This window comes from Trachurus japonicus, chromosome 15 (assembly GCF_045865225.1).
Source record: "Trachurus japonicus isolate A0001 chromosome 15, Traja_1.0".
In the NCBI taxonomy this organism is placed as follows: domain Eukaryota; kingdom Metazoa; phylum Chordata; class Actinopteri; order Carangiformes; family Carangidae; genus Trachurus; species Trachurus japonicus.
Window position 1 is genome coordinate 9,351,299 of NC_140921.1, and position 107,166 is coordinate 9,458,464.

The 107,166-nt window shown below is 42.1% G+C and overlaps 1 long non-coding RNA gene across 1 annotated transcript; it reads left to right on the forward strand.

Moving 5' to 3' along the window:
- The first annotated feature begins 5,716 nt into the window (after nucleotides 1-5,716).
- LOC146973190 (uncharacterized) lies at nucleotides 5,717-82,409 on the forward strand. The gene is made up of 3 exons (XR_015037720.1): nucleotides 5,717-5,831; nucleotides 14,447-14,587; nucleotides 82,218-82,409. It is a non-coding gene; the product is annotated as an uncharacterized LOC146973190 (long non-coding RNA).
- The last annotated feature ends 24,757 nt before the right edge of the window (nucleotides 82,410-107,166 follow it).

Here is a 107,166-nt window from a genome sequence, read left to right on the forward strand (position 1 = left end):
CTAGGCAGGATTTTTCTCTTAACTATGCTACACCTTTACCTCAATTAACACTTCTGGAGTAATTGTGGTGGTTAAATAAATGTAACTTCGTAGCCAGAGCAATTGATATAATGGCTCTGAACGTAGCATCTCTTTTGGCCTAAAACCAATCTTTGCTAAAACCAACCTATGAGAGCCGCCGCCCCCGCCCCCTCCCTGGTGTCCCAGCTCTCCTGTCTGCTGCACCGCGATACAAACGCGCCCATAACATGTAATCTCTTGTTTTATGACAGATTAAATTACACAAATATACCCGCTGTAACATCGCATATGATATATAACATTATTTCCCGCTCTATTGATTGATTTCTGGGCGGTTTCCTTGTGAACAAATGCACCGACCTAGAGGAGGGTTAGCAAAACAGCGGAAAAGAGACCAGACTTGCATAGTTCAACTTAAAGTTTGAGACTAAACGTTAAATATTGTTCTACAAGTGGCGAAGCTCCTTTCAGGAAGAGTTCAGTAGGGGAGAGTGGGGTAATGTGAGACACCGGGTAATGTGAGACACCCCCTATATCTAGAAAACGGAACACATTTATGGTCATCTGACCATTATGTTTTCAAGCCCCTTCCATTTCCCCATGGTCATGAAGGAGAGGACCTCAGGATGCTGTGGAAAACATGTTTTTTTCACAAAAATATGATTTTTGCATGTAAAAGTAAATTTTCTTGCTGTCAACTTAATCAACTCTTGTGCCAAAGCAAATTGATTCAGGTAGAAAAACTTCTATGATACATGATGATGAACTACCAACACATAAAACCATGTGATGATGCTGGCTGAAAATTAGCCTGAATTTCTAAGAGAGGTCGTTTTTTCTAAAATGGGGGTGTTGGGGTAAAGTGAGACAAATGCTGCGGGGTAAAGTGAGACCATGGATGTATTATAATAAATCCAAGAGTGAGACACAGTGAGCACACCACACACAAAGATTTACACTAGAATCTCGTCCCCCAAACCAGAAATCTCGCGTGATCAAACATGATCTGTAGCCACACTGCTTTGTTATGCTATGTGCTCTCAGTCAGCTCGCTTATTTATTGGTTACATTCAATTTTAGTCACATTCCACTTTGTTGGCTCCCCCCACACACAAGAGGACTTTTGATCAAAATGGTCACAATTGTCGGGGCCTACAATCTGACCCCCAGACTATCTAACTGGTTCTATCTGTCATTTGATTGTTAATTAAAACATTTTGTGTTGTATTTGATTTTGTTCTTGAGTTACTTTGTGTTGAGAAAACAAAAGTGGTTAATTGACCAATCCCCATGATTCTGCTACTAGTCCGACATTAGTTTTGGGAAGTGTGGTTGTCAAGCTAGCTGTCAGGACTCTAACTGTGACAACATGTGTTGTTATGGTAGTTTCAGAGTGGAAAAAGTAAGTGGATCAGTTTACCCCATTGATTTTTCTAGTTTGTCTCAGTTTACCCCTGAGCTGGGGTAAAGTGAGACACAAGACCACTTTTTTTAAAACTATCATATTTTCACTGTCCTTCGTCCTAAATACATTCTGATAATTTCCATTGCTAGGAAACATCCTGAATTAATGGGAAATGTGTAAATGTTACTGATAAATCATTTTAGCTCGCTTAGAGGGGAGCAAATGTAAAAAGTGTCTCACTTTACCCCACTCTCCCCTACGAAGAAATGTGCGCATAACGAGCGAGAGAGAAAATAAAGTGAGACAACCGTGGTGACTGGAGCGGTTAGCTGGCTAGGACTTAGCAACTTAGCTGTCAATGTTTGGTACATACCTGCACTTTTAGTTGGTAAAAACCGCCGAGTCCTCCAGACACAAGTCCCCGGATCTCCCCCGTGATTCCCAGCTACAGTCCAGGCCACAAACCAGGATTGTACATCATCACCGGAGCTTGTTGTTATTGTCGACAGCAGGTAAGTTCATAGAAAAGTTAGCTACCATGCTACCATGAATGTGTTGCTATGGCTACTTGGTTTAATGCTAATGTTGCTATGTTACTTTATTCCGTTTTTGTAGTAATGTGTTATCTGAGCTGCTTGTCTAGCCAACTGCTGTGTTGATATGAAATTAAATAACTTTTAAATATATTATATAACCTAAATTGTTACATTTGGAGCAGCAGACTGATAACTGTAAACACTCAAGAGCTACAACCGAACAATAATCGATTATTAGGCTAAATTCACTGTCAATTATTTTGAAAATCTAATAATCGGTTTGAGTAGTTTTTTTGTTTTGTTTTTTAAGAAAAAAAGTCAAAATTATCTGGTTTCAGCTTCTTAGATGCGCATATCTCTGGTTTCTGAACTGAATATCTCCTTGGTTTGTGGACAAAACAAGAGATTTTTTGAGGACATCAACTTGTGGTTTGGGAAACACTGACATTTTTCTGACCAGACAACTAATCGATTAATCGTTTAAATAATCAACAGATTAATCGATAATGAAAATAATCGTTAGTTGCAGCCCTAAAACACTAGACTTGTTAACTAAAAACCTCGTTTTTTAAAACTGTTAAGGTGAATAATCGTGAGCTAGCTAGCTAACTCTGCTAATGCTGCTAGAGTCCATGCATGGGCAAATTAATTATCTATATAAATAGCCTATCTTAATCTGGCCTGACAAATATTGGTAGGCCTACAAAATTGTCCAAATTATAGGAAAGACTGCAAACTTTGATGCACTGGCAAAAAAAAAAGGTGACCTACAACACTGCTCCCACTGAAATTGAATGTTTGGAGCTTTCTTTTACTTTTACAGTAGGATTACATGTAATTTATATTAGTTCTCACAAACACTCTCCATCCATCTGACACTGGCCCAGCTTGTCTGTCAAAATTTAAAACTCATTGTGGCCCCTGTCTGAGCCAAAAAGTTTGCCCACCCCTGTACTAGACCAACCTGAGCCATTAACATTCACTTGTCTGTGCTTCCAGCTTTGAAATGTCAGTATTGGTTGATTTTCTCAGTTTTGTGTCACTGGAAATTGAATGGTCAAGATTTGGACACTTGTGTAGACAATGGGAAGTAAAAAGAGTAAGTGACTAATGATAGTGCAATTGTTAGGGAAGTTTCAGTTGCTGTCTCATGATGGACTGATTCTGTCATATCTGATCTAAGTTGTGTAATTTCTGTTGCTGCTTTTGCGTTGGTGTGAGGCTACTTTAGTTTCCGATAATTTCATTTTGTGATCATTTACACTTTTTATTTCATGCAACTCAGTTTCATGTCTTTACCAAGGCCAATTGTGAGATGCATTAAGTAGCCTATATGATAAACTGGCTTGGTTTGGATTTATGCTAGTGTCTCAATACTGTAAGTCGTGAGTTTGGTCATTCAGCTATCTGTCTGTGCTTTATCTGTTGTGACATGTTCACATATGAAAAGGGCCCTTTTACCTGCCCATTTACCTGCAACCAGTGTTATATTGGGTCAAATTACTGTGGCTGCTTTGACAAATATTGTGTTCATGATGCTGCATTTTGTGTTACTGGAGTGTTAAGTGATTTCTAATTGGTAAATTATGTCAGCATATGCATCTAGTGCCCATTGAGAACAATGCAGCCTTGAGAACTTCTCTGAAACAGCAACATTGTTTGTGTGCACTCAGGTCAATATGAGTGCAGTGTGCACGCAGCGTGTGACAAAGTTCCCTGTCACAATTTTATATATGAATTTAGTTTGAATACTTTTTGAGAGTACTGTTCATAATTTGAAGTTGAACTTGGTTGTCACATCATCAACTCAAGGATCTCCTGAAAAGGAAGAGACAGGCGTAATTCAGTGTTTTAGATTGCGCTGTCCAGTTGTGCCACAAAAAACAAAATGTGTCCCATGTGTGTTTGAAATGCAAGTTCACATTAGCGTTTTTGAGGAGGAATAATATCAGCCTCTGCATTCTGCGGGTTGAAATGTTCCAGTCAGTCTCACTGTAAACTACCTCTCCTTGGTGTTGAGGGTTCACTTAAATATCTGATATCCCAAAGTTGGCAATGCTGCAGCACATACTGAAATGGGTTGCTCCAAATTGGAAGTGAAAATTGGAAGAGAAACGGGGAACAACTGGCTAAAAATAAGCAGAAATGAAATAAAAATTGTTGGTGTCCTTAAATAGCAGATCTTTGGTCATGAGCCTGACTCTTAAAAAACACGTTTCACAACATTTTCTCTGTTCATTTTCAGGAGCAGTTCCAGTCACAACAGTAAATACATAGGTCTTTCTTTTTTTTTTTCTTTTCAAGAGGGTCAATTTGTCTCTAATTCAAACCACACCATATTGCACTCTCCCCTTATAGCGACCCCCCCCTGAGTATCACAAAACATTCATCAGGCCTGACTCCCTGACCTCTCTCTGCATCCCCAGCCCCCCGGCCAATCAGAATCAAACCAGACAGCGTCTCTCTGTCTGTAAGTTTTGTACACGTACATAAAAGCCTTCTTTCGCTTCAACATTGCTGCTTACACCCCCACAAAGCCACACACCCCCTTAAAAACCAACATCGGCACTGCTCTGCACATTAATGACCCCCTCCCTACATCCCCACACCCCTCTTCCTCCCTCCTTCCCCCATATCACAACACTCCACATCCAGGTGATAAATGAGGTTGCCCCCAGTGTGTGGTATCAGGTCAGAGGTCGACCTAACAGTTCTTGTGGGGTTCTCGGGGGCAAATCGAAGTCAGTGGGACGTGGGTTACTTACTAGTCTCACTGAACTGAACTCCTGCCCCACTTTCTAGTTACCGGACTACCAGACCGCAACAGGTCTGTGTCCGTCTGCTCCAGCAGAGGGAGACAGAGAATCATTTAACTGCATCGCTCCTGACACAGTGGTCCAGTGGTTCTCCCAGCTGGTATCATACCTTAATAGAGTGCTTTATATTTAAAAAAAAAAGAAAAAAAAGTACCAATAAACAAGAAATATTACATTTTTGTTTTGTTTTTTTTACTTCAGAGGATATTGGAAAACTTAAAGGCCTTCACAGGTTACCAACAGCTGTCTAAAAAAAATTCCCAGTAGATTATTGGACATTGGGGATATTTTGGTTTTGGGGGAAAAAAAACAAGTAATTTCATGTAATTTGAAAACATCAACATATTTTTAAGGGAAATTGCGGGTGCATTTGTCATAATGTATTTATTGTCTTAGAAGCAAAATACCAGATGTTCACTGGTTAGAGCTTCAATGTTCTGAATAGTTGCTGTCTTTCTTTCATTTACTTCTATATTAAATTGAATATGGATGCAAACCTTTTTTTTTTTTTACAGCAGAGAAAGTATTAAATAATTGTCCAAAACTTGATATGTTTGAGGTTTTGGACTTTTGGCAAGAAAAAACTACTTGAAGTTGGTGAACTTGGATTACACGGTTGTTTATGATGAGCCTTTTTTATTTTATTTTTTAAAAACAATTATCAGATGTTTTTTTTCCATGTCAAATGATAAATAGATTAAAAATCTAAAAGACCAACAGATGAAGTGATGGCGACAATAAGTTGTAGTTGCAGCCTTCAAATTTTCTCCTGCTTTACCAGAAACCTCAAAATTGTTGCTTTAACTAAGCAGGTCCGAAAGTACTCATGTGTGTCATTTTGCTGTATGTATGTGAATGTGTGTGTATGTGTGTGTGTGTGTGTGTGTGTGTGTGTGTGTGTGTGTGTGTGTGTGTGTGTGTGTGTGTGTGTGTGTAAGGTCAGTGCTCAGGTCATCAGTGTTTAGTCTGTGGGTTTTTCCAGAGTGGCGACTCCAGCTTCCTGTCCACATTGCCGAGATTTATATGGAAACCTTCTCAACAGGGACCTTCTTGGTAAACACACACACACACATGCATATATATATATATATATATACATACATGTACAGTACATACACTCTTATTTTCAGTATTGCTGGAGCATTACACAGCATTATGTCTGTGTTTTAAACTCAGATCTTTCATTGTTAGATAGCTTTTAGTTCCTTACTGTATTGTAACTGAATAGACCTGAGAACTGAGATGAAGATGAAACTCAAAAGACAAAGAATTTAATTCACTAGATTCAGCACAAAAGCCACTTGTGATGGCTTCATCTTCATCATCATCATCACATGACAGAAGTTTCAACTTAAACAAAACAATGTTGACTCTTTGATTTTCAGCCCAGACAGAAAATGAACACATGTATGTGACTGCTACAGCCTCAAACCTATACACAACTCATGTCCAGCTTGGGCCCCAGAAGCCTGCAGTACTATCAAAATACACACTCTCTCACACACACACACACACACACACACACACACACACACACACACACACACACACACACACACACACACACACACACACACACACACACAGCTTGGCCTCCATGGCTCCAGCAGGCACAGTAATGGTTCTGGGAGCCAGACTGTGTCTCCGTCGCCAGGGCCCGGCTCCAGCCCCTGTGTGTGCGACAGCAATTTCCTAAAGAATCCACAGCGAGCGCAACACTTCTGCTTTTATTTTTACAAAAACACCACTGACCCCCACCCACCCCCACCCCTCGCTACCCCCCCCCAACCACCACCACCACCACCACCACCACCACCACCATGCACACACATACAACACTACTACTTCTGAGAAACACAGAGCAGTCACTTGCAATTACAGCTCATCCAAGAGTATGATATACAGTCCTGTCAAATAGCCGGCGGGCCCACAAGGGAAGCAGAGGGGCTTTCTTTCTTTCTTTTTTTTTTCTTGTTTGACCATTCTCGGTCAGTCCATCGCTGTCTGCACTAATACTCAGTTTGCTTATGATACTCGAGAGATTTTTACCTGAGACATGGATTTTTATTGTTCATCTTTCATCCTCTGTTGTTGAACATGTTTTGGCTCCTTGGCTCCCTCTTTGGCTCAGTTCGCTCAAAATCAAATTGCAAATTTCAGTGGCTTGTGATCAGTGCAACCAACACACAGTTCCCTGATGTGATTTTTAGTCTATTTGAAGAACTTGGAGTTACAAAGAAGTGAAATGATTCATAATTCGCTCAGATTATTTTTGCAACCCACAAAAAAGAAAAACCATTGGATCCTGCACGATTGGATTTTTCAAGGTTCATTTCTTTCCCCATGTGCTAATTGATAAACACAGATGCAACCACAAGGTCAAAATATATCTGTCCGTGCATCACAACAAAAACACGCACCCCAGCTGCAGAAATATAAATAATGGTAATGCATGTTGTTTTATTCTGAAATTTACAGGTCAAAAATTTTAAAAGTAGTTTTCAAAAATGATACACAACAGCTCATTGCTTATCTATACTGATGGGAAGCCCCATCACATGTAGGCGATCATGTTACACACATCAGAGGGGCCCAAACATTTGCAATTATTCATGACAGATCTGACATAAACAGCTTATCATCTCTGTCTAAAGCTTGCTGTAAACAAATCCACTGGTGATCAACCAACCTGACTTAATCTCCCACTTAGATTTCCAAACAAACCCTGTGTCAGACACACACACACACACACACACACACACACACACATGCACACGCATACACACATGCACACAAATGCGTCACAGATCTTAAGTCTGAGTCCGTCAGCAGAGAACAAGCAGAAGTTTATGAGATTAGACGTTTGGCATCAACTATCAAAGCGAGCAACAGCAGAAACAGTGTTCCCTTAAAAAGGGATCTGTGTGTTTGTGTGCATGTGTGTATGTTGCGTGTGCGGAGGGTGGGGGGTTGGGGGGGGGCGAGTGTGGCCCCATCTAAACAAGCTCCAACAGCCGCTTTGTTGGCGAGTTGCTCCAGGAGAGCGTGTTGATGGAACCGCATCGATGTTCGGATTAGGGCACGCCTCCGTGATCAAGTGCTCAAACACTAGATAAGAGCGACAGAAACACCCTTTAATCCTGACTAACCCTTTTCTAAATAGGATGGGATCCTGGCAAGATCACTGGAGGGGAGGAGGGCTGTGAAGAGCAGCTCAAAGTTTAGCTTCAAACCGCTGTAGATGCTCTGATTTATTTTATTCAGCAACAGCAAAGTTCATCTTGTGTACATATATAAATGTAAATAACTGCGTGAGGATTAGATGTGAAAAATAAAAAGATAAAAAGTAATACTGCTCTCATGTCTGTACAGTGATAAGAAGCTGGAACAGCAGCTTAGCTCATCTTAGCTTAGCACAAAGACTGGAAATGAAGAAACAGCTTGACTGGCATGTCCATCAACTAACATCTCCTAGTAAACATTTCTGGTTGTAAGGTGCCAGATAATTTACACCTTGCTGCTGACGTCACTGTGTCTTTTCAACGCACACTGCTTGTGATTTGCCAGCTCTGTTAGCTATAACATCTGTCATGATCTAGTTCACTTATGATTATTTTATTCTCATATTTGAACAGTATACCTTCAAGTGTGAAAAAGAAACTCAAAACATTTTCTGATGTGGATGAACAACAAATCATAGGCATGAGTAAAACCATAAAATCTGAAAGTGTTAAGGTTAGGCTGTTCCCTTTGGACAAACTTGTGATAGCGTGCCCGGTTTCAAAGCTATGGAGTTAAAGTAGCGGCTGTTCAGACTGAATTAAAACAATTCAGTGATAATAATGCACTATATCTAGTGTAAGATCTCGTCTCTAACTGTTTTTTTCCACCGATAACCGATAACTTCCTGCTTCTCGTAACCAATGCTGATACAGTTAACATTTTTTAATAGTTTATATCCACACCTGAGGTTAATAAAGGCTGTATGTAGTAGATGTAGTGAGTAAAGATGAATTAAACATTATTACAATGCCTCTGACTTAACAATATAATATAACCGACATCACTACTGTTGTAACTGTTATGACTCTTAAAAAAATCAACATTTTATTGTTGTTTTAAATCAACTTAGGGGGCAAACGGACTGGCTCTTGGACAAAACATTTAATTATCGGACTTATCTGTGTATTTTGGCCGATTAACATTGTCTGATAATTTCACATCAGGCTCCATCAACTAAATTTACCTCCTAAAAATGTCTCCTCTCTTGAATCTCGAGACCAGCTTTTTCAAAACCGCTGCGTTTCCATTTCAGTGTAGGCGAGAAATCACAGGAAAGGTATTGGTTTGTGTGTAGTTTTTTTTTTTTCCTTCAAGAAACGACAAAGGCGAACCTCCATCCATTCCCAAGTTTAGGTCCTTCTTTCTCTTTCTCTCTCTCCATTTTCATTTTCGCCCCTCGTTTCGCACGATTGTGCCACAAAACTGTTGAAATTGGATGTTAAAATACCTTTGCTTTAGCGACCTGTCAGCTCCAGACTGACGTGTGAAAAGGTAATACAAGCTAGGCCTTTACTCTCCTCACCCCTCCTCCCCCACTCACTCACTGCTTCAGTAGCTGCACCAAATTCACACTATCCTTTTTCCAAACCACCCTAAACCAATGAAGACCACAACCCGAGAGTTTTAACACCTCATTAGAGAGAGAGAGAGAGAAAAAAAAGCAGGCGAGTAATTTTTTTTATTGCGATTTTTTGTATATTTCTGACAAAATATCACAGAACAGGGAATAAAAAATATTAAATGTGATAAATTTATTTCCCAGTGGCTTCACGCCTGTTGAAAGGAAACGTGCAAGGGATGATCCATGAACAACTCCTTCCAGTCTTATTCAATACAACAGCCCTCTTCTGTTTTATAAAAATCAATTGATAATCTGGTGATCAATTGATTTATTAGCACCTATTTGAGTATTTTATCAGGTTTTTATGTCAGTGGAAATTCAATAGGTTTGGTTTTGAGCTGCCTGTCAAAGCAAATAGAATGTTGCGTTGGAATCAGGGAAATTATGTTTATATCTGACATTATATAGATTAAATAAAGGAAACTATCAGCATTTAATTTGTAGTAACCATAGATATTGATTCCGATCAAATTTTCACAGTTGTTCATTAGGATCCGTTTGTATCTCGTCTCTCCCTTTGTCACCCAGCTTTCTGGCAGCTAGCTGTGCTGTTGAGGAGGAGAGGTGTTGTTGCAGCTCTAGTGAATCAACATAGATGTTTGTGTTTTCTCCTGCTGATACTGCTGAGGTCTGACAAACATGTCAGACCTTTGCGGCTTTTACCTGTGGATGGATGTAGAGCTGATTGATGTGCCGGCTGATGTGTGGTTCTGCTGAGACCTGTGCTGTAACATGCAGTACATTAGTAAGAGCTGCTGCAGTTGTCACTTCGGTGTCAAAAGGTCCTTGAAAGGCTTTGTTCAACCTGAATGCAAAGCAAATGTTGGAAGTGGCGTGATTGCACAAGTGTAAAGACATGAAGAAAGACACAGTTGTGGTCCTGGAAACACAAATGAAGATGAGCAAAAAGACGTAAAAGCAGAGGAAGGACTGGTTCTTGAATTCTGTTGCTCTCTTAAGTAGTTGGCTGTTGGTGAACTGGAAAACCACCCAGTTTGAGGTGAAACGTGACGCTTGAAAATGAACTGTGTGTTTAACAAGTGACCAGGGAGTTGGGTTAACCCACCTTTCATGGTCGGGGGGGGGGGGGGGCAGCAGTGACCAGTTTGATCATCTGATCAGTCTGCGGTTGTTCCTGCATGTGTGACTGTCCAAACAAGAGATCCCTGAACAGAAGATGAATAGTGTGTAATAGAGCACAGATCACCAACTAAAAAACACACATCCATAGCGAACACAACAATACTGTGTGAGTGTGGGAATGTACACAACTTTCCTTAAAGTGATGGTTCAACATTTTGGCAAATTTGCCTGTTGCCATAATCCCTATAGTCATAGCAGTAGGTTCATTACCTTCAATTGTCGGTGCATTTTGTTTTTAGATCGGCGGGGCAGAGACGGGAGCTGCTCACGAATCGGTACTTTCGCCACTCCCTCATCAAACTCATCAAATACACAATCCAACAACTCCAAAACGCTCTGGTGGACAAGTTGTGACCTGCACATTCACCACGCTATGTAATGTAACATTGCAAGACGGAGTTGTTTTTGAGGCAAATGCGTAGCCGAAACTACAGTCCAGACCCAGACACGGCTGCTGGGCGGAGTGACTTCAAAAGCGCAAGTATTTGCTTCATATATATGTTATTATTTCATAGCGTGGCGAATGTGCAGGTCATAACTTCTTCACGAGAGCATTTTGGCGTTGTTGGATTGTGCATTAGATGAGTTTTGAGGAGCTCGCGTCTCTGCCCCACCCATCTAAAAACAGCTGCTTGCACCAAAAATTAAACGCAATTAATGTTGTTTATTCCGTGCTGTGTGTTTTGTTTTGGTATTGTTTATTGATGATTTATTCTGTGTTTTTGATGATTTTAACTGCTGTAAAGTGTCCTTGAGTGGCGTGAAAGGCGCTTTCTAAATAAAATGTATTATTATTATTATTTATTATTAACCTACTACTAAAACTATAGGGATGAGGCGCATTTTCCAAAAATGTTGAACTATCCCTTTAACATTTTATTCATTTGGAGACGCACCTCATCCTCTTTAAACTTATTGACTTGAAACACTCAATTACGATGACATGAGCTGTTGACAAGAAAAACAGCAAGTGGTTACAGCTCCAACATGACAACCCCTGAGTGCCCCGCTCACAAACCAGGATTGTTAATTCCTGTGTCTAGATTAAAAACACCTGTTGGTAAACAAGACAATTATTCTGTTGAGTCCAACGGGGAGCGGTGCGTTAATCATACATGCATCCTCCCGTGTTAAAAGGCAACCTGATATTCCCCCACAGGATTCTCACTGATTAACTCGATACTCCTGACTGTTTAAAATTCATCCCACCAATGAGCAAGAAACTGATCTCCTGTGTGTGTGTGTGTGTGTGTGTGTTTCTCCCAAGATCCTGGAAAGTGTATGCATAAAATATCCCAGTCCCTAGCGTCAGCACAATTAGCCGTTAAATAAAATGCCTACTCCTCTACGCTTTTGCAACATTTTAATTAGACAAACCAGCTGAAGTGAGCGCCCGTTTTAGTAAAATAAACAGCCCTGTTTGCCAAGAAAAAGCTCCCTGGAGGGAAAAGGCACTAAGTGAGGTTGCTCGGGGCAGGAAATGGAAGAGATGGCAGCAGTTTATACCCGAGGAGATAAAAAGATGTTTGCTTCTTCTTTTTTGGAAACAGAGAAAAAGTCTAAACACTTCCTTAACGCCACCAGAGTACCTGCTCTGCTCTGCCTCGGCTTTGTCGTGTTTCTTCCTTTAGTCTTTTTTAGCTGCGTGTATAATCTGCCTCAGGTCGACCGGAGGGAAAGTCCCGGAAATTTACTGTGTATTACAGAAAACCCCATACTGGTTTATGGCTGTTCAGGTTCCCCTGTACACATGGGTTATATTACAAAGAGCAGCAGTGAGGAGCAGTGAGGTCTCCAGTCAGAGGAGAATATCTATAATATCTAAGAAGAGGGTTCAAACTACTCCATATCGTCTACGGCTAATTGTTTTTAATTCACTCTACATTGTCTCTGCTGTAGTTATAATGACTGTTTACATGGCAGACAACAACAAAGATGCAATCTTGGCATTGATGCTGAATTAGATTTAAGGGTTTTAATTGTTTAACTCATAAAATGTCATAGTGTTAATGTGACAAGAACTTCATTACGACAGCCGAGGAGCCTTTTCTTGTACTTTTTGAGTAATTTACAGTGTTTGTTTGTTTGTAAGAAAGCTGGAATAAACATAGTTGCTGCTTTAAAGCACATCGGTGAGCTGAGAGAAGGGTAGGAGGGATGAGTGTACTTGCTAATAGCACAGTGAAGATGCCAAATTGGCCCTCTTACAGTGACCTTGTTTAATTACATTTTTTATGGTGTCTTTAGAGGAGCTACTTTTGTACTTGAGAAGCTGTCAACACATGCAATTTTTACTTGCACTTGGGCAACATATAAATGAAGCAAAAGTATTTTTTTCCTGTGTGGAGGATAATCTTGGTAGCTCATGCTAGTCGCCACCTCCATACAGTATGATATTGCAGTGTAAAATACACTGAGGTGGAGGAAGTCAAGTGTCTAATAGATATTTTGAGATATGATAGTTGGACTTCATTTATCCTCTAGGGGAAATAAACTTGTCCTTCAGCTCTTTTGATGATAGATAATGGTAAATAATAAAAATAAATGTTACATTTCCTGTCCTGCAGTCTGCTTTATTATCAGAGCCTATCACCTTTTCCCCTTATTACACAGAAAATGACATTAAATCGATATAAATCATTGAGATTTCTCACTTTTCTTTCCGTCTCCTCTTCAGATACATTTAAAATATCACTTATTTTTTTTCCAATGTGTCTCCTGGTAGAAACGAGGATGTAAATTTGCATCATGCAAGTTTGTGTCCTCGTAGATAAGAGATGAAGATTTACTTGCACACTTCAGGGAGTGGCTGTGCACTCTGCTTTAATGTCATGCTACTTCCTAATGAGATTGCTCCTCCTTTTACCCTCATTCCCCCGTCCGTCCTTCCTTCCTGTCTCTCCATCTCCTCGTCCGACCGTGTCGCCGTGGTGAAGGGAGGGTAAAAGCCTCATGTCTCTCTTTGAATTTGTCTCCAACTTTTTCATTCATTCATTCACTCTCTCGTTTCTCCTCTCATCCTCGATCTTCTCTGTCAACTTTTTCCACTTCCATGTCTTACCACTGTTCTCCATCTATTGTCATCCCTCCTCTCCATCCAGTTCCCATCTCTCTCTCTCTTTCTGCAGACTTTTTTTTTCTTTTTTTCTTTTTGAAGTGACAACATGCAAACTGTCATATCTGTAATCACGTTGTCAGGGACATTTTCAAACATTGTCAGTGGTTTTGCTCCGTGGAGGCTCCGAGGTGGGAAATATGTGAGAGCTCTAAGAATCAAACAGGGGAATTGTCAACCAGTATAAAAGAAGGACTTACACTATATCATGGGCAATTTTGACTGATGTGTGTTTATGTGTCTTGTAGTGGTTTGTGGAAATACAGTGATTTGTAATTGTGATTTCCTGGTGCAACAGTTATACCCAGTATGATTTCTACATGTATTTTTGTTTGTTTAAACATGCAATTGAATTAAATTACATAGGGAACAAGGGAATTTTCTGCATTTTTCTTTTTAGTCTAGTCACAAACACATCAGTCAGGTTAATTAGATATTTATGTTTTTGGCTTCACTTTGAACACTCACTCTCTCCTGCTCCACTGACAACATCTGTCGGCTTTTTTTTTTTTAATGCTGAAGTGCCCTTGAGCAAAAATCCTGAACCCGCTCCAGGGCTACCACATCTCAGTCTATACAAGTTGTTGCAACGTAAGACTGAACACACACACACACACACACACACACACACACACACACACACACACACACACACACACACACACACACACACACACACTCACTCTTGACTTGTTCATACTGACTGTCCTTCCCTCTCTGTTGCAGGTGGTTGTGTTTGCCCCGTGTCCACTGGGGGGCAGTGCAGCCCCAGTAGAAAGCTGCCCGAGACCCAACAAGAACTCCCCCTGGATGCCCTCAAGTTTACTGCTGCCCTCTGAGGGAGGAAGGAAAAGTCACCTACACCAAGTATGTTCATGTTTAAAGAAAAAAAACAACAACCCAAAACAACAAAAACAAAACTCTTCTTATCTTTGCAGAAAGAAAACAGTCTTTCAAAATATGTTATATGTGTTTAAAATACTTAATTAAGAGTATTATTAGACCTTAAAGTTATATAATAATAATAATAATTAATCATACTGTGGTTGTATTCAGTTAAAACAGATACAAAAAACTAGAGATCAGACGTTTTAGTTGCAAGCATGCAAAGCATTCACACTAGGAAAAAAAGCTTATATTTTCTTAGTATCAGTTATAAATATATAAATATCATTTTCTTATCATGCTGGTTAATTTTTGTGTCTCTTGAGGATTGCACTGTCTGATTTTAAGCTGCTAGCCAGTAAAGAAAACTTTCCCCTCCGTCTTTATTTTCTTTCCACTGTTACTTTCTCACTGCTCCGTCAGTGTGTCTTGTATCTTTGCTGCAGCTATTTACAGCCACATAATTCTAGCTAGATAAACTCTTTTGATGTGCCGCAATCTCAGATCTCTTCCCTCTGTCTTTGATGGGAATAGGTTTAGACATGGCAATCAAGACGTATTCACGTGAAGGGCATTGATTGATTCTTAGATTATCTTTCAATGTTGAGTTTAGATTTCTTTCTTTTAAAGGGGTTTATTTTTGAACATGGTCACAATCAGCTGTGTTTTCAGCCAAAATAGTTTCCATGATGGGGGAATTAGTGACACAGAGACAAAGTCAGAGGAAAGTGAGTGAAGTTCAGAGCGGTGCAAAGAAGGTTTGTGGCCCTTTGAGAAATCATCTCTGGCCCTTAGGGCCCCTGAAATGTAATAGGATATTCTACTTTGTTGGCTCTTATTCAAAGTAATCATTTTTGAGTGACTTAATGATTATTGAAGGCTCTTGCAAAATTACCAGGCAGCAGTAAAATTGACAATAAGATGTAAAAAGCATAAAGTGGTGTTGATGTCAATGGTGCAGAGGCTTCACTGGTTCCCACTACAGTATATTGACTGTTCATATAGAGACAGCAGCCCTGTACAGAGAGGCAAAGACATATAGCAGACAATGCAGCAGACAGATCAAGCTGCGAGTGTAGGTTCAGCATCCAGTGACAGATATTGTTTTTCAATACCGTGTTCCTGAGAGAGGATGAGAGAGAGAGATAGGGGTGTGTGATAGTTCGTCAGTCCAAACAGAGTCATAAAGCACTGCATGGTTAAGCCTGATGAATTAATAACAGGGAGGCAGATGGGTCCCAGGGGCCCTGTGGGAGCAGAGCAGCATGGAGAGCGCCGACAACGCACGTTTGCACAGAGCGAGACACATATGCATGTACCAGAATACTAGACAGATTACTCACATGTGCTGCTCACTCTGCTCCGCCACAATCACTCAAGGTTAAAGTGAATCAAACATTTAATTCATAACTCCCGTCTCTCTTTTGGAAAACTCGCCGCCTTTTGTTTACTTGACACCTAAGTGTAATTACAGTGACAGCCATTCATACGCCGACGACAGCGTTGGAACATAATCTGTTGATGCCTTGACAGACCTAATGAAGGCCGGCGCAGGTCACGGCGTTGATGAATAAACCCATCACAGAGCATCGACGCGGCGTGAAAGCGTATTTTTCACGTTAATTGTTTTGTCTTTCGCCCTTAAAGTTGGCTGCTCAGCATTTCAGGTTTTGTATACAGGAGGATTGTGAACGCTTTGTCTCCGTACCTGTTAGGCCTTTATGTTTTGGGGATGAATGAGCATAGCTGGTACTCAAGCCCCTAATGATCAGCATCTGAATCACTTTAATTGCCACGTTCAATTAAAGCTGCTTGGGGGTTACAGTTGATTGTTGTTAAGATGCACAAGTCTTGTCAGGGTAAATCATAAGACAGGGCCCTCCATTTCTCATTATCTCCTCCTTTTCCTGACCTACAGTAGAAGTGGTTGTTTTCCATCTGAAGAAACATGTCGTTGTGGTGGAGAAGGAAGAATCTTTTTGCATTTATTTAATATCTCTGTTGTCTGCAAGAAATTGAGAACATGCAATATGATTTCTGTTCAAATGTTTTATAGTTGCAATCAATCTTCCTGTAGATTTGCAGAATCGGCCCATAACACAGTGTATGGATGTTGTACCACAGCTTGCAAGGACAACAGGAGCTCACTTACATTACAAAACATGGTGTAATACATACGGTCGACTCACCAAGGCACTGATGTAGTGTAATGGCGGCGGTGAAGGCGGCGGCGGTGGTGGTGGGCGCGAGCTGATGACACACCAAAATGAGGAGCCAGCGGAGGCTGTGTGGTAATTTATGATGGGCAGACAGGTCAAGGTTGCCGTGTAATCTTCTGTCTAATGGAGAGCAATACGTGTGTGTGTGTGTGTGTGTGTGTATGTGTGGTCACATGGGAAGTAGATGGTATAAGATAAGATAGTCCTTTATTAGTCCCACACTTGGGAATTTGCAGACGTGTGTGTGTAGTGGTGAAAGAAATTAACTTTTGGGGGACTGGTGTGAGCTTTAGAGGCATTTATTTTATCTTTGCACAAGAACAGTATTAAAATCTAACCTGATTTTTTTCTCTTTTTTGTGTGGTTTGTGTTCAGTAAACTTTCTCCTTTACTTCTGCCTGATAAAATTCCCTGTGGCTCCAGGCTGTGCAATCTCCTGCTTTCTGATTTATATATAAAAAAGCTATTTCTCCTCTCATTAAAACATAGTACCTGGGCATAGAGTATAATATATAATCAGGGATGATTAATGGGGCCCGTATGGTTTAATTTACATGGGAAAATTGGATGGCTTGGTGAATTATTTAATTTTATACGCATTTTGTGAACGTTCAAGGAAATGTTTTGGTCAAGGCGTCCTATTTTCTCGCCCTGGCTGTCACAGTACAGTTACATTGATGGACCATTTAATAAAAGTCATGTTACTGATGTTGCCGTGATGGATGGAGAGGATATTATTTCACACAGAGGCTTCACAATTGGCTGTTTATAAAAGCTGTAATGGAACTTGGCTCCTGCAGGTTTAAAGAGTCGCTACCCCACCTACCTACGAGCATCTTAGTCGTCTGGTTTTAATGGAGAACTTTAGTGTCACATAAAAATCAGATAAAACGGGATGCAAATCTTGGCAGGAAAATTTAGCTGTGAAAAAGGTCAAATGTAATAAATAAAAAAGCTTCACTGTAAAAATATTGATCTCAGCCTTAAAAACCGCATAACGCTCTGTGTTTTTGTGTGTTTTTACTGCCGTCCTTCTGTTTCCTGTTCGGCGATCAGATTATGTCTGGAGGTTTTGTCACTCACCAGCTCTCGTCATTTCCCTCTCACCATTTTGATAGGAGCGGATCTCAGCCCCCTTTGCCAAAGCAACAACTCGGTAATGACAAATTAAGCCTCTTGGAAACAAAACAAAATATCTATATTTCATCAGGCGGCGGTGGAGGTCGTTTAGTGTTGTCACAACAAGTTACATTTTAAAAGGCCTTTGCTCCGTCTTTGGCTTCTCGATCCGCCAAGTTGAATAATTGAAAATATTTTCTCTGACTTGTCAGGCCAGGAGACGTGGAGCCGAGGATCCATCTCCGCGAGTCTCGCCCGCTTCGTGTCTCTTGTTTTCTTAAGCTCTGACACGGCGTTGCCTCATGCCTCTACGTTGGCGTGTGGTGGTGATTTCTCAGTTGGGTTAAACATGGCATGAGTGTGGGAATGGAACTGACTGAGGCGGCCTGGCTCTGGCTTCGCCCGCCAAATGTCTTAGATAAATATGGATGGGCAAATAAAATGCATACAGATGAACAGTATGAAGTGGGCAGAGCAGGGAATGTGAATGTACTCTGGCTCGCCGTCAGCTGGATGTATGGAAGACCATTGCCCACATGCACGCTACACACAATCACAGAGACTCTGCTGCACAAAAACCTACATTTTTTGTTGAGTCCGTATTTGGGCTGTCGGGCTGATGGCAATCATGCATGTATGCATTTGTGTGTATTGTTTATGTGCCTGTGCCAGTTTGTGTGTGTGTATGCATATGCATGTGTGTGTGTTGGCTGCCAAACATGGAGAGCAGGAAGAGGAAGAGGCTGCATGGTTGGAGGGGGTGTTTATTTATTCATTACCCAGCGGCCTCGGCGGTTTCAGGGGGACATGGCAACACTTGTCCTGGGCCCTTTAGCACTGGTCTGTTCATGGCCTGTTTTGGCCCCTGCCAAAGCCTTCAGCTCTCCCTGCCTCTGCTCTCTGCTCTCTCCTCTATTCCCTCTGTTCTTTTTTCCTTTGGATCCTGCTTAGGCTTTCTTTATTTCTGCACTTTTTATGTAAGATACAAGCCTTATGTAAACCTCAAACTCATTTTATATGTTTTTTTGAAGGTTAAATGAGATAGAGAATCAGAATGAGATCGCTTCCTGTTTTTAAATCTCTTTTAAAAACGCACTTTTACTCCCTCGCCTTTAACTCACCTTAATTTTTTGTCTGTCATTCCCTAAAAGCACTTGCAGTGAGCTTGTTTGTTCCTTTACTCTATTTTTTTGCTTTTTCTTGTTTGTTTTTCCTGAACTGACTTTGTGTTTGTGTCTTTATGCCTTTTACCCTAATCCTAAACCTATTTTCATGTCTCAATGTAAAGCACTTTGCCTTGCCCTATGGTTTTTAAATGTTCTATATAAATAAAGTTGATTAATTGATTGATAACATTAGATTAATGAACTTAGAGATGATGTTTGTTAGAATTTTTACATGTTTGCAGCATTGTTGCTAAGCTGTGGCCAGATGTGTGAGTGAAAGCTTCTTTTTGCATGAGAGCGAACAAGTCCAGTATGTTTCCCACTGTGGACCATTTGAAATTTGAAGCACCCTGGACACAAAAATACTTAATCCTTTATTTTCTCTTTAGTGCAAACTTAGCATCACTAAACGTCTTGTTTGTTCTATCCGAGTGTGGCAGTGTGAACTCTTTGTTTTGAAGTTTGAAGTATAACATGATTTTATGCCATTAAGAACAAGCGCGTCTCTGGAAAACACAATCTAGCTAAAACAAAAAACGAAGATGCATGCACATCATTAGACAGCATGCTCCGTCAAGCTCATTTACTCGACTTTGTTTCCTGGCAAACAGTGCCTGCCTGTACTTTTAAGTGTCAGTGTATGAACTTGTAGTCGAGATAGATGGCACAGAGATAGTTTTATCTGGCCTCGGGGAAAATGTGGGCATGCGTGTGTGTGTGTGTGTGTGTGTGCCTGCTTATAGCCTCACTTCCCAGCAAAGCCAATTAGCATCTGTCTGAGAAATGCGTACTTCCGCACAGGAGAGGTCACACGCACACAAACAAATGCATGCACACTTTTGTATTTTATTTTATCTCTTTTCTCGGTGTTCACAAGGACAAAAAAAAGGCAAGAGCACACACACACCCCAACAAATTAGATTAAAGCCCAAGTAAAAGACGGAAGGACAAAAACATACTGGAGACAGACGCGTATACAAACTGGATGTAACATAAACTCACGCTGTGCGCCTCACATGACCCGACTGGGCTAATCTTCCCCATTGTGAGCGAGCATCGATTCCCGTAACAAAAGAACTGAGCCGGGCACACGTCTTCCTCCTGACCCTTCCCTCCATGCTCGGCCCGAGCGCATGTTCAAACCCCCGACCCGATCAATGACCACACCGGGGGATCAATTTCTCAGGCTTTGGGGTGTCAGATGCGATATGGCATCACTTTGCCGGGGTGGTGTAAAGGAGCTTCAAAGCTTTTTTCTTTTTTTTTGGTTCTTCTCATCAGCAGAACCATTCAAATTGCAATTCAGATTGGTGTGCAAGGTGATGAGAGGAAAGGAGATGAGACGAGCCGATCCATCTGCTGGCTTTCTTTTGTTTTGACAGGCTTTGATTGATTGATTGATTGATTGATTGTTTGCTGCATATGGAGTTTGTTGGAGTGGTGATCATTTGTGAAATGTGTTAGTTTGTCTGCATCTTTGTAGTTAAGCAATGGTCTTTCTATCCCTTTTTATTGTGTACAAAAAAAATCAATTTGAATCAGAATCAGTGTGTGATGTTCTCTGTCCTGGATTTTCTGTTGATCTAGTGTCAACGCTGCTGCTGCTGCTGTTTCTGTCGGTGGTGGTGGTGGCTCGTCATACAGTAGGTGCTTCAAAGAAACCACTTGCTGCTGCACGCAACATAAAACGCTTCCTGTGTGCAAACAGTAAACAGGGTTTTTATCATCGCAATTGTGGTGCACCGCTCACCAACACTTTTCCGCATTTCAAAGTGTGCTCGGGCAAGACGCTGAACCTCAGATTGCCCTAGATGTGGTGCCAAAGCGGTGGATGAATGAGTGTGTGAATGGGTGAATGTGGCTTCCACTGCGAAGCATTTTGAGAACTCTCGAAGACGGATAGATACATAGATGGATGGATGTTGTTCCCCCTTTCTCTCTCTCTCCAGGATGTAGTGGATAGGATGGCTGCATGATGCATCTGACTGACGTTGCACACATCTCTTTAAAACAATCTTGAGCCAGTCCAGACTCCAGACGCCACAGACCCAGAGCTGCAGCTGCGGTGTCAGGGCTGCAGCAGAGTGAGGAGGAAGCTGCAGCTGAAGCAGTGAGAGCGGGTGTGAGGCTGCTGAACCTTTTGTAGACGAAGGAATAGAGGATGAAAACAAGAGGAAAGGAAAAAAAATAGAGAAAATACGAAGTGAAAATGCGACCAGGAGTTCATCCGGCTGCACATGGGCAGATAGCTGGTTTGTGCTAAATGCTAACATCAGCATGTTAGGCTGTTCCTAATGACAGGCAGGTGTGTGGTTATTTACCGTCATATCAAGTTATGCAGCTATTTAGTCAGAAAAGGTATTGCACTAATTAACATTTCGACTTGATGAAAGTGCCAGATGAAAATTTTAAGGGTTTACCGAGGTAATTATACTAATTCCTCCTGAGGGGGACATGAATGTCTTAACAAGGTATCCAATACAAGCGTTAAGACTGAAAACAACAAATGTCAGGCTCATAGTGGCGTCAATAGGATCCTACTTGTGGGACTGTGACCGTCTGTACAAAAGGTTCATGGTTATCCATCTCACTGTCTGTCAGTCTGCAGTGGTGGGCGGATGGATGGATGGATGGATGGATGGATGGATCAGCCCTTGAGTCATGCTGCTACTGTAACACGGCTAAACTTTTCTTTTGAAAGCCAGAGATGGAAACAATTGATCTGTTCTTATCAGTTTCTTGGTCATGACAATACAAATGCAAGTATACAGTGACAAAGCCCCTGCAGTGATGGGAGGGAGGGATGTGTAGGTCTCACCGAGGAGCAGCGTGGTTCCACCCACTCTCCTGTTTTTCCCCCGTAGCACACACACATGTTACATACACTTGAAAAGGCATCAGGGTCATTCTTTAACACGCTGAGTTCAGAGTAGAGTTTTCTCCACAGATCACTAATCATTTAAGTTCAACTTTTTTATTTAATTTTTAGAAATGAATAAGAGGATAAGAGTGCAGTTCATGGGAAAAATGTATTCTGCTAATTGGTGTGTTCCTTTTGTGACAGTAGATGATTTAACAAAGAAGCTGGATGATACTATATCTTTATAGTTTTCTCAGTGGAGCCCTGAGGACGACAGGCTGTGATCCCAGAGTTTCTGTATAAATACTCAGACCATGAGTCATGAATGTGTCCTGTGTTTTGGCTCAACAGCAGCACAGAAGAATAAGAAGAGAAAAAAAAAAATGAAGCGGTGATTAGGTATCATCGTCATTAGTGGAAAAACCATTCAAGCACTTAACTTAAACAAATGTTGTAACACTAAGATGGAAAACGTCTCGAGTTAAACTAAATAAAGGAAGTCGGTATTAACGGAAGAAGGCTCTTAAGTGTCAAAGTGATGCTATTTTATTGTGAAGAAAAGTCTTTCTCTGATTATAACATTATTAATAACGTATGAATGTGTTAATATTTCCTTTCACACAACTTTTCTTCCATCTGATGTGGTTTGACTGAGCTGTTTGATGCTTTAAATCACAGCAATGCATCACATTTTATTGCTTTAGCTTATTTTAGCAAGTCAGAGCTTATATTTAAAACATCTTACAACTGCAGTTAGCCCATTTTAAATGATTAAAGGTACTTATGTGAGGTAAGAGTATCTCATAATTGTACGTAATGAATGTATATCTATAGTAGTTAATTTCCTTCCGTGATGGTTTGACACCTCAAACACAGGAAAACGTTTTTTTTTTAAATGTCAAACTCCGGTCAACTACTCACATTAGACTTTTCAATAGTGTAACTGCTATAAAATGTTAATAATAATATTTTTCCACAATAAAATGTTCCAATATACTCAGTAGTCTTTAAACTATGTTTATTATTTTATTCTTAGTTTCTTTAGAGACCACAACAGAGTTAACAACCAGCATTTCTTCAAGACAAAGACGGCACAGAATGCAGAAAGCAGAACATAAGGAAATTGAACAAGGGGGAAAATAGCAACCCTTAAAAGGAGAAAGGGGGGAAAAAACACAAAAGTATGAAAATTTAATTGAAAAATAAAAACGATGTTATCCCATAAAAACATTCTAAATGGGCTCAGTAGTGCTGTGTATGGCGGGAAGCCGCATGATGTACCTAAGGCACTGCAAAGTGTTAACATGAAAAACACATCAGAGAGGAGGAGGAAGGAGGGAGGGAGGGAGGGGTCGGCGGCCTGTGGGGGTGTGCATACATGGAAATGCAGACATGTGGCCGATAAGTCCCACTTTGCAATTAGCGTGCGTGCGTGATACAGCATGACGGCATGTAGCCTACAAATGGTGTGGGCCGCTGGTTTCTCAGTCCAGGTGTGGCGAAGTTTTGGTTTTTTTTTATCTCAGTATGGAACAAGAGCAGCTCAGAGAATAAATTATTGTTAGAATTAAATTAGCATCTATACTATTAATGGTTATTCTGATGTGTGTGTGTGCATATCCTATACTATATATTATAGATGGCTGTTCTCACCTCGATGTGTTGTGGTGGGTAATGGATTGGAGACAGTGAAGCGAGGTGTCATTCTTTAACAGGAAGAAATGTTACAGGGCAAAAGATGCTCAAGTGAAATATTTCCAGGTGTGGTCGTATCTAGTTTAGATTGATTTTACTGCCATTTAAAGCTGCCAGTGTAAGATTTTAATGTAGGTTTTCTTTGCTGCTTTCCCCAGGTTTTGTTCTCATGGGGGTAAATTCTGATGATTTACATTGTATCTGTTGTGAAATGAAGATATATACAAAAACCTGATTAATTGAACAAGTTAATAAAACCAGTCAAACAAACATCCTGGTACCACCATACACTGTAAAAGTAATGGTTATCATGACAACTACAGTATATCACCTATTCCATAATAAAAGATATTCAGATGCAGTACAGAGAGGCCACCAGAGCTGAAGAACCACCTACATTTTCCACCTACGTCTGCACACAATGCATCAAAATGTGCACAGTTTCTTAGCTGATTTCTGTATCAGCTGAATTAAAGACACCACTTGTCTGTACTGTAGCTCATAGCTTTACCACCCATAACCTCCCATCAAAGATCCCAGGATCCTCCACAATGCATGTTTGCAGACACGCCAAAATAAAGGCCACCCTTTGTCATCAGGACACACCCATGCCCACAGAAAATGACAAAAACAAAACATGCAACGGTCGGTTCTCACACCTCAGCATGTCTGTCAGCTTCAAGTGGTTGAGCACTTTTTCTTGTTCTTGTAGCCCGTCACTGTACTAATGTTGTCGTCCAGGAAAGCAAACGTCACTCATATGGCACCTAAAGCTTGAACAAATGATGCAAAATTGAATAAAAAGATAATTTATATTTCAAAGACTGAAGGGTTGACTCGTAAAATGTAAACACAGCACTCAATTAGACACACACAATCAATGTTTTTGTCTAAATTGTGATGAAAACTCTGTATGTTTCTGTGCCAGGCAGCAGTTATGCTGATGTTTTTTGTTTTTTTTTGCCTGCTGCTTGGTTCAGTTGGAAGACAACAGTTTCAAATATAGTTTTTAATTTCCTGTCTGGTGGAGCAAACAAAGTTGAGACTTGTCAGGCCGTTGACAAGTCTAATTGGAGAAATAAAATGCCTCGAGCTAAGTTTTAACATAAAGGTGTGTTTGTTAGATGGAGGTGTGTGTTTGTGTGTACTTGCATGTCTGCTCGTCTGTAGCACACATCCACATTTTTTCTTTTTTTTTTTTTTTGTTTTGATGATGAAGGAAAAGGGCATGTTTGTTTTGCATATCCCGGATTCCCAGTTTCTTCCGCCACAGAGGACTGATTGAGGCAAAGTAATGAAAAGAAAAAGAGACAGAGAGCAGAGAGAGAACGAAAAAAAACAAAAAACGGTGAAGGAATTAGTCAGTTAAATATCTCAGGGACTTTCCCCATCTCTGCCTCCTCTGAGCGTTTACATCAAACCCCGTCTTCGCAGCAAAGTTTGCAGGAAGCCACAGAGGACCTGCAATCATACAGCAACACTGACAGGAATGCCCTCAAACTGTTAGCTCTTCATCTCTCTCAGACTTTCTCGCTGTTTATCCCTCTCTCACACATCAGTTTAAACAGAATGGATCAACAGTGGTAAACACCAGGCAGATGTGTTGCGCAGACACTTACACAACCTTTTTTAAAAAACAACAACATTTTTACCCAACAAAATGAGCCGCTCCATCTTTTCTCTCCAGTCAATCCGTCCATTTTAAGTTAAAGGTAGAGTCTGGAGTTTTGTTCGTTGCATTTGGTAAACAACATTCAAACTGGGACCCTCCTCTCGGGCTAAGCTAGGTAGCAGCAGTTGTCAAGACCGCAAAGGAAAGGAAATACAGTCCGAGTGAAGCGCTGGAGCCGTGGGCCGATAGCCGACCGTCACCAACACCGGGAGCCTCCGGTGTTATGTTGTTATGCCGTTGTGGTGAGCTGGGAAGACGGTGTTAGCGGCGGATGCTAACCGCTACTGCTAGCCGAAGTTAGCATCGAGCAAGCTCACCACAACGGCCCTAATACTTGTTACCAGTCGAGGCTTTAGTTGTCAGTGACGTCCGCAGCTCCAGCGCTTCACTCAGACTGTATTTCTTTTTCTTTGCGGTCCAGACTGCTGCTGCTGAGAGAGAGAGAGAGACATGCTATCTATCACTCGCTAACATCAGAGACAGCTAGTGCGGCTAGCAGCCCTGAGCCTCCTACTCTGCTGCACGTAGCTTCACCTGAGCTCCATCATTGGCTGGAGAGAAAACACTGACTCTCTCGCTCTCCACCCAGAAACGTTCACATGCACAAGAAAACAAAGCAAAAGACCAAAATACAGGCAGGGGGGAGGGGGCGCTGCAGACACAGCCTGCCACCACCGCACAGAACTAGGCAAGGCAAGGCAAGGCAAGGCATCTTTATTTATATAGCACATTTCATACCAAGGCAACTCAATGTGCTTTACATAAAGACAAAACTTTTTTTTTTTTTTTTTAAAGAACAGCATAAAAAAACAGTTAAAAGCAGGAGCAAAGAAGAATAAAAAAAGTAAAAGCCCATACTAGAAGCCCATAGGTGATGATTAAGACGGATTTCATTTGTGTAAGTCTTAACGTTTATTTTTGGTCACAAAACTCCAGACTCAACCTTTAAAATATGTCAAACCAATAGGCTACGAACCTGCAGCCGCGACCTCGCCGTCGAAAAGCTCTGATCGCGCCCGTTTAGTCACCGCTGAGGTCATAATACGAACCCTGACCCCCCGCTCCCACCACCACCACCACCTCTCCCTGCATCTAAGCTCAGATTACTCCACCTCTCGTTCAACCCACCGCTGTTACAAGATCAAATATAATATCTAGAGGAGGATCTGATCCAGAATCTGTAGCTAATAGCCACCTCGGCCCCGCTTGGCTCCGGGATCCATAATGGAATGAACAGAGCTGCGGACTTACTGCCGTTTACAGCCTCGAGGCTGTAATCAATTCACCCCCACTCCCCATGTGAGGGGGGGGCCGGGCCACAGAGTTCACTGTTTGCAGGGTTTGATAAGAGGAAGCTGAGCAGGGACCTTTAGTTTGGCCTAATGTCAGGTTCACCATCAGATAAACAGGCTGATTTGATCTCAGTGCTGCACTCAGTGGAATTCTTACTCTGTGTCTGTGTGTGTGTGTGTGTGTGTGTGTGTGTGTGTGTGTGTCTTGGCTCAGGACACACACAGTTTGACTCTGTGTAACTGTGTGTGTAATAGTGACTTTGGGTGAATGTGTGCAAACATGTCTGGGTAATTCATTGAAAAATGCTATGTGCAGTATTTTTAAACAAGGATCTGTCTGACGTTATCTCAACAGCACAGAATGACACCTCTATAAACTCAGCTGGCTGTGTGTGTGTGTGTGTGTATGTGGAGTGTGTTGCTATTGTTAGCCAATGTTTCTCCAAAAAACTACCTCTGGAACAATTTATTTGATTAATTATTTAATCCATCAACATTAATCGTCAGCTATTTTTGATGATTGTTAATAATTTATCAAGCATAAAGGCCGAAACTGTGCAGGTTCCAGCTTGTCAAACTGTTTTATATATCGATGTGAATTAAAATGTCTTTTTGGGGTTTTGGACTGATTGCTGACCAAACAAGGGATCTGGCTGCAATTACAAACACTGCTACGGAAATTGAGAGATGAATCTGAACGTTAAAAGAGGTCGGCACTTCAAAAGCAACACAACTGAAGGGTTCACATACTTTTCTATTTGGCCTAACAGTCGTTGTTATGTAGATTTAATTACATTTTTTGCCTTGTACTGTCAATTATGTCGCCCAAAGCTGTCAATAAACAGTGCCTTCTTTCTGTTTCGTATCAGTTATATATTGATGTTAATATGTACAACATGTAGCACATTGTTTTTGAGGTTAATGCAGAGTCTGCATGCCGAAAAACTGCCTCCGACGGGAACGCACATCAGCTGCTTTGCATGAATTTACCTCTAAAACACTCTGTCTTGTAACGTTCTGTTATTATCTCATAGCGTGGTGAATGTGCAGGTCACATCTTGTCCACCAAAACGTTTTGGAGTTGTTGGATTGTGTATTTGATGAGTTTGATGAGGGAAACCAAGAAATCCCATTAGCCTCCGTAGCGTAGCTCTGAGCAGCTCGCGGCTCTGCTCCGCCGTTCTAAAAATAGCTTGCACCGACAATTAAAGGTAACGAACATACTCCTAAAACTATAGGGATTATGGCACTGGGTCAATTTGCCAAAATGTTGAACTATCCCTTTAATATGCAAAACGTAGCACATATAGCTCGGCAAGTTAAAGGTGAGTGTTTGGTACCTGCTTTACCCTCTTGCATTTCATTTTTATTCATCTCCGCTGAAGGAAACAGAGGAACGTTTTGACTAATGGTTGATATTAGTTCTTGTTTCTGGTGCACTCAAAACACTCAAGGAATGTTTGAACAATTCATGAATGATGATTTAATCAGACAGTTGTTCGTAGATAAGCACCTTTCTTTTTTACTTTAATTTGAAAACCGTGCCCTGGGTTCTTCTGTGATTTTGCGTAGTTTTTCTTTATTACACGTCTTTCTGCTACTCATCTTTCCATAAGTGCTTCTTATGATGAGACTTTTACTACAGTGCCATGAATGTCTTCAAGTATAAAGGATGGGTCATGTAAACTCTCGGTGTTTTGTCTAATGCTCTCATCCATCTATCCCACCATCACTTCCCCCTTTTAATTGCCTAAAACACTTCAACCACTAAAACCCTCAACCTGTTCACATTAGATGAGCTCTGTTTGTGCTCTGATAACCTCTCTCAGGCGGCTTCTCGAACACGAAAGGCTGATGAGAGGGGGTATATTAAGGCTGTTAAACTGTTGAGGAGGGCCAGGGGCTTCTGGGAGCCCAAAGAGACAAGAAACCTTTATTGGAAATGTAATTTTTGTTTGTCTGCAATTACCTCCCCGCTCATTTGTTTTACACACGCTGTTGTTATAGTGAGGAGAGAGCGAGGGAGAGTATGGCAGATCCTCAGAAGGATTGCTCTTTGGAGAGGCTCTGGTTTATTACAAATGGGGAAGGCTTTCATTGCAGATTGCCCCCAGCGCAAGTGACCCATCTTTAGGTGCACAGGGGGTCGAATTTACACACAAAGCGCAATGACAAGAAGTCGATTGTGTGTGTGTGTTTTGTAAGTTTGCAGATTTACAAATCTGAATTCAACATATAAGTATTTTGTTTATAAATGAGTAACTATGACCTAGAGAGCGAATGCACGTTAGCTGGCATGAAGCTGAAAGTCTGTTTGTACAGCGCAACCATGAAATATGTGTGTATGGTTTATGCATCCATATGGTGCAACAGTGTACTATTGTGTGCACCGGGCTGGTTTATATTAAGTTGTGCTTGGATTTCCATTTGACGTAGCGAAGGTATTTTCATTTTGAGCCACGATATTTACAATTACACATCAATGACACACACACACATGCCGTCTGTTACAAAAGGAGCCAACAGAACTGAAGGGTTTGACTTTCAAACGTTATATATATATATATATATATATATATATATATATATATATATATATATATATCATATATATATATATACAGTATATATATGCATCCTGTGTGGATGGAAAATAAGAGATCTGACGTTCACTGCTACACGTTTATTGTGCCATTGAACACGGTTGACATGACAACTGAAGCAGTATGATGTGGGCACATCACAACGTTTAATAGACCTACTAGTTGCATTTTAAACGGTTGCTAATCAATAGTTTTGTATTAACTATGGAAGAAACCTGAATATGCCGGTCTCTTGAGCTCTATATCGAGCCTTTTAGAATTTGTTTTACCTTTTCTTTTAGTTTAAGTTTTCTTTTTTTTTTTTTTTTTTACATCTCACTGTTTTACTGTTTTGGTTCAGTGCTCTAATCAACCCTGTTTCACGCCACTGCAGGCAGCGGCTTTAGCCAAAAAAAGAAGGAAAGAAAGAAAAGAAAGCAGTGATAAATCCACTTCACTCTGCCGACTCAGCCTGTTCAGTGTGGGAACGTTGCACTGCACCATTTCGGTATGAACATGAATCGGTAGTATTGTTGTTCTGCCTGTATATCAGTTGTCACGGAGCCCAATGGACATATGTGTCAAAGTCAGAGCCAACATGGCGGGACATATGTTTTTACATATCACACCTCTGATTCCAGAGCGCTGGCATGGGCTCCAACATCACACATGGGCACAGCAATATGGTTGTTTGTTTGACTCAGTGTTAACAAATAAAGATGACATAATGTGGGGGCTCTTTTTATCATTGGCAATATAGCGGTATCACTTTGTTAAAGGGTTGACAGATAGATAGTAAACATAGTGGGGGATTAAGCAGCTACGGAGCCAGATAAGTGTCTCATTAGTTGGAAGAAACCAAAACAGAGCTGAAAGGAGACGTAACATTGGACAAGTGGAGCTAGACTAGACAGCTAGTTGTGGTTTGTTAAGCAACCTTGGGTTTCGTGAAAGGTGCACTGCTATATAAAGTTATTATTATTATGAGACATAATGTTTGCAACTGTTTACTAACAGATTTATAATATAAAAGTTGGAATGATAGAAGCATTAGATGTGAGATATGGAAAATTTATAACAAAACACTTTGTTATCTCTGGGCAACAAATGTAATCAAAGCGAACTGATGAAGCCTCTTGGATAAGAGGCGAAACATCTTCCTAGACAAATACAAGTCCAATTGCCTTCGATTCAATTTGTTGCCCAGAGATGAATGAGAATATCCATAGACAAAATACTTTATTATTTATGTTGGCTTCTCATAGACACTTGACCTCCTTAAAGGTTGGGTTAGAGACTTTATTCTGGATCATTTTTTACTAATCTGCTAGAAATCCTCTTAACACCCGATTGCAACTGAGTAAATAAAGGCTTTTTCACAAACCCTTTCCTGGGGAACGAACAAGCCTCAAAAAATAGGAGCTGGGACTTTTGACTTGTGTATTTTCAAAATGTGGCCTGATTTTCCAAGATCTCCAACCCTACCTTTAAATTAAGGCACCAACACTGATAAAAACATGTTCTACGCATTAATAAACACAGCTATATAAAAAAGCAGATTTTAAAAAGCAGGATCAGACATTTACAACAGTAGAAACAACTAACAGGTCTGGTTTCTTATCTTGTATCCCTGTGTACTTGTTGTTCAGCATGTCGTACCAGCTAATGATTTTATCATCAGTGAAAATTTCTTTAATAAGGCCACTGCCCTCTGACCTCTGCCCTTATAAAAAAAAAATAAAAAGAAAAAAGAACAGGCTGGTTGTAGCCATTAGTCTGCCCCCACACTGGGAGGCACCATTATCGCTCATAGGATGATGGTGAGTTCGGCAGAGGGGGTGGGAGGAGGAGGAGGAGGAGGAGGAGGAGGAGGAGGAGGAGGAGGAAGAGGAGGGGTGGTGGTGGTGGTGGGGGGGGGGTCTGGGGAGTAGGTAATTTGATTGGAGCAAAATTAGGGACTCCTCTGCTGAGGCATTGTGGGAGAGTTCCTAGCGGGTCATTTTAGCTTCACTTCCTCCATATTTCTCAGCTTGATTAAAAATTGATCGGCAACGGCAGTGTGAATATATTATTGGGGCCATTATTCACCCCTGACAGATAATTGGATGGTACACACAACTCTATTTTCTTTGGGGGCAATGCCATCGCTTGTGTGTGGCTCTGCTGAGTGTGTGTGTGTGTGTGCGAGGGAGGAAAAAAGAAGATGGAAGCAGAGTAAAAGAGAGAGAGAGAGTGAATATTGGATGGATAGATGGTTCAAGCTCTTTTTGTCATCGCAAGCCAGTAAATCACCACCTCTCCTCGTCTTTCAGGCCATCCCTCCATCTCTTCCGCTGTCACTGTCTGTGGCCACATATGATGGATGTGTTATTGAAACATCACGCAAAGCATATAATCATTTTCTGGTAATCATTCATAACCTATTCTCATAAAAGTTTGGAATACGGCCATGAAATACGTTGTTAGATAAAAACCTACACGGATTTGGATTTGCTTTTTAGTTTGTGCTTATGCTCCATCTCAAATTCACTTATTACCAAAGATTGAATTTTTGCTCTAAAAAGCACTCGAGCTGTGGAAAATATCTGTGAATAAGCCTCGTCTGATAGCAGTTAGCTAGCATAGCTGCAGGCACAGATGGATATTGGAATGAGCAAAATGCAATGTCTGCTCAGCGGCTAATGCTATTTGCTATTCGCCCAGGGCTTAGCTTGCTGCCATTTTCATGCCTTCTTAATGTCTTAAACTGCATGAAGAAAGAGATGGCTTGTGCTGCACAACATGGTATGGACCCGTGCACATGCAGTCGTCTGTTGGTCTGCAAATAAACGGAGGCTGTGTTATCAGCAGTGTGTTGCCTCTAAGGACTACTTTGACATTTTTTGCATTGTTATTTTCTTTTGCAAATAGGGGGAAAAAAAGTTTGCACACGTCCTTTAGCTCACTGGAAAAGTGTATTAGAGTTGTTCTGTTGTATTTCTTCAGTTGCACTGTGGGCACTTAATGCATTTTGATGAGATTTTCTGCCACTGAAGCTGAAGTTAGTCGTTCTCTTTTTTTTTGTCTTTTTAACCATTTTAGCTATTATACTGTGGTTTATACTATAGACAACTTCTATCTTTTTATACTTAAAGGGATAGTTCAACATTTTGGCAAATTGGCCCATAATCCCTATAGTTTTAGGAGTAGGTTCGTTACCTTCAATTATCGGTGCAAGCTATTTTTAGAACGGCGGAGCAGAGCCGTGAGCTGCTCAGAGCTATGCTATGGGGGCTGTAATGGGATTTCTTGGTTTCCCTCATCGAACTCATCAAATACACAATCCAACAACTCCAAAACGCTCTGGTGGGCAAGTTGTGACCTGCACATTTCATTTCATTTTGATTGATTCTAGGGGTGTGAACGTGTACGAAAATATGTACACGTGTACACTGTGCATTTTTTTTCGTGTACACGCTTCAGGACCGCTATAGGTTGCTATAGCCTTATTTTTGTTTAGTCTGATATGCGCAGCCGGTGGAAGCACTGACACTGCAGCCACCGGGCCAGTGTTACACCGGAGCGGAGGAGACCCGACGGCGGATTCGTCCCGCCCCCCTCCCCCCCGACACGCACCGCACCGGTCCATAACTGGTGAGATCCGCCCGGTGAGCGTTCAGAGTCGACCACCATACCCCCCCCCCCCCGCCCCGCCCCGGTCTCGCTGACCTCCGCGGTCCTGGGCAGCACAGGTACCAGGAGACCAAGACCCCCTGTCAGGTCGGTCCTCCACCCTCTCTGATCCGCCGCAAGTTGCAAGAGCCCCGCGGAGCCCAGTCTCTCCCTCCTCTCCCACACTTCAGCACCTGTCCGCGGCTACAGTTTGGCTCGCTCCACCGTCCTTTATTTTTGAAGTACAACTAATAATAATGCACCGTATTGCCTAACTAAACACGCGTATGAGTGATCAGAACAGTAAATTGTTTACGCTACTTTTAAAAGGAGTAAAGTCATTTAAAACGAGGAGCGAGCCGAGCCGACACGGTGCAGTCTATGGGTGCAGCCCAGGACAGGTGCTGAAGTGCGGATGAGAGGAGTGGACAGACCGGAGCAACCAGGCCAGAGGCGTCTCGTCAGTCCTCGGCCGTCTTCAGTGTCTCTAGACACCCCTTTCAATCCGTTTAAGGTTATTTGTTTGTGTTTAGGGAGGCTATATTTGTATAGAATATTTTTTGGCAACCAGAAAAGCAATGTTTGACCCGGCGTTTATTTCGGATGGGCGTTTACTCGGTGGCGGCGCCATCACACTCGCTCGCAAAAAAAAAAAAAATGACAAGAAAAAAAGGGGGGGGGGGGGGACGCAGTCACGCACATTTTGTCTGAAGGAGGGAAGCGCGTCACAGCATCATTTTTATTAAATCATAGTTTTCTCTAAATTAAGACAGTGTGAGGGACTATTTTTCACCCAGCCCCCCAAAATCGTTTAGGGATTTTTTACTAAACGTTTACAGTTTCATTCCGTGTAAACGTGTACACGTGTACAAAGTCACACCCCTAATTGATTCCATTCATGGTATACATTCTTCACATGGTTGCACATATTTACATAATGTACACATAGTCACCATGAATGAAAAGGAGCATATGAGATAATAGCGAAACAATTAAAGGTAACAAACCTATTCCTAAAACTATAGGGAGTATGGCAATGGGCCAATTTGCCAAAATGTTGAACTATCTGTTTAACAGTAGATATATAAAACAAATCCTGTTTGGAAGAAATGTGCTCCAGACTACTGAGAGCTTAGAAGAGTTGGCAAAACTGGTGCATTTCGACCAAAAAGTACGGTTCACTTATATACAGTACATCTCAAACCACAATGAATAAAATAAAATGCAGTGAGTCGTCAACTCAGCCAATCAGAAATATTTAGCACTGCACCTGAACCTGTCCTGTGATTGTTTTTGTTTTTTTAGGCGAGATAAATTTAGCCTCTAGTTCCTGCCGTTGTAATTTGCATATCATTCCTGAAAACGTTCCTTGTTCCTGCAGAGGAAAGTTCATGCGGCCGAAATGAAGCGAACGACACGTGGAGAATCAGTAGCTGGCATAAACTTGGTCACTTTTGCGTTGCATCAGTGTGGAGTAGAGTGCAATCATCCCACTTTGATGAACTTGGGAATTCACTCTCTCCTCTGGATGATGTCAGGCTTTCCAGACCCACAGGCAGCACAGGCCCCAATCAGGTTGCTTCCTTCACTCTACCGTACTTTAGGATGATGTTTTCATGTTGGTATGCAGATTACCTTTTACACCATGCACACTGTAGAGCTGCATGTGCTTCCCAACAATTCAGCTGCAGTTTTAAAATCAGTCCTTAAAACAGTTTCCCAGTAGCACCGTGAAATATTGATGTGCTCTTTGGCAAACTTAAGGTGTTTATGTGATGTCTTTGCAGCCAGGTAGCATGATTTGTGACTGGTGGTGGTGGACTGATAATAAATATCTAAACTTTGAGAAACTTGTAGATGACTTTGTAACCTTGCAGGAAACCTTTATTAGAGCAGATCCGCGTCTGTGTGTTTTATGCAAATAACCCATTCTTGATGGTAGGTCTTCGGGGATCCATCTTTTGCGAGGCAGATGCATCTTGTGAACAGCAAAGTCAAAATGTTTAACTGTGTTTTTTTGTTTGTTTTGTATATAATTCAAAGTAGCTCTAACCCCTCTCCTCCAATCTGCTCTCATTGATTGAACTCTTTACCAACTCGTGACTCCACGTAGCTTTTCTTCATGTCATTTGTGTATACAGTAGGTAGGGGGTTCACTTGATTTTTTCCAACCTGCACTGAGAATATGTCAATTATTTATTTAGTAAGGACAGGAACAAAGTAATAACTTGTGTTTTAGAGACAGAAAAATGTATGCATACAGGAAGATAGATCCGGTGGGATCAATGTAATTGATCATGAGATAACTCCAGTAAAGCTCTAATGTGACATAGAAAGATTTAGTGAAGGTAAGTTTTGATTGTTGCACATTACTGACACCACACAAGTCATGATTGGCAGCTTTAGCCATTTACACTAAGTAAATCTTTTTCTACACAGGCGGTTATACTGCAACCCCCCCACCACCCCCCCACCCCACCTCCCATGTACAAATCAAATTACTAGCTATGATCTCACTGAAAGAAAAGGCCTCTCAGGAAATGACATGCGTCTGTAACATAATTTGCAGCCGTGCTCGCTCCCACTTTATCCGCTCAGTGCTGCTCAGTTAACTTCCCATTGTCTCGCTTTTTCCCTTTCTCATTCTTTCTTTTTATTGTCGTCCTCACATCCCCTCCCTTTTGTCGCTCTTTATCTTTCTTTCTCTCTCTCTCTTTCTCTTTTTCTCTACACGGTTAATTCATTTCTCCTCCCCCTCTCCCCTCATAACTTTAATGTAATGACGGCACTTCTTCAGCATCACTCCCTAATTCTCCTTCTCCCTCCGTCTTTTCCTTCCCATTCTCTTTTCTTTCCTTGTGGCGGCGAAAAAACTCTGCTTTTCCCCTCCCTCTCACAAAGACGAGTTCTCCTCCTGAGTGGAAATTACCGGCGGAGATTAATAACGACATTAGGCAGTAATGATGCTGCGCCGAATGAAATATTTATTAAAGATCCCTCTGCTAGCAATTAGCATGGCATGTAATCGTTCAGCACAAGAAATCAAGATGATTGTGCCGCAGTCCCCCATCCCCTTATCGCCCTCTTCTTAGACCCCCCCCCTCACCCTTTCCACACAGTTGAAAACAACCCCCTCTACAGCCTCTACTTTAGCACACACAACACAACACTTGTCCCCTGCTACCATCACTACAAACATTTGCAGCCTCTTTCTCTGACGTCTTTTCTCCATGACAACAGTAGCTCTGGGAGGTGGTGGAGTCTGTGTATGTGTGGTGGTGGTGGTGGTGGTCCTGGGCATCCAATCTTAATTACAGGCTCCCTGCTTTAAGCTGGGGGAGACTACACCACCAGGCAATTACACTGTCAGCGATGCAAGACTTGAGGAATCGCTGTTGATCGGCTCAGGAGGACGTTGAAGTCAGACTGCAGGCACGTCAAAGCCGCCGCTGCCGCCGTCGTGCCGTGCCGTCGTTTCTTTCTTCCCCCTCCCGATCTAAACTCCTGCCAAGTTGTCCAGGGCAGGAGCGAAGTGAGAGAAAACCTTTTTATTGGATGCCTGTCTTGGGTCTTGGAGTCCACTTAACTTCCTCCGCCTAAAGGGACAGGCTATCACAAGTTGTGTAGAAGTTTTCCATCCCAGAGCTTCAACTTGCATAACTTCAAAAAACAAAAAACTTTTTGATGATCCCAACGCTGCAAGGATCCATCAATTATCATTTACCGAGCTTTACTAAACGCTCGTTTTAATATTTGGAAGATAATGTGCCGTAGTTGGTGGCGTTAAAGGGATAGTTCAATTGTTCAAAACTGGCCCATTGCCATAATCCCTATAGTCATAGCAGTAGGTTTGTTACCTTTAATTGTCGGTGCAAGCTATTTTTAGAACGGCGGAGCAGAGCCGCGAGCTGCTCAGAGCTACGCTACAGAGGCTAATGGGATTTCTTGGTTTCCCTCATCAAACTCATCAAATACATAATCCAACAACTCCAAAACGCTCTGGTGGACAAGTTGTGACCTGCACATTCACCACGCTATGAGATAATAACAGGATGTTACGAGACTGAGTTGTTTTAGAGGCAAATGCAGAGACTGCTTGCTGAAAAACTGCCCCTGACGGGATTGCACATCAGCGGTTATGCATGAATTTGCCTCTAAACAAACCTGCGTGGTGAATGTGCAGGTCACAACTTGTCCACCAGAGCGTTTTGGAGTTGTTGGATTGTGTATTTGATGAGTTTGATGAGGGAAACCAAGAAATCCCATTAGCCTCCGTAGCGTAGCTCTGAGCAGCTCGCGGCTCTGCTCCACCGTTCTAAAAATAGCTTGCACCGGCAAATAAAGGTAATGAACCTACTCCTGAAACTATAGGTATTATGGCAATGGGCCAATTTGCCAAAAAGTGTTGAACTATCCCTTTAAGATAAAATAAAATCTCCTCTACATCTCTACAGCTCTTTCTCAGACGCGTTTAAATCCTGCGCCGAATCATTTCAAGGATGAGCTGCCCTTGAAGATGTGCGTCCTTGTTTATGTTCACACAAGCATGACCTCATTTTCAAGCCGTCACCTGAGGAGGACAATGGAGCGAAGGAGGCATGAAGGAGGGCGATGAGGAGGAAAAGGGAAAGGCGGGAGGGGTTTGGGAGGGGGGAGGTTTGTTGTTGTTACAAATAAGGTCAGAGGTCAGATAATCAAAAGTGTCCGTTTATTGGCTACATCATCAAACCTCAAGGAGTTCATCAATGCGGTCAGTCAGGCGTGAGGCTCTGCTAATCAGCTCTCGAACCGGTGTTTAGCCATGCCGATGCCATCCTCCTCCGAATGACAAGAAAGAGACAGAATGAGTGAAAGGAAGACCCGAGGGGGGGGCTGAGGGGTGAAGTGGGGGGTGGAGGCACAGATCGGGGAGTGGGCTAATGTAATAGTAGTTCACTTCACAAACCCTGACAAAGGGTGGCAGGGAGAGACGGATCAATTTGCAATATTGTGGGCTGCGGCCCTGGCAACAAAGGCTGGACATGAAAGCAAGCACATTAAGTGATGCTCTTGTATGAACTCTGGCAATCAATAAACATCAGGGGCGGAGGGGTGTGTGTGTTTGTGTGTGTGTGTGTGTGTGTGTGTTGGAGGGAAAGAGAGGGAAGTAGAAGAGGAAGAGAAAGGAAGGAACACGGAGTGAGAGAACGAGGGAACAATAGACAGGGACCGAAAACGAGCGATGGTTGGAGATAACACTGAGTTCTTTGTTTGACAAACTTTGTGGCTGTTCTTCACTCGTATTGTTAATTAGATAGTTATCTTTAGCCCTTTGATAGATTAGATAAGCAGTTAATTAATCTTTGAATCTAATTAACTGTCGTGCTATTAATAGGTTTGGCCACATTATTGTACCTTTGACTGTCAAACCACTGAAATGAGGATTCATATCCACAGTTCAAGCATGAGCCTGCTGTAAAAACTCTCACTTAGATATTACTTTTAAAAAAAGTAATAGTGATGGAAGTTCAGAGAACTTTTTCATGTTGAGTTGATACAGTTTTGATAAAACATTAAATCCCATACACCGTTCAAACAAACGAATGAAACTCATTTGTTTTAATGAACAAATACATGAAGTCATTCAGTAACTTCCTGAAACACTGTCAGCTAAACACTGAAGCGTACAAGCCACGTCAGGCTGTTGGATATCAAATGCACCTGGAGGTTGATTATAGTTTCAGGGATTAAAAAACTTTGGCAGGACATGTCACATTTTTTGAGATTGTGTCAGAGGAACTGACACAACTCTGCAGCTACAGTACTGACGTGTGTGTGTGAGGCCTTAAAGTCAGCATGATGTCACAATACATTCAAGTATACACTGACAAATTGAAAAAAGAACAAAGAAATCTAAAATGCATAAGAAATATATACAAATGCACTTAGAGGCTTTGGGCCTTTTCTGAAAAATTATCTTTTTTGATTCAATATCAAAAGAAAAACACCCTTTAAAACAGTTTGGAAAATAACCTGCCTTATAAACACACACACGCACACACACATGCACACACACACCAACGATGCAGGCCTGAGCTGTGGCCTGGGAGCTAATGGTGTAAAACAAATGGCTGCTTCACCTGCTACAGTAGCACAACAAGCTGCAAAAACAAAAACACACACACACGCAACGTTAGTCTGTAGTCACAACAAGGCCATGAAGCGCGGCCAAGACACAGACGGAGCAGGGTGAGGTGGATCTGATATTTCATACTGATGTAACACACTGAGAGCAGTGCAAACACCACGAGCATACTAATGCCCTCACCTTCTAATAAGTGCAGCGATCAGCTCGTGTTAATCTCCATGAACCAAAGTTATGGACATATTGAACCGTGCTCTTCCTGAATGCTTTGTCTTTACGTTTTCATTACAAGTCAGGCTTCTCTAAAGTTGATCCTTTTGTATGTGCTGTAATGTTTAACAATACATGCACAGTAATTACACAACAGTGAGCCAACGCAGTAGTGATTAACCTCAACAAAAGGTAAAGTAATATCCACATTGTACTGCATACGTTGTAAACAACATCACACATCTCTGTCTCGTAAAAACAAAACAAAGCAAAACAAAAACCTATGTGTGTGTTTCTTTTTACCTTTGTTCACTATTGGCTTTAGCTCGTACTCACAAGATATATTTCTTGTTGCCATGTGGAGACAGTATTTCCTATAACATTGCCACAAAAGTAATTTCCCTTTAGAACAATAAAATCTACCTTGACCTTGATGTAAAGAATGGAGGAAGAACAAGAAGAAGAAAGTTTTACTCCTTCATAAAACAAAGTAATGACCCCGGTACAGTTTGATATAAAACAAACCTGTGATTAAGAAGCTGATGACAGCAGCTTTGTTTGCTACATAAAATTTTTTTTTTTTTTGTCATTTAACTTTAATTGACTAATTTACTTTAATTTACGTTTGTTTTGTGTATTTATTTTTATTGTTTCATAACAAAGAAATAGATACATATTAACAATAGTTGGCGGTGCTACACAGAACAGTACAGGGTTTTTGACATGTGATAAACAGGACATAGGACAAAGATAACGGCACCGCGACAGAATAGCACTAGTTCAGTTTTTAGACATTAAATTGAGAAAAGGTTGCCAAGTGTAATGCAACTTTAATTTACCTTTAACTTTAATTTGACAGTGTATGACTGCATCTCATGTTGACAGATATGTATATCCTATAAATACTCTACTTATGTAGTCATTAATAATGTACGTGTATTTTCATGCTACAGCTGCTTACGGTGTCATGCTCAAAACTAAGTGAGTTAAAAAAAAACGTACAAAAATACTTTAAAAAGTTTACCTGTTGTTTTAGTTTTGATACAACAGAAACCAACTTGTTTTTTCACTGAAATCCATTCAGTGCTTTTACAGAAGCGTTTGCAAAGTCAGTGTCATTCCCTTACTTCACCTGCATGGTGTCACATCACTGTCTGCCCCAGTGTGTGTGTGTGTGAGTGTGTGTGAGAGTGAGAGAGAGAGAGCAAGAGAGGCAGATCAGTGAAAGAGAGAGAGAGTGTAACTGGACCTGGTCCTGAGCCATTGTGTTAGTGTGACAGAAGCCTTTGCCCATTCTTTGATGCCCCCTCCAGAGCTTTCCAGCATCCTCTGTCAAGGGCCTGGCTATTCCACCACACACACACACACACACACACACACACACACACACGCACGCACACACACACACACTCTCTCTCTATCTCCCTGCTGGGACCAGAGAGCTTCATTTGCATTATGATGGCAGGCAGATTAAGTACATTCCACTGCACACTAAAGGGACTCGGTAACAACACACACACACACACAATTCACACATACACACACGCACACACACATACACACACTTGTCTTTGGGCCAGTAAGACAGGCTTCGAACAAAACTGGTGCCCAGTACAGGGTACCAATCCCATTACTCCCCCATCCTCTGTTGTCGCCTCCCTCTCCAGAGAACAAAGGACGGGAGACATCGAAAGGATCTAAACTTCACCGAATCAGGGCGGGAGGAGGAGGAAGAGTATAGAGCTGAGAGATGGGAGGAGGAGAGAGGAGAGAGAGGAAAAAAGATGAGAAAGAAGAGAAGAGGGGAGGGTGTCAGGGTGGGGCTGGTGGTGTTTGAGAGGAGAGGAATAACTCTGACAGGCAGCTAGAGGGACTAAGCTCATTTAGATAAATCGACATCCCCAGCTGAGATAAAACCAATGATGATTTGTACTGTATCTTCGGGGGATAAAAGCCATGCTATTGGATTTCATAGGACTGCGGCATCCTGGGATTTCACAGGCCCTGGCGCGGCGCGGCGGCGGAGCGATTGTGTGGGTCTCAGCGTGGAGGGGCCAGGCCACTGGAGAAGGGGAGGAAGGGTGACTCTTGCTTAGGAAGAGGAGGAGAGGGAGGAGAGGGAGGAGAACATTCCCATCATTACTGGGAAATGTCAAACACAACATATGAGGAGGCGGAGGAGAGACTGTGAGAGAGAAAGAGAGGTGATGTCGGGGTTTTTCTGTCGCTTCTGTCTCTTCCTCTTTCTGCCATGTAGCTCCCATTCAGGGGGAAAAAATACTCAAAGAAGTTCAGTGAGTCATTACATCTGCTGCTGTGGAGGTGGTGGTGGTGGGTGGTGTTTAGGGTTCAACACTCAGTCATGTAGATCCCAGGTAGAAATATGTGGCGTAAATGTTTGTGAAAGCATTTTTTCTTTCAAGACATTATTGCAGTGAGTAGGTGTAAACTTAAAGGGATAGTTCAACACTTTGGCAAATTGTGCCATTGCCATAATCCATATAGTCATACTGTAGCAGTGGGTTCGTTACTTTTAATTGTCGGTGCAAGCTATTTTTAGAACGGCGGAGCAGAGCCGTGAGCTGCTCAGAGCTACGCTACGGAGGCTAATGGGATTTTTTGGTTTCCTTCTTCAAACTCATCAAATACACAACCCAACAACTCAAAAAACTGCCTCTGACGTTCCCGTCGTGGTCAGTTTTTCAGCAAGCAGTCTCTGTATTTGCCTCTAAAACAACTCCGTCTGGTAACGTTCTGTTATTATCTCATAGCGTGGTGAATGTGCAGGTCACAACTTGTCCACAAGAGCATTTTGGAGTTGTTGGATTGTGTATTTGATGAGTTTGATGAGGGAAACTCTGCTCCGCCGTTCTGAAAATAGCTTGCACCGACAATTAAAGGTAACGAACACGTCGACCATATGGATTATGGCAATGGGCCAGTTTACCAAAATGTTGAACTATCCCAAAGATGATTTGAAATCGCCTGGTCAGATCTTTTAAGTTTTTATATGTTGACTCTTTACCCATAGCAAAGCTGCCAGTGACTGTCTGTATGGCAGTTCGTTAGAAACAGCAGTATTTTTCACCATGGGTTACAGTTCAACACACATTATATTCGGGCAAACAGTGCGTCAAATATATACATTTACTGCCACAAAAAGCATTATGGCTAAATGAGCAACAATCAGAGTGAAAGTTTGAAAAGAAACATATGCATCAGTTGTAATTCATTAAAAGCTTGGCCTGCTGCTACAGCACTGACCCACTCTTGAGATGACGTGTTTTTTAATTGAATGGATTCCTCATCCTCACAGTGACCTGGCAACACTGGCACACAAACACACAACTGTCAATGTTACCAAATCCTAATTTGATCATGGTAATATATCTCCTTTTCCCAAACTCAGCCCCACCCAGTCTGAACAAGGCAACTCCTTAACCCTAAAAATGTTTCTGGACAAATAACGACTGAGAAAACTGGTTTTCAAAATCTTTCTGTTTCACTAAAATCAGCTAATCAAAACATTTTATTCTGTCTAGACTGAGTTAAACTTCCATAATTTTCTAGAGACAGAAGACAAAACCCGAGGAACACATGGATTTAGGAGGAAAAAGATGATTTTGGATGGGAAAAAAGCAGTTTTATACATATTGATGCTTTTTTCCCCATCCAAAATAATTTTTTTCCTCCTAAATCCATGTTTTCCTCACTTTTTTGTCTTTGTTAATATGGAAACAGTCCCGAGCTCGACAGTCGACTAGTAAGGTCTACCCAGGAAGCTAGAGCAAACAGAGGTACGTGATAAAAACACGTTAACACTGCTCTCTCATATTAACGGAGTTATGCAGGCTCAGTGTTGTGTGTTAAGGAACTGGTGGATGTTGCAAAGCATGTGTAGTGATATTTTGAGCATTATATAGAGGCCAAAGTCGCGGTTAGAAGAACTGCCCCCATTACTTCGCTGTTTAACGGCAATGCAGCGCAGCTAGCAGGAAGAGAGCTTGGTCCGGGCTGCACATATTTTTCTTAGATTTTTTTCCTATGGTCGCACTCGGGGACCTAGAGCTGTAGAGCGTTACTTAGAAAATGATGGGAATTCTCCTTTAATATGTTGGTGCTAATTAGCCGTAGCATCACGTACAGACACAACACATGCACCCTGTCATTATATAAAGTGGAAAAAAAAACAAGGTTGCGTTCCAGACGTAAAATTAGTTAATGGAATTGGAAACCCACCTAATGCTAGACACTCGACTGTGGATAGTTCCTCTGGGTCTATTTGGTTTTGATGGCAGCAGTGCTTTCCACATTAATAATAGAGGCAGCTTGATAGTTCTCTACATTAAAAACTTCTACATTTAGATTTAGATCTTCCCTCCCCCACCGTCCGTAGCCTCAGGTAAAGAGCCCCGGGTCTAAAAAATTTAAGAGTCTGTAAAACCTTCCCTACAAATTAAAAAGTAATTAATGTCTCTACCTTGAATGTACAGTACCAGCCTCACTTCCATCCTCACTGAAAATATGGGTGCGCTGTAAAGTGGTCCCTTCAGTCCTGCATTTAAGTAGAGGCCTGGAAACTTGCAGGCTCCACCTTGCTGGAGAAAAAAAAATCAACTCCATTGCATTAGGGCAATTAGACCATCTTGGCCTAAATAATAAACTTAAAACCCCACAGTCTATGTTCAATATTTCATCTTTTATTCAGGTACTGGGAGTGCTTCTATAGTGAATACACTTTCTCCACAGCAAGGCTCTGTAATGCAGGTATTTTTCTTGGAGGCTTTTAGGGCGTAGTTAGGTAAAAGCCATTGCAAAGGCCCTTCTTCTGCCCATTCCTGAGGCTGAATAATGAATCTTTTACCTGCGTCCTGTGCAAACGTTTCTTAAGCATATCCTGGCTATAGCCAAATGGGAAGGAGAGTTAATATTAAAGGTCAGTTTCTCTAAGCAGCAGCAGCAGCAGCAGACTGAAAACTGCAGAAGTGCTGTGACTGTGAAGCAAACTAATGCTCGCCCTGCCAGTTATACTGAAGGCAAATAAATCCAGTGAATTCAGGGGAAACAATGGAGCTCAATCAATCAAGAAAGAGTGACGTAAACAGATCGAGTCGTACAGTAAGTGGCACATACAGAAACAGAGAGACTGCTCTTCTTCCCAGGGGGAAAATCAATATGAATATTTGATTAAAAACATATCTAACACTTAATACAAAATTAATATTCTGTTCATCATGGCATGCAAGTTTATAGAGGATTTCTAGATTTTAGCTTTTACATTTCAGATTCTCTTTCCCTGCTGCTTTAGGGCTATAATAGGTGTTATACTGCAGCTGCCTTCTTGTTCTTTGTAGCTTCTCAGTTAAATATGAGAAAAATGTAATGCATAACAAGGTTTAAAACTGAAACCACCATGCCTGTTATCTTTGGTGACCTCCTAAGTGGAGGATTGCTGGTGCACATTGAAACCTCGAGTACCATGCGGCAGACCTAAGACCTCTGGAATAGACGGTCATAAAGAGGAATTTGTGCAAATGCTTGAAACTGACACCAGAATTATGAATCCTCAAACTAACCAGAAAGCCACGAGGTGAAGAGACGGTGATCAGCCACAGCAATCTTTGCGCGGGGACGGTGACCAAACGAACGCGGAGCAGTAAGCGGGGGTTAGCAGTAATTAGCACTGGTGGGTGCCCCGTTAAATTGAATTTAACGACAACACAGCAGGCTTACTGAATGCGAACTAATCCCGGACTCTGGAGCATTATGGTTAATGGGCCCGAAAGAAAATGATGGCCTTTCAAAAGCAAAACCAATTAACACAGAGTGGAGATGTCTAGTGCTGAGCTTTCCAAATCTCATAAGAACTTCTGCCCTCGTATTATATAACTGGATTTCTGTTCATTTTGAATAATGAAGGAGGTAGGGAAGCATGACATAATATAGCTATCATAACTCTGAGTCCAATGAAAGAAAGTGGAATCTGTTTCACAGAACAGCAGCAGTGGAAGGCGGACAGTAATGTTTTACTCCTGCAGACATGCCGCTGCTTCACTTCAGGTTTAGTATTTAACCAGAGACTCAGGGACAGCACAGAGATTTCATGTCTTATTTGACTAAACTCGTGTTATAATATGATATTTAGTCAAAGCCAAACAGAACTGTGACAAAGGGTCCATCAGATATTTCTTTTCAGAATTAAAAAGTATTCAATATGAAAGGGATAGTTCAACATTCTAGTTTTAGGAGTAGGTTTGTTACCTTTAATTGTCGGTGCCAGCTATTTTTAGAGGTATTGTTTTATTGTTGTTGTTTTAGAGGTAAATGCAGAGACCGTTTGCTGAAAAACTGCCCCTGAAGGCAACACACAGTGATAAAATGCGGTTTTGCATGAACTTACCTTTAAAACAACTCCTTCTCGTAACTTCTGTTATTATCTCACAGCGTGGTGAATGTGCAGGTCACAACTTGTCCACCAGAGCGTTTTGGAGTTGTTGGATTGTGTATTTGCTGAGTTTGATGAGGGAAACCAAGAAATCCCATGAGCCTCCGTAGCGTAGCTCTGAGCAGCTCACGGCTCTGCTCCGCTGTTCTAAAAATAGCTTGCACCGACAATTAAAGGTAACAAGCCTACTCCTAAAACTATAGGGATTATGTCAATGGGCCAATTTGCCAATTTGTTGAACTATCCCTTTAAGATGACAGTTAAGTATACTTTAAGTTATATTTAGACACATCCTGCCTTGAAGTATTCAGGTTTTCAGTCTGTGTGGTAAGATATTATTTCCTGTTAGGATTTGACTCCAAAGTCCGCTGCTTTGGTTCTTCTGAAACCCCCTCAAGGGCCTTTTTGGATCCCCCTCTACGCTGCTCAGTTGGAGAAAACATAAACTGAAGTAAACTCATGAATAGTAATGAAACACAACAGTACCTTTTTCAAGTGTGTTGTCATCCAGTCAAGTTGCTTTTCCGATCTCACCAAGACTTGGCCTCAATTCCTCAATCTGTCCTGAGATCCTCTCTCCCACCTGCTGTGCAGAGAAGCATGCTGGGATTGACAACACCATCCCCTCACTTTCAGTGGAGGGTTTCACTGTCTAATGATGGGCCTTAAAGCTGCTTCAGAGGCGCTTTCACCCTGAAAGGAGCAAGTCTGCTGCACATTTCAAATACTTTTGGGGGTTTTTCGGTTATAAACAGTTCAGTCTACACCGAGTGGGACGGGAATTTAAATGTGGTATTGGCACAACACGGTGTCCTGTGAGTGTTATTCTGAGCCTGTACCTACGCTAAGGAAATGAACTTGATGTGTGTGTGTGTGTGTGTGTGTATGATAGAGAGTGGGAGACTAGAGTCCGGCGAAGACCAGGGCTGGTGAATTTCTGTGGTATCGAGGCCCGTCCCCGGCCATATATCAACGTAATTAAAGGCTGGTGTAATGACGCAGGGCCTCGGCAGCATGATTTCTGTCTGATCGCCACACTGCTTCATTAAGACCACTCAAGCTAACGAGCTGTGGCTGTAATGAAGTCCTCCCCCCGGTCTGCCGCAGTGATGAAGGAGCTACCCAGAGTGAGCTGAGCCAAGGCCCCAGATAGAATTGGTACTGGAGAGGCTTCGGCTGAACTTACTTTGTGACTTATGGTGGCCTGGTGGTCGGGTCAAGGTGCTTTACATATAAGTCTGTTTCAGTTTCTAGCTACTGCACAAGTGAACTGAGCCATGACTGAACCATTGCTCACTGCTGGATACGGTAGAAGAAGAGTACTGCTGGGGATTGAAAGTACATTTTGATTATGATTTACTTCGTGTGGCTGTTGTTAGGTTGATACAGGGAAATATAAGATGGAGTTTATCACTGATATAATCTGGAAAACCATTAATTGAAATTTAATTTCTAGTGATTTTCTGTATTCTAGGGATGGGGGAAAAAAAATTTAACGTTTCGGCTGTGCACCTGAAAGTTTCTTGTGTGCACCTGAAAGTTTTCTCTGAAGAAAATTGCGTTCGCATGTATGAAAATGACAGTACAGGAGTTAGTTTGTTTGTATTTTGACCTGGGACTTTATTATAAGGACATTGCTTCTTCGTTGTCATCGTTATGTTTTGTGTGAAAGACATTTAAAATGGATTTTGAAAGTCATGTCTGTTTCGGTGCAAGGGATAAACCACTTTGGATCATGTTGTTCGCTTGCGCACGCAAAAGTTTTGTGTGGGCACCTGAAACTTTCATGTGCACACCCGAAACGGTTTGTTTTTTTTCCCCCATGTCCCTAGGGGCTCCGTAGTATTCACTGTAAAATTGCTTGAATATAAATAGCAATTAGGTAATTAGTCAGGATTTTCAGAACAGTATGGGAGCAAAATGCAAACATAAATTTGCTTGTTGTTTATAGGAACTTCTGTAAACCAACAATTTAAACGTTTTAGTCTAATGTAATTATTGTAATATTACACAAAATATGAGAATAAAATAAAAAATAGAATAGGCTACTGCCTGGTAATAAGTGAAATCAATTATTCTCAAATAAACAATAAATATATAAAATAAGCTTTCCAATTAATTAAAAAAATATTTGAAATATTATAAAAAAAATAAATTTCTCACAGTTTCTTGGTGCAGATTAACACAACTTTTCCACGTGTAAAGTGCAGCACTAACAGTTCAAGCCAGTGACGGACAGGTCATAGTACCGAACCGAACGTCCTGCACCAAAACGGTTCAATACAAATACATGCATCATTACACACCTAGTAATTGTCATTGTCATGTAAAGCTAGTTCAGGATTGCTTCTTCTGATAACTGATTATTCATAGACAAGACTCCTCGTCCGTCCATCCGTCTTGTGTTGGCACCCCACCCCACACACGTTTGCCCATCCCATACATTTTCCCGGCCACGTCCCGCTGCTCCTGGGGGATCCTGAGGCGTCCCCATGCTGGCTGGAATATGTCAGCCCCTTCAGCGTGTTCTGGATCTGCCCTGGGGGGTCCTTCCCGTTGGACGTGCCCGGACTGCCTCCACAGTCTGGCAAGCATCTAGTGGCATCTACTGTAGCTACTTTATTTTCTTGTTTTTTTCCTGTGTTTTGCATCTAGATGAGGCCAAATATGAACAGGAAACCTTTTAGGTGTCAGCTGCTGTTTGTTGCAGTGCCATAATGAGAATTTACAGGAACAGTGGAGAAACATTGGTAGTAATGACATGAATCTTGACTTTTATATTTATGTAATTTGCTCAAAGAGATGAGCTGCTGTCAGTATGAAGCAGATCTAAGACACATGACAAAACATTTATAGCTGGTTTGATTTCAGGAATGACAGAGATGACTGCAGGTAGATAACATCAGCAACATATACTGTAGTACTTTATGTCCTATTGTCAGCGAAGTAATCAGATTTCATATTTTGAACAGATTACTTTAATCTACTGTATTCATTTTAGCTTCAAATAATAATGTTAAACCTGTTAGACCATCATAATCCTGTTGATTATTGAAAAGCTTCTACACTTTTGACCTATGATAATAACTGTACAGTAGCACTGTCATGTGACTCATGTCAACATACACAATGTTATAAAGAAAGTTAGGTGTATTTTGTCATTTTTGAATTTTATGTGAATGTGAATGTAGTTTCCAATTTGCCCATGTTGCCACTAAAACAAAGGAGGATTAACGCAACTTCCCGTGCTCAGGTCAGGTCTCTCATGCTTTGAATGGACAGTTTAAACCCCCCTCTGATCATCTGGACACATCAGTTTTTACTCAACAACACTGTGAATTTCAGTGTCAGGAACGACTACACACTACACACTCAGCATCTCCACTTTTGTTTGCAGCAGCATCTGAGTTTCCCCCCCGATTTTCTACCGGTTCATTGCAACGGTTGGCTGTGATTAGTCACACAATACGACATTAACCTGTAAATTAAAATTCCTCCTTGCAATTTGATGGGTGATTTAATTCCAGCATCGTGCCACCCACACCCACACCCACCCCTCCCTCCCTCCCTCCCTCGCTGCATCCTTCCTCCCGCCCGCCCTCTCTCTGCCCATTCCTGCCCGTCCTCGTCCTCCAGACATCTACCCCCACACTCGCTTCTCTCTCTCTCTCTCTCTCTCTTTCTCCATTCGCCGTGGGCTAATCCCATTATGAATTCTTTATATAGCCTTTTCCCTTAATGATCAGTGGGGCCTGCTCCAATCCTGATTACTATTGTACACTTAGCACTACATAAAGCAGGGGATTAATATGCCCCGCTAGGATCGTTGCTATGGATCCACTCGTTGCCTTCCGAGAGATGTTGCTGCCGCTTCAATTGGCCATAAATTGCTCTCCCCAGTGGCTTCCCACGTACCAGACGGGGGCATGGAAGAATGGAGGGTGAATCTCCCTCTCTCGTGGTCTCTCTCTTTCCCTCCCTGGACCCAGACGAAAGTGATCTGCTCTATAATTCATGACCCAGCGTTTTCTCTTTCTTCTCCTCTCAAATTTTTTCTCTCTTTCCCAAAGATGCTGTAGTAACTAACCCTCCTCCTCCTCCTCCTCCTCCTCCTCCTCCTCCTCCTCCTCCTCCTCCTCCTCTCCCTGTGATAAGGTACCACAGGAGTGGGTAGGCGTCATACATGGACACAGATTGTGAAGGAGAGGGTTTTCTTTTTTTTTTTGAAGATGTAATGTATTCTTAAAGAGCTGTGTGATGTCAAACATGGACAGAGAGGATGGAGACATGGAGGGTGTTAATGGGCTCAGCTGCGTTCCTCGGTTTCAGGGAGGAATTCGGTGTGTGCTAACAAGCCGTTGCAAAGCAACAGCAGGAGAAAATGTACAGTCTTTAGTCTTTTTTTTTTTTTCCCACGAGTTCTTACTGAAGAAATATCAAAATCTCCTATATTTAGTCATGGAGGAGCCAGTACAGGCCGGACCAACAGTGGACGTGACATGAGTAATTCCAAATAGCTACTTTAGCCTGAGTAAAAAATGTATGACTCAATATTTCTAAAACTGCAGGTAGTTTGATCTTCAGAAATGTGTTCTTTAGATAAAGCTTGCGAATGTTGACTCATACTCCTCAGAGTTACACTTTCATGTTGGCAGTTACAGTATTTTGTAAAGCTATTTTTACCTCTCTCAGATGGAGAATGAGTCATCCCGGAGTGAAACTCTTTTTTAGGGGAGAAAACAGAGAAAATGAGGAGGAGGAGGCGAAAATACAAATGGAGGGGGAAAAAAACTGAGAAGACTCCTGGAGCCTTTATGGCATCCTGTTGGCTCCTGTAGCGGTTCAGGAAGATTTCTCTTTTTCATTTGGCGCTAACACATCCCCTCGTCTTTCTTCTCGGGTTTAAAGCGAGCGGGGAAACAAGTCAAACAGTGTAGTTGGAGGCGAGGCGAGGCGAGGTGAGCTCTGGGGACACCTGCCGAGAAGCAGCGAGAAACACCTCGTTTTGATTCTGGGTTTCTTTGTAGTTACGGTCTACCCTGTGAGTATCTTCATCACAGACTGACTGCATCCTGCTGTTCGCTGCCTTTTTCTCCACTTTTCCCCGCGAATCTGAGTGGTAACACTTTGCAAACCCTATTACCACCTGAGTACTGAGCTCTGTTGTCGTTCTGTGATTGCATAATCTTTCTCCATTGTGATCTTACGGGCATTTATAAGTAAACCTCCATGGTTAAACGGCACAGTGAGTTATACAGAGTATTATCAAGACCCTAGGAGGCATCTCTATTGTACACTTCTGTGCCTGTGTCTGTGCTGTCTATAGATGAAACAAGGAGGTAATGGGGCTGATTTATAGTTAGCTTTGCACAGTTTTACTCACAAAACTAGAGTTACATCCAGGTAACTCTTCACCTGGATTTGAAAAGGAGACCACTACTATGCAAACATCTTCCTCCATGATGAGGGAAACCAAGAAATCCCATTAGCCTCTGTAGCGTAGCTCTGAGCAGCTCACGGCTGTGCTCCGCCATTCTATAAATAGCTTGTACCGACAATTAAAGGTAACGAACCTACTCCTAAGACTGTAGGTATTATGTTAAATTCATCTTTACTCACTACATCTTAGCCTATCTTAACCTATAAACTATTAAAAATGTTATAGGTTATCGGTATCAACATTGGTTATGAGAAGCAGGAAGTTATCGGTTATCAATGTAAAAAAAAAAGTTATCGTGCATCACTAGTTTTATCTTCACTCTCCACAAACTACAACCCCATTGAAAACACAAAATGAGTTCTTTGCCCCCAACTTCTGTTTTTATTGTTTTCATTTCTATTCAATATTCAACTACGAGAACAACAACGTGAGTACAGGCATTAGTTCTGGTTTTGGTGTAGGCATCATGCAGCAAAGAAAGTTATGAAATCAAACTAAAATAGATCACATATGGGAGTTAACAGGAAGAAATCCAGTCCACATTAGAGTGGAAGGAGTTTTGCTGCATTCAGTCACAGAGTTTACAATTAGTCCTTGTACAGGTTGGAAACTGAGTCGTCCCATCCTCTGAGTCATCAGATGCTGTCTCTACCACCACATTTATTCTTCCAGATTAGGAGCTACAACAGTTTAGTGTTAAGTTTAGTGTAACTCTTTTCATCCACTTGCTTTAGTTGATTCAGCTGCTACAAGCTCAATCTGTCTTTCTATGCCACATAAACTGAATTCACAGTTTTCACATTTCTCATGTCTGCCTTTTGATGCGTGTTCCAGTTCGTAACACGTCGTGAACCTTTTGTGTTTCGCTTGATGCAACCTTGGGCTCCTCTTCGCTGGCACCAACCACCCACCACATCTCGCTTCCTTGCATCCTCGTTTTTCTTCTTCCAGTTGGGAGACTGGTTTTTCTCGGCGCATCGGAATCAACCGAGGTACATTAGGTTTTGAGCGATGGCCAGAGCAGCAGCAGCAGCAGCTGCAGCAGCTGTATGAGACTTGTCTGGCTGCGTCCCTCCAACACGGACATGCCAGGTCACATGTTTGAACAAGATGGATGCCCAACATCAAGTGAATGAGCGTGAATGTGAAACAGGGTTGCACATGTTAAAGTGCACATGTGCTGCATTATATTTGCTTTACTGTTAAACTCCAAACTGCTGTTAATGTGGTGCGTCCAGGTACTTGACTTAGAAACCGTTTTTATGCTTGTTACTGTGGTGTCAATCAAACTTAATGAGTAGCACTACATGTATGATGTAGTGGATTTTCTGTTGATAATGGATTCTGCAGACACCCGTACAGTAAATGTAGCTGCCACTGCTTGTTGTAATCTAAACAAACCGCTCTGCAAATATAAATACAGCATATCTATTAAATGTTAAATGCATCTTAAATTCCTGGGCACCGCGGGATTTTCCCCTGGAAAAGTGTTTAGAAAAAGCTTTAAAGAAGCGAGTATAGACTGAAACACCCAGTTAGATATCGAAAGCAGCCAAATTCCTACTGTTTTATGGAAATTTATTGTTGCTTACTACTTTATCACCGGATATTTTGGCACAAAAACACACAAGCTTAACCTACACATTACCGTTGGCCCCTCCTCCTCCTCCTTCCTCGGCTTCCTCTCCTCCATCCTTGAACTTCTCCAGCATCTCTGTACCTCTCACCCTGACAATGTCAAGCCTCATTGCCCTCTGTGGGTGTGACTTACTGTGATGACTCCAGTGCTAGACTGCTAGACTCTAGAGTTGTGGTTATACAGTATGTTTAATACCCCATAACACACACACACATACACACCAACACACACATACACACACCAACACACACACACACACACACATACACACCAACACACACTGCCATTCTGGCCACAACCACCACCTGCCCTGGCCTGTGCTGCCTTTCCCCCAGCCAAGGAAGCTCATGCCTGGGCACTCTGGGCAGCGGCCCAGCCTCTCACATCCAGGGCCAGGGCCAGGAGACAGGGGCCAACAGCTGGCAGTGTGCAGAAGGAGCCTGGAGGCTTCCACAGCAGATGAATCACCACGGATTAATATTTAACTGCAGACTCCTGCTCCCCTCTAGCATCTCTCCTTCCTCCCCCTCTCTTCATACCTCCTTCCTTCTCCTTCTCTCTCTTTCCATCACTCCATCCCCCAGTCCTTCAGGTAAGTTGGCGTGTATTCAACAGACCTAAACTGTAAATATGTAATGGGGGTGCTCTCTTTTTTTTTTTTTTTCCAGTATAAAAGCATTTTGGTTGCACACAGCGTTCCCAACTTTAAGCGTGACACCCTCGTCGTAAACTAGTTGCAGGCCACGTTTAATTGCACTATCAAAAAAAAAAGAAGAAAAAAAAAAAGCCTTTTGTCCGAGCTGTTTTCATACTTTTTGTTCTGTGCAGCATTAACACTTACACACAAGTAGTTTTACTTGCAGTGCTTCACCGTTGCATCCTGGGGAATCGATGAATGCTGTGATATTAAGCAGGCCCAGTTTTTCAGCAGGTACTAAATGCAGGTCATGGCTGGGAGAGAAAGCTCCAGTGCTCGTGCTGTAAGCCCAGTAGCATTAGCCACAACCAGAGCCAGGCCTGTAATAGCATTCTCAGATGGGATCCGTTATGATGACTGCATGCCTGCCTCTCTCCTTCAGCTCTGATTTTGCGATTAAAGGACCAGACTGCTTTCCTTCCAGTTCTTTTTTTTTTCTTTTTCTTTCTTTCTTCCAGACCGTCTCTCTCCCTCTCTCTTTCTCCCTCTGTCTCTTCCTCTCTCCATCATAACCTTCTTTCAACCCTCCCTTTTCATTCTCCGCATCTCTCCCCTCATCATCTTGCTTACTTTCTCATCTCTCTTTATCTCCGTCTTTATATCTTTCCCTTTTCTTGTCTTTCTTCCCTTCCCCGACTGTCTCTTCCATGTGCATATATTTTGGAAAGATATATCGGTCCCCCGTGGTTCCCTCTCATTCGCATGCATGTTCTGTGAGCCTCAGCCATTCGAGTGTACATAAAACCCGCTCTTTATGGCCAGACATAAAAGAGAAAGGAGGGAAAGAGAAAAGACATAGATTTTCTTCTGTTCCTTAAAGAAGGGACGCTCTGATCTCGCTTGTAACGGATTAACCTTTGAAGCACCTCTTTTCGTATGGCTTTTTGTTTCTCTTTAGCTCATGTAACTTTGGACACAAAGCCAATTTTGTCCTGACTAAAAAGGGCAATCTACTGTTATCTGGGTCATGTTGTGACGGTGAATGAAATATGATTTTTTTTTTCCTCCTCCTCCTTCTCCGTCTCTCTCCGTCTCTCTCTCTCTCTCCGTCTCGCTCTTCACCCCCCTCTTGTCCCTTTATGACTGCGTTCAAGGGGAGCACGGTGGCGCATCGTTGAATAAGTAACCAACCAACGGGCCAGTGGAATTGTGGGAATTCATGGGAATCGCTGTGGGGACGGGGGTTCTCGCAGGACCACTTCCTGTCTGCCTGATTCAGGGACACTCAGGGGTGCTTGAGCTTCCCTCCACGCCGTCCCTGACGAGGCCTCAGCGGAAAATTTGTGTCTTTGTATGGGACGGGGCTGAATACACTCAGAGGGGCCAGCAAACTTCGGAGTCCCCATTGTTTTTCACACCGACCAGGGTCCAAAATATGAATATGCATATTCATATTCAAGCGAGAGTTTCGGTTTTCATGGCCCCCGCAAACTCCTCCCCACCCTTCTTTTATTCATCTTTTTATAATGTCCTTCCATCTCATTTTCAATTCCAAATGAGGCGTTCGGCATATGAAAGGTTATTGTGTCACACCCCTAAAGGTTTTTACAGTGGTAGAAAAAGAAAAAAAAAATTATAATTACATCCTTTGCCTATGTGATTCTGTGATTAGTATTGGATGATTATTTCTGGAGATTGAGCATGTGTGGGTTGACACCACGAGGTGAGTCTCAGTGGGCTCCGAAGAGACAAAAGTACTTAACTGCTCAGTTTTTCACGAGGTCAACGTGATATTATTTCCTCTGAACTCGTCTCTGTAGTTAAATAGTGAGAGACCGAATCCCACGCTGTCTGGCACAGGGAGCCCTCGCTTTCTTGTCAGCACTCATACTCAGCACAATCACGAACGGCCTAATAGACCCCGATCCCTCTCGCTGAATGTGAAATGTGCCCTTTAAAAAAAAAAGAAAAAAGAAAAAACTCTGACATGTTTTAGTTGAGCGTGGAGGATTGGAGCAAGTGTTCGCTGCTCAGTGCAAATCAGTGGCGCTATTACTAATCACAGTTAGCGTCTTCTCCGCCGAGTGATGAGAAGCTGCTGGGTGAAGGCCCTCGTCGCTCGGAGGGATACGGTTACACGTGAAGACAAGGCACGTCAAACTTACGCAGCGCCGACAACCGCGGGGAGTCATTAGATCTGTGTATGTAGGTGGATTCGAGAGGACAAGGGAACATCTTGTTGAATTTAATTTTAACACTCAAAGTCACTTCAAAAAAAGCCCCTCAGTTAAAGATGATTTTAAGAGGCTTCTGCTTCATTAAACAGTGCAGAATGACAAGAAAATTGGGGGAGAGATGGAGAGGACAGAGTTTTTTTTTTTTTTTTTTTACATGTGCAAGAACATGGCGCTCTGGCTGCCGATCCCCAGTGAACTCATCACTGCTCTGCACTCTTCAGTAGGTACATGCAGTGGTTGTTTCATGTGCTTATATAGGAGGCGAGCTGGATGCATCCAGGAGTGAGTGTGTAGGGAGCAATTCCATGTGAGTGTTTATTGGTGCTCGTGGAGATTCAGATTATTGTGATATCTCTATTTCATGTTTTATTGCAATTTCCCAGAAGGGATAATTACAGTTACCTCTCCTCGAATCTAATGCAAACATGTGGGATTCATACAGTATTGTCTGTGGTCGTTCCTCGATTATACTGATCAACACCACGTGCAGTGTGGATAAATCAAAGACATACGAGCATCTATCTGTATCTGAGTGTGTATGTAGCAAACCAGCGTAGCGCCCAATGCACAACAGAGGTTATCTGAAGGCCCTTTTCAATTTACAGAGACCGAACAGTTCCCACAAAGAGCAGCACTTGGCCGAAGTGGAAGGAAAAAGTTTATTTTAAGAGGCAGAAACCAGTCTGAGGATGGGCGGCAAACAAAGATAAGATGGCACGGTAACACTTTATAATAAGTACACACTATTAAGCATTAGTTTTTTTTTTATATATATATTTTTTGGGTTTTTTCATCCCTTTATTTGATAGTACAGTCGAGAGAGACAGGAAATGGGGAGGCAGAGAGAGGGGGAATGACACGCAGGAAAGGGCCGCCCGATGCGGGATTCGAACCGGGGCCGCCTGCTCGAGGACTATAGCCTCAACACATGGGGCGCCTGCTTAACCCACTGTCCCAGTAAACACTGAATTCTTCATTTATAACACATGAATACTCATTAGTATGTAGTTTATAAATAAAGTTAGTGCTTATTAATGATGAGTAAAACATTTTAACTGTGTTTATAAACTACATACTAATGAGTATTCATGTGTTATAAATGATTAATTCAGTATTTTAAGCTTAAAACTAATGCTTAAAGGAATAGTTCAACATTTTGGCAAATTGGCCCATTGCCATTATCCCTATAGTGAATTTACATCTAAAACAACTCCGTCTCTTAACGTTGCGTTATTATCTCATAGCGTGGTGAATGTGCAGGCCACAACTTGTCCACCAGAGCGTTTTAGAGTTGTTGGATTGTGTATTTGATGAGTTTGATGAGGGAAACCAAGAAATCCCATTAGCCTCCGTAGCATAGCTCTGAGCAGCTCGTGGCTCTGCTCCACCGTTCTAAAAATAGCTTGCACCAACAATTAAAGGTAACAAACCTACTGCTAAAACTATAGCGATTATGGCAATGGGCCAATTTGCCAAAAATGTTGAACTATCCCTTTAATAGTGTGTACTTATTATAAAGTGTTACCAATGGCACATCATAAAGAGTAGGTGCAACATAGAAAATAATGCCAGAGCGTATCAGTCACATCAAAGATGAGCTACAGACATCTGCAAGGGAAGCTTGTAAGAAACAAAAAACAAAGCAGATTAGCTTGCTGGACCTTTAGTGTAACTGTCACTGATCAATAAGCTGATCAGAAAGCTGATTTTTATCCACATTAGCTGCGGTCAGCGACGGATCTCACTGTGTCTGATCCACACACACTGACAACAACCTGCTTTTGTGGGTGGGGTCCGACATCAGTCTCTCTCTGTGTGTGTGTGTGTGTGTGTGTGTGTGACACTGGAAATCTGGACATGATCATTACCAAGGCCTGGAGTCAAGGCCATTAGCTCCACTCCCCCCACCCTCCCCCCACCCCTCCCTCCGGTGAATTATGGGTCGTCTGTCACGGGGGCCCAGTGTCCGAGACCTGTCACAGTGAAAGATGAAGGGGTCCTTGCACTCTCCAATGAGCCGTCCATGGAGATGCCAGCAACAAACGACCCATGAGCAGAGACACACCTTTCATCAGCGAGAGCGATGGGAGCAACGGGACGACCTTGTGTACGTGTATGTGTGTGTGTGTGTGTGTCTTTGACCTGACCCTGTAAATACCCTTCCCCCCCTTTTTTTTTTCTTGCAATCCATATTTCTCCTCCTTCTTCTTCAAGGTAGAGAGGCCTTGAGGTTGCTCGGGACATTTTCGTTGCTCCCTGCTGACAGAAATGTAATCAGACACCTCTGTCTGGTTTCAGGGCGCAGTATCAGTGATTCATGCAACACGAAGCTTCATCCTGTCATATCAGCTGTGTGGTAGAGTAGCAGCAGCAGAAGAAGGATGCAGATCATCAGCATTACTTTTGAAGGACCTACCTGAGCGAGAATGCATGTTACGTTCCATCACAGTCGGTGTTTGTCTGTTGTTAAAGGGATAGTTCAACATTTTGGCAAATTGGCCCATTGCCATAATCGCTATAGTCATAGCAGTAGGTGGGAAATGGGATTTCTTGGTTTCCCTCATCAAACTCATCAAATACACAATCCAACAACTCCAAAACGCTCTGGTGGACAAGTTGTGACCTGCACATTCACCACGCTATGAGATAATAACAGAACGTCACGAGACAGAGTTGTTTTAGAGGCAAATTCATGCAAAACCGCTGATGCGCGTTGCGTTCAGGGACAGTTTTTCAGCAAGCAGTCTCTGTATTTTCCTCTAAAACAACTCCGTCTGGTAATATTCCATTATTATCTCATAGCGTGGTGAATGTGCAGGTCACAACTTGTCCACCAGAGCGTTTTGGAGTTGTTGGATTGTGTATTTGATGAGTTTGATGAGGGAAACCAAGAAATCCCATGAGCCTCCGTAGCGTAGCTCTGAGCAGCTTGCCGCTCTGCTCCGCCGTTCTAAAAATAGCTTGCACCGACAAATAAAGGTAACGAACCTACTCCTAAAACTATAGGGATTATGGCAATGGGCCAATTTGCCAAAATGTTGAACTATCCCTTTAACCACAGCCACATTAGCCAGGTGTTTTCAGTTGGCTCGGCCCCTAACCGGAGCTTAACTGTCGTTTATTTGCCATAACCAGGGTTTCCCCCAACTCCGACCGCATCATTATTACCGTGCACATAGTTTATAAAACAACCAGTTTTATAATGCTGGCATCGGGTTGAAAAAAGAAACACACAAAAAAACATTGTGGTGGAGCAGGATTTTCATTAACATTCTTGCATGGTGACAGCGTTGTAGAGAAACTACAGTATAATGTTTATAATGGGAGGATTTCTTGTGTCAGAGAGTTTGTTTTCATTTTCCCACATGGGATCATTACAAGATATACCATCACAATACAGATCGTGTGTCATCTTCCAATAAAATATAAGCAAAACTGGATGTATACAGTAAATTAAGACACAAAATAAGGTATTACAGTATTCCAAAAATAAAAAACATGTACAATGAATTGTATTGACTTGATAAAGAGCTTGTTTTCTCTTCTCTTATACTTTTTAAAGTTTCTAGCCACATCACTAGCTGACGTTTTGCATCATCCATCTAAATGTAATAAATCAATATTTGCTTTTATTCACCTAAACAAAACCCTGCATGATTCTACATAAAAAGCCAATAGAAGATAAAATGATTTTTTTTCTTCTACAAATTTGCTTTTCTTCCTCTAAATTCACAACCGTCCACTTTCAGCCACAAGAGATAAAATACCAGATCTCACTCAGCTGAACACGTCTTTGTTTTTCCTGTTACATTACATAGATACAGTCTGTAAATATGTCACAGGTTAAAACTGGGTTTGTTATGTTGCTGTGAAAGGTTTGTTAATTTGCTCTGCCGTGGTGTAAATAGCTTTGCCTCCACTTACTGTAGCTTCACATAATTGATTTTATTTTAATTAAATGTATACATGTTTCCTCTTGAAGAGAAGTGTGACACGTCAGACTGATATTGTATATAATTTTGCAGCGTGTTGTCTCTGCCCATTTGTCCTTGATCCTTAGGAACGAGCTTCATAATGATGATGTTTCAGGACAAATCCCTCTTCATTTGCTGGATGAAACATCTTCTTTCATTTCGCGTAATAACACGCAATTCGCCGTGGCAGCTAATTTGGGTTCAGGAAACAGAAGACCACAGACGTATACTATAGGAACATGATTCATGAAATAATTTTGTACAGTCTCTGGATACACACAGTAATTACACCCCGAGTCAAAGCAAACAACAACTAAGGCACTCGTACTCCCCCCTCCCTGCCTCCCTCCTCCTCCCTAGAGGGGCCGCGCCGTATTCATGAATCACCACCGTCTGAATATATGAATTATCACTTTATTTACAAACACACAGCGCAGCAAACCCCTGCACGCGCATAAATAAATACGACTGCTTTATTATTTTCTGCCTCTGATTCATGTTCTGGGGTGGGGGTAATAATAAGCAACCGGCGTGTAGCGTACGACGTGCTCAACGGTGGTCGTGTGTGATGTCATCATTTGTTTACATAATCCCAGGTATCATTTTTCATCCTGTCAATGCAGAGCCGAGTGAAAATATTCCCCGGTGCGGTTTTTCTTTTTTTTTGGGGGGGGGGGTCTTTGCAGCAGAACATGCAGCAGGACGGGAACTCCCCGGCAAGAGGAAGTGGCACTAACTAAACTAATGCGCTTATTTGGAAAAGAGCAGCCAGTAAACCCCCCCCAACACCCCCCACCCCTCGTCTGGCAAGAGTCTCTGCTGTTGCACTGGTTTCTATTAGGACCCGCGGACTCTCTCCAACCCTGTTTTCTCATTCTTCCAGTGTCCTCCTGTCATTTTCCCCCTCTTTTTTCTGTCATACGGCTTAATTCCCTACCTTCTCACATACTTTCTGTCATTATCTCATCCTCTTTAATTGCCCCATCTCCCCCACCACCACCACCACTGTGCCACCACCCCACTCCCCCTCCTCTCTGAAACTGAGACCCACCAGACTACCAATCCTCCCTTTCTGGTCATTCCCTTTTTTTTTTTCTTTCCATCACTCCTTCCAATTTCCAACCACTTCTCTTTCTCCATCTTTTCACCCTCTTCCAACCTCTTTTCTAACTTCCCCTCCATCTCCTCTCATTCTTCATGCCCCCCCTCCCACCCCCCCTCTCCTCATGCACCTTCTCTGTAGCAGTATGTGTGTGTGTGTAGACGGTGCTGCAGTCCGCTCCGGGCAGAAAAGTAGGCCAGGATTACTCTTGCTGGCTTGTCCCCAGTGAAGCGTGTGTTGCATGTGTGTGTGTACGTCTCGGTCTGGCTGTGTGTTTGTGTGTGTAGGTGTGTGTGTGTGTGTGTGTGTGTGTGTGTGTACAGGCCTGGGAGAGAGTGGGCATACAGGCTGGCCAGCCAGCAGTCAGCCAGCAGTCAGGGCAGAGCTGGGCATATGGAGCCTCAGTATTGGGCCAGCAGGTATTTTTCAGCGTCTGCTCTCTTCTCCTTTGTTTAATATTTCCCTGCTTCTTGGCGTCCTGGCCGCTGAGTCCTGTTTGTGCTGCCAGCGCAGACCCACACAGTTACAGTACAGTACAATCTCAGATGGAATATCACTTTTGTCAGATGTATGCTCAGGACGTAAATGTTTAAAGACTCACTCCCCCACCCCGAAAAAAAGACTGCCACCTTTTCATCATGGGTTTACAATACATTTGAATTGTTTTGACGGGACCCGAGAGTTTGTTCAGGAAAGTTTCATAAAGTAAAAAAAAAAGATCACGCAAACTCTGAATTCAACTAAAACCTGAAGTTTTGCGTATTTTTCTTTGTGGTACCAATCAAAGAAGAATTAGGAGAGAGAGTAAGAAAGCTTTTTGAGATGTGTCAGGATATGCAAAGTGTTATTTTGCCTTTTAATATTATTTTATATACACATACAAAATGTGATAAGAGCAGGACAATTAAAGGGATACTTCACCCCAAATCAATAATTCACCAATTTTCTACTCACCGTCATGCCAAGGAAGGGTTCGGAGAACTTTTGGAGTTATCAAAACGCTTTAGGAGTTCCAGGGGGGTCCGACTGGCAACGGATTTTCATATAATGGCGGAGGATAGAGTTCATTTTTGAATCGTCCAAAACACACACTATGAAACATCCAGATACCTCCATACTGCTCGTCCGTACTGACCCAAGTGTCCTGAAGCCGCCACATGAAAAAGTTGTTCAGAATAACTTAATGTGATCTCTGTTTTTAGCCTTGTTGTAGCAGTAGCTCCCTGTGGCTGCGCGAGATTTTCTGTGAGATGTTCGTTCGTCGTTGTAAACCATCAGATGTATGATGTAAACACGGAAGAACATCTCGTAGCAAATCTCGCAGCCACTGGGAGCTACTGCTACAACAAGGATAAAAACAGAGATCAAATACATATTCTCCGAACAACTTTTTCATGTCATGGCTTCAGGACACTTGGGTCAGTACGGACGAGCAGTATGGAGGTATTTGGATGTTTCATAGTGTGTGTTTTGGACGATTCAAAAGTGAACTCTATCCGCCGCCATTATATGAAGATCCGTTGCCAGCCGGACCCCCCTGGAACTCCAAAAGCGTTTTGATGACTCAGAAAGTTCTCCAAATACTTCTTGGCATGACGGTGAGTAGACAATTGGTGAATTATTGATTTTGGCAAGGCAAGGCAAGGAAATTTTATTTGTATAGCCCGTTTTTACAAACAGTTTGTCTCAAAGGGCTTTACATGGCATTTTGGGTGAAGTATCCCTTTAAAGGCAAAGCATAGAAGCGTTAAATATATGAGAAAGAGATGTGAGATATAAATAAAATGGCTCAAACAGGAGATTAAAACCAAAGTGTGGTGTGTGAACAGTCCCCACTTTAATTAATTAGATGAAAAGAAGCAGCAGACAGAAAAGTTTTGAAGCCCTGATTTAAAAGAACAGAGAGTTGTGACAGACCTCTGCTCAAGGGTAAGAGGGCAACTGTCTGACATCCTGGCAACAAGCTCAAGTCTTTTCTTCAGATACTATATGGACTTGATGATTTTACACACACAGAGATACAGACACACACACACACACGTGGAGCAGCCCTCATTTCCAATCTGCGACGCCTCAAACTTAATTGTTCTCTTAATTAGGTTGCAGAGCAGTGCTTATGGCTGCAGGGAACATGTGTATGTACAGCAAGTGTGTGAGTATGTGTATGTATATCTGTGTGTGTCTATGTCTGCCTGTGAGGATGATGTGATCGTGTGTGTGTGTGTGTGTGTGTGTGTGTGTGTGTGTATAGGTCTGTATACATGTATTTCCATCACCTCAGTGTATTTCGTGGTGTGCCTGAAGGAAGTGCAGCTCTGATCTGTGAGCACCAGAAGCTCCACAGAGAGAGACGCTTGCCAAAACCCAATTTCCCCCCATACAGTCTGACGCTCATCACCTTCCCCCTCCTCCTCCTCCTCCTCCTCCTCCTCCTCAACATCATCTTCTCCTCTTCTGTAGATAACATCACTCTGCTGCTAGTTTATTGTCACCTGTCGTACGCTGCTTTTCATTCTTACTGTAGCAGCAGTGATGTTTGTTTCACTTTGAGGGTTAAACATGTGACTTCTTTGCACCACAGGATGTGTCGGTCAGTTTTTATCTAGTGTGCACAAGTCAACAAACACCCATCAGCCATGAGTAGGATAGTTTTGAGGTTTACGTTTTGCTTTAAAGCCACAATAAACATGACTCATCAGCAGCAGTCGAGGAAAAAGCGACTGAGGCAGAATCAAAATCAAGATAAAATTTGGCGGAAAAACTGAGAAAAGCTTCTTTTTTTGTTCCTTTTTTTCCCCAGAGAAAATGTCCACAAGGTTTCTCCACTTGGCCGGCCACCACCGCAGCTATTTGAGAATTTACCACCTTACCCCTGTCCTACTCTGCTCGAGTGGTTTGTCATACTCGGAGGAATCAGCTTCTCTTTGCGTCTCCAACAACAAATTTGGGTCCCAGGTGAGGAGGCTGGATCAAGAGCTGTTCAAGGATTTCTGTGGGATGATGCATGTGGGAAATGATGTTCAACCACCACACGGTTACATGTAGCGGTCTGGTGCATTGCATGTTGGGTGATGATGATATTGGGATCCAGTCTCTTGGCTATTTGGATAGGTATTGACCATATTCACAGCGTCGCCATCTTTCCTTACGTCGTCACTCGGCGTGGGTGCTGCGTTCCTGGCTGCAAGCCGTACAAATGTTGGGAGTCTGATAAACTGCTTTCCTTTCATCGCTTCCCAGTTGATACAGATTTAAGGAAAACATGGGTTGTTAATGTCTGAAGGGACATTGGGCCATATTTCAAAGTAAAACATTTGGGTTAAACTGATTTGAATTAAGTTAGCCGGCATTAGCTGCAATGTTAACGATAACGTCAACGGCATAAGCAAAGATGGCGACACTGTGAATATGGTCAATTCCCACTTATTCTACTGGATGAGGAACCAGATCTTGCGTGGTACAGTAGGTGAAAGGACACACATTGACCTAAAACCTAAATCTGTGGATATACTCTGTCTTTTCCCAGGGACAGAGCAGAGACGAAGAAAAGAAACCCCGGGGCCGGAGTACTGAGGCTGGAAAGATGGACATCGATTGCGCAGAACCAGAAAATGGATCAATAGATGGATGCACCTCAAGAGTTTGAACCTGTGGAGGAACACGATGACCAGCTAAGGTGAGAAGACTGTAACCTCCTACAGCATTCAGTGTCAAACCACTATGAAATAGGCATGATGGCGAATACAAAATCTTCCTCTACAGCAAAATTAATGTTAAATTTGAACTATTCTTTCTAAAATCTGACATAAAGATTACAACTAAATGTACAGAGATCATTTATGGTCCCCCGGGGGGATAAACCGACTTCATTTTAAGGAACACACACCAATAGCTGCGGCTTTTTATCACTTAAAGAGTTGCTTCTCAACGCTGCCCTGGAATTGCCTCTCCTATCAGCATTGTACTTTAAGCCTCATACAAAGTCATTCTGCTCAGTAATTCGGCTCCCTGGTGGAAATATGATTAAAACTTGAAAATGTGGCTCCCCCCCAGGTGAAAGTGTTTAACGCGGGGTAGCATAGCTGCGCAGGTGAAAGTGTTTAGTGCTGGGTAATGCAACCTCTCTTGGCCCCCCGCTTTTGCAGCTGCGCATAATTATAGTTTCTCTCTCTCTCTCTTTCTCTTTCTCTCCCTCTCTCTTTTGATTGCTTCCCCATGTATGTGCAGATTAGCCAGGAAAAGGACATGTTATACAGTATGAAGTACAGTGTGCTCGATTAATCCCTAAACGCTCAGATAGCCCCCGCTGCAGCCAGCGAGGCGAGCATTGTCTTTTTTTTGTCGTAGTGGCTAATCAAAGAACAGCTATTATTAGAAGTAATTATTACTCATAATATCCCTTCATGACAGTTGTTTGTCATTCAGAAGTGCTGGATCGGCAGAAGGTTACTGTATAAAACCCAGAAATTCAGGTTAAGCACAGACGGACGACACCACAAAACACTATAATGCCCTCTTTTCTACCTTTGTCTGTTCATTCTTCAGCGTTTATATTAGTTCTGCTTCCTCCGCTCTCTGCGTGCACTCAGATCTGTGTATGTAACAGAGTGGTGGAAGGGTTGGGGAAGGGGGTTGGTCCATCAACCTCCAGCCTGTAGCTTTATGCTGGGTAATTAACCATCATTTTACCCAGGGCCTGAGCCGCCCTGATGGGGGATAAGCTAGCCTTTGACGGGGTAAGGCAAGCGTGGCGGTTCCTAATCAGGGGGCCTGCAAGTGGGGCGGAAAACACCTGTTCTGGGTACAGGTGTACACCCCAGCACATGGTTGCACTCTTCTGCCCCATCTCTCCCTCCCTCCCTCGCTCCCCACCAGCTATCTCCCCGTCTCCTTTTACACGATTGCTGACACACATTCCTGCACTCTGTTTGACTCGCTCCTCTTTGTGCTCACTTCTTCAGCACAGCTTCCTCTCTTCACACACACACACGCTGCTCATGCTCAAAGTTAAGGAATAATCCTCAGTAAAATACTACTACTACTTAAAGAAAGCTATTCAAGAAGACAGTTATATATATGTTATATTTGCAGAAATTAAAAAACGAAATTAGGTAAAAACCCAGTCGTTCAATGAGATACTCATTGCTGCACCCAGTGGAGTCTCATTAAACCATATTTCAGTGCAGTCAATAGGGTCACAGCTGCAGTCACTGACATTGCCAAATATTCACAAATGAGCAGGTGTGCCACTTACACTTCCCTGCCCTCATGTCTGCCTTTGATTGAAAGCAACAAGTTCATGGCCCTTCACTTGGGATTGTTGAAAGGTCTTCAGGGAAATGTAGGAATTAACAAACTGTGGCAAAAATAGAAAGGGTAGGTCAAGGAAATGAGGACACACCTAAAACATAAAATTCGTTATGATTTTTTTCTTCTTTTTTTTTTTTTTGTCAAACCCATAATGTTATTTCAAGTGAGGACCAAAAAATGTGAAATCCTTATGATGAGTCTAATGTGGGAGTAAAAGAGCCGTTCTACAGTAGCTTTTAGGATGTAGGCTAATCATTGACAACCTGTTGTATTATATATTGATTGTCTATTGTCTATATTGAAGTCTTTCATCATGCAAGTGAATGTGGACATTGGAAGTTGAAAGCAGTTTGTTTTCACCATTACAGTGATTTTTCCTTCTTATTTAAATGGGTTCAAAGAAAAACATTCAATTAGAAAAGTCAGTACAGTTTCTTTGAATGACAAATTATATATTTATTTATACTGGCTATATAAGCCAGTATAAATTCTTCTTTGTCTTTTTGTATTTGTTCTTAAGTGGACCTAGAGTCTTTAATAAAATCTATCTATCTATCTATCTATCTATCTATCTATCTATCTATCTATCTATCTATCTATCTATCTATCTATCTATCTATCTATCTATCTATCTATCTATCTATCTATCTATCTATCTATCTATCTATCTATCGCGCATCTACTGTACTGGTAAGTAAAAAAAAAAGAAAAAGAAGAAATTTCAGGACATAAATGCTTCAAACTATGTTGGAAGTTGTTGGGGAATCAGCAACTGTGTTAAATAATTTGTCCAGTAAGTTTATGGTGTAGAAGTAGTTGATTAACTATGTTATGTGTTAAATATAAGAACAATGAATACTGAGACAATACATTATAAAGTGAAATTGATATCTGATTTACGGTAAAAGCACTATTTTAACGATTTCCTTTAATAATCTCGTGACCCTTTGGGTCCTGACTCAAAGCAATAACATGATGTTTTTATCCAACGCAGGTTACCCTGAACTAAAGTGTGAAATTTATACTTAACAATTATCTTTAGCTAATAAACACAGAATACTAAACTTTATTTATAAAGCTATTTTCTAAATGTTAGGGATAAAAAAGTCATAAAAATAATCTCAAAGATACATAAAAGAGAGGGATAAAGGTAGGAGTGAGAGTGACTGAAAGAACTGAAACAAATCAGACTCTTTATGTTATTTTAGTCAGTCGATGCTCCATCACACTATTTAATGACATAATCAATGACCAATATTGATCCTGTATATCAGTAAACGAGTCTTAAAACAAATTGGTCAAATTGTAATAGTCAAAATAAAGGAAAGAAGAATATAGACAAGCTTTTATTCATCACTGACACTTGAGTTGAGCACCAGCGTGGTACTGATGAGTTTATGGCCTCATGTACTTTTTGTAAAATCCTGCTCATCTTTAGAGTTGAGCTCAAGACATGTAGTGATGTTTTTAGGGTCTTGATGACAAGGCATTAGTATTCTCAGAGAAGGTGCACACTCGCACGTCTCCATCGTCCCCTCCATCCTGAATCTCCTTCCTCTCCTCTTTTGTCTTCATTGGAAACAGCCTGCATCTTGCTTTTCACTAAAGGAAGCAGTGCATGGATAATATGGTTACGCCGTTACTGATGCATAAAGCTGCGTGTCTGGTTCTTGTCAAGACCTTGCCACCAAAGTCAATTTGCCCGTGCCCTGCCAGAATGTAATATTTCTTTAATCAGATCAACACGGAAATTACGTCGGTGGACGAGAGGAAATAATTAAACTCAGGGCTCCAGGAATAATTTCACCCTCTGAGCATTACTGTAAACCCCATAATAAAAAACAAAAAAACATAACAAAGAAAAAAAAAACACAAAGCCACCCTCTCCTCCCTCCTTCTGCTGGATGAGATAAAGAGGAAACCAGGATCTTAGATAGACGGATGAGATTTCATTTAGTCAGCCTCTGTTTTCCCTCCAGCCTTTCAGCAGGTTCCTCTCCTCTCACTCCGTCTTCCGCTACTACATCACCATCATCCTGCGTGGTGGTGTCCGAAAGCCGCTGCGCGCTACGCGTTTCAGCAGCAAAGTGGTGCACTTTGAGGTAAAACTAACACACACTGAAAACACTTAAACATTAGCGAAACAAGTCTATAAATTTGGTAATTGTTGCCTGTGCCAGAGGACACAGAAATCTAATGGAGGAGAGTTGTGTCTGTGCGTAATGAATGAATGAATGAATAAGCCTGTTGCTGTGTGCTGCTCGTAGATTTGTTGCTCCCTGTCCCACTCTGTGTAAGGTTGTTAACTGTGACGCTCAAATGAACCAGACCAGACCCCTTTAATGGCTCTTATTGGATCTTGCTGGGAGGGAAGATTGGCCCCACCAGGGTTACTACCACCACATCCCTTACCCATCATGCCTTTCTCAATGGATGATACCGGGAGAGAGAGAGTGACAGCAAGAACACAAAACCTCTCCTATACCGTCACCAAGATCATCCATAAACCACCACCTTTTATCAATGGCTTTGTATGTAATAATAATGATGATGATAAACTTTATCTTTAGGAATTTACAAGGTTCATACACAGATAAAATAAATTAAATTTAGATTAAAAGAGACAAGACAAGATAACCCAAGAAATAGTGAAATCCTGTGACCAGTCGAGTTTAAAAACAACAATTACATCATGAAAAAGCCAGACAGAGAACTACGTAAGTATAAAAGCCTTCAGATTACAAGATGACAGCTCAGAGAGGTAGTTTGGAGTCAAACAACTAAACTTTAAAAGTTTCATTGAATAGACAACAGTGGAGTGCAGCTAAAGCCTGATATAAAGCCTTCAAATGTCCAAGTTAAAGTAAAGTAAAATTGTGTTTATATAGCACTTGTCACAGAGAAGACTCACAAAGTGCTTCACAAGACACAGACATCATAACACTGTACTAGAAATCAATCTGGAAGCTGCGTTTAGCACCAACCACATACTCTAGGACAGGCAGCATGTATGTACTGTACATACATGTTAGAATTCAGAATAGATGAAGAGAAATACATTTTCTACTGTAATCAAAGTTGCTTTAAAGGCCTCTCAACAATTTTTATTTTATTTTACTTTTGGCTGAGTCATGGAGAAATAAGCCTGAGAAAAATCTTAAATATTTTAAAGCTTTTTAATCTCTTTTTACACCCAAATTGAGAAAAAAAAAACTTTCTGGACTGTCATTGGCCTTTAATTACGTTCAGGAAACCATGGTCCTAAATTATCCACCAGAATCTGTTTTCAGAATATTTGATGTGAGAAGATGTTGAGTTCATACTTTTGCAATGTAGTTGTCGAATGGATACTGAGGTCAGTCATAGTATAATCTAAAAACTCCCTTCACTGATTGAGCGGCAGATATCAGATTTGGCTCAATCTGCTGTTTCCAGACTGAGCTCTGGAGCCTGTGAGAACAAATCTGGCTGCACGAGACTCTTAAAGACGCAACGCAACAACAACTTAACCCCATGACGGTCGTATTCCTGCTGACCTCCTCCGGTGGTTTGGTTTTGAGGGGGGCGGGATATTAGGGATGCTGAGGACAGTAAATAATCCATCTGAGCTTCATGTTAAGGTGCTTTATAAGGAAACCATGATCACACATTTACTTCCTTAGCAACACACATGCACACACTGATTGTTACAGCTTCACTGTTTTCTATTTGGCCTTGCTCATGGGGCTCTTAATGGCACTTTTTAAAATAGAAGAAAGCATTATTCATCCTTTCTCTCTCCCCCTCGCACAGACACACACACACACACAGAGCACCTAATCGGTTTGATTACGACCTGTTTGCGTTGTGTCAAGGTGACTGCAGCTCCACTGACGCTCAGCTGCACTTGATACATCTTGTTAGTAAATGAAGATTAAGTGTTAGCAGGAATACAACACAATACACCTTGATCAGGCTCTCGGATGGAGGATTAATTCACTGTTCTCTTGAATGAGCAATCCTCGCGGTCCGTAATTATTTAAGTTCCATTTTGGGTTAATCACGGTCATTAGCATTATGTGTTCTAAGTGAGGGGCTAATTTTGAGAGAAGTGGCTTGAGATTTAACGGGAGTAAAAAAAAAAAAAAAAAAGAAGAGAGAGAGAGGGAAAAAAAGAAAAAAATCCCACATGAGCCTCTGAAATGAACAGATCATTTGGTTTTGAGGGGCGGAAATTGATAGAAAACAGCAGGGAAACAGCTGAGGAGGGAACAATTATTCTAATGATGTGACAAACGCAGATGCTGCAAATTAGATTTAGTTTAGCAAAGGTGCTCCCCTACCGGTTACTATTGGGAGGCTGGAAATGTGTGTTGGGAGGCAGCAGTGGTGTGTGAGTATCTCTCTGTGTGTGTATGAGAATAAATCTTTTTTTCTTTGAGGTTGGAGAATGCAGCGCACCTGTGATGTAAAGCAAAACCGAGATGTTTTCTTCCAAATCTGAGACGCAGAACAAGATTCAAAGAGTAAAATATACAGTTTATCCTTTGATTGAAGCCTGTTTTTTTTCTTGAAACATGATGTGAGATAATAGAAACTTTACATCAAACTCCAATCACGTCACATGTGGATTCTTTGCCACGTCTATAAAAAGTTTTGCGAGTCCGTTGTGCAAACAGAAGATGAAATAGAGCGTGCGGTGCGCGGCGAGAGGAAGGTTGCGAGGGACAGGATGATGAAGGCTTGTTTGGCTTTGCCCGTTTCTCCTCAGTAGAGCAGCCCAGCGTGAGGAAAAGCTTGTTAAAACCCTAATAGTAGCTATCAAAGGCTATTGATTATCTTTCCCGCCCTGTTTGGGTGACAAAGTGAGCATTAGCTGGAGCCATAGAGAGCTTCTTAAGACACGTTTCCTCAGGGGGGGTGGGGTGGGGTGGGGTGGGGGTGTGCGCCCAGTCCCCTGGGCTGTGTCCGCTGCTGAGATCACATGCACGCACACACATCTGCGCACACATACGCACTCACTTGTGTCCCGTTTTTTTTTTTTTCAAAGCTAACACACTGCTATCCTTTCACCCTCCTGCCACCAGATAATCCATTTTACAGCCAGGGATCAAACACTGAGCCCTCTGGCTATGTGCTGCAGTGACTACTGTAACACACACATACACACATACACATCCACGCACACACAATTCAACCTTGCACACACACAGTATAAGTTCTCATAAAGCTCTGTTAGGGAAGTTTCTTGCCCCATGCAGTTGATGGTCGGTGTTTTTAGTGGGTTATCTTTTTTTTTTCCCTCCCTTTCGGCCGTGATGCATGATGAATGTCATCCTCGGAGAAACCCTAAATGAATGTTGCACTAATAGAGAGGACAATGAGCACTCTCCTGCTGCAGGTTCCCGGCCAATGATGTACAGAGGCAGAGCTGCATAGCCAATGAACTCCTACTCACTCCTCATTCTTCCTGTTTAAGTGCATCTCTCCTTTTCCTCCAGAGGTTTCGGGAATACTCAAAGAAATGCGGTAAAGTATGGCAGAAACAGGAGAAGGGGTTATTTGAGGCAAGTTATACATAAGGCATTATAACAACCAAATTAATGGATGTCTGTTGAAATATTCATGCGATTAACCCCCAGATTTAGGCCGGGCTACATGGAAATTCAGAAACTCCAAAATGGTGTGTTTGTGTCTTTCTTCGCATGACCGACCGGAGTCTAGTTTGCAGATCTGAAGATGTCAGGATGCTTTGAACACACTTCCTGTACTCAGCTTTGTGTATGGAGGACTTTGATGTTGTAAAATGTTGCAATTCTTTATTTTTTTTTCTCCACTGTGAGAGTGGAGTGGAGCATATCGGAGGTTGCATATTTTGGCACGAGGCTTCGTTTGTTGCTGCAACGCAGGTGAAACGCTTCCTGTATCTCATCCGTGGCAGGCCGTCAAATCCTCGCTTCTCGGGTTTACGTTGTGTTTGCCAGTTAGATATCGGGCTTTGCTTTAACCTGCTTAGATAAATAACAGATGGGAGTGTTTACCTCTGTAGCTTAATTTAGGTTGTCAGCTTTGTTGTCAGTTGCACCCCACCAAAAAATAAAGAAAATAAATAAAAAGTGCTGCGCTAATCCATCTCATGTGCACTGAAGCCGAACAATTTAAGATTAATCTGATGTATCAGAAGTTGCGCAAAAATGGATGTTGCTATAACTTGTAAATATGGAGACCAAAGTTCCTATTCATGAGATCATAATCAGCCAAACACAAGCAGCAAGTTGTATTCACTCGTTTATCATATTAGTGTGACTGTAACCGAATAAGAGATTTTATTAGATCTCAGACTTGACTCTGTGCCCACTCGTTGTACATGCGCCGTGTTTACTTTAAAAAAAAAACTTTGGACGCATGAAGCCTGTGCATCTTGGTAGCGTCACACACAGCGAGTGAAATGTTTATGTTCGTCTTATTGTGTTGTGTTGGTGGGAAGCAACGATCTGTACCGAGCGAGCAGGCATCACCCAGCGCACTGTAGCGTGACACTGCAGATGTATTTAGTAGCTCAGTAAGAGGATATTCAATTTATTCATGATCCAAACCACAGGGTTGATGTGCGTATGTGTGTGTCTGTCTATGTCTGTGTGTGTGTGTGAGAGTGAATGTGTGTAAGCGCATAGTGAGTGTGGAGTGAACCATGAAATGAAAACACCCTATAACCATTTCACTGCATCTCTCAATTAGGACATCATCTATGCAGAAGGAGCGTTCACCAGTGGCGGCTTCTTCTTCCTCTTCTCCTTCTTCTGTTTACCATTACACACCACGGTCCCGAGTCCCGACAAATGTGGAAAAAGCTTGTGCGTCGGCCCACTCTGCGGAAGATCCAGGGAAAAGAAAAACAGACGTGTACTGTATTACATGCTGCAACAACTCGTGGGCTTGAGGCTCGTCATGCTCGGTAGTTAATAACAACTGCCAGGAAGTGTGGACAGACTGTCTATGTCCGACAAATCCCTGACAAAGACCGGCACTCTCAGCTCGGCTCAGTGGATACAGCATCGCTGTCGGGCTCAGATACTATTGAACACTGTAGTAGTTCAATGCTTTCCATTCATTTTGAGCAGCAGAACTCTGTCTGGAAACCTTTAAAGGGATAGTTCAACATTTGGCAATGGCAAATTGGCCCAGGTTTAGGCACATCTGAATAAAGGGGAAGACCATGGTCTCGACAAATATGGAAGAAGTTAATGTGACTTCAAGCATGAGAAAATATGTGCACGTAGGTTCGTTACCTTTTCGTTACCTGTTGCAAGCTATTTTCAAAACGGCGGAGCAGAGCCACGAGATGCTCAGAGCTACGCTACGGAGGCTCATGGGATTTCTTGGTTTCCCTCATCAAACTCATCAAATAGACAATCCAACAACTCCAAAACCCTCTGGTGGACAAGTTGTGACCTGCACGTTCACCACGCTATGAGATAATAACAGAACTTTACGAGACGGAGTTGTTTTTAGAGGCAAATCCAAGCAATCCCATGAGCCTCCATAGGTAACGAACCTACTCCTAACACTATAGGGATTATAGCAATGGGCCAATTTGCAAAAATGTTGAACTATCCCTTTAAGTGTAAGGAAGCTTCAGTGTACACATATTTTCTCATGCTTGAAGTCACATTAACTTCTTCAGTATTTGATCGAGACCATGGTCTTCCCCCTTATTCAGATCTGCCTAAACCTGGGGTCACTAATGCATCGATCAGGAACTCCTGATACATCTCTGCTTTACTAGTACATACCATATCCACTCTAGTTGTTATAAGGCTGACTTAAAGTAGAACAATGCAAGATTTTTACCTTAATTAAACAGCTTCGGAGTAATTGTGATGGTAAAATGACTTGTTACGGGGAGAATGGAGGCTCTCTGCCCTCCACCTAGCGTCTCTTGGCTGAAAACCAACCTTGTAGGATCAGAGCCTCCGACCCGGTGCCCCATCTCCCGTCTCGGCAGCACCGCAACACAAACCGTAATCCGCAATCTCTTGTTCCATGGATTGCCTTCTCACCGGCTTCGTTGAAAACAAATGCACATGTTTTCCTGTGTTGTCCGATTTAGTCCGTTAGCCATGTATGGCAAAAGAAGAAATACAAATGAAACAGTAACGTGCAGACAACACTTAGTCGATTCAGCCTAAAATTGCTGGTTAAAATCCACAGCCTTGTGTGCAGACAGACGAGCTGGTCCCAAAAGACAGTTTTAAACTCAGAACTGTCCTGGGATCAGCCGGAGAAGTGGTCCGCACTGGCCCTTCATCATCCATTAGCCCATGTGGGAGTGGTTGCTGTAAACATAGCCAGGTCCAGGTGTTGATGTTGCTCCATAAATCCCAGCGAAGAATGTAGCCGGTCCATTCAGGGCTCGTTAGAGATGCAGGGCCACTCTATTCCTCTGATATTTTATACATGAAGCGAGCCATTTACAGTCTGATGAGCAAGTCTGGCTTATTAATGATATGGCCGTGCTCTTAGGGTGTCGGGCGCCAAGCAAATACTCATGTAAAATTAAACACGATTTGTTTACATAGCCGTGCAAATCAGACCACTCTGGGGCTTTGTTGCAAAGCCCGATCAGAGCTGCGAGCACCGATTTCAATTAGTCGTGAGACACTTTGTGGAGCTCACACGCTGTCCGAGGAAACCGCAGTTTTAAAAAAAAAACTCCCATTTAAAAAACATTCAGACGCTCCAGAAACGTGATACCTGTTTGAGTTTGCGTATTTTTTTGGCTCGCACATCTGCTGCGGGATATTCAGCTTGAATGATGTCATGAGTCTAGCAAAGTCCTGACAAGACTAGAAGGCTGAATTATTTAATGATGCCTCCACTTTTGTGGAATTATTTTAAGTATTATAATTGCAGCTGGGTTCGCCTTGGCCTGCCGGAGGAGAGAGAGGGAGAGGGGCCCTGTGGGGAGCGATCAGCATCAGTCAGGGGGATCGGGTTACCATGAGCACACCAAAATGCTCCCTTAATGATGGGCAAATTTAAGGCGAAGCTTTGACCTGAGCTGAGACAATGTTTCTTCACATGGTGCGGCCCGTATAGATGGTCGCTCTCATGGCCTTGTGGGGCTGCAGACGTAGAAAAACACAAAGCCAGACACCTTTGTCAACGACATAAAAGCATGCAGTGTTCCTCCTCCTAATGTGTTTCCTCCCTCATGACTTCACAGATGAATATCCTAAGAGCCGTGTTCGTCATTTGTCCCGTAGTATCTGATTGCAAGATCAATGATCAGAATTTTTCCTGATGGTTAACTTCGCTAAGTCTCTTTAATACAGACGTCACAGATGAAAGTGTGAATGTGACTGTGTTGCAGCTCTGAGCTTCGACTTTGACACGTTGAAAGGAGAGATGGATGTCTGCGTTGAAAGCTGTAAAAGAGACGGCAGAGTTATTTTCACATCTGAGGCCGGTCCAGCGAAGTGTCAGAACATGACGACCTGCTGCAATATGTTTCCGACAGGGACGAACTTGACAAGAGATTATTTTGTCATCGGGGTGCAATAAAAAGCGGCCGGTCGCTACTGGTCCAACATTACAGCCGGGCCATTCCCGTCTCATGCAGCTACATGTCAATTTAGAAGAAGAAGAGAAAAAAAAACAAAAAAACACCAGTGATGCCAACAACAAAATGTTGAATGTCACCATAATCCCGTCGTGATTAAGCAACGCTGGCTGTGAATCAAGACGAGAAAGAGCCAGCTGTAAGTGTTGTTGAAACCCGGGCTGAAACCGCCATGTTTACTCTGCAGAAGTCGTTAAGTTTCCACTTCTCAGGCCTGATGAGGGAGGATTATTATCATTTTTTTTTTTTTTTACACCAGTCAAACTTCATTAGAAACAAGCCGGGGCAACTGTGTGTTTGTGATTCCCAGGAGACAAAAGATTTTAAAGTGCAGCCACAGAGAAAATGAGAGCGTTTGCACGTCAGAGGGTTTTGATTGTGATTGGCGGATGCTCAGTGAACGGTTTGGCCCACAGCTGACCCAGAGTACTCTGCAGACCACTGGACTCACTCTGCTCTCAAAAATAGCATCTCCTCCTCCCACCTCCCTCCCTCCCATCCATCTTCTGGGAGACTTATGAAAACACTGCTTACCGCATTTTATTTTGAAATTTCCTGGCTTGCATTTATAGTAATAATAATGATAATGATGATAATAATAAAACTTATTTACATAGCAAAGTTGCAAAGTGCTTTAAAGAAAGAAAAAGTTTAGAAGAATAATTAAAACACATGAAACAGAAGTCAGTTACATGAAAATATAGATACAGAAGGTTTTAGTCTCTAATATATTTAATTGTGTGGTATTTGGCGATGACACTAATTTTAGTTTTCTGTGCTGGGAAGAATCTCCATCAACTTTTGAAGGTTGTCTCTGGAGAATTAGAAAAGCTCAAATTGTGGTTGGATGCTAATAAATTATCTTTAAATATATATAAAAAACAAATATATGATTTCTGGAAAGCGTGATAAACATCTAGATACGCAGACTGAAGTAGAAGAAATGAAGAAATTGACCGAGTCAAGCTCGAAAGAGTATATGAGAGTAGATTTTTAGGTGTGATCATTGACCACAACTTGTGCTGGAAGCCTCACATTAAATATGTTAGGTCCAAGCTTTCACGCACAATCGGTATTTGTCATGCAGAAGCGTGCAATAAGAATAGTGTATAATGTAGGGTACTATGAGCATACCAATGTACTGTTTCTAAAATTAAGGGCATTGAAATTCAGACATCTATTGGACTGCAAAACTGCACAATTTTTGTACAAAGCGAAGCACAATCTACTTCCAGGAAATATCAAAAAAAATGTTTGGGGAAAGAGGGGAGGGTACAACCTAAGAGGGAGAGAGAAGTTAAAGCAACCATATGCTCGTACCATGTTGAAAAGTACAGTATGTGCATATCTGTCTGTGGAGTGAAACTTTGGAATAGCTCATCAGAAGATATTAAAGGGAGCAAAAATGTTGCCCATTTAAAAACAATGTTTAAAAATAACATACTTGAAAAGTACAAACTTGAAAATGCTGAGAGCAACAAAGGATCAGGGAAATAACTTTTTAGTGCATGTTTGTAGTTGAGGATGGATATTGCTTGTGTAATGTAGGAAACTAAAAATGTATTTCTAGCCACGAAATTTGAGATTCCCACGGCTGCTCCCTGACTGATAGATAATGAAGCACAGGCGTCATTGACCTTGTTTGTCTTTGCAGGCAGCTGTTGCACAGTTAAATCCAGCGTCTTACCACCGAAGCCTCTTTCTTGTTCCTCGTACTTAAAGATTTTTTTTTTGGAACCAACCACTGCTTGTTTCTGTTCCAGAGCTGAAACAGTAGTAGTTGTGGACTTCTGTGCCTGGTGCGACGTTTTCCTCCTCTCCCCCCCTGCAGCGTTAAATGTAAATGAGACATTGACCTACCTGGTTACCAAAGAGTTAAAAATAGATCCGTCTCAGAAACGGAGCCTACTCGGTTAAAGCGCTTGTTTCTTCAAACTTCTGTGATGAGTTTGTCATCCTACTCAAAGATAATTATGCAGTCTGGGGAAATTATGCCTACATTGTGCTCTTGAGGAGATAATTGCGGCGCTGAAGCCTATGTATCACATGAGGATCGGGCCTCAATCCACAAATTAAATGCATGAGTGTCACTAACAGCCTATGTATATTTCCAGTACTCCTTGTATTACACTGTGTAAGTTCTTGTGTTATGGCATATTTCCCCTGATGATAACAAACGAAAAACAAAATTATTGTGTTAATTGAGCTGTTGTCTGGAGATGAATAATCACGCATGTCAAATTCCTCACGGGAAAACAACAGTCAGAATTAACTTTAAGAGAGAATGTAATTTCCATAATTTCCTTTTTTTTTCTTTCTTTTTTTTTCATTTTAACTTTTTCCCCTCCTCTTTGTGTCGCAGTTTTCATTAAATTTCAGATCTAAGAATAACTCGGACTGGAATAGATTTGTTAAACAGATAAATAACCTGCTCAGCATTAATGAAATCCTCAACTGTGGAATCACACTCCCATCACAGGTGTGAAAGCAGGTTGTGATGTAGGTTGATGGACGACTAATCAGGAAATCAATTAGGCCCTGACCCAGAAACGGAGACAAAAGGGGAGGATGATTTTCCTTCATTTCTTTTCCTCTGGCTCTTTTCTTCCTCCACTTGGACCCTCTGGTGTCTCTGATTGGACAAGAAACGTCCTCTGGGCTTTCAGAGGTTTTTCTCTTAACCGAGCACTTCCTCGTGTGTTTTATAACCATAAATTGATCTATTTATCCAATGAGACCTGTAGCAAGAATAACACGATCACATGTAATGCTGATAGATGAGTCTGTCTATTCAGATTGTCCATTTGATTGCTGCCCAACTAACATAACAGATATTATTCTTCAATGCTGCAAATTATTTCCAGGTATTTCTGCAGGTTGTTAATAGAAATTAAAAAAAAACAAAACAAAAAAAAACCCGGACAAATCAAGATTCTTCAAATCAGTGTTTCGGTGAAGACTCCAGTCTGTGAAAATATTATCCCGGGGACTCGAGCCCTTCGCTCTCCATCGCTGTTTTTTCTCTGATTAACTCGTGCGGATCTCACGGCGCGTTCGTCAGATTATTCATGAAAGTTTTAATCACATCAACAGTCAGTGAAGAAGAAGCTGCATTGATGGGAGTTTCCTGGTTTTTTTGGGGGGAGGGGGGGGGGGGGGGGGGTTTCCAGGTCACCCAGGTACCTGAGGCTGTGGAGGAACAGCTGGGCGGGGTGCAGTGACGGAGGAGACACACACACGCAGTCTGGTATCAGTGTGACCTCTGTGGGTCAGACTTAAAGGCTCACCTTTTCAGCAGCATCCACTTAGAGCTGAGAGGGAAGAGGCCGAATCATCCGTGTACCTTTGTCCATCATATTCACTTTGTATCGACGGCGTCAAACAGAACAACTGCGTCTTTATGTGGGCAGAGGTAAAAGTCTGACTTCAGAGAGAAGTCCCTCTGAAGACCAATAAAAGAGACGGAGGGGATATGGATGACAGACTGAATTTTATTTGAGGCTGATGGCACGTTTTATATTTTAATTCTGAGATTCTAAATTTGATATTTTTAATATAAACATATTAAACAGGGGTCCGGTCGATGTGGTCATTAAGGATTTATGAGCATTTTACTGTTGATTAATGAACTTGTCAGTTTTCTCTGGTGGACAAACTGTGCAAAAACACATTTCAGTTAAAACTGATGCATGAACACTCTTTAAATGGACGATATAACGTTTTGTAGGTAGAGTTGACATATTGCAATTCTTGATGGAGCCTGTTTGGTCATTTTGCAGCTGTTTGACATCTGCCTGTGCTGAAAAATGACACAGAAGCTCCTTTGGGATCAGCAGAAGGATCAGTCGTACAGGTGTTTTCTGATCTGCTCACTCTCTGGTTTAAGTTTTGGTTCAGTATCCACAACTTCCTGGATAAAGAAAAAAGGGAAATATCGTGGTCATTGTGTGAGGACAGCAGTGTTGTGTGTTGTGTGTGAACAGTGGCCCTTTTTTTGGTCCGAGTCGAGCTGCACCTGCGCTGCTGCTCCGTGTGGAAAAGATGACAGCTACAGTATGCAGATGTGTCAGTTGACTCCGCTCCCCTCAGAGGTGTCAGGTTGTGTGTTTTCCAAAACCTTCGCCGGAGGGAATTGGCCGTTGGTGAGTTTGGACCGTTGGGTGCTCGTGTCTTGAGCTGTAGACGTGTGTGTCAGTCAGGTTTTTGCTTTTGGCCTCCCGGGTCTCCAGATGCACTTTGAGGAATAAAAAACTACTTCATCAGCATGAGAGTGAGTCACTAATAATGACTGAATTTCATTTTTTGGTGAACTATTCCTTTAAACTCACAGTGCATGCACAGGAAAACTTTGCATCAGAGGAGTTCACATCTTCTCTACTTTAGTTTACTTCTCTCCTGTGGAGGGTGAACTGTGTGAACTGCTGATTGGCTTTGCAGTTTGTTTCATTTAATTCATCCTCTTATGCACAGAAACATTAAAATGACAAAAGTGAGATTGACACATTTCCTACTTGTTGAGGACGTACTGTAACTAGACTTGAATGGATCCTGGCTGTCACCACCAGTGCTCGGGGAAACACGCGCTAAATTGCTCGGATCACTTGAAAAAAAAGAAAGAAAAGAAGTGCATTAGATTAGACTTATTGAAATGTGTCACACTGTCCGCCGTGATTTTGGCTTACACTCGAAAAACAACACGTTCATCCCGCGTTGCATTTTGTCAGAGACGCTTCAGATACATTATCACTTCCAAACGAGAATTCCCTCGGTCCCTGTAAGTAAACCTTCCAAATCCCCAGCTCTCATCCCTATTTTCCTCTCAAAAACGAGCATTAGAGGGATTGCCCTGCTATTGTTGCTCCCCTTGGGAGCAAATCTATTTCTGCAGAGATGGAAATTTTCGGTCCCCACAAAGCTGCTGACACACTCTCAATGGAGGTGTCAATTCTCGAGGCCTCGCCATTGTGGAGTGGATAATTTAATTGGAGAGGCACGACGGTGTGTCCCCGGTCGGGGCATTCAAATGTTGTATCACCGCCTGTCCCAGTGCTGGCTCCTCTCCTGCTGTGGAGATTCAAGATTCGACTCCCCCCCCTCCTCCCCTCTCTCCTCTGCTCCTCTCAGATCCCTCCCTATCCTCCCCATGCAGGTGGGGGTGGTGAAGGAGGCCTGTGAGAGGAGCCTTTGTTGTGGGGGGGAGAAGACGCAGCTTTGTGGCCTCAAAGTCTGAGAGTGGCCGGTCTGGTCTGGAGAGGTGCAGCGGAGGAGGAGGAGGGGGAGGGGGAGGGGGGAAGAGGAGGGGGGGGGGGGCGGCCAACCTGCACAGCCATTACCTGGGGAGTCGTCTTGGGGTCAGGCACAAAATTAGTCAGCAGATAATGAAGCTGTCTTTGATTGCAGGGGCGAGCGGGGCTTCGGATTGGAGGAGGAGGAGGAGGGTGGGGGCGTGGGGGGTGTACGGAGTCTCCTGTACAGGGGGGGCCCCCGCAGGGCATGAGAAGCATGTCTTTGGAGCAGCGCCTGCTGTCAACGGATGCTCTGTTCCTCTGAGATCCTGGCATAGTTTAGGGTTGAAAGATGCACGCGGGGCTGGAGAGGAGCTCAGCCCGACACATTCCTCCGTGCGTCGTCTGCTGCTGCTGCTGCTGCTGCAGGTGAACGGGGTTCAGAGAGACAAGCACTTAGACAGACACAGGTAGACGAGCGCACAAATCTATTATGTGAACACACAAAAACTCACATCCGGTGCACTGTTTGCAGATTTATTTCTTAGGAAAAGACTTTTTTTTTTCAAGTGTTTATTTCACACAAGACCACAGCAACCAGACAGAACAAACTACAGACACCAACATACCAATACAGCAACAGCACAGTTAGAAAACAACAACACCTGGCCTGAAGAGGGGATGGATGAAGCATAGCTTTTAAATTTCCATCCCCCACATAAAGACACCATCAAGACATACATAACAACAAATAAATGAAATAAAAAACAAGCAAGCAAACAAACAAAACATTGTGAAATCCCTCAACAGTCCTACATTTGTCCTATATTATTTATGTATTTATTTCATTTCATTTAACCACCCCATCTTCCCTACTGTACACATCAAACATCTGTTGTTTAAACTTTCTTTTAAACTCACTTAGGCTTTTACTATTTCTAATGTTTTCGGCCAAACTATTCCACATAATTACTCCACAAACTGAGACACTCATAGATTTAAGGGTTGTTCTTGTGAGCTGCTGTGCCAGTTTATGTTTACCCCAAAGGTCATATCTCTTGGCACTTTCCCCTTCACAGAAAAGTCCTTGTATAATAACAGGTAGTCGATTATGTTTCGCCATATAGGTAATTTGTACAGTTTTTAATTTAATCAGGTCTAGAAATTTCAATGCAGCTGCCCTCAAGAACAAGTCATTAGTATGTTCATTGTACTTTACATGGCTTTTCTGTAGGATAATCAATGGGTGCAAATTGGTGTTGTATGTATTCCTGATAACCTGTTTCTTTTATTAACACGTCGGTCGCTCTTGATCCACCCTGATGGTTTCCTGACCGTGTTCACCAATCGTCATCCTCGTATGTTTTTGTATGTGTGTGTGTGTCACTGTGTGTGTGTGTCTCAGTGCACAGTTGTCCCGACAACCTGCGCGCCCGGCTCATGGCTGCCCTCCAAGCGCAGACAAAGCTGTCGTCGAGTGAACCAGGCGTGTGTCCACTGGACCTGAGGGGTGCCGCCACCGCTAAACAAAACACACAAAGACCCTCGCCCCTAGCACTGGCCCTCACCCCCGTCTACCCACTGTCCTGCCCCCCCTCCCCTCCACACCGCTGCCTGCTGCTTTGTGCCTGCTCCAAGAAGAGGAAGTTCCTCTCATCTCTTTTTCAAGGTAGCTCTGCCACCCATTACCCCTCTTTCACATGGGCAGTCGAATGGGCACACACACACACACACACACACACTGAAATGCAAACGGACACACTCTTCAAGGTGACACAGTTCATAATTGTTGTTTTTTTCTATCTTTGATAAGTTAGTTTTGACTCCGTTGGGCACAAATGCACAAAAGAAAATATTCAAATAGGTTCAAACGTCTTTGACTTTGCATGAAAGATTCAGTCTGACAAGTTTGAAATTGGTTTGTAAGATGATTTTTGCATCACAACATGAGGGTCGTATCTTTACAAAGAGATAATCTCAGTCTTAAGAAGCTCAGGAAACATATCTCAGCTGCTCACATTTAGTTTTACACTTTAATAGATCTGGAGAATTCACAAGGAGTAAATGAAAAACAAAATGGAAACAACAGAAGTCCTTAATTTTAGGTCCTATTGTCATCCTACAAACCCTTCAACTTCCTGCCTGGTAAAGATCCATGTCTCTTTACCTCAGTAGCTTTGTATCTATTGATTTACACATATACAAATAATCTATAAAAACAGAGACAATAAGATGTGATGGAGAGTCGCAAAAAACAAACAAACCCTCAGAGCAGCTGAATCTGGGCAAAGCTTACATCACACTAATCCATTATAAAAGAGAAAAGGAAAAACTGAAATTGTTAAAACTAAAAAGAGAAACAGGAAAACGAAAAAGAGACAAAATAGTATGTACAAGCAGTTTTGCTTTAATTTGCTTTGCTTTGTTTCGAACATGTATGAGTAACAAAAGAAACTTATCTGAGAAACAAACAAAAAAAAACAATGTGAATAGTCAAACAAGACAGGAGTAGGATGAAGCATACTGTATGCTTATTTAAACCTACCCCTTCTCCACTAGTCAATTAACAATCAGCCTCCTCAAACATACATATTTTCATAATACATACTTACAAAAAATAGAAAATAAATAAAATAAAGTGCACAAAGTAAATAATAATTAGGATTGATCTTAATCTCTGTAGACTAAACCAAACTGTAACTGAGATGCTCGACAGAACAGATAGGAGGCCGGAGTTTGTGGTTGTTTCAGGTGGATAATAATAATAATAATAAAAGTGCTGATAGTTAATGACAGACTGAACCTTTTTTTCTTTTTAAACTTTCTTTTTATTTAAGTTTTCAGTTATTTTTTTCAACAATAAAAGACAAACAAGGAAACAGAAAACAGAAAAAGAATAAAAACATACAGAACAGACAGGTTGACAAGGTTGACATACATTAAAGCAAAATTTCATTCATATTATTCACACAGACAGTGAGTTACACGTTAAAGAATATGAAGTCCACTTTTCCCAGTACTTAGTAAACTGTTCAGCTCGTAGTCTTAGGGTGAAGGTAAGTTTTTCCATGCATTGTATTTCGTTGACAATGGTGATCCAGTCATTCCTTAATGGCAAATTTGTCTGCATCCATTTCCGTGTACAGACTGAACCTTTTTCAAGAAGCTATAAACAAACAAAACAATATATGAAACACAGGCTCTCTGCTAAAAACTCATTTTGTTGTCTCTTTTGCCCAAAGATAACCTGAACGTCCTCACAGGAAACACTTCCCAGGTGTTTTCCCAGTTGTACTCGCTCTAACAAACTGATGTTGATGGGTTAAACTGGACTGAATCTGTGTAGCTTCTCTTTAAGTTTCCTCCTCGAGCAAAGAGCAGATTCCTCGCTCACATCAACAGGACTTTACAAGTGAGGAAACTGTTCCACATCTAAGGACACATTAGATCTGTCAGGTCCGCTGCATTTAAAATGTAAAGAGTGTCGACAGGCTGTGTCAACCGGCGAGTGTATGTTCTTTGGGATGTCAGTCACTCTATAGTATGAGATGTGACACTGAGCTCGGGCGTTTGTCACAACAGTGTCACGTCAGCTCATAAGCATACCTGTATATAACTCAGAATGACAGATCATTCAGGACCGTGCGTGTGTGTGTGTGTGTCGAGCCGACTCCTGTTGTGACCACTCAGGCAAAACCAAAGAAACGTGTTAAATCTCGAGTGAGATTTTCTTTTTTTAGTCCTGCGTCCTCCTCTTTTCTCTCAACACAGGCGTTGCTTCCCTTGTTCTTACATGCATCCTTAACCCTTTGATATCGACCAAGTGTATTCCATCTATAACGACATATGCTGCTGTCTTGGATTTCAGATTTGAGCACTGGTCTGAAGCACTTTCACTAAACCCCTTTCTACAAGGCTACAGTGTTTACTTTTAATTTAATTAGTTGTGTAACTGGCACTTGAATGGGGCTTTGAGACGGAGAGACAGAGTTTTGAGATTTGGGAGATTTGTCATCGTCTGTTCAGTGTGTTCAAGAACAAATGTCTGATTGATCTGTGATGAATTGGTTTAAGTACAAAAATGTCTGGTGGATGTTTTAGGTGCACAAGTGCTTGTGCTTTGTCTGGTGTTTTTTTTTTCCCCCACTTGACGTTTTATTGTGAAAAATGACAGTCCTGATTCTCTCAGATTTTCTCTATGCAGGAATGAATTTTTAAGTCCAAAAGTTTTCTTCCATCAGATTCTGTTGTTGTTGTTGTTGTGGCTTTAGTAATGAAATAACATGAAGCAAGAACTTCTAAGTTTGATGAATTATCAAGGAGACTGAGGCAAATGCACCAAACAAGACTATGGAGAAACTTTGGCTGCGGAAACTTAAACTGATTTTGTTCTACCTTCCTTCATATTTGCTAAAGCTGGAGCAGTTTTTGTTTCTTCATGTGGGATATTTCTGTGTTTTGTTTTACTAATCAGGCTGAGATATTTGCAGTGAGATGACTCGACGTCGTGTACTTCCTGGCAACAATCAGGACTCAGTTTCTGTCAGTTGGTGGATTGTTTGCATACTGTCAGTCAAAAGAAAGCACACATTTGTTCTGTTTGTTTATTTAGTCATGCATATATAAAGTTATAGATGGTATTTATTTATTTATTATTTGAATGCAGGTTTTAGTATCTTTAGGTCTCAGGATATTTGCTGCTGATCTTTCATTTAATTCAGTTTTAAAGGGATAGTTCAACATTTTGGCAAATCGGCCCATTGCCATAATCCCTTTAGTTTAGTTTAGGAGTAGGTTCGTTACCTTTAATTGTCGGTGCAAGCTGTTTTTAGAGCGGCGGAGCAGAGCCGCGAGCTGCTCAGAGCTACGCTTGCCGAAAAACTGTCCCTCAAGGCAACGCGCATCAGCTGTTTTGCATGAATTTACCTCGAAAACAACTCCGTCTCGTAACGTTCCGTTATTATCTCATAGCGTGGTGAATGTCAAGGTCACAACTTGTCCACCAGAGCGTGTTGGAGTTGTTGGATTGTGTATTTGATGAGTTTGATGAGAAATGGGAAACCTAGAAATTCCATGAGCCTCCGTAGCGTAGCTCTGAGCAGCTCGCGGCTCTGCTCCGCCGTTCTAAAAATAGCTTGCACTGACAATTAAAGGTAACGAACCTACTGCTAATTTGCCAAAATGTTCAACTATCCCTTTAAGTCTCTGGAAACGACTGACAGCATTCGTCAGAAGCCGAGGAGTGACCTTGAACTCCTCAGTGACGTGTGTTACTGTGTTTCTCCTCCTTTGAAGCAGCAGTAAAGTAAAGTTTCTCCGGCATCAGCGGCATTAGAGCCGACATCATCTCCGACCGGGATCTCGCTCTGATGAAGGTTATCCAATAATTATCTCACCAGTGATGTCATGAAGGTGGATGAAAGGGGAGTGAAATACAGTTTGGACTCAGAACAGGGGCCTCCAACCTCTTAATGAATATGACCTCTAAGTCCTTCCCACAATTCCCTGGGCTCCCATTCCCCCCTCTCCAAAAAAAAAAACCTACAGTGTTTAATGATTCCAAGGACTCTGGGGTGAGCTCCAACTCTAATCAATGAACCCCATCTAGGGGGAGGCGGTATCCCTGGTGACGCTGTTGCCAAGACAGTCGTGCTTGGCAACCTAGGTTCACCATGGTGACGAGTTCCCGTTAGAATAGTTTTTTTCCTCCTCGATGTGGAGCGTCTGGCTGAACCGGCAAGACGGCGTCATTATGTGAAGTTTTCTTTTTTTGTTTTTTCCCCCCTCTTGCTCTTTTGCCAGCGAAGAACAACGGAGTTTAAATATGTAACATGTTTGTTTGGAGAATTCATATTTTTGTTTACAGTTTTGGCAAGCGACACTTTTAGTCCAGCCAAAAAAAAAAGAGAAAAGAGAAAAAGAAAGAAACACAGTGAAAATTGAGAGAGAGATATGGATGAATGAAGTAACGAAAAGAAGCAAAGTGACAGACGGGGCGTGATGAGGTGGGATGAGCATGGGGAGGAAACTATGTTAAAAATAACTGAGAATAAATAAAGTGACAGAGCAGCGTTTTGTTTAGGAAAAGTGCCCAGAGTGTCATCTGCTAAAGCAGCTGGTGGAGGTGAAGAAGAAGCAGAAGACGAAGAAGAGGAGATATTTTAGAAATGGAGATGTCTTTCACAGTCTGAGCTGCAGCAGCGGAGCCTTTTCACAATAGCATCTGGGAAAATGTGCAACTGGATTCTGGTTTTACTTTCACATAGTTTTGGCTTCTGCTGCTGCTGCGTATGTTTCGTGGTCTCTGCTAAGAATCCCTGTGATATTTTAAAACCTTTGTCATAAGCATACGTTTTATATTTTTTTCTCCAGAGGACAAGTTTATGAAGTTGCATCCTGCGTTCCCTTCCGCTTTGTCGTTTTTAAAAGACTCGAAGAGCCCCCCTCTCCCTAAGAAAGGTTTAAAAATGGAGGGAAGAGCATTTTCCACAGCTCTTCTCATTGATGAAATGTTTCCTCTTCCTCTTCAATTATTCAGGCCGTTTTCATTGGAGAACTCCCAGTGGCACCCGGTGAGATTTGCATCCTGATTTATTTGTCATATATCCTTTATATCTCTAAATTCTTTATACCTCTCCAGTGGCTCCATGCATCTTTCATGGGCTCCTCAGCAGTGTTTGCAGGCCAGATCCAAACACATTTTACACGTCACGCTGCAGCTGCAGCTCCACTACTTCACCTTGGGTGTGTAGAGCAAATGAAAAATTTATTGTCTAGTGTCGTTAATTTTTTTTTTTTTACCCCCCTTTCCTCACACCACCAAGTTTTTGGCGTTGTCAGTGTCAGGAGTCGCCACCTCACAGGCTGCTTCCCCCCCACTTCTCTCTCCCTCTTTCCTTCCTTCTTCCTCTGCTTTGTGGTGAACTTTGAAAATTGCAAGAGAAGCATCTCTGTGACCTGGAAAAGGCTGTTTTGTTGAGGATGAGTGACTGACACAATTAGGTGAATATGGAAATGGTTATGTTGATGGCACCCACAGGGCAAGTCAAGACAAATTTATTTATGAACCGCTTTTAACAAAACAAGTTCATCACGGGAGGCGGAAGCGGAAGCAGAAGGGTGGGGAGAGTTTTGACAAAAGTAAAAACTTCATTCACAAAAATGCAAAAAGCAAATGTGAAAATGTTTTCCACTCATATTGACAGTTGTTTGACTTGTGACCTTTGTGATCCACTTTTTTTCCCCGTGCATTGTTACAGAAGCTGTTTCAACCCGGCGCTTTTTTGGACAGACTATTGCCTTGTTTATTTATGCCATTGACAGACAATAGCAAAAAAAAAAAAAAGCCAGAGAGAGAGATAAGTTTGTGACACGGTTAAATGTGACAATGCTTTGAACTGGCATCACACAGACTTTACCCCCACACCACGGAGCACAGGGATAAAGATAAACATGTTTGTAATGGTGTAAATTTAAGTCTCCATTTGGCCTGTGTTGCCGTTATATACTCTCACCCACGCAGGAAGGCATGAGGAGGGGGGGTAAGAAAAGCATTCCCAACTGATTAATGCCCCAACAATTATTCCCCTATCTCCCTCTGTCTGTCTCTGTTGACATGCTGCCACTCCGAGCCGTTCCGCTGATTTTCATTTCCACCCCGACACGGGCACAAGCTGCAGTAAAGCGCCCGCATATGTGGCGACGGCGACGGTGGCGCACACACAATGTAATGTAGGAAACGGCTTCGGCCTCTTCTCTTCTCTTCTCTTTCCCCCGGATTGCGGAGCAGCACAGCACGTTGGAGACAGATTGTGATGCTGGAATGTGCCACCGAGCCTTACAATCTCCATCTGCTTGGGCAAGCCGCGGATGAACGGGGAGGGGGACAGAGGGATGGAGAGAGAAGGAGAGAGACAGAGAGAGAGAGGGAAGAAGGAGGCAGAATGATGGAGTGGCTATTAAATATACAGCAGGCAGCAGCGACGAGCATGCAGGGTGTTGTTGGGAGGCTCCTGCATTATGGTGGCGCATCTCTTCATTTCTCGTTTTCCCTCTACAGCTTCTCAATCTCTTGTGTGTGTGTTTGTGTTTGTGTGTGTGCATGTGTTCACTCTTTCACTTTTTACTTTTTCTTTGTGCATCGTTCTTCTTCCTTCTCCCCTCCCTTTGTAATTTCATCTTTTCCTTCCTTCCTGTACTCAGGCTGTCTCTCTTTTTTTTATTATCCTTCATTTCTTTCATCACTCCCCCATTAATCTGTATTATCTTCCATCCCTCTGTTTTCTGTCTTGCTCTTTCTTTCTCTTTTCTTCACTTCCTGTCTTTCTTTTTTTTCATTCGTCCCCTTACATGCTGATGTACACTATACACTAAGGCCACCTACCTATGTAACATAAATCAGAGATGAATCCCGCCACAGGCTTTAAATGGAGACGTTTTATTAGGAGAAGTCCTGGAGTCCTTGGCGCTTGAGAACCGGTTGTGATGTGAACTGAGTTGAGGCTAACCTCAATGTTAATTCAAGCTTTTATGGAGCGGCTGCAGTAGTAGTGGCGGCGGCGGTGGGTGGTGTTGGTGGTGGTGGTGGTGGTGGTGGTGTGTGCAGGCGTCGTCTCAGGCTTTGTGACAGCTCGCTAACGCAGCTCCACAGAGGTGTCTCCGCCACATTTTCTCCACGTTCGCCGTCTAATTCACACGTCCCCGAAGTACACCCCCATAAAAAAGATTGGATGGTAAAACATTGTGAAAACATCCTTTAGATGACAGTCGTACCACGGCGAGGGGGGAAGGATGGGGCGAGCGAGAGGAGAGGGGTATGTGGGTCATGTATCAGTGTCCAGATCAGTTGGCAGACTCTCTCTCTCTCCTCCTCTTCTTCCTCTTCTTCCTCTGCTTCTTCTCCCTCTCTCCTTTTTCATTCCAGAAGATTTCTTCATCAGGTTGCAGGGAAGGCGGCCTTCTGTCACGAAACACTGCCTGTGCTGTGTCGGGTTGGGGGGGGTGGAGAGAAGTTGTGGTGGGGTGGAAGTAGGTGGGTAATGTGGGGAAGGGTAGAAGCTGGAGGGATGGAGGGGGGCGGTGAAACAGCCTGACTGGAAAAGCGTGTTCGGCTATTTTTAATTCATGGGATACCACCTGGCTAATGGTGTTTTTGGATTCGCCGGCTCCCCGCAAGCCCAGAACAGAACTTGTTTCAAATAATCAGGCCTCCACCAAATGCGCTGAAATTATTCATGCAGCCTGCATTACGAGCCGTTGATCATAATATTGGAATATTAAAGCAGTTCGGAAATGTCAGGTAGCATTAGGATGCATTGATGGCAACCCCAAAACAGCTCGTGTAACTTAGCTGAAGGGATTCTTTTTAATCTTTCTTTTTTTTCTTTTTAGGATTTTACCAAATAAATTATAGTAGTTATTTACATAAAGGCAGTGTTTACAGTTTAATAATACAAAGGGATTTTTATAATAAAACATGAAAATAATGCTGCAGATTATTTGACGTAAATATTGAATCCAAGACAAGAGAGAACTTTTCTTTTGACAAACAGTAAGAGGCTCTCCACTCGCATTGGGAGCATTAAAAACATATTGGCTGTATGTCAACTTCTCCCTCAGCGGGTCATAACAACATTGTGATGTCAACATTACAGGAAACGTTACCATAGTCATGCAGAACTTACAGTAACCAGCAGGCCGCTGATGTTATCCTGCCCCATTGATTTCCTCTGCGGCCCTAAGTACTGACGGCTTCAGCTTAAGATAGCACGAGACCATAAAAAGGCAGATTGACCAAACACAACATCATATGATTATATGAAATATTGATAAGAGTGGTCTGCTCTCCCATCAGGCCTTATGGACAAATGGACAACTGACCAGCCGGGGCTGGACTTCAGCTTACGTAATGAGCTGAGGAGCAATGAGAGCAAAACAAAGTGGAAAATACAGCTGAGTGTCGATGCTGAACGCTTGTGAGGAGCTGCTTTTTCCAATATTATTCCTATTTTATCTATTTATTTATTTTAATTTATCTTAGATGATTATTCATGTTTTATTTAAGTCAGCCAGCACTGGCCCACAAAGCTCCATCCTTAGTGTGTTATACCTTATATTTATTCTTTCTCACTGCAGTTAATGTTTTCCCCATTTTTAGACTTTTGTAAATATAATTTACTTATTTCGGAAATATACGATATAATAGGCCCTCATTTTATTTTATTATGTTCTATGCAGTCAAATGCCAGATGTAGTTACAGGATAATTCAAATTTTTGCTTAATAGCCTTAACCTGGTTAAATAAATAACTGGTTTATAGACTGAGAAGAGAATTAATGGCAATCTTTTTACATCTTTAACGGATGAATAATCCGATTCTGTCACTTTCTCTAATATTTGTGACCCTTGTTCTGCCACACACACACACACACACACACACACACACACACACACACACACACACACACACACACACACACACACACACACACACACACACACACACACACACACACACACACACCAAATCAAAACACACAGGATCTCAGTAGGTCTGATGTGTGGGACAGCTGGAGATGAGAGATACTGAGCTCTGCAATTATCAGAGGAACATTTCATAGATTTGGGTTGTGATCAAAGGAGCCATCATGCACATGATAACGTGTGCATGTGTACACACACACATTAGACACACACACATATATACACTGTAAAGTAGTGGACCCTGCTGGTATTTTGTCCAAAGCTTTCCTTTTTAATATTCCTCCTCAATTAAGAGACACTGATATACACGACTCAACAAAGATCAGAGATGTTTATCTTGATTAATGCTGCTGCGAGTGTAAAATCTGAGTAATGAAAGATAAAGTTATCTGTCCAAGCGATGTTATGTCTGTCAGAGCGATTATCACAGCTGTTATCTACAGTTTCTCAGAGGCTGCAGCAGCAAAAAATACACACAAGTCTTTTTTTTTTTTGGGATGAGTGGCACATATCTGTAAAAAAAACAAAACAAAAGAAAAAATCATCCTTTCATTGATATAGAAATGTTTAAATTGATTTTGAGCAGCTTTGCAGATGGACATGAAACCTACTCATGCAGCAAAGGAGCACACGTCAGCTTTCAAGTTCAAGTGAGAACATAACAACTGCATTTTCTTGTCTTTCTACATTGACAACAAAGACTCTTTTAACTTCCAAGCAAATGTTCATTCATTAGCTGCACACATATATCAAACGACAAAAGGATACAGGGGGGTGGGGGTCGGAGCAGTTTTTAACAAGCCTTTAGTTGTTGAGGGGAATGAGTGTAAGCAGTCTTCCATCAGCTGCACACGTTCCCCTGATGAGACGATAGCGGCTAAGACGTTTATGCAAAGTTGCAACCTCACGCTTTCAACTTCCTCGCAGTCACATGGACGACAACTTTGATGCCATATTAGACGCGAGGCAACAAACTTTGATACGGGTATTTACCAACAAAGCCTCGTTCTCACTTGTGGGTGGTGCAGAGTAAGAGGATTATAGTTTTCTCTTTTGTTTCTGTTGCTGTCAGGGTTTAAGGGCAAACTACAACTTTTCTGAATTTAATTGTTGTTCCGTCGTCTTAAGCACACACGGATCTGACTTCATGTCTTATGGCCTAAATATTAGGAAAGAGGAAGTCACACATACATATATACATGTGTGTAAAGTGGGATCCAAATGTCTGCAACCATGTATATTGTCTGATTTATATTTTATTTATGTCAGCGCCGCATTACTCTGTGTGAGATGACACCTTTGTCTCTTGACTTTTTCTGCAGAATTCAATTCAATTCAATTCAATTCAAAAAACTTAATTGTCTATCGCAAGGACAGAAAATTGTCATTAGTTTGGGCTCCAAAACAGTTAGACATACAAACACCAACGTAAAAACTCACATTAAAAAATCTCACATAAAAGCTATAAGATTAGCTATAAGAGACACAGACACTTGAAATCTTATATAAATTTAGGAGAAACTTCAAACATACATCACTGGTGGCATTTTTTTTTTGTCCTCGCATTATTAAATTTCACAGGTGTCCTATTAGTTTTCGAGCTTCCTGTTAATTGCTCATCCTCATGAAAGTCATTTTCCAAATCAATCCCACAATTCAATTCAAAGCTGATCTGAATTGAAAATCTTATCTGAATTTCAGTGTTTAATGTGTTTAATATGAATCAAATGTTGAATAGAACAAGTCTAAGAGATGAGCATCATCATAGTTCTCGTAGTTGACCACTTTTTTTAGTAAAAGTTTTTGGACTTCATTTCTCATTTGGCATTTAGTTTCCGTTGGACAACAGAAAGAAAACAGTCAGAGAGAGAGAGGGGAGATGGAGCTGAGGAGGAACAGGAGGCAGGAGGAAGAGGTGAGGTGGTGTAAGAGGGAGGAAGGGGAAGGAGAAGGAGAAAGGGAAGGGGAGGGGGCTGTGGCAGATTTTTTACCTGAAGGCAAAAGCAGGCAGAGGAACCCTTAGGTTCAGCAGGGAACGGTCGTGCCCGCCCCAGTTCCAGGAAGGCCCTCTCCGCTGTGATCCATTATTCAGCAATGAGCACAATTAGCCTCTGTCAAGCTATTTTTACACGCTCCGATAAGATAGATTCAATGTACAAAAGAATGTGCAACGCCCCCCCCACCAACCCACCAACCCTCAACCCCCTTCCCCTGCCGCTCCACCTCCCGCACATCACCACTTATTTATTTATTTGGCACGTTAATGCGTTGGAATGGTATCGATGTAGCTTTTATCCCTTCACTTATTCATCAGGGCTTTGAGAGAGTTTGTTTAGAGCTGTTTAGTGAGGCATCATCGTCAAAAAGCTGGAGGGATGAGATATGTTAAGTTGACTCATCTGTCTCCATGTTTTGATATGTGGGCAATATCCCCTCTGTTTGAATGCAGATGGCTGGCTTTTCCAAAATGAATTGATCTCAAGGACCGTAATGAGCACTTAGCATCAAAGGTAGAGGGGTTGATAACGTATACGTGGTGCTGTAAGTGCAGGTGCCCACTTAACAGGAGGAGGAGGATGACATCAGCTGGGTTTTTGTTTGACAAGTTGTTTGGATGCACACGTGACAGATAGACGGACACTTTGTGTTTGTGGTTTGAGGTTTGAGTTGAGTGAGTTCGTTCAAATGAGCTTCATCGATGTGGAGCTTCAGTTTTATGAGTTACAAACCAACAGCATCTTTTGTCCAGAGAGTTTGGTGACCAGGTTGAAACCATTCTCGAATTTGTTAAACATGGTGATACCACTAGAACAGCAGTGACAAATTTTAGTTAAGGGGCCACAAACAGCTCAATTTGATCTCAAGTGGGTCGGACCAGTAAAATACTGGCATGATAACCTACATTATTAAGATGTTTACAGTTAATTAACTATCCTTTTACAAAACATACTATAAACAGCCTGAAAATTGTTGATAAAAATATGTGCAATTTCAACAATATTACTGTATGCCTCCTCTGTCTTCTTTGTAATTTTCACAGTTGTCAAAGGGGCTGGACCCTCTGCCGGGCCGGTTTTGGCCACGTTTGACACCTCTGCACTAGACGCTGGTTAGCTTAGCTTAGCATAATAGATGCAAACAGCAGGAAATAGCAAGCCTGGTTTTGTCCAATGATTATTAAGCCCACTATGGTCAAACTAGCCTTAATTGGCCTTAATTGGCCTTCATCAAACATATCAGTATCAGTGTATGTGTTGGCCAATAAGAACATGTTTTGTGTCTTCAAACTTTGCAGGTGAACTACAAACTGTCTGGGTTTCATTTTGAAATGATGTCATGCTTTGGTTCATCCACAAGAGAAAAATAATGTCAGTGTCATGTTCATTCAGTTATTCTTGCAGTTTGCCAAACTAAAAACTGTTGGACTGATGGGAGCAGGTGAAATGAAACTGTGAAATACTGATTATTGTTATTCTTTACTATACTGCACTGAGGCCATTCTGAATACTAAACGTTATTTATTGATAAACAGAGGAACATGAGGCAGATTATTCAGTTATTGGAATTTTTTACTCTCTAATATCGACATCAGTCTCAAATTCGCCAAATCAATCGGGTCCAAAAACCCACCTACCATTCATTACCTTACTATAATAGTTATTGATCCTTGCTTTGTCCTCAGCCGACTCATCCATATGAGCGTATTTCCGGAAGTGAAACACGCTCACTTGCTTAACTATTCCTTTAAAGCGTGCCCAGCAACAATGTGTGAAATATGTTCAGGAAATAGAGCATTTCTTCAGACGAAGCGATTCCCAGTCAGTGCAACGATAAGTTATGCTTATGAGGGAGATTAAGTAGTTAGTATAGACTGCTGCGCTGTATCATTATTCATGAGATTGTATTGTAATAGAGAATAAATGAATAATAAGGTTAGGCTGAAGAGCAGAAAAGTGCCTGAGCTCTCTCCACATTTCAGAGCTTTATGCGCATATCCCAGACCTATATGTACAACATAACTCACTCTCAATTGGCTCACCTGCCTTTTTTTTTTTTTTTTTTTTTTTTACAGAGGAAGGGAAATATTTTGGCTGAAATAAGTCTTTTACCAAATGACACTGGCTCCTTGTCTTCTTCCTTTACTCTTCTCATTTTTTCACAATTTACTTCATCACTTCTTGTGAAAACTTTGTGTTTGGTCACGGTTTTGGTCCTCGGGGCAGTTTTGCTTTTCTTTCTTGAAAGTGAGATGAGGATTTTCTTTGCTCTTGTTGTCACACACATTTTTTTTCCCTTTTTTATCTGAGCATCATTTTATCTCAATAAACGTTAATTTGATGAGATAGCAGTTTGGAAGCTCCTCTATCTCTGATCTGCTTTGATATCTTGGATGTCTTAGAATAGATTTCTTGCACGTGTCCTGCACATTTACTGAATAAGGAAGCTGCCGTGTGATTTCCTGGATGGAGAAGTTTGCTTTTTATATAAAGGACTCTGTAGAAAATACAGGTGAGGAAGTCAGTGCATTGCATGGTTTTGAGTGAGGACGTCCAAACAGGCTCTGGACTAAATCACTCAGACTTTCTTTGGAAAAGAAGCCGGAGTGTTTCCAACCATTGATTTATTAGAGCTCCCAGTTTTTCCTGTGGGTTTATAAAAGTCAGGCCCATCTCAGAAAATGTGGGTTTTTCATGTGCCTGCATCAGTTTGCCAATGCAAATGAGCCTTACACAGGCTTGCATGTCAAATACCGATCACTATTACTATGCATGAATGCATGTGATATACATTCAGTCGTGTAAGATTGATACCCACGACCCGACTTGTGAAGCCAGCGTCCAGTGCAGCGCTACTTTCAAGATGAAAAGATTGCCTGCTCTGTGAATTACTAGTGATCTTTTAAGATCACATGCCATCCCATTAGCATGAAACTAAATACGCAACATGATAAGCTCTCATTAACATGAGGTATCCCCTAACAAGGTTGTTAGCACATCCCCGACTCGTGCTTTGACCCCTCATCGCAGGTGCTGTCATTGCACCATATCAGGCAGGTAATTAGCCTACTTACTTAAATTTGTGTGTGCATGTGTGCGTGCGTGCGTGCGTGTGTGTGTGTAGGTGGTATTAGTGGGGTTCATTATCCCACCCTCCCATTTATCCACCCCTTAACCCAACCCCAGTTGATCTTTACAAGACCTCCCTCCCCTTTCATTCTTTGCCTCCTCTCTCTTATCTCCAGCCGGGCTGCCCCTGACCTCCTTCAGCCCTCTTATTCCCCCCAGTGGCGGTGGTGGGTGGGGTTAGGGGCTTGTATGGAGGTGGACGGGTGCATCCATTGGGGGCGGCTGATCAAAGCCCCCGGGGATCCCCAGGGAGGACATTTTCAGAGGCAGGAGGGAATTTAAACAGCGGTCTAAGCCAGGAAACCAGAGCTGAGGTGAGAGGCGAGGGGGTTATTGTGGCTGTTTCTAACCCAGGAGAGGGGCAGCCCCGGCTTTAATCCCCCTAATGAGGGAGGGGATCTCACCAAGGCTGCTTTCACCTGTAAAGGGTCCTAATGTGGTTTGCATGGTGATATCCCCCTTGAAAGCTATTGGGTTTTGTTTTTTTTAAAAAGGGCATAAGAAGTGTGAGATGTGAGAAATCTCTGGATTTGTTAGAGCAGCGTGAAGTGTATTGAGGACGACAGAAGCATCAGAAACAACAAAGTGGTCTCTTGAGGCTGACAATATCCTGTGTGTGTGTGTGTGTGTGTGTGTGTGTGTGTGTGTGTGTGTGTGTGTCAGCAGTGTGTGTTGATGCATGTGTGTCTGTCTTTCTGAACTGAGCCCTTTTTTTTAAAGTGTTTGTGCACGTTGCAGGCAGTGGTGCAAGCTCCAAGTGTGTCTGTCTGTACAGTGTATGTGTGTGAGTGTGTTTTGGCCTGTTGTGCGAATCTGAGTGTGTGTGTGTGTGTGTGTGTCCGTGTGTGTTCCGTCACGTCAGAGACATGACAGGCGCAAACGCTGATTCAGTCTGGCGGTGGTAGCGTCTGAAAGCGCCAGGGAACCTACCGGGAGCAAATGATATTCATTGGTCTTAAACGCTCGGGTTGGCCGGCCGGCCTTGTTGCAACCGCCGGTGTCATGTTACATTATGACCTGAAGATGACGGGGGACGACACTGCTCCAAAGAGAGGAGGAGGAGAGAGGGAGAGAGGGAGAGAGGAGGAGGAGGAGGAGGTGATGCAGGGCGGAGATGCAGGCAGAGGGATGACAAGTGGCGGCTGCTCAGCTGAGGTCATTTAAAGTCGTAATCCACAGTTCGGTGCAGCTGAAAGGGACGAACAGATTCGAGTGTAACTTCTGCAGACATTTTAATATTTCTCCATTTATATATAAATATATATGCTGTTCTTTATGTTTTATTTATCAGTTGAATTATGTTTTCTACAATCTTCTGGTCTCTGATTCAGATTTATTTGCTGTGTGCGCTCTGATCTAATGAAGTGTGTATTTGAATTTACAGCAGAAATATCACAATGTCACAGTGCTAGTGTGGGCCATTATGGTCAATTTATCATAAATAAAAAGAGAATGTGGGGGGAGCGGTGGTCAACAGGGGGTGCTGCACAGCAGCTCAGTGAACTGCAGCTTCAGCCTCTGAGAAAACTATTTTACACGGTGTTTAACATATGGAAGCATTTTACATTTAATCTATTTTTATTGTCTATGTATCTGTTGTATGTGGCTTATTTTTATGGGTGTGTCCCTCCCTTTCTCCTGCTCTCTGTCAGTGTGTGTGTGTTGTGTGTGTGTGTGTTCGTGCCGAGCCAAAACATGGTTTTGAGGTCAGTTTGAAGTGTCTGGTATCTTCTGCGTCTCTCTCGCGGAGTCTAACCTTGGCTTTTATAACCAAAGGATGAAACAGATTACAGTTTAAGATTACCCATTTATTAGGCTGCTGACAGCAGGGTGTGCTCAGAGTCAACACAGACACTGCCAACATCTGTTAGGAAAAGGCTCAACCGGAGAATTCCTGTGTTATTTCTGTATTGTGAGAACGAGTGTGTGTCTCCTGCAGCCGCTTACAAGAAGGAGAAGACACGGTTGTGATGCCACCGGGCATCGTTTCTGTACACTGACCCGGAGGGTGTTTGAGTATTTATACCTTAATTAGATTATTTAATAGCTGCAATGAAGTAGAATAATTGTTCGCCTGCAGTTTTCGCTTCAGTTTTAAGTTGCGTTTTTTATTTACTGTGCTGTTTTCTCCTTTGGTTTGGAGGGGATCTGTGTGGATCAGGGTGACGGCACGGGGGGAAAGAGGGGAGAGAGAAAAAATCAAATATGAGAGAGTGTCATTGTTCAAACAAAAAGAGGAGAACTACACAGCTTGGTTGGAAACGAAACAAACAAGTGTCTGTGCCAAAGAAGAGAAATCTTTATGAAGACAAAACAATGGTGTCAAGCTAAAACAAAGGGGGTGTTTATTGGTTTGTGGCACTGAATGGCAGAGGTTTGATTGTGTACGTAGGGGAGGGGGAACAGCTGTGTGGCTTTATAAAGACGAGACACTGAGATCCTCCATTGTCAGTCCATACCTTGGGCATGGATCAGTTTTGACAAAGCGCCATTATTCGCCGTCACCTTGCTCGTGTGGTCAGATAATGAGGATGTTTTCACGGGAAAACAGAGAATCAGACTGAGAGAGAGTCATCAAATTAAAACAATGTCATTGTGGAAGCCAGTGTTTGGAGTTGCTTGTTGTAGCGAGCGAACGGCAGAATGAATGGATTTGTCTCCACGTTTTTTGTGTGGCGATACAGTTTTTCTGTGGGTTGTTTGTGCCTCTGCCAATGTTGACAGGCTCAGTTTCATTCCCCGGCCTTGGCTCGACTTTCTGCCAAAGCTTCTGCTGGAGTCTATTAAAGACTCCGCTGCACTGCGGGACCTATTGCCCGCCACCGTCAGCTCTGCACATCCACACATCTCCAGACTCAGGAAAACCAACAGGGATGTCTTGTTGTATATGTAATGTTATATCAGGACAATGTGTGTTTTTAAATCTACACAGAATCCAGCCTGAAATTGTTTTGTGAGTAGATAATGGTGGAGGTAACTCAGTGTTTATAGCTGCGCTGGACGCCTCATGTTTAGCAGAGCGAGTTTGAAAAAGCATTGCAGATATCCTGTATTGCAGTGTTTTTCAACCTTGGGGTCGGGACCCCATGTGGGGTCGCCTGGATTTCAAATGGGGTCGCCTGAAATGTCCAGTAATTGATAAAAAAAAAAAAGTTACTTAGTTTAAAACTAATTATTATTCTCTTAAAATATCATTAAAACACCACACACAATCCTAAACAACTGTACTTTCACTTTCTCAAATTTAAAGCAGAAGTAAGCGGAATATTTGTGTTAATATAAGTCTTAAATAGTTATATCTTCCGACAGCAATCACTTAGATAGTTACTCTGCTCTGCTGTAAGCCGAGGAGAAAACTTTCCTTGTATCCTACAAACTTTATCCAATGAGGAGAGAGAACGGCATAAAGGGGCGGTCCTCTCTGCGTGTGCAGCCAAGGGATGCGCGTGAATGTGGTGACGTAGGGACGAGGGCGGGGACTGCTAACTCCATCGGCTGACAGGAAGTTAGCCAAAACGACCGGATCGCTTACTTCTGCTTTAAATTGAGTTCAAATAAAATGCAGCATATAAAAATATCTGAGCTGGTGCATCTTGATTGACGGGGTCGCCAGAAATTTGTGATGTCAAAATGGGGTCACGAGCCAGAAAAGGTTGGAAACCACTGCTGTAATGTGTTGTTGCCTTGTATGCACTTCAGCTCTAGCCTGATGAGGAAGGAGGAAGTTAAACATCTCCACTTGGACTCTTCATTTCAGCTTCTTCCAGTCTACTTTCCCCATACTTCCTCTCCTCTACGTCGCTGTTTACTTCGCTCCGGCAGATTTTGACCTCCGCTTCGACCTCCAAATCAGTCAGGTGGATGAGCTAGCTCTACAGCTAGCACCCCGGTCATCCCTCTCACACAGTCTGTGCACGTCTAGCGCTAGCCGTTAACCCGAGCATCTCCCGCGCGCTGCAGCTGCGCCAACATCTGTGCTCTGTGTCTTCTCCGTCCGCCCCATTCCCTCCAATAACCTGCCATCCCTCTGATGGGTATGAATAAAGGAGGGAACAATCTGGATACTCTGTTGCACAACATGCCGCTGGGACTGAACACATATCAATAATAGATTGACCAGGATTCACCTTCTCCTCAGCTTCCTCTTGCATCATATTCTGTCACTAGGGACAAAATATATATACATCTAATCTTCTGTGGTTTGAATATAAGTTTTTTTCTTCTGTAAATTAGATTTTTGCAATAGTCTGGTGTAGATATTCACAAGATCGCATTGTTCTTTGTGAACGAAGTGAACATTGATGTCACTTAATCTTCTATAGAGACCATTGAATTGTGGTTTGTTTTTAGCCGTAATGTTGCTAACCTAGGATGTGCTCTCAATTTAACCAGCTAAAATTGTGTGTGTGCTAAAAGACATGCACACACTAGGTTAATTGGAGACTGTAGGTGTGAATGTGTGTATGTGTGCAGTTGTTTGTGTTTATATGTCGGTCCTGGGATTGACTCTCCTGTGACCCTGCATAGATAAGCATTGAAGCTAATGGATGGATGGATTGTGAGTCCTATAGGGCTGAACTCTACGTTCCTCTTTCTCTCTGTTCATAAATCTAGTACCATTGTTTTTTAAAATCTTAATTCTTTGTTTTTCATTCTTCAACAACTATGTTTTTTTTTTTAAAGGGACAACGAGGAGTTTGTATTTGGCTATAAAAAAGTATATTATCAGATTAATGTGGATGAATCTACGTTACCCACTTGTTAATGTGATCCATTTTCGATAAATATATTGTTTTGTCTTTATCGTTATTTTGTTATTATTGTTAGTGGTTGGCCTGCCCAGCATTTCTTACTTTCGGTCTTGGGAATAATGTTGCTGAATCGCCTTTTATGGTCGGAACTACGATGGTATCTGATCGTCTTCGAACCTCCAACTTTCATTCTTGATCAATGAAAACATTCTTGGCAAATATTTTCGCTTTTGTCCGTCTTGCGCCGGTCCAAGAATTTCACCATGCACGGCCAGCCGGAGGCTAATAGGAAATCTAGTGTGAAAATACTTAGCTTTCCAAAACTCCTTGTAGTCTCTTTAAATATAATTTCACTCACTTTGTGTTTTATCAGTTTCTCTATTAGGTTTGCTACCTTCACTCACAGTGCCAGAGACACAAACTGTGACATTTTTATAAGAGAAAAAGTTAATTTTTTCAGTAAGGAGCGTTCATTCTTCCATGTCTTTGTGTTATGTGTATGTCAGTGGTTGATTAGTGAACATGGAGAGTCAGTCTTTAATGCTAGTAAGCTGTTTCAGTCCATAATCTGGATGAACCTCCTGAAATAAAAGTTTAATTCTACGGGACTAAAAAGTTAACTTACTTACAGTACTGACTTCAGTTGGACATAAGTATGTGTATAACGTGATAGCATAATGTTAGGTGAACTGCTAAGCTTTTATTTTGAAATGGAAAAAAAAGAAAACCTGCAATTGCTGTTAAATCCTGTTTGGGAATGAATTATTTGTTTGTCAGGGGCCAAGAACAGCACAGTGTTAGACGGTGTGCGATGCCGCGCTCGGTGAGGTTACATGCTGAAAAATCCCTTCCAGTTGCATCTTGGCACTGCACAAATTGGCATGTAGGCGGGACCATGTTAATATGGTGTGAGACTGCTAATGGTTTTATGATTGGATAATTAGAGGAAGGTGGGTAATTAGGAGAGTAGTCTGTGCTTGGCTTCACTGTTGGAGTGAGTAGGAACAGGAAGACTCCCTGCTGGCTGTTGAAGGGTGTTTATGTGTGTGAGCGGGTAAGTGTGTGTTTTTGGATGTCATTGCTACCAGCTAATAGTATAAATCCTCTCTGTGCCTGTTTAAGATTCCAGACTTTTTTAAACAGGGTGGTAGTGAGTAGCAGGAAAACTCAAACCTGTGGCTCGTCGTATAGGCTACTGGATGTGGAGCAGCTGTCATGTGATGCAGAAGCCTCGGAGGTGAAGTGTAGCTACAACTGGAAACCATCACGCTGCATGTGCAAGAGCCTCTGTCTTTCACTTTGACTTTTTTCTGCCTCGACACAAGCTCCTGCGATTTAATATTTCAGCTCATTTTACATGAATTTTACTGTTTTCATATTCAATCATTTTAATTATTTACAAAGTTTGAACAGTTCGGTGATATCTGTGGATGGAAAACATACTTGATTATTTTTTCTCATTATTTAATATTGAACAAGGCTAAGAAGCCATGAGAATAGATAAAGAAAATGAGAAACAGAAGACATCTGAAAACACATGTGATCCAAACTGATCAAAAACTGTTCATGTCCAGAGCATCGCTTAAATAATGAAACAAACCAATGATGACATCACCCTAATCAAGAGCTGCTTTTCAGAATAAAATAGTCTTACAGATGAGAAGTATAGATGTATTGGAGTGAGGACAGAACTGGACATTTTCACTCCTTGTGGTCGCCCTCGGTTCTCTCTCTCTCTCTCTCTGGTCCACCCCGCTGCTTTGAGCGTGTGTTTTTTAATCCTTGAGAAAATGACTGCGACGCTAACAACTTCTCCCTCCACCCATCCACCATCTCCAGACATCATTAAAGCTAGGCTATAGCCTCGGGCTGCACATGAACCCCTTCTTCAAACTGTACACTTTATCCATAATTCAGCTATCTTCCCTGAATTATTCAAGCAAATAGTGGGGAAAATAATGGAGTTCACTGAATCTTACTTACACATAAAACTATTTTAATGTTGATTTGAATTTTTGAGGCTTTTCTGATGGGGTGTTGGGCGGAGGAGGAGGAGGAGGAGAAGAAGTAGGAGGGGGGCTTAAGTAGCACATGTGGCCTTCTTTGCCTGATCCGTGCTGATCAGGGGATGGCGTGGCTCATAAACACATTAGCACAGCTGTGAGTGGTAAATAAATAAATTTTGAAATACACACACACATACAGTATATGTGTGAGTGTGCACAGTTCAGTCGTACATATGCAGCAATACAAGAAGGCATAAGGGAATGATATTGAAATAAGGAATTAGCTTGTTGCCCTTTGTAGCAGTCAAAATGTCACTTTACAAACCAAATAAACAATGTCAGATTGTTGTTGCGTCAGAAAATGGAAAGGGAAAAACAAGATTATCAATATATGTCATCTGAGGAAAAAGTTCCCTCTCCTCGCTGCATGTGCTGCAGGAGCTGACGAGCCAAGTTTGGATCTAAACATTTACTGCATGCGATGATACGTAGCGTGACACGACAGCTCCCTCTCCCTCTCTCCCACATGTTTAAAGGGAGGACAGGAGGGTAAATGTAGCAATGCCCCCTACTTGATACCCTATCAGAAAAAGGGCTGAATTAACATTAGTTGCTTACTTACCATACCGTAAGCCCTGGTGTTAAATCATTTACTCCCTTTGGAGTGGGGTAGGGCCATGCAACTTTTATCGCGGGAAAAGAATCAGAATTTCCCCGGATAGGAGAAGGGTGGCTCATGCATAAGTAAAAGCATACAGTACATGTTAGCACTATAACCTTGCTCAGGGGTTTTGCTGCAAGCACAGAGAGCATTACTGAGAGGTTTTATACACTATCATATGGAGAGGTGCTTTATAACAGGCCCTTTGGTGGAGAGGGGCCGAGGTGGAGGAGAACGCATCCGAGGCAGAGGCAGGAACTTGGGAGGAGTCGGGACACATGGGAGGAAAATGTCCTTGGGTCATACACACCAACACACTTCTCCATATTCCCACTTGTGTTTACACTCAGTCAGTCACTCACTGTGTTGACTCTTTTATTTCCCTTTGACAACACACATGCAATATATTGTACACACACACACACACACACACACACACACACACACACACACTGCAGCCTGCCTGCCCATACCAAGCATCATTTGATTTCAGCACTTACCCCCATTTAACTTAAATGGATAGTTGAACATTTTGGCCAATTGGCCCATTGCTGTAATCCCTATAGTTTTAGCAGTAGGTTCGTTACCTTTAATTGTCGGTGCAAGCTATTTTTAGAACGGCGGAGCAGAGCTGTGAGCTGCTCAGAGCTACGCTACAGAGGCTAATGGGATCTCTTGATTTCCCTCATCAAACTCATCAAATACACAATCCAACAACTCCAAAACGCTCTGGTGGACAAGTTGTGACCTGCACATTCACCACGTTATGAGATATTGAGCTATTCTTATGTTGCTGTTAGTGCAATTGGCCATTTGTCATTGTCATGGTGTTCCTGTAAGAGTTTCACTGCATTAACAGTGTTTCATGTGGCCATGTCAGTGATTTAAATGTTCAAAAAGACTCATACTGTACAGTACATAATAACACACCTGCTATTCAACCTAGTGTGTATAAACTGTGCTGTATGCATCCATCACAAGGTGATTTGTAGGGTCAGCTAAACTGCGGCTGATGACACAGTCACAGCCTCACATGAACTTTTATATATGCAAAATTGAATATGACAATAAACCAAACTCACAAAATAGATGATCAGATTTGGCTTTGGCACCGTCAAAAATGACTCTTTGTTTGAGCGAGGGATGAGCTCTACCGTCTTTTTGTGATTTTTTTTTTTTTACCATTTAAACCAATCCATCTCTCTTTATCTCTCCCCCCTTTTGTGAGAATCTATATGGATGTATAGGAGGAGCGAGAAACGAGGGACAGGGTCACAAGAGGACTGGAGCGACGTACGTGGGAGGAGAGAGAGGGAAAGAATGACTGTGGTGTAAAGAGCAGCGGAGAGAAGGGAGCAAAAGATCACAGGAAGGTGGAGAGGAATGAGGCCCAGACGTGAGAACTAATTTGACACATTTGCCCAGAATTCCAGCACCGTCTGCCACTATCAACACATTTACCCTCTTTGTCTTGTTATCGAGGGAGATGAGGCCTCTGAGGTCTAGCATAGGTCTGGCAGATCAAAGAAGGTGCTTTTCCAATAGAGGCTCTGATCCAAGCGCACAATCTCTGTGCCTCTCTATTCATATGGAGGAGAAAGAGAGATAAGGCTTAAGAAAAGTGAGACTGACAGTCATTTTCCTGTCCCGGGCAGGGGGTAAAATGTGAGTACATTGTATTTCACCATATTGGAAGCATATGAGGTCTGTGCCGGCCGTCTGTTTAGATCACACCGTGTCTTTATATACGTCTGATACAGTTCTTTTTCTTCCCCTCTCGTCCGAATGTCTGGATGTTACGGTGTTCAAATACCTTCTAAATTAAATTTAAAGGACATATAATAGCTTTATTCCACTCCCCCCTTTATTGATACTTCACTTCAAATCTCAGTTTCAAAGTAAAGTGCGGTAATGATGACGTCCATTTAGAGTTCGCTTAAGAAAGATAATCACTGATAAATGTCGTCTGTCTAATAGAAGTCCAGATGTGAGTATGATTTTGACTGAAAGCCCCCCCCCCCCACATGGTCGGGATCCGGCCTTAAATTCACTCTTAGAACGTTTTAAAGGCGAACAGAAAAAAAAAAATCCTTAGGATCCAAAACTGTCTTTGTTGTTTTCATGCTTTGTTGTTGGATTACCATGAATGTATACCCCAAATCCCAGAAACATCAAAAATAAATGTACACAGGGTCACTGACAAATATGTTATAAATAGTTCATTTTTCTAATTTTATTGCTTATTGCAATAAAAATCTCAATGAAATTGGGATTTTAGCTATAGATTGGGCTCACGATTTTCCCACCACATCTTTGAAATCAAAATGGTTTGTAGTACATATTGTTTAGAAACTAAATGGACAATAAAACTGCCTAAAACTGCCTAAAATAGACAATAAAAAGCTCCAGTATGGTGTATTTTCAAATCAAACCTGAGCTGACCAGCTGACCAAGATCTTATGTTTGTAATAACATAATAGCAAAGCAGAAATCCAGTGTCGAGTTTATGTGCGACACTGCAGAATGTACACTTTTTTCGTTAAGAGTTAACATCTGGTTTGCTCGCATCAGTGAGGGTGACGACCCAAGGTTAAGAGGACAGAGAGGCTTCAGTCCTGCCAACAGCTCTGTGAGGCTCTGACTGTTAGAGCTCCACCAAAAACTCATAAAGGCTGTGAAAGTCTGCACCAAAGTGCAAGATAATCCAGCTAAAGGTTGTCAACATACAATGTGTCACCCCGCTGGTGGCACTGCAGTGAAAATCAGGGGGTCACCAAAGTCAGTAGAGTGGGAACCAAGATTTTCATGGCAATCAATCAAAGAGCTGTTGAGATATTTCAGTCTGGGGCCAAAAAAAACATCGTGGACCGACTGAGCTGCGTTTTTTTTCATCTTAAGAAGAACCGCTAATGTGGCTAAAAATGAGAGCGGGCTGACACGGGATGAACGGCTCACAGGAGCAGATTCCCTCACAGTGCAGGAAGAAGAGGAAGAAAGCTCCAAATCAAATTCTTTAAATACCAGTTTAAAAACTTAACAGTGTGCAGTGTGCTCTCTCTCGTGTCGACATCACACTGTTACACTATTTAGGGACTTAAAAAAACGCTGCACAGTTCCACCCAGTCCAGAAATATCTTCGCTGCAAGTGAATTGCATGACTGATTGCATCCAGACTGAAACTGGAGGGGCTTTGTCGCTGCTGCTACATGTTCTCACTAGCCGAGCCTCCTATTAGCAACCTTTGTCTCCCCTAATGAGATATTCACAGTGAAATGTTAATTACTAAACACAGGACCGAGTGGCTTCCAGTACTGACCCCATTCTGATTGATCTTA